General features: G+C 42.0%; 1 protein-coding gene across 3 annotated transcripts; it reads left to right on the top strand.

Moving 5' to 3' along the window:
• Window positions 1-12,612: 12,612 nt before the first annotated feature.
• On the top strand, window positions 12,613-56,420 carry SUSD1 (sushi domain containing 1). Of its 3 annotated transcripts, none has more exons than XM_067464357.1 (17): window positions 12,613-12,812; window positions 14,642-14,761; window positions 15,148-15,303; window positions 16,313-16,465; window positions 18,147-18,326; window positions 19,526-19,705; window positions 21,495-21,674; window positions 25,789-25,880; window positions 27,833-28,016; window positions 29,585-29,682; window positions 30,687-30,873; window positions 38,189-38,282; window positions 41,466-41,724; window positions 48,034-48,073; window positions 52,402-52,495; window positions 54,981-55,030; window positions 55,898-56,420. In XM_067464357.1, exons 1-17 carry the CDS (start codon window positions 12,725-12,727, stop codon window positions 55,909-55,911), a joined length of 2,169 nt encoding a protein of 722 aa, XP_067320458.1. In that variant the 5' UTR covers window positions 12,613-12,724; the 3' UTR covers window positions 55,912-56,420. The 3 variants fall into 3 exon arrangements, with proteins under 3 accessions (XP_067320458.1, XP_067320460.1, XP_067320459.1); XM_067464359.1 differs by having other exon boundaries at window positions 12,614-12,812; window positions 54,986-55,030; XM_067464358.1 differs by lacking the exon at window positions 55,898-56,420 and having other exon boundaries at window positions 12,614-12,812; window positions 54,986-55,097.
• Window positions 56,421-114,226: the final 57,806 nt, after the last annotated feature.

Below are 114,226 nucleotides of genomic sequence, written 5' to 3'. Positions count from 1 at the left end.
TCCCTACAGCCTATTTCCTGCTGCTGGCTGTCCCTGATAATTTTTCCACTTCACAGTCAGAGCTGGTATAGCTGGTAATGCAGAAAAGATCCTAGATAGAATCCAACCTCTCAATAGTAAAATGTAAACCCCATACTAGATGGTGCAATTTTGACTTTTTCTGCTTCAGTTATGAAGATGTCTAGACAGTAATACCTTATAACGGTATTAAACTGCAATTTAGTTTGGACAGATGTCTCTCTCTTTCATGGCCATTGATCTAGCTCTCTGCTATTGTGACCTTTTTTCTTTTTTTTATTAAAGCACTACTATTTTTATTTTTATATATCATACACATTAGTTATGCTATTACATTTGTTAATATAGATGTCTCCTGCAAGAAACGCAAACAGATTGGCTGGTGTTAGAACACAAGGCAGATTAACATACAAACTAATACTGCTGGAGAGTTTAAGACATCCTCCTAATTTGCATCCTTCTTCCAACCAATATCCTGATATCACCATGTTCCCCAGTCACTCAAATTGGTATGTAGTTTGAACCAGACTTTTCTGGTGTCACAGTACAACAGGAAGTGAGAGAAATCAAGTTCTTTGAAGGGAAGGAAATTCACTCCAGAAACTTATCAAGGGGAAAATGTGTCTCCACTGAAATTTTATCACCAATCTGTTTCCACAACAAACCGAATTTTTCAAAATCCAATTATCACATGGACAGAAAGTGAGGTGAAATCTTCTGAACGGGCACGGACAGCAAAACATATACCGTAGAGGTGTTAACCCTTCCCTATGCTATCCAAAGCTTGTGTGTGTGTGTGTACAGAGAGAGAGAGAGAGAGAGAGAGATAAGCACTTCAGCTTAAAAATAGAGACTGGGGAAGCTGTTCACCCCAGCTTCTGCCAATGGCGCTCCGTGCACATGACCTTGGAGATGTCTTTTTGAAAAAAAAGTATATATATATACTTTCTGGAAAAAAAAGTGTGTGTATATATATATAGAGAGAGAGAGAGAGAGAGAGAGACATACAATCTTCAAAGTTCAGCAGTTAAAATACAAGTATTTGTCCCCAATCCCACTGCCATCGCATCCCCCCCACAACTGGCCCAGGAATGGTTTACTACTCTTGCTATACTTATTACAATTGTTCAATCATGATGATAAGTCTTATTTAACTTCTTATATCTATCTTTCCCTTTATTCTGGAAACGAGACTCTTTCATTTCACCACCTTTACCTTCACACACACACACACATATATCTGTGTGTGTATATAGGTAAACCTTTACCTATATATGCATGTGTGTGTAAAGGTTTCCCCTTGACATTAAGTCTAGTCATGTCCGACTCTAGGGGGTGGTGCTCTTCTAAATTTCTAAGCCAAAGAGCCAGCATTAGCCATAGACATCTCCAAGGTCATGTGGTCAGCATGACTGCATGGAGCACAGTTGGCAGAAGCAGGGGTTAATAGTTTTCCTGGTCCCCATATTTGCACTGCCAACCTTTCAGTCAGCAAGTTCAGCAGCTCAGTGGTTTAACCTACTGCACCACTGGGGGATCCATAGAGCCTATCTTGTTCTTGTTCTTGCAAATATTCCAGTATGGCTCTGCCAATTAAAGATGTCTTTGAACAGAAGTTGATTTTGTGACATATTTGGAGAACAAGGGATTAATTAACTAGTAAAAAATGCTCTTCAAAAAATTCCAAATATATTTGTTACTCCATGCTCTTTAGCCAAAAGGACTTCCAGAAAGGTTTAACCATTAATAGTTAGGTCATCCCTGCCCTTAGGCTTTGAGTCTAAAAGACATAATAAAAACTGAAGGGAAGGACACAACCTTTGGTATCAGCTCCTAAAGTTTCAATGCTTGATCATGAGCATCTAGCATAGTTTGGGTAGCTTGAGGTAATGGCTTTCGGCTAGCTGGTAGCTTCAGAGACAAATCAGTTGATATCAACAGAGATTGAAGGATGCTTCTGTTTCTATCCTGTTCAGCACTTCGATGGAAGGATGTTGCCTATGAGCCTGTGTGGAGTGCTGTGCTTACTATACTCCAGAAATATGCAAGAAACCCTTAGCAGTTGCCTTTGAAGAGCTTTAATTCATGCACTTTTCTGCAGATGTCTCCCTTTAAGCATTAGCTCCCTGTGTATGTGGGAAGATATCAACAGGAAACAGTAATGAGCAAGCTAAAGCTTTCTATCTGATAACCAACGCTTGCTTCATTATCTCTGCTCTCTGCATTTGAAACAGTTCCTTCTACTTTTATCTCAAGACTCAGAAGCAGAGTGAGCAGATCAAAAGACAACCTGGCAAAATGGCACTACCTAAAAGAATCCCCCATCTTGTGTGACTGTGGAGCAGAACAGACAACGCCGCATCTGTATGCTCGTCCACTCTGCCCTACCTCATGTACAGAGGAAGAATTATTGGACGCTACAGACAATGCTGTTGTTGTTGGTCAAAAGATACTTAGTTTTTGGTCAAAAGATACTTAGCTGCTTGTGCTCCTTCTGTTTTTATCAGTTTTATACTAATGTATGCAATGCTTTTGATAGGAAAGAAATACATAAATCTCAAGACTTCCCCACCCAAACTACCATGATGAACATCTTAAAAGCTAGAGGTTGATGCCTAAGTTGCCTTGTATGTAGTTTTAGATCCCTATTCAATCATGACGCTTCCCGGATGATACTGGATCAATTGTAACCAGGTTTATTGCCATTATAAGTAGAAACTTTAGTCAAAAATGACCCTCAAATCTTAGTCAACTTGTCCACAAGTCAATGTAAATACTGCACCTTAACTCTTATCAAGAAAACAAACCATCCCCTTCTCTAAGTAGTCCAGAAGCTTTATTTATTTATTTATTTATTTATTTATTTATTTATTTTACAGTATTTATATTCTGCCCTTCTCACCTGCAGGGGACTTAGGGTGGATTACAATATACATATACATGGCAAACATTCGATGCCATAGACACACAACATATATAGACAGACACACAGAGGCCATTTAACATTCCAGCTTCATGAGGGTATTCTGCCCACCAGGGGAGCTGTCACTTCACCATTCCTTTGTGACACTGATGGAGTACTTCCTCATTCTTTGCTTGCTTGCTGGAGATTTTATGGTGTTGTAAATTCATTAAATTAGCCTCCCTGCATAAGCGGTACCTAAATTTCCTACTTGACAGATGCAACTGTCTTTCAGGCTGCAAAGGTTGACAGCGAGCCACCCAATGGTCGGAAGCTCACTCCAACCCGGGCTGGCTTCGAACTCATGACCTTTCGGTCAGTAGTGACTTAATGCAGCTGACTCCCAGGCAGCTGTGCCACAATCCCGGTGTTAGCTATGCCTAAGCTTTTGCAGTTTGGGCATAGTGTCCCTCAATAGACATGGAACGGACTTTAAAGAAGTGTTATTTTAAATCAGTTGACAAAACACATTTTAGTTCATATTAAAATTCATTTTGTCATTTGCATGCTACCATGCAACTTGCTTTCTCTTCCTGTAAGACTAAGATACCACCCATCCCTGAACCTCAGAGATACATAAATAAGGGGTGATATATCCAAAAGATCATAAATTCTCTTCCACAAACACTTTTTTGGCTCTGTTTACTCCTTTGGATTTCCATGATGAGGCAGCCTGGATGGAATGGCTGGGGACTTCTGCCATTTCCCACCATCTGATGACTGTTCTCTTTTGCCTAAGGGTCTTATTTAACTGCTTAACACTTAAAACAAGGCTGTTGTGGTTCAATAATTGCACAAAGAGTTCTGAGCAAAAGCTGCAGGGATTTTGCAACAGCATCCTCTTTCAACAAACTGTCATGAAATAGTGGCACTGTAGATATTGTTTCAGTTTCATCACTTGTGGGAAATCTGTGTAAAATCATGTGAAGGCCACAGCCAAAACAGTAAATAAGTGGGTGCAGCTCTTGCCAAGGGCATACAAGTGGATCACTCATTTTAAGAAATTTGGAAAAAATAAGTTGCACTATTGGATGCATCCACTCTTGAAGTAACAGCCCACCCTTTTAACATTGGTCACTCACTCACTGACACTTTCTGGTAAAAAGTATGGCAACATGACCAAAATTAATATTCCCTGACCCTTTCTGCAGTTGTAAGTAGACCATGGCATTCTGGACGTTCATTGGTGTTGTTTTCATTCAACTTGTTTCAGATCCTATTACTTGATTTTCTGAGGCTCCAAGGGAGCATGGCTTGTGTTGTTGAAGGCTTTCGTGGTTGGAATCACAGGGTTGCTGTGAGTATTTTGGGCTGTAGCATTCTCTCCTGATGCTTCGCCTGCATCTGTGGCAAGCATCCTCAGAGGTTTGTTCACAGGCAAGTGGAGTGTGTGCGTGTGCGTGTGTGCGTGTGTGTGTGTGTGTGGAATGTCCAGGGTGGGAGAAAGAACCCAAGAAAATTAAACAAATGCTACATTCAGCAAAGGATAAGCAGGATCCTCTAATAACTACTGCAGGTATCTATCATATACCATGAAGCTGTGGACAAGTCTACACAGGGACCACCAAATGCAGTGTCCAAACATGAATCAAGGAACATGAAAGGCACTGCAGAGTAACTCAACCATATTCTGAACCTATAGAGACAAGAGGTACACTTGGGTAAAGATTTCCCCTGACATTAAGTCTAGTCGAGTCCAACTCTGGGGGTTGGTGCTCATCTCCATTTCTAAGCTGAAGCACCGGCGTTGTCCGTAGATGCCTCCAAGGTCATGTGGCCAGCATGACTGTATGAAGCACCGTTACCTTCCCACAGAAGGGGTACCTATTCATTTCACATTTACATTTTTTAGAACTGCTAGGTTGGCAGAAGTTGGGGTTAACAGCAGAAGCTCACACCACTCCCTGGATTCAAACCTGCGACCTTTCAATCAGCAAGTTCAGCAGCTCAGCAGTTTAACCCACTGCGCCACTGGGGGCTCCATTATAAGATGTATGCTTAGAAATTAATTAAAGTTTGGTTGTATCAAATATAGCATACATTTAATTTTTCCATTACAGAGGAGAGTATCTTCAGCATTTCAGATCTATTCATAGCTCAGAGATAGAAACAGCTGCTATAAACTATCTGAACATAAGCATAAGCAGTATTGTCTGCTTTCACTTCATGTTAGTGTATGACCATTTTCTTTCTCTGAAAAGGTCACTGGTATATCTCTGTATGGACACAGTATAAACAACATTACACATAGTTGAATTTCAGGGAAGATGAAATGTAATCTCTTGTACAAGATTTCCAAAAATATACGTACTGATTTCTGAATAAGGCATATAATAATAATAATAATAATAATAATAATAATAATAATGCACTTTATTTATTTTCTGCTCTAGCTCCCGAGGGAACTCAAAGCAGATTACAGTATACACATATACAGGCAAACATTCAATGTCTTTTATACAGTGAACAATGATATATAATACATAAACAAAGGCAAAAGTTTTCCTTTCAATCTCTGGAGTCTGGAGGCGATGCTCAACTCTGGCCATGGGGAAGTGCTCTTGTTTAATTTTTCCATGCCTGGTGTCTGTAGACTCTCCTGGTTGTGTTTACTTCTGTATTTTTTTCAATTATAAGACACCATTGATTGTAAGATGCACCCTCATTTCAGTACCACAACCACCACCACCACCAAAATATATAAGATATACCTGCGATTCTAAGACGCGCCCCATTTTAGAGATGTTTATCTAGGAAAGAAGTGTGTTTTAGGATTGAAGAAATACAGTAAATTTCTGCAGCTTGAAAAGAATTCCTATCAGACAGGACATTGATATTCTCAGTGAGAGAGCATGATTAGAAAGCTAATGGGAAAGTGTCATTGCATTACTTTTATACAAAAAATAACAAAATATGTTGAGAACTCTATATTCATGTGAGCAAGTCCTTAAAGCAGTGGTTCTCTACCTGTGGGTCTCCAGATGTTTTGGCCTACAACTCCCAGAAATCCCAGCCAGTTTACCAGATTTCTGGGAGTTGAAGGCCAAAACATCTGGGGACCCACAGGTTCAGAACCACCATCTCAGAGCAGCGTTTCTCAACCTGGGAATCGGGACCCCGGTGGGGGGGGGGGTAGCGAGGGGGTGTCAGGGGGGTCACCAAAGACGATCAGAAAACACAAGATTTTCTGTTGGTCATGAGGGTTCTGTGTTGGAAGTTTCGTCCAATTCTACCATTGGTGTGATTCAGATTGTAGGTGAACTATGAATCCCAGCAACTACAACTCCCAAATGTCATGGTCTATTGTTCCCAAACTCCACCAGTGTTCGCATTTGGGCATACTGAGGATTCGTGCCAAGCTTGGTCCAGATCCATCATTGTTTGAGTCCACAGTGTTCTCTGGATATAGGTGAACTACAACTCCAAAATTCAAGATCAATGCCCTCCAAACCCTCCCAGTATTTTCTGTTGGTTCTATGTGCCAAGTTTGGTTCAATTCCATCATTGGTGGAATTCAGAATGCTCTTTGATTGTAGGTGAGCTATAAATCCCAGCAACTACATCTCCTAAATGACAAAAATAAATCCCTTCTCAACCCCAACAGGATTCAAATTTGGTCAAATTGGGTATTTGTGCCAAATTTGGTCCAGTTAATGAAAATATATCCTGCATACCAGATGTTTACATTACAATGCATAACAGTAGTAAAATTACAGTTATGAAGTAGCAGCAAAAACAATTTTATGGTTGGGGGGGTCACCACAACATGAGGAACTGTATTCGAGGGTCACACCATTAGGAAGGTTGAGAAAGACTGCCTAAGAGGGAGAGAAAAGTGCAGGCATGGCATGGAATAACAGTGCACACACCACATTGAACCCTAAACATCATATTGGATCCTGGAATAATTGCATATTAATGTTAGTGGTGTTTATTTTAAAGCAGTGACTGCTGAATAGTTTTAAATATTTTGGTCATTTAAAAATGATATGCTGTTTTATGTAAATGATTTATAATGTCAACAGCTTGTCCTTTCCATTCATTTGGAAATAGCTGGCTCTGCTGGGCTGGATCAGTTGCCATTTTCATGTATGGGCATCTTCTGTTATTGTGCACTGATTTATTTGTGCTTACATGTTACACAATACAGTCTAATCTGTGGAACAGATACGCTGCTAAGATGCCCTTTTATTTCTTTCCAGTGAATGTTAGTATTATAGGGAAGAAAAAAAACAACACAGAAAAAGAAAACTTAACCACTGAAGCATTCAATGAGAACTTGAGAACCCTGGACCAGCTATTTTTCAGTTATATCTGCTCCGGCACACTTTATTGCTCATGCTTGCCTGGTTGCCTAACAGGAGAAGGAAGAGGTGATTGTTAATTAATCTGATTGCAAATAGACCAGAAGGACAATATTTGTTCTCCGTGTGAGGCACACACAAAGGCACGTTCTCTTTCAAGTCCTAGCTATCCTCATCTCAGCTTTTCAGCAGGCAGCTAATTGACAGCAAAATGTATAAAAATATATTTAAGTTTCATTGTGAAAACTAATCTATATTCCCCAAGTTCACTTTCATTTAGCTAAAGTACTGAGAGTGTGTGCGTATTTATTTGTGTGTGTGTGTGACATATGTAACTGCTACCGAAACTATTCAAATCTTACATATTAATTGGATGCCTCTTTCTGCCTTGGTCAGACCACATCTGGAATACTGTATCCATTTCTGGGCACTGCAATTGAAGGGAGATGTTGACAAGCTGGAATGTGTCCAGAGGAGGGTGACTAAAATGATCAAGGGTCTGGAGAACAAGTCCTATGAGGAGCGGCTTAAAAAGCTGGGCATGTTTAGCCTGAAGAAGAGAAGGCTGAGAGGAGACATGATTGCCATATATAAATATGTGAGAGGAAGCCATAGAGTGGGGGGAGCATGCTTGTTTTCTGCTGCCCTGGAGACCAGGATGCAGAACCAAGGCTTCAAACTACAAGAAAGGAGATTCCATCTGAACATTAGGAAGAACTTTCTGACTGTGAGAGCTGTTCAGCAGTGGAACTCTCTGCCCCGGAGTGTGGTGAAGGCTTCTTCTTTGGAGGATTTTCAGCAGAGGCTGGATGGCCATCTGTTGGGGGTGCTTTGATTGCTATTTTCCTGCTTCTTGGCAAGGGGTTAGATTGGATTGCCCACAAGGTCTCTTCCAACTCTATGATTCTATGATTCTCTTTAATGTTCTTTTCCTCTTCTTTTTCAATGACAGTAGGCCTGCTTATAATGCAAATTTGTGTTATGTGGTTTCAGTTATACTTGAAAGTCCTTCCTTGGATGAAGATGAGGGCAGCGTGGAACCAGGTTGCCAATACAGGCTGATCAAAAGCAGCCCCCTTCCTGGGTCCCAAATCTAGTGGAGCCTGGCTGTATTTCTCTCGGCAGAGGAAGGAGTTTGCCTTCTTCCTCTGTGGAGAGAAGCAACAGAGAGCTGGCTGCAATTCTCTCAGCAGAGGAAGGAGAAAAAGTCCTTCTTTGGAGGAGAGAAGCAACAGAAGCTCAGCTGAAGAGGAAAAAGATTGTTTTTGGTGGAGAGAGACATATGGGCTGCTTTCAAGAGTTCAATGTGGACAGCCTGTACTCCAAATATGTTAGTCTTTCCTTTAACTATCTTCTTCAGGGGCAGCAGGTGAGCATGGTGGGGGCTATTTTGACTCTGCCTGTTGTAATATAAATACTGGAGAGTACAATAATTTTGGAGCAGGGATCTGAATCATGTGGCCCTCTGATGTTACAACACCCACTGCCTAGTTTCTCAAGCTGCTAGAACTTGCAGTCCAACCTTCAAGGTCCCTTCTACATTGCCATATAATCCAGATTATCAAATCAGATAATCCACATTATCTGCTTTGAACTGGATTGTGAGTCTACACTGCCATATAATCCAGTTCAAAGCAGATAATCTGGATTGTATATGGCAGTGTAGAAAGGACCTAAGAGTTGCATGAATCAGCTCCTCTCTTGTTGTTGTTCATTCATTCAGTCGTCTCCGACTCTTCGTGACCTCATGGACCAGCCCACGCCAGAGCTCCCTGTAGGCCGTCACCACCCCCAGCTCCTTCAAGGTCAGTCCAGTCACTTCAAGGATGCCATCCATCCATTTTGCCCTTGGTCGGCCCCTCTTCCTTTTTCCTTCCACTTTCCCCAGCATAATTGTCTTCTCTAGGCTTTGCTGTGTCCTCATGATGTGGCCAAAGTACTTCAACTTTGTCTCCTCTCTTAGATAATGCAATTTTGCAGCACCGAGCACTTCAAGTTCTTCCAAGGAAAGAACATCATTTCACAATGCACAGGATGTTCTTGGGGCAAGACTTGCATAATTGAGCATTTCTGCATGCAGAACTATTTTCAGATTTAGAAAAGACTGAACCAGATATTGTGAGAGGAACAATATGAAAGACGTGTCCAGTTTGGCAAGGCACTCCCAATTGTCCCACTGTTGTCCCACTTCTTCATCAGCTTTTAAAGTGTTCTCGCTGCCTGCTTTCCTCTTTCATTGGCTCCTTGCATATAGCTGTATAAAATCCACACTAAACTGGATTATATGGCAGTGTGGACTCAAATAACCCAGTTCAAAGCAAATATAGTGGATTATCTGCCTTGATATTCTGAGTTATATGCCTTTGTGGAAGGACCCATCTTCAGCTTAATTCAGTTGCTGCAAACTTCAGTTCAAAATACACAAGTAGCTTCCATGCAAATCAGCAGAGATGAGGGGAAAGAAGGGAAAAGAGAGGTAAGAGCAAATAGATGCAGCCTCATGAATAACTTTGGGGTCGCTTGGCCACACACATCTTAGTTTTCATCTGTGAAATGATGGAAGATATGTGCCATGTCCCGTCCATATGACTGCCACATTTTGTGAACCATTGAATGAAAACAGATAATTGAATGTTAAGTCAAGGCCAAGACTTGATACTTTTATCTATTTTACTATTTCTTGAGGCATCAGAAATCCTGAGATAATAAAAACTAAACTAGGCTGTTAGTTTCTTTTTTAAAAAAGCCTCATGCTCAGTCACATGAGAAAGACAACTCAACATAATGCACAACTCGTATTTACAGCCTGCAACTCACCACCAGCTTGCAAAGATAAGGGGGGGCCCTTATCAGGGCAGCCAGTTGTGCTTTGAATAGGAGGCTTTGGAGAGGAAGTGGGCTGGGAAAGGGAGAGACGACATGCTGGAGAAGGATGGTTCAGAAATGACACCCCCAAATGTGAATCTCGCCTCGCATCCAATTCAGTGTGAATCAAGCAGGGAGAAAAGCCAGGAATTGTGGGAGCTGAAGTCCAAAACACCTGGAGGGCCAAAATTTGCCCATCCCTGATCTACACTGATGCAATCTGGCACTTTCCCTGCCTAGGCTCAAAAATACTAAAGCACCCTGAAAATTATAGTTTTGCAAGGTCTTTTACCTTTCCTGGTGCTTTCCCAACAAAAGCCAAGGATTCTGTAGCACTGAGCTCTAGAGCAGTGGTTCTCAACCTGGGGTCCCCAGATGTGTTTGGCCTACAACTCCCAGAAATCCTAACAGCTGATAAACTGGCTGAGGTTTCTGGGAATTGTAGGCCAAAAACATCTGGGGACCCCAGGTTGAGAACCACTGCTCTAGAGGTTCAAGCGGTGCAAAACTGCATGAAGTCTACATCTATATAAACAAAAATGTAATGTTCCTTTGTAGGATTAACAGAACTCAAAAAACACTGGACAAATTGCCGCCAAATTTAGCCTGAAGAGACCTACTAACCCAAGGAGTGACCATCACTCAAAAAAATCATTTTGTTATTTGGGAGTTGTAGTTGCTGGGATTTATAGTTCACCTACAATCAAAGAGCATTCTGAAATCTACCAATGATGGAATTGAAACAAAAATGGCACACAGGACTCCGATGACCACAGAAAACACAAGAAGGGGTTGGTGGGCATTGACCTTGAGTTTGCGAGTTGTAGTTCACCTACATCCAGAGAGAACTGTGGACACAAACAATGAAGGATCTAGACCAAACTTGGCACAAATATTCCATATGTCCAAATATGAACACAGACAGAATTTGGGGAAAATGTGTTGTTCATTCGTTCAGTCGTTTCTGACTCTTCGTGACCTCATGGACCAGCCCACGCCAGAGCTCCCTGTCAACTGTCACCACCCCCAGCTCCTTCAAGGTCAAGCAAGTCACTTCAAAGATGCCATCCATCCATCTTGCCCTTGGTCGGTCCCTCTACCTTTTTCCTTCCATTTTCCCCAGCATCATTGTCTTCTCTGAGCTTTCCTGTCTTCTCATGATGTGGCCAAAGGACTTCATCTTTGTCTCTAGTATCCTTCCCTCCAATGAGCAGTCGGGCTTTATTTCCTGAAGTATGGACTGGTTGGATCTTCTCGTGGTCCAAGGCACTCTCAGAACTTTCCTCCAGCACCACAGTTCAAAAGCGTCTATCTTCTTTCACTCAGCCTTCCCTATGATCCAGCTCTCACATCCGTAGGTTACTACAGGGAACACAATTGCTTTAACTATGCGGATCTTTGTTGCCAGTGTGATGTCTCTACTCTTCATTATTTTATCGAGATTGGACATTGCTCTCCTCCCAAGAAGTAAGCGTCTCCTGATTTCCTGACTGCAGTCTGCATGTGCAGTAATCTTTGCACCTAGAAATACAAAGTCTGTCACTGCCTCCATGTTTTCTCCCTCTATTTCCCAGTTGCCAATCATTCTTGTTGCCATAGTCTTGGTTTCTTTGATGTTTAGCTGCAACCCAGCTTTTGCACTTTCTTCTTTCACCTTGATTAGAAGGCTCCTCAGCTCCACCTCACTTTCGGCCATCAAAATAGACCTTGTCATTTGGGAGTTGTAGTTACTGGGATGTATAGTTCACCTACAATCAAAGAGCATTCTGAACTCTACCAACAACAGACTTGGGCAAACTTCCCACACAGAACCCCCATGACCAACAGAAAATACTTAAGGTCTCCCAGTCCAACTCCCTTCATGAGGGCAAGAAAACATAATCAAAGCCCTCCTGACAAAGAGCCATCCCGCCATAGATATAGATAGATATATACTTACTTACTTACTTACTTAGGATAGTCTTCCAAGATCAGTGTCCTAAAGGTGGGTCTGTAGGTGTCTGTGGAGCCCTATTCTTGACCTGCATGTTCTTCCGCAGTGATAGCATTGGTTTCCAGGTGGAAGGCGGTTCCGGTTGGGGTTGGCTTGATGTGCCTTCCTCTTGGTATGTTTCTCTCTTTCGCCCTCCATTCATTCCTCTTCAAATTCTACAGCACTGGGCCAGGGCTTCCCAGTTCTCAGTGTCAGATAGATATGATTCACACACAGAGAGATATAGTATCATAGATTTGAAAGTGACCCCTAAAGAAGGACAGTTATATGTTGCATGTTGCAAAGCAGGCAAACAAGTCAATCTCAAAGAAACAGCAAGAAATACTGTTTACCCACAAGCATCAAGAAATTACATATATTAGAAACCAAAACTTTCTCATTACTTTATTTTCCAGACTGAGCCACAGCAACGCGTGGCAGGGGACGGCTAGTTGTGGGATAGATGCAAAGTGCGGCTTGAGAAACTTTCCAGGCGCAGTGTGCACTTCCGGGTACCGCCGGTAGGGGGAGCCGCCTCATGCGGAGAAAGAGGCACTGGCCGCAGTGCGCAGGCGCGAAAAGGAGCGGGACGCGAGGGAAAACATGAGCCGGAGAGGCGCCGCCAGTGATCTCTCTCTGCTGCTAACGCTGCTCCTGTTCTCCTGCTCCTCCGAGGAAGAGAAGGAGCCGGGTAAGGAATCCATTGGTGGTTTTGGGATGTCCTTAATTTGGGAAAAGAAAGGGATTCCCCTCCTGCCAGACTTTCGCCCAAGAGGATGAGGATCAATGAGAGTGGGAAAGGGGCCTCTGCTCATGTGCAGAGTGCCTGTGTGAGTCACGTAATTAATAACATCCAAGCTTCTCACAACCTCTGAGAATGCTTGCCATAGATGCAGGCGAAATGTCAGGAGAGAATGCTTCTAGAACATGGCCATACAGCCCGAAAAACCTAAGACAACCCAACCTCCAAGCTGCAAAACATGGAAAAAGTCCATTTTTTAAATTGTACAAAAAATGCCAAAGGTTGTGGGTGAACTACAACTCACATCATACACAGAAACTCCATCAGTACTTAAAATTTGTCATGTTGGGCAGTTTTGCTCTAGATGCATCATCGGTGGGGTTCAGTGTGCTCTCTGGCTGCAGAGTAAACTACAACTCCCACTATGGTGAGTCAGTCCCTTCAAACCCCTTCAGTAGGTTGAGTTAGTCATAGGGGTTCTGCGTGCCAAGTTTGGTCCAGGTCCATGATCAGTGGAGGTCACGGTATCTCTGGTTGTGGGTGAACTACAACTCCCAGGAAGGAAGGCCAGTTCCCCCCAAAACTCCTCCAGTAATCACATTTCAACATACCAGGTCTGTGTGCCAAATCCCACATTATCTGCTTTGAACTGTGTTATATGGCAGTGTGGACTCAAATAACCCAGTTCAAAGCAGATATTGTGGATTATCTGCCTTGATATTCTGGGTTATATGGCTGCGTGGAAAGGCCCAGGGACTCACCAGCCGTGATGTGCGGATCTTCTTCAATGTGATTCATTTGGAGAACGAACCTTTGTAGAATGCTAGCTGCCCAGTATACTCCTAAAGTCATCTCCTAATCCTCTAATGCAGTAGTTCTCAATCTTCCTAATGCCATGACCCCTTAGTACAGTTCCTCATGTTGTGCTGACCCCCAACCATAACATTATTTTCGTTGCTAGTTCGTAACTGTAATTTTGCTACTGTTGTGAATCCTGATGTAAATATCTGATATGCAAGATGTATTTTCATTCAATGGGCCAAATACCTGATATGCCCAAATTTGAATACTGGTAGGGTTGGGGGTGGATTGATTTTGTTATTTGGGAGTTGCAGTTGCTGGGATTTATAGTTCACCTACAATCAAAGAACATTCTGAACTCTACCAACGATGGAATTGAACCAAATTTGGCACACAGGACTCCCACGACCAACAGAAAATACTGGAAGGGTTTGGTGGGCATTGACCTTGAGTTTTGGAGTTGTAGTTCACCTATATCCAGAGAGCACTGTGGACTCAAACAATGAATCAAACAACGAGTCAATACCCAATATGCCCAAAAGTGAACATTGGTGGAGTTTGGGGAAAACAGATCTTGACATTTGGGAGTTGGAGTTACTGGGATTTATAGTTCACCTACAATCAAAGAGCATTCTGAACTCCACCAATGATGGAATGGCACCAAACTTGGCACACAGAACTCCCATGACTAACAGAAAATACTGGAAGGATTTGATGGGCACTGACCTTGAGTTTTGGAGTTGTAGTTCACCTACATCCAGAGAGCACTGTGGACTCAAACAATGATGGATCTGGACCAAACTTGGCACGAATCCTCAATATGTCCAAATGGGAACACTGGTGGATTTTAGGGAAAATAGAGCTTGACATTTGGGAGTTGTGGTTGCCCCCCCGACACCCTCTCGCGACCCCTCCACGGGTCCCGACCCCCAGGTTGAGAAACACTGCTCTAATGTGTATTTCTACCATTTCTGTAGAGTTACTCTCCGATGTGTGTGCTACTTGCCATGCAAATGCTACGTGCCAGCAAAAGGAGGGCAAAAATGTCTGTATTTGTAATTACGGATTTGTGGGCAATGGACGAACATACTGTCAAGGTAAGTGAACTTTGACTAACCTGTATGTCATTCCATCTAAACGTTAGGAAGAACTTCCTGATGGTAAGAAAGGTTCGGCAGTATATTAAGCTGCCTCTCTGGGTGGTGGGGTCTCCTTTCCCCAAGGTTTTTAAGCAGAGGATGGATGGCCATCTGTCTGGAGTGCTTTGATTGTGTTCCTGCATGGAAGAACAGGGTTGGACTTTCAACACTGGCAGAATATAATAGCTCACTAGCTTAATTACGTTGAAAGTCTGTAACCAACAAACAGTATTCTAGCCATAATCCTCTCTTAACAAGAAAATAATATTAATGGAGAATATTGTTCTTATTGGCCGTTCTTTGTCCTGTGTGTAACATGCTGTCACATTCAATGTTTTGGTCAGACAAAGATGAATGCCAAATTGGGACGGAGAAGATTTGTGGCAACCATACTTCGTGCCACAATACATATGGAAGCTTTTATTGTGTTTGCCTTGAGGGTTTCCAGGCTTCAAGTAAAAACAAGATATTTATTCCCAATGATGGCACAAACTGTGTAGGTAAGTACTGCGACTGCCAGGATCAGAAAAGCATATCTTACGGCCAGCTTTAGTTTTCATCTGTAAGCTGTTTCTCACATTAATACACATCCCGTGCCCTCCTTGAGCATGATAAATATATATCTAAATTGATACACATATAAAATGTAGATAGATAGAGAGATAGATACTAGACATGCATACTATTCTCAAAATTGCAGACAGACATTGCCCAGAGGACATGTTATAATGAGGCAAGTCTGGTACCAATCAGTTTAGAACTGGAGTTGGGAAAGGGATAGTTATCCATGGATTTAATGTAGTGAAAATACTACCAGATTATCTATCCTCACTATTTTTTTACCACTGAGGCATGGTAGGCCAGTAACAGTATCACCATGGAAAGCTCAAAGTGAATACAGTGTGTCATAAGATGACAGTGTTGTACCTTACAGATACCACTCTTTCCTTTCTCAGTGGTAAACCTCCGGTGGCGCAGTGGGTTAAACCACTGAACTGTTGAACTTGCTGACCAAAAGGTTGCTGGTTCAAGTCCGGAGAGCGGGGTGAGCTGCCGCTGTTAGCCCCAGCTTCTACCAACCTAGCAGTTTGAAAACATGCAAATGTAAGTAGATCAATAGGTACTGCTCCAGTGGGAAGATAACAGCGCTCCATGCAGTCATGCTGGCCACATGACCTTGGTGGTGTCTATGGACAATGCCGCCTCTTTGGCTTAGAAATGGAGATGAGCACCAACCTGAGTCGGACACGACTGGTCTTAATGTCAGGGGAAAACTTTTACCCTTACCTAAGCCTTAAAGATATAAGTCCCCAATCCTTTTGCCTATTACATTGGCCAACAGATTTTGGTACCTCAAATGTTAGCCCTTTGACCTGCAGATTCCAGTTTTCCTCTGTCAGCTTTAGTTTTTAAGATACAGAACATATCCAGAAATTACATTTATAACCCAGGAACAAAAATCATGTTACATAGTATAATGACTCAAACCAATTGTATTGCGTTTTCTAGATATTGATGAGTGCGAAGTCTCGGACATCTGTGGTCCCGGAGGGAACTGTGTGAATACTGTGGGAAGCTACGAGTGCTATTGCATGGAGGGATACCAAGTAGAAAATGGATCTGAGCCATTTCATTCAGCTGCATCAGAGGCTTCATGCAAAGGTGAGAGTTGCTCTTGAGAAGGGGAGAAAGAAAGAAAGAATACGACTTTAGCCTCTTTTACGTGTGGAGGTGTAAAGAAAACCACTCAGAAATATTTTGCATAGCTGTGTAGTATTTGGCAGAAGCAGTTTCCTTGTAGTTTTACAAGGTTCCCACACTCTTTTCTGGCAGACTGCCTTGTGAATCACAAAGGAAAACAATTGTGTATCTGTAATTCCTTAAGTTTTATCAGTATTTACAGATTTGGCAAAAGTTTCAAACATATTCATATAATAAAATAGAAAATATGCATGTGTGTATATGGCTGGGGTGTCCACTTACACAGACAAGCTCTCGCCTCCACAGATACTCGTAGCTCCCACTACTCAGGAGACACCAAAGGCCCTCCCTCCAGTGACATTGCAGGTTATAGTGAGCGCCATGAACACATACAAGAGCCCTGCCAATGTCCTCCACAAATATAGTGCTGCTCACCACCCAAGTGAAGGGTGGGCACACAGCAAACAGAGGGATTGATCAGCAACTGCACATACTAGAGAGGTTTGGGGAGAATTCACAATTTATAGAAGTTGTAGGTCCTAGGATGTATAGTTCACCTGGAATCCAAGGCACTCATAACTCCAACAACGATGGATTTGGAACTAATTTGGCACACAAAACCCCCATGACCAATAAAAATTTTTTGGAGGATTTATAGGAGTTGTAGTTCACCTATATCCAGAGAGTACTATATACCCAATCAATGATGGATCTGGACCAAACTTGGCATGCATACCCAATATGCCCAAATTTGAATACTCGTGGGTTTTGGCCTTGCCATTTGGGAGTTGTAGGTAGTGGGATTTATAGTTCACCTGCAATCAATGAGCACTCAGAACACCACCAAGGATGGAATTGGACCAACTTGGCACTCAGTGCCCCCGTGACCAGCAAAAAATACTGGAGGTCTTTTGGGGAAATTCACCCTGATTTGGGGGAGTTGTAGTTCACCTACATTCAGAGAACACTGAACCCAAACACTGAGGGATCTGGACCAAACTTGGTGCACATACCCAATATGCTGGAATTTGATTACTGGGGGGGGGGGGATTGGGGTTTGGGGGGAGAACTGACCTTCCTTTCTGGGAGTTGTAGTTCACGCACAACTACAGACACTGTGACCTCCACCAATGATGGACCTGGACCAAACTTGGCACACAGAACCCCCATGACTAACTCAACCTACTTGAAGGGTCTGATGGGACTGACCCAACATTGTGGGAGTTGTAGTTTACCCTGCAGCCAGAGAGCACATTGAGCCCCACTGATGATGCATCTAGAGCAAACTTGCCCAGCATAACAAACTTTAAGTACTGATGGAGTTTTTTGGGGTTAACCTGGCATGGTGTCAGTTGTAGTTCACCCACAACCTTAGGCATTTTGTACAATTAAAAAATATACATTTTCAAATAACCCGGGCTATGCCAGGTACCCAAACTAGTTATTCAATAAAATAGGACCTTCTGAGAACTGAACTTTGGTATTTCTCCTCTTCCTCATTTTTATAATTATCGTTGTTGAAAGTATCATCAGGCTGTTAGTCTTCTTCATAGTAGAATAGGTAGAATTTGGTCTTATCCATTGGGGCTCTATTTAGGTTCTTCGCATCTTGACTGTTCTTTCCTTTGTCTCTCGTCTTCAGAGGTGGATTGTGGAATCCCACCTTCTTTTCCAAAGGCATATGCAGAGCCTCTCAATAAAACGACTTTTGGAAACAGAGTCACTTATATCTGTCAGCCTGGTTATGGCATCGAAAGTGGAAACCAGACTTCAGTTTGCAATGCCAGAGGACAATGGGAAGGAGCTGATATTGTGTGCAAAGGTAAAAGAAATTAAAAAGTTTTGGTGAATCGGATTTCCTAGAGTTTGATCATGGAAGGGTAGGAGCCCCCGGTGGTGCAGTGGGTTAAACCCTTGTGCCAGCAGGACTGCTGACCAGAAGGTCAGCGGTTTGAATCCTGGTAGCAAGGTGAGCCTCCCATCTGTCAGCTCCAGCTTCCCATGCGGGGACATGAGAGAAGCCTCCCACAGGATGGTAAAACATCTGGGCATTCCCTGGGCAATGTCCTTGCAGACAGGCAATTATCTCACACCAGAAGCGACTTGCAGTTTCTCAAGTTGCTCCTGACACGAAAAAAACAAAACAAAAACAAAACTCAGACATTGAAGAGCTTTGGCCCCAGGACAAAACCCTGAGGTATTCCACCTGAAACCTTCTTCCAATTCACAACACAGCCAATGAGAACAATCCTTTGAGCACAGTTTTCCAACCAATTACACTATGTAACACAACTTTTGTTCCCGGGTTATAAATCTCATGTCCTAATTGGCTCTATCATAAAAACATGGAAAAAGTTTATTAAACTGTAAAAACGTTGTTGTTGTGGGACATCTTGCAGCACATTTTGCTGTAGTTTTTCAATGTATATCTGATAGAGTCTCAACCAATTCAGCATAGTTTGTGGCAGCCACAAATCAAAGTTATGGAGTATAACAACTACTTTCAAAGTAGGTACAGCAAAATTAAACAGGAAATAACACTTTCAAACCAGGAACAAAACATTTTTCAAATTTCGTTACATAGTGTTATAGGGAAGGAGGATGTGCTCTGTATGTATGAATTACAGTTTGATATGTATATCAGGTTTTTGTTTGTTTGTCGGTCTGCGTGTTTTCCTTCTTTTGCGGCATGTGTTTTCTCTGTTTTGTGTGTGTGTGTGTGTGTGTGCACAAAGTGTAGTATGCATGGATCTCTTGCCGGTTGCTTAATATTTAAGAATTATACAAATTACATGGGACTATGATTTACAATACAGATTCTCCTTATATATTTCTGATGTCCTCCAGGAAGTTGAAGGACCCTTCAGAGCAAACTTGGGTCACTGCAAGGACTGGAAGAGAAAGGAAAAACTCCCTTGTGTGAATTGATGTCAGCTTCGATTATATTTGCAATCTCTGCAATCTGTATGTGATGCATGTTTACATGCTGACTGTGTTGTCTTTCTTTTCCTTTCCTGTAAGAAATAAACTGTGGGAAGCCACCACAGCTTCAAAACGCAGACATCATCTGGGATTTTTCCACCACTTTAGGAAGCACAATATACTATCAATGCAGGAAAGGGTTTCAGTACCTTGGCGAACGCAATTTTTCACAATGCACCATATCTCGGAAGTGGGAAAACATCACTTTTGAATGCAGAGGTAAATATATGATCTATCGTGTTCTGCTAAAATGTTAATGAAAATGACAGAAATAATTCACTTTTCTGCCAAATGAAAAGCTGCCTCTTGATCATTCACAAGCGTTATATGTTGGAGATTCATACAAAATCATTTTAGTAAACCTCATTAGTAACTACAATTCTCATTAGTAACTAAAATTAGTAACTAAAATTCTGGGACTAAACTCATAGTGTGGAAAAGACACCCCTCTAAGACGCTTATCATCTCATTTGTCCTAATAGCTGTGTCTCAAAGGTCATCTGGAGTGGCAATTAGCCTGAAGATTTAGCAGACCACTAAGGGCTTCTCCACACTGGCCCTATAGCCCACTTTTGACCAGCGGTTGAACCTGGATGCCCAGTTAACCTGGTTTTATCTTGTGTTAAGAAAAAAAAATAAAGAATGCTCTAGAGCAGGGTTCCCAAATAAAGGTCATTTTCCCAGCCTGCACCCTAAACTTTAGGTTTAGGGTCACCTTCAGTCTGAAATGACTTGAAGGCACACAACAAAAACAACAATCATAAGTAACTTAACTATCTCATCAGCCAAAAGCAACCCCACTTTCCCATTAAAATATTGGTAAGATTAATAATAGTAGTAGTAGTAATAATAATAATAATAATATACTTTATTTATATTCCATCCTATCTCCCCGAGAGGACTCAGGGCGGATTGTAATGTATGGCAACTATTCAATACCGTTATACAGTTAACAGAGACAGAAAGTATATAAACAGAGGTAAATGCTTCCCATCTTTTTCCATCTCAGGCACCTGGAGTCTCTGCTTGACTCCAGTCATGGAGGGCGCTGTCACTCCATCTTCTATGCCGAGGAGCTTTGTTGTCTTTAGACACTCTCTCAATTGAATTCCCGGCATATCCGCATGGACTCCTTTTATTACCTCCCTGCCAAAGCGGTACCTATTTATCTACTCACATTATTGTTTTCGAACTACTAGGTGAGAAGGAGCTGGGCTGATGGTTGGGAGCTCACCCCAACCTGGGCTTGAACTGTTGACCTTTCGATTGACAAAATTTTCTGCAGCTGGCGGCTTAACCTGGTGTGCTAAAGCCCAGCCCCAGATACTATTTGGAATCATAAGAGGGGTTTCTAGTTGCAGTCGGCATAAAATGCATTTTCCCTCCATACTCATCCAGGGCAAGCCTGTGGATCACTTATGAAACACGTACCCGTCCATTTCACAATGAGGCCATGGTTTATTTAGGGCCGGGCTTTAGCACAGCCGGTAAGTCACCAGCATTGATAAGATCTACCAACCAAAAGGTTGCCGTTTGAAGCCCCGGGTCGGCATGAGCATCTAACTGTCAGCCCAGCTCACTGTTTACCTAAGCAGTTCAAAAACAGCTTGAGCTGTAAGTAGAGAAATTAGGTACTGCTAAAAGAAGCGGGGGAGGTATTTTGCGACACCATAAAGAAAAAGATCAGAAAATTCCCAGCAACCAAAAGGAAGGGGAAGTCCCGATGGCTTTTCGTCATAGAGGATGGAGTGACAGCACCCCCCTGTGACTGGATTTGAGCACAACCTCCAAGGCACCAAAAAGCTAGATGTCAACACAACATTCTGTTCTGTCTGTCTCTGTCCTATCTATCCAAAACAGCATTGAATGTTTGCCGTGTATGTGTACTGTGATCCGCCCTGAGCCCCCTTGGAGAGATAGGGCGGAATATAAACAAAGTGTTATTATTATATTATTCATTTATTTATACTATTGCTTCTAGGTTAATATTGTTTTTGATCCCATTTAGCAATAACCTGTGGACCACCGCCTGTCATACCTGACTCAGACCTGATATGGAATGGAATGTCTCGGCTACAAAGTGTTGCAGAATACAAATGTCGAAAGGGTTACTACCCCAAAGGCATAAAGAGCCATTCGTTCTGCACCGAAAATGGAACATGGGAAATTTTGGATCTAAGATGTGAAAGTAAGTGCATTGTAATTGCCTCAACATCTGTGCTTTGGGCAAGATAAAATATGACATTTTAAAAATAATGGCGTGGAGAGGAAATGGCAGCTGGGATGGAAGAAAAACTTTATTACCGACCAGTTCAACACAGATTCCAGTAGTCTGTGTTAAAGGACCACAGATATAACAATAGAAACGATTTCAGAGCGAAAAGCTTTGTTGTCTTCCCTTTTTCTTCTCTTCTGTTTGTGATACTGTTCATCTTTACAACATGACAACATGAATTGTTGCTCGGTGGGTATATTGAGCCCAGTATTCTCTAGGAAGCAATTTGCTCATTCAATACTAAAGAAAGTGATTTGTTTGAATTCAATGGGTGAGACAGTTATAGTGTATAGATGTACTTAATCCTCCCTCTCTCCATAGGGTAAATTGCATATATGTGTCTTTAGTAGCTCTTTAAAGGAGAGGAGGCCATTTTTAATTCTTTAGGGAGGGAGTTCTAGAGATGGGAAGCGGTCAGGTAGAAGGCCCTCTCTTTTGTTCCCACCAGCCACACTTGAGCCAGCTCATTCATTTGGTTCCATTTGGTTCTGCTAACTGTAAAAAAGTTGAGTTTGTTTGTCTTTTCTTCCAAAGACATATGAATTAAAACCAAATAGTGTAAAACATGCCTAGATTCAGAACTTAGAAAAAAAACTTTTTTGGATTACCCTTTCCCATGCTGGCTGGGAGTTTTGGAGTTTGAGTAAATGTTCCCAGCTCTTTCTAGATTAGAGTTTTGGATTTTTTTCCCCCCAGTCACAACTCCTTTTTGCCTGGAAATTTTTTATGTGACTCCCAAGTATATAGGTGTGTAAAATAGGTAAAATTATCAAACATTAATTATAACATTAATTATAGCTTGCTAAGCTTGATGTTCATTTTTTGCAGAGTATAACTGAAGCATTTTCCGCAGAGTCCACTGCAAATACTCCAAGTTGTTGCTTACAGACTTGTATAAATGAGTGGACTTCAGAAACCTTTTATTGTTGCCAAATTCTTTGTGATTCCAATATTGAGCCAAACAGGACCCACAGTTTTAGAAGCAGTGGTTTAGATAACGCAGCAACAGTAGTCTGGATAGCCATTTGTTAAGGATATTTTTGCGATGAATTCCTGCCTTGGCAGCGGATTGGACTGGATGACCCTTGTGGTCCTGTGTTGGCTTCAGTTCTGTTTGTGCAAACATTAGGCACTCAGCCTGCCGGAGGTAGATGAAGGCAAATACGCACTGCATTATAGGAATGCCAGATTGTTACCAGGACATCTGAAGTGGCAAGTGGAGGGAGGTGTAAAGAATGTATGCTGTCAATTAGCCAAGGCTGAGTGTCGGCATTTCTGAATCCTTCAATCAGAGAAATGCGGTATAAATAGTTTGGGTCATGAATGAGTAACTCAGGTCAGAGATCACAAGAATGTATGCAGGAAGTTCAGAGTGAGAAATAGTTTTGCTTGTAGCAACATGTACATGTTGGGGGATTTTTTAAGATACAGGTTTTGGATTCCATGCAATCTCTCAAGTCATGCTGCTTCCATGGAGTCCTTGTTTGCAACCAAGCTTTGTGCCTAAGAAAAGAGCTTGACTGTGTCTGCCCATCAAACTGGATGGTTATACCACCTTTCCACTTGGGCTCTAGGTTTTCACGCAAAAAGGATCCAGTTTGAGTTTTGACTAAGGGCAGAGTCTCTGCTGGATCTCCCCCCCCCCCCCCCAACCATTTCCCTTTTAATGCCAGTTACTCAGTTGATGCAGACTCTTCTGAGTGAACCTTCACCCTGGGATCTGAAACACTTCAAAATCCAAAAAGATATACATGGATGATTGAGATAGTAACTAGGTATGGTTGGGGTTCAGTCGGAATCTTCGTAATTCAGAATAAATTCAGAAAGATTCACTTTTTGAAGCGATTTCAAAGTTTTTAAGGCAACCAGAAGTCCCTTTGCACTTCCAAACCTCCTCCCCCCCCCCCCCCCCATTTCTGTTATGAAGCAGTGAGTCGGAAATGATTCAATTCGTTTCCCTGCTTCTCTTCCCTGGCCTCCCTGTGTGTGTGTGTGTGTGTGTTTTTTTAAAAAAAAAGATTTAAAAATCATTTAATTTAAGAAGTCATTTTATCTGGTCTGCTTGAAATTTCATGTTAAGCATGTCTTCTACATAGTGATTTCCCTTTCTAAATTAATTCCACTATCTCTTGTGTTCCTTCCTTATCCTGTCTTCCTTTCTGTTGTGTTCTTTTTCTTTTATATTTTTGTATTTTGTTCCTGTCACCATTGCTCCCCATTTTCAAGTGCTGTCCTCGGTTACTCCCTATTCCCCTTTTTTCTGCATCCCCTTATAATCCAGACTTCATTTCTTCATAGAGCTATTTAACTCTATCCCAATTTAACATCCCAGGTCTTCTGTTTTGTCTGAGCAAACCATCCTCTTCCTTAACTCAGGACCAGATAAAGGCTTTCATCCACCAAAGCTCATTCTATATGAAACCTGTTAGTGTTCTGTGTTGACATGTTTACAGTAATGTTAAGATCTTCATTGCAAAGAACAACAGTGGCATCCAGTGGACATCTTCTTAAACAGCATGTGCATGGCAAATCTATACATGATGACTGAAACCATATGTTGGGCAGATTCTTTTTGCACAGTCTGCCAGGGCTTTAATCCAACAAAGGATTCCCCCAGGCAGCAACCAGACAGGCTGTGAAGCTGCAAGGCCATTAAATGTTAATCAAGGTGGCCATTTGCAACATTCACACTTGCTTCAAGCAGACAAGAGTTCCTTTTTCCACCCTGGACATTCCACAGATAGATAAACCACACTTGCCAAGTTTCCAGCAGACCTCACACCCTCTGAGGATGCCTGCCATAGATGTGGGAGAAATGTTAGGAGAGAATGCTTCTGGAACATGGCCATACAGCTCAAAAAACTTACAGAAACCCAGTGATTCCAGCCATGAAAGCCTTCAACAACACATATAATAAATTTATTGGAGATTGTTGATGATATGGTCAACTCGGCAACACTTCTTAATGACAACTGCAGCCTTAGTACTAGTAATAATAGTAGAGTCAGCTCTTGACATTCACTGGAATTATGACCCCTCTGAAAGTGGATAAAACACAAATAAAAAACCCTTTTCTGACATGAGAGCACACCTTGGCACAGCAATAAGGTCAACTTCCATGGACTCTGACCATTGAATTGCACTGGAGGATCTACAAATGCCTAGAGAAGTGTTATTTCTAAGTCCTCCAGTACAAGTCTGTGGCTAACTTCTGGCAGAAGTTGTCCATTGAGTTATGCTGGAAAATGTAGAGATTTCTAGAAAGAATATATTAATCAAATTGCAAAAGTAATACCCGCAAATGGGGAGGGCCTGCTGTATCAATACACATATTTGGCTGTTTTGTTGTTGAGTGCAGAATTAAATATTTTCAGATATTCCCTACCTAGTGGGTAAGATTACAAGAGTTTTAACAGATTTCTCGGTAATTTTTCATACATTAAAAACTTCTTGGGGGGGGGGGGGGCTTATACTGTTCTAATTTTGAACAAAACAGAACGTTTTGCACAAAATATACTGTCTGTTATGCAAAAAGATTGATTTTACATCATTATTTATTTTTGGCCTGCAAACTAAGATGCAGGTTGCATATCTCTTATCTAAAATGCTCAGAACCAGGAGTGTTTGTCTTGTTTTGGTTTTTTTTACATTTTTTGAATGCCTGCATTTCCACAAATGCCCCCCAAATACCCTCAAGCACCATCTAGGGGCCATAGTTTTGATTCTCACTTCCAGCTGGTCTAACACAAGAGGGGTTTTTTTAAAAAAGGGAAGTGATTTCTAGTTATTTTCTATCTTTAAAATTATATTTCCCAAATCTAAAATGGGCAACCAGACGAGCCCAAGAACATGGCAAAACCTGCCCTATATGCCTAGCAGTTTGGGAGCATTGACAGCCCTGAGGTATACTGCAAGGTTATGTAGCCCCATAACCAGCTCGGCCCTATACTTCATTTCCTTTCCATTTCTGCAGTTGTATAATTCTGAATCCAGAAAACATTTGTGTCTCTCTCTGTTGTTTTTGCAGAAGTCCAGGCGTTTGCTGATGTTAACATCAATGGCTCTTGTTTGTCATGGAAGAGGCATTATGGAAATGGGGGAGTGAATGAAACCTATCAAGTGCGTAAGGCATTTCAGGTCTTCTATATTAGAACAACTAGTCGTCTCCTGGTGGTCATGGGGGTTCTGTGTGGGAGGTTTGGCCCAATTCTATTGTTGGTGGGGTTCAGAATGCTCTGTGATTCTAGGTGAACTATAAATCCCAGCAACTGCAACTCCCAAATGTCAAGATTCTATTTTTCCCAAACTCCACTAGTGTTCACATTTGGGCATATTGAGTATTTGTGTAGAGTTTGGTCCAGTTCCATCATTGTTTGTGTCCACATTGTTCTCTGGATGTAGGTGAACTACAACTCCCAAACTCAACATCAATGCCCACCAAACCCTTCTAGTGTTTTCTGTTGGTCATGGGAGTCCTGTGTGCCAAATTTGATTCAATTCCATCATTGGTTGAGTTCAGAATGGTCTTTGATTGTAGGTGAACTATAAATCCCAGCAACTACAACTCCCAAATGACAAAATCTTTTTTTTTGAGTGAAGGACATAGATTGGGTTGTTATGTGTCTTGTGTCCAATTTTGGTGTCAATTCGTCCAGTGGTTTTTGAGTTCTGTTAATCCCACAAACGAACATTACATTTTTATTTATATAGCTGAGAGCTCCTTGGCTTTCTGCTTAAGGCCAGCAGATGGCTCTATGCACGAGGGAATATGCAAATATCTGTTAAAATATGAAGCATAATTTCTAGGAAATGTCAAATCTTGAATGGCAAAGATTTCTCCTAGAGCAGTGGTTCTCAACCTGTGGGTCCCCAGGTGTTTTGGCCTACAACTCCCAGAAATCCCACTCAGTTTACCAGCTGTTAGGATTTCTGGGTGTTGAAGGCTAAAACATCTGGGGACCCACAGGTTGAGAACCACTGTCCTAGAGGATGCAATGTAGGAATTCATACAGCCAGCTTATGTCATTCGGGTGAGCTCTTGTGTCATGATTGATCAAAGATCCTTTATGGGCAGCTAGCTCCAAGCAACCTATCATTAATACAGATCTAATATCTTAGAAGTATTTTTTACCCTCTCAAGGAATTCTGAGGGTGTATCTATGCTAGGAGTGTTGAACATGGATATTAGCCAAGAGCTTCCACCTGCCCCATCCAACTTAACCAGTAGCAAGTGATTATGAGATTCATAGGAGCCACAGCGGCGCAATGGGTTAAACCCTTGTGCTGCTGAATTGTTGACCTGAAGATCAGCAGTTTGAATCCATGAGACGGGGTGAGCTCCTGTCTGTCAGCTCCAACTCCTGCCAGTTGGAAAACATGCAAAGGTGAGTAGATAAATAGGTACTGCTTCAGCGGGAAAAAGCAAAGAGATGCTCCACACAACCAGGAGGTGATATTGCAGGATCTTTGGCTTGAAAAAGGAGAAAGCGCCTTCCCAGAGTCAGAGATGAAAACTGCCTCTAGAAGCCGGAAATGAAAGGAGAAGCCTCTGCCTTTGTTCGTGTTTGTCTCATTGATTATGATTGTAAGGTCATTGAATGTTTGCCTATGTATGTAAATGCTCTAATCCGCTCTGAGTCCCCTAGGGGAGAAGGGCGGAATATAAAGTGTATTATTATTATTATTATTATTATTATTATTATTATCATCATCATTATTATTATTGTCCAAAACATCTGAGATAGGATGTATAACTTCCACCTGCTCTAACATGATCAGTAGCAATCAATTATGAGATTCAGAATCCAAAACATATGGAAACCAAAGTTTTTCCCATCTGACGTCTATTCTACATGGGTTCCAAACTTGTTTTGGGGAAATGTCACATTATCTATTCATCCACTACATTTGCTGCAAATCCACAGGGTGAGGTTGTTGGCTGTTCTCTATTAAGCACCCCATAGTTACAGCTTCCAGAACTATAATCTCCAAAATTATAAAACCAATTTAAATTGTAAATATCTCCTAAGTCTTACTTTTGAAAACTGCCTTCCTTTCTATTTCCTCTGCAGCTTACTATGAGGACTCTGGGAAATGGGTCAAACAAAACAACAGATATGTTGATTGTCCCTCCTGCAACTGATGAAACTGTAAAGGTGTGTTTGGAGCTGCATCCGGATGCAAATTACACTGTGAAAATCTATGCAAAATCCGCCAAATGGAATTTAACAGTCAGAATAATGCAACCAGTAGTTGGTAGGTTTGATGTGTCTAGAAAATGTTGATAATTTGATTTGTAAATTTGTACACCTGGAAAGCAAAATAAGTCTCCTACAGTTGTTGATTGATGTGCCAGAAACAGTCTTTGCTTACATATTAAAATAAAAATAAGATGCGTTAATTTGACTATGGCTTCTGAGACAGACTGCAGTAAAACACTCAAAGCGACCACATAGAAAGGCTGATTAAAACACCTACACACAAAACCTAGAGGCATGTAAACATGGTACACAATGCCTGGAAAACAAACATTTTATGAATCAGTACTGTTTATACTCGAGTATAAGCCGACCCGAATATAAGCCGAGGCAACTAGTTTTACCACAAAAAACTGGGGAAACTTATTGACTTTAGTATAAGCCGAGGGTAGGCAATGCAGCAGCTACTGGTAAATTTCAAAATAAAAATTGATACCAATAAAATTACATTAATTGAAGAATCAGTAGGTTCAATGTTTATTAATATTTACATAAAACTGTAATTTAAGATAAGATTGTCCAAAAATGTAATAATAATAAAAACAATAAAGTTAACCTATAAATGTAATAATAATAATTAATGTAATAATAATAATTAATAATTATTATTAATAATAATTATTAATAATAGAGTAAAATAATAAATAACCTATAAGCCAAGGGGAGCTTTTTCAGCCTAAAAAAGGCCTGAAAAACTCAGCTTATTCTCGAGTATATACAGTAAGTCATTTATATAATCTTGATCTGAAGCAAACACAGGAAAGGGACTCCTGGACTCAACTTAGACTGTGTCTTTTTTGCAGAGGTGGGGAACGTGTTGCTCCTTTTTCTGGCCCCAGTAATTCCTCCAATGTTTTAAATCTCCAAATGACTCCTCCTCTGAGCAACTTAGTGGATAATACTTTGCAGCATTTCAGGTGTCATTTGAATCATTCAACGTTCAAGAATAAGCAATTTTTGTAATAGCAAATGATCTGGAAGTTGAATTCCAGGCAACTTCCTTTTGAGAAAAAGGCCTTTCCAATTGGGTTCAGAGAAGGGGGGAAATGGCAAAATGGTCTTTCGTGCACTCAGTGGGTCCAGTAGTGGCAATATGGAATATAATCGTTGGTAGAGTTCAGAATGCTCTTTCATTGTAGGTGAACTATAAGCTCAGCAACTACAACTCCCAAATGACAAACTCAACCCCCTCCCATCCCCACCAGTATTCAAATTTGCGTGTATTGGGTATTTGTGCCAAATTTGGTCCAGTGAATGAAACTGCGTTCTGCATATCAGATATTTACATTACGATTCATAACAGTAGCAAAATTACAGTTATGGAGTAGCAATGAAAATAATTTTGTGATTGGGGGTCACCACAACATGAGGAATTGTATTAAGGAGTTACGGCATTAGGAAGGTTGAGAAACACTGCTTTACATGAACTGGAATTTGTCCTCTTTCGAAACTTTAACTTACACTTGAAAATGGAGGTGACCAAGGAGAAGGTCTAGTTAAATCTATTATCTCGTCCCTCTCCCGCCATCCTTGCTGAATTATTTTACTCTTTATTTTTTGTTTCAGAAAAGAAAGTTGTATTCAGCAACATCTCTGTATTTAATGACACATGTGTTAAATGGATCAAAGCATCAGGAAGAATGCAGTCTGAGGAAACCTATATAGTAAGTGAGGTTCAGTTTCTGAGAACTGGGGGAAGTATTGAAACCAAAACCCAAGGACAGACTTTTTTAACAGTAACCCAAAGGAAGCATTGTGTCTAGAGATGTTAATGTTATCTCATTATCTCAACTACTCCCTCTCTCTCTCTCTCTCTCTATATATATATATATATATATTACAGACTTTGGAAATGCATCCCAATTTTTTCTTGGTGTCTTGTTTATAAGGCTAGTTTCTGGGGTTATTTGAAGTGCTGATTTAGAAAATTGCAGCACCAACTCTAGTTTCTTAGGTAAAGGTAAAGGTTTTCCCTTGACGTTAAGTCCAGTCGTGTCTGACTTTGGGGAGTGGTGCTCATCTCCATTTCTAAGCCGAAGAGCCAGCATTGTCCATAGACACCTCCAAGGTCATGTGGCCGGCATGACTGCATGGAACACCGTTACCTTCCCACCAGAGCGGTACCTATTGATCTCACATTTGCATGTTTTCGAACTGCTAGGTTGGCAGAAGCTGGGGCTAACAGCAGGAGCTCACGCCGCTCCCCAGATTCGAACTTGCAACCTTTTGGTCAACAAGCTCAACAGCTCAGCAGTTTAACCAGGGGCTCCTAGTTTCTTAGATATGATACGAGGGTTGAATGAAAAGTAATGCTTCCACCTTCGTAACTCCTCAACAGATGGCATTACTGGTATGTGACAGGTACTGGCTTGTTCAGTAGACTCTCCTCTACAGTTCCATTTTGGCAGGAAGCCTTGGCATTGGTCAGTTGTGTTGTTCAAGTTCGAAGTATGGAATCCTGCACAGACGGTCGGTCAATGCGACTTAAGCAACATGCAGTCATTGAATTCTTAGGGGATACTTATGTAAATACAACAAGCAGGATGTATGATTTTTTTTCACTCCCTTCAGTTGGGAGTTTGCATTAACGTCCCCCCCCCCCCCACCCAGCACTATGTTATTAATTAAAGTTTTTAATGTATACCTTTTTTGCACACTTCCTTAACAGTTTCACATACAAGGGCTGCGCTGGTATCAGAAACAATTCTGTCATGAGATGACTCTTAATTTCACCACAAATTCTCCGACACCAGAAGTGTGCCTTCGTTTGCCTCCAGGGAGCAATTACACTGTCAACATCTCCACAGCAAATTTGGATCACAGAGTCCTAGTCTACATGACAACCCAGATCACTGGTAGGCCTTGCTTTGCGCTTCTAATAAGGTCAGACTTCAGAGCTGGAGCCAGAGATGATTGAGAATATCTAAATGCTTTCTCCATTCTTTCTGTAGATCATTGAGAAGTTCTTCCTTTTATGTGCCTTCAAGTTGTTTCTGACACTAAAACGAATCTAATACCCTAAAGCAGGGGTGTCAGACTCATTTTCATCAAGAGCCACACCAGCCTTATGGTTACCTTCAAAAGGCTGGTTGTAATTGTAAGATTATATAAATATAACTATGTTAACCTGAGGGCCTCCTGATGGTGCAGCGGGTTAAAGCACTGAGCTGCTGAACTTGCTGACCGAAAGGTTGGCGGTTTGAATCCGGGGAGCGGGGTGAGCTCCCACTGTTAGCCCCAGCTTCTGCCAACATAGCAGTTTGAAAACATGCAAATCTGAGTAGATCATGAGAGAAAGAACTCTTATCTGCTCGAGGCAAGTGTGAGTGTTGCAATTGGCCACCTTGATTAGCATTAAATGGCCTTGTAGATACAAATACGATAAATATTCAAAAACATTTAACCTACTGATGCCTCAATTAATGCAGATTTTTTTCGTGTCAGGAGCGACTTGAGAAACTGCAAATCACTTCTGGTGTGAGAGAATTGGCCGTCTGCAAGGATGTTGCCCAGGGGACGCCTGGATGTTTTGATGTTTTACCATCCTTGTGGGAGGCTTCTCTCATGTCCCTGCATGGTGAGCTGGAGCTAACAGAGGGAACTCAACATACTCTTCCTGGATGTGAACCTCCATCCTGTTGGTTTCCAGTCCTGCCAGCACAAGGGTTTAACCAAGGTGTCCTCAAACTTTTTAAACAGAGGGCCAGGTCACAGTCCCTTGAACTGTTGGAGGGCCGGATTATAATTTGAAAAAAGCATTAATGAATTCATATGCACAATGCACATATCTTATTTGTAGTGCAAAAAACACTTAAAAACAATACAACAATTAAAATGAAGAACAATTTGAGCAAATACAAACTTATTAGTATTTCAGTGGGAAGTGTGTGCCTGCTTTTGGCTACTGAGATAGGAGTGTTGTTGCTGTTGTTTTTGTTCTTTCAAGTCATTTCAGACTTAGGTTGACCCTGAGCGAGGGCCGGGTAAATGAGCTTAGAGGGCCCTATCTGGCCCTCGGGCCTTAGTTTGAGGACCCCTGGTTTAACCCATTGCACCACTGGGGGCAATGGGAGGTGTTAGCTGGCCATAATTGTTTCATGTCTGGAATTCCCCTGTTTTCTGAGTGTTGCTCTTTATTTCCTGTCCTAGAGTTTTTTAAAATATTGGTGGCCAGATTTTGTTAGTTTTCATAATAATGCTATTTTTGAAGTCTTACTATAATTTAGGAAGTATCTAATCCTGCAGCAAGGAGAGGAGGAGCTGAGAAAAAAGGAAGTTTAAAAATTGTGTTTCAGCTTCTTTAATGCCTGTAAAATGTTCCACACAGTTTGTGGTTGAGTAACTTGGGTTTATTTCTCTGGCACTGTGAACCAAAGAAAACTTGTTTGCTTTCACAGCACTTTCCAACATAGAAGGCAGTCTTTCCAAAACTCTTCTATTTTACCCCCACTAGATGAAGCTGTTTATCTTCAGCAGATAAATGTGGTTCAGCATCTTCCGAGTTGTTTCCTTTTTCCTTCTGAAGTAACGCCAGAGTGATTTTTATGGCCCCTTTAATAACTTTGGCTGCATTCCATTGGCTGGCCCCAACTGAAGTAGATTCCTTGCATCAGTGAGATGGACATAAGTGACTTCCCAACTTGGCAGCAATTACTGCAGGCATTCAGTTGGATTTAGGGATTTAGCTGCTGCAAGGCTCTCAGTTCCTATCTGTGGCTGAACTTAACCGTGGTTACACTTCTCAGCTTCCACGGCACCGTCCGTCCGTCAGATGGATCATGCTGTTTTCTCTTTGCCAGATATAGCAGATAACTCTTGCATTTTAAAATAGCTCACTGAAGAGGCTGCTATTGTTCTTGTCTGTCACCTTCTGACCCGCTACTATAGTATTCTGCTAAATTATTCATCTGTCCAAGCCTGAATGATCTGTGACTCATCAATGCCAAAGTGCTACTCGTCAGTTGCATATTGTATCCTGCCAGATGCTTGATGTTTCTCTCTGTTTTCCACACCCGACTATTTTCTGGGCCCAATGTTTACAGTCCCCGGAAGACAGCAAAAAATGAAAGTGTACTGAAGGACGAGAATACAGGCTGCCCAGGCTGTTCAGTTCCTTTGGCATCTCATGAACAGGCAGCCTCCTTAAGGCTGCCTGTCTCCACTTCGGTGTTTAAATACCTGGTGGTGTCTCCATCTTCTTAGTTCAGATGAGAGCATACGCTGTTATTTTTAGAATGTAACGTACTGCTTTGTGACTTGAAATAAGAGCAAAATTATACTTCAAAATCCAACATCAATCCTACCTAGATTATGCCCTACCATGAGATGACATGACTCACTGGAAAAGAAATAATGTTTGGTAAAGTGGAAGGCAACAGGAAAACCATAGCCCTGAGTTTCTAAGACCTGTCAATGTATTGAAATTTTGGAGGTCTACTGTTCGTAGGAGGGCCCCCTGGTTGCGCAGTGGGTTAAACCGCTGAGCTGCTGAACCTGCCAACCAAAAGGTTGATGGTTTGAATCTGGGGAGCAGGGTGAGCTCCCGCTGTTAGGCCCAGCTTCTGCCAAACTAGCAGTTCGAAAACATGCAAATTTGAGTAGATCAATAGGTACTGCTTCAGTGGGAAGGTAATGGCACTTCATGCAGTTTTGTCACATAACCTAGGAGCCGTCTATGGACAACGCCGGCTCATCAGCTTAGAAATGGAGATGAGCACCAACCCCAGAGTCGGACACGACTAGACTTAATGTCAAGGGGAAACCTTACCTTTTATTACAATGCTGCAAATGAATCATAGCCATCCTTTATCCTGAGTTTAAACACCATGTGTCTAAGGGAAATGGGTGTACTTTTGTTTTCCAGCCTTTTGCTCTCTTTAGCACCCTTCTCATAAGAACTGTGGGGGGAAGTGACAAAGTTACATCACGTAGAGGTACCTCTTCAGCGGGAAAGTAACAACAATCTATGCAGTCATGCTGGCCATATGTCCCTGGAGGTGTCTACAAACAACGACGGCTCTTCGACTTAGAAATGGAAATGAGCACCAACCCCCAGAGTCAGACTCAACTACACTTAATATCGAGGAGAAACCTTTACCTTTATCAGTGCTCAGACCACTACACCATGAGGGCCTTATTTAATTAACCTTGACTGTTCCAGGCAATTTTAATTTTCTCATGATGCTTTTGAGATAGGCTGCCAGAGGAAACAAAAACAAGCAGCAAAGGAAGGCAAAATATCCCAATCACTCTCTATCTAAGCCATTTTTCCTCTTTTGGACAAGAGAGTAACAAGAACAAGTTCAGAGGTTGCTGTCTCTTCTAAGGGATTTAAATTGAAATTGACTTGACAGTAAACAAACAAAAATGCCTATTGGTAGGTTAGTTACAAATTTAAGTTGTCACTCGATTTGATTTTTAGAGTTTCCTCTTGGTAAAATGAAGGTTACATTTTCTCCAAATTCCTCCAAGAAAGCCTTGGCATCCAGTTTCATCAATAAGATGGACACAGCATTGTGTAGAGGCGGTTTTGCATGGACTAGCCACAGGAACTGAGAAAGAGGGTTTCACCCTTCTTTACCACTTCAGCGTCTTTCCATCTACATTGGGTAGGCCTCCCGTTGCATGCTTACAACTTCAAACAGCCTGGGGTTGCTTAATTTGCGCTTTTGACAGTTGATGAGGTTAAGAAAGAGAAGATCTTTGTTTGCAGAGAGGAAATATAGATAGTTTTAGAATGGAACAAATCTCAGAGATCAGGGGCCCTTTCATACTGTGCAGTTGTAGTGGTCATTGATGTGTCAACATCATATGAAACCCTTGGTTTGTAGTCTGATGAGGCATTAGAGGAACACTCTGGCGGAGAAGTCCCCAAACCCCTCTCCAAACCATTAATCCTAGGGTTCTGTAGGATTCAGCCATGGTGGTTAAAGTGTTCCCGAAATGACTCTTTGTGGATAGACTGATAGGAAGTGTTAGTTGGATCCATGCTTTGAAAACACTGATTCCAAGCAAGAAAAGAATTAATACATTTCATCCGGGTATGTGTTACAAATTGCATATGGCAAGCCCTATGTTCAGAGAACCATTTCTCCATCTTAGTCTCAGTACAATAAAATCCGAGACATAGTGATGTTAGTCTATAAACCATATTTTCACGAGACCAGTCACTCTCATTGCAACAGTGTAGTAACGGTGAAGCTGCAGACCATATTTTAGTTCTTGCAGACCACTGATGGTCCATGGACCACAGGTTGGGAACCATGGTTTCTGTGGGTGAGCAGATGGCGACTAGTGGATGGCATATGTTCTGTATCAGAACCTAGAGCTGATGTGGTCTATCCAATGCAGTTTTCTGAATCTGCACCCCAAATAACCTGAATCTAAAGTTGACCAAAAACTGATTCATAACCCTTTTGGTACTAATGTTGGAAAGTGGTCCCTGGTCAAAGTGGTCCCTGGTCAAAAAAGGTTGGGAACCACTGGTCTATAATTTCAGTATGCAAAGGGACTTGGTAGCATCTTTGATGCTACCCTAAAAAAGGGAATTTGAAGATAAGCTGTCATAGACATAGTCTACTTCCTCATACGCATGGAGTGAACTGGTGCCTAGGAACTGAATTATAATCAGGCTGTATGAGTAGCCATAGAAATGTGAAAACCTGTTGATAGGTTTTAAAGGTGATTCTTGAGGGACAAAGACTGGAGGAAAGATGTTGCTGGGGTCAATAGATGACTACGTGAGTAGTGAAAGAAGTTCTGAAATGTAGTGAGAGACTGGCTGTTAACCAGTAAGGAGATGTGATAAACTGGCCAAGAATACCTCATGGGACTGGGGTATTAATGAGTGTTATAATCTGTCTAGTGTGCCAGGAAGCCATTGTCTCTGTTCAACCTACCACTAATAGTTTGGAGTTTTAGGATGTACTTTGGTTCAGCTGTTTCTCTTCTTAATCTTGTAGTTTTGAGATTGTTCTGGAAATGGTTTTGTGTATTTCTATTCCTAATGTCTGATTTATTTCCATTTATCCGGTTTTGTGTATTTCTATTCCTAATGTCTGATTTATTTCCATTTACACCGGGATTGTGGCGCAGCTGGCTGAGTGTCAGCTGCATTAAGATCACTCTCACCAAAAGGTCATGAGTTCGAAGCCACCCCGGGCTGGAGTGGGTGTCCAGCCATTGTGTAGCCCGTTGTCGACCTTTGCAACCCGAAAGACAGTTGCATATGTCAAGTAGGAAAATAAGGGACCACCTTGTGTGGGAGGCTAAATTTAACTAATTTATGAGGCCATAAAGAAAGAAGACTCCGGGGAATGTGGAATGTGGAAGAACTTCATCGGTGTCGTTGATGGACGATGAAAAGCAGCAGCTCCCCTGGCGGCCAGAAAAAAAAAAGTTAAATAGCCTTTGTCTGTTAAACGTTGTTTGTCAAACTGGCATTGAATGTTTGCCATATATGTGTTTACTGTAATCCGCCCTGAGTCCCCTGCGGGGTGAGAAGGGCGGAATATAAGAACTGTAAATAAATAAATAAATAATAAATAAATAAATAAATAATAAATTATCCTCTAGTGTAGAGACCTGTTTGCCTAGAGTAGGGTCCTGAAGAGCACTGTTGAAGGGCTGGGTGAAGACAGAAATGCCCGGATGATCTTTATGGGGAATGTCCCTCTGATCAATGCAGGTGACCCTGGCTGGGGCCTTTTTCTTGCACAAAGGAGATCAGATCAGAGGACAGAAAGGCAAGAAGTTCTGCTTCTGCTAGTCCCATTACGTATATTTTTTTTCCTTGATCAAGCCCATTGTTTCTACTGCCAAAGGATTTAATAATTGCATCAGCTGTTACACAAATTATTTTCTAGAACATTTTTATTTAGGTCACAATATTAAAATAAAAAACAAGGGATAAGTCAGGAGTCATAGGGGTATGGTGGGAGGATATCCTCCTTGTGATCTGCAGAAGTCATACCCTAGGTCCTTTGATGACTTGTCACATTTCTTTGAGGGCTTCCTGGCTCTTGTGGCCATTTGCCACATGTTGTGATCATCCTCAAAGATACATGTCCCCATGGCTTTTTAAATTACCATGGGAAAGTATCATTTATTCAGTGTGTTCTGTGACTTCTAGTTTTAACCTGGCATTTTCTAAAAAGATAAATTTGCAAACCATTCTACTTGGAAGGAAGCAAAAGTTGGCATGGGACCAGGGTAAGGCAACTTGAGGTGTGAAGAGTTGCATGGGGGGGGGGGGGGTTAGGAGAGGGGGAGGGGAGATGTTAGGGTGGGGAAAGATTAAATGGTTCCCCAGCTCGCCAGTGAACCCATTTTAAGGCTTGCAGGGTGGCCAAGTGGCAGTAAGGCATCATTTTCATCAGCATGCTAGTTTTTCAATTTCTTAGGAGGCCTTGTAGTGTCCGTGGACCCTAGAAATGGGCAAAAGAGAGGGCCTTCTCAGTGGTGGCCCCTTGGCTGTGGAACACCCTTCCCAGGGACATTAGATCGGCCCCCTCCCTCTTAACATTTTGCAAAAAAAGTTAAAACCTGGCTTTTTGAGCAAGCACCGTGACCACTCTTATACTAAACTGCAAGCTCAACTCACTTATCAGACAGAATATGAGACACGACCAGTAACTCCTCTAACATCCACCCAGTTAAATGGCTGTTTACCATCTCTCCCCCAATAAATTTAGCCTAATTTTAGAGATTTTAAATGATATTTGAAGGATGTATATTATTTTATGTCTTATTTATTTATGTCCATTTATAATTTTTTAAATTATTCTTGATTTTTGTATTGATTTGTTTACGTCTTACTGTCACCATTGAATGTTTGCCATTGTGTATTTTGTTGTGAGTCACCCTGTATCCCTTTAGTGAGATAGGGCGGTCTATAAATAAAGTTTCATTTCATTTCATTTCTTCCCACCCTCACTGTTTCCAATGAAAATATAAAAATGCGGAAACGTTTTGAAGACCCCGCTTATTTGGATATCTTTATAGTGTTGTAGTTTTTGGATTTTTCTTCTTTTACTTACAGTTCTTTTTGTAGATTTGATTTGTTCCCTTTGTAAATTACTTTACTTTCTGTTTGAGGGAGAATAAATATTCCTTTAAAAACGAATAAACAAACAGTATAGTAATGACAACAATGTGTGGCTTGCTTTTTAGACCCACAATCGCCAGAAATAGAATTCATATCAGTCCAAGGTTCTCCGCCGCTGTTACATCTGAGGAAAGCAGAAGAAAGAAATGGACCCATAAGGTAGATTTAATGTGCTACGCTGTGTTTTGTGCACTCAAGAATATTTAGGAATCACTCTTGATATATTTCGTGTTTATTTAGGCTGTTTCCAATGTCCTTGTCAATCAAGAGGTGTTATTGTTTACATATTTGAATTTACTTCCTATTGCATATTGCATTGTTTGTGCCTTATGGACGCCTATGGTTGAGTGATTTCTCAAAATACAAAGATACAAAGGGAAGTTCATGCCCTTGCATCCTTCCTGAGTTTACCCAAAGAGAAGTTACACTGCTCAGCTTCATAGCTGCCTTCCATAGCACTCTTCTTCATTTACCATAATAAGCAAACATTCTCATGACTTCATTAGGGTGGGTCAGCGATATCATGGGATATTTGGTCTGCTGTGTTGCATTGTATTGCTTTTGGATTAGGCAGAGAGTCATCTAATTCACAAATGGCCTTGGCCACATGGTCCCCCAAAATCCTTTCCCTTCAAAAGGTAAAGATCAGCCTGAAATAATAACACTATGTGACAAAATTTGAAATAAAACCTGTTCCTGGTTTGAAAGTGTTATTTCCTGTTTAGTTGTGTGGTATTTGCTTTGAAAGTAGTTGTTATACTCCAGAAACTTCATTTTTGTGGCTTCCACAAACTATGTTGAATTAGTTGAGATTCTATGAGATATTCATTGGAAAGCTATAGCAAAATGTGCTACATAGTGTCCTGCAAAAACAGTTTTTGCAGTTTAATAAACTCTTTTTATGATAGAACCAATTAGGAAATGACATTTATAATCCAGAAACAAAACCCACACTACCTGCTTTGAACTGGAATATATGGCAATGTGGACTCAGATAACCCAATTCAAAACAGATATTGTGGGATTTTCTGCCTTGATAATTCTGGGTTATATGGCTGTGTGGAAGGGCCCGTAGACTACTAGGTGAATTCTTTCATGCTACAGAATTATAACACTTTTGTTCCATTGCTATTCTGTAGATTCCTGGGATTGAGGAGGATTTAACATTTCCACCCAGATATCTCCTTATTGACTCATCAAACCACAAACCGAGGTTTCTGTAGGATGACTATTAAAATGCAAGATAGCGCTACAATGTTATAGTGTGGCAGTGTGGATTCAGATAACCCAGTTCAAAGCAGATATTGTTGGATTTTCTGCCTTGATATTCTGGGATATAGGGCTGTGGGGAAGGGCCCTAAGACCTTGTAAAACTCTCCCCCCCCCCCCCCCATGGTAACATAGAATTGAGCCATAGCAGTTAAAGTGGGCCAAACTACAATAATTCCACAGTGTAGATGCACCCATAGTTATGGAGTCTTATACCACTTTACGTGACATACCCTCATAATATGGAATATTAGGATTTTTAATTTGGTGAGGTATTTAGATTTCACTGCTAGATAATTGCAGTAATGTAGGTCCGTTAGCGGACTAGAACCCTCTCTGGGAGATACATCTTGAATACTCCCTCATTGTATGAAAAATCCCACAATTCTGATGGCAACCAAATTGCTATCAATCAGCTATCGTTATGGTTTCCACCACCTACGGTTGCATAATATAAAAGTCTAATGGGCTAGAAGCCTTTAAAAAGTTAGTGTTCTAGTTTAATATTTACTTTAATGGTTTCCTGGAGTTCTTCCTTCCTCAGAAGCACGATTCTGCCATTTGCATATAGAGCTGAAAGCACTATATTGCACTTAGGGTCGACTGCTAATAATAGTAATTGTCTTCCTGCTCTTTCCATATCTTCATGTCTATAACTAATAAAGAGGTATTACAATTCCTTGATGGTTTGAAAGGGGATTGGGCTTTTTGATCCTATTAGTCACAATAACTAAACGCAGTCTTTCCTCTACATTCTCTAGGGTTGGGGGAGCAGGACCCCTCACAGATGAAAAAATAATCCTATTTTAGGTCGTCTAGTATGACTCCATATAGTGTTGATTGTGGAGTTATACTGGAAGGCCAAGGCTGGATCAACACTGCCATACAATCCAATGTAGTAAATCAGCATTCTGAAACTGGATTATATTGCAGTGTAGATCCAGCCCTAGAGATTCTTGGAGAGTGTTGTTGAAGACTTTCATGGCTGGAATCACATGGCTATATGGGGCCATGCTCCAGAAGCATACTCTCTTGACGTTCTGCCTGCATCTATGGCAGGCATCCTCAGAGGTTGTGAGGTCAGTTGGAAACTAGGCAAGTAGGGTTTATATACCTGTGGAATATCCAGGGTGGGAGAAAGAACTCTTGTCTGTACAGAATCAGAGTGTTTTCCAAGCATGGATCCAATTAACATTGGCTATCATTCTGTCTACAAAGAGTAATTTCGGGAGTACTTTAACCGCCATGATTGAATCCTACAGAACGCTATGTCCAGGGTGGGAGAAAGGACTCTTGTCTGCTTGAGGCAAGTGTGCATGTTGCAATTGACCACATTGATTAGCATTTAATGGTCTTACAGTTTCAAAGCCTGACTGATTACTGCCCGGGGAGTCCTTTGTTGGGAGACGTTCATGAAAATAAACTAGTATTTTAAAAAACTCTAAAATCAGGACAGTAAATAAAGAGCAACTCTCAAAATATGGGAATTCCAGACAAGATTCAGTCGGGGTCAGCTAACACTTCCCAACACAAGCAGGAACCAGTTAGGTTTTGAAGCTACAAGGCCATTCAGTGCTAATCAAGGGGTCAATTGCAAACATTCACACTTGCATCCAACATACAAGAGTTCTTTCTCCCACCCTGGACATTCTACAGGTATATAAACCCCATTTTCCTAGTTTCCAACAGACCTCACAGTCTCTGAGGATGCCTGCCATAGATGTGGGTGAAATGTCAGGAGAGAATGCTTCTGGGACTTGGCCTTACTCCCCGGAAAACTCACAGCAACTCAGATTCTTGGAGAGACCATATTAATCTGGTCCACCATAGTTTTACTTATAGTTCGCAAAAAATTGTATTTCTTTGAACTGAAGGGTCTGGATAATTCGGCTGCAAATTTAAACTGTCGTTACTGAAGATTGCATAATAATTTTGGACTGCAGATTACAATGTAGCGAATGATTTAGTAATGACCAAGGGCTTTTAAACAAAGGGAATCTATAGAGACATCAGGAAGACAATTAAATATGAATCGTCTTTGACAATACTTAATGCTTCCCTCTCTCTTTCCAGTTCTTACCAAGCCATAGTGATTCCTTGGAACCCACGGTGCAGTTTTAATTGTTATTCCTTGACTAGTCTAACCTACTTTGGCAAAGGCACCGACTCAGAAGGCTACGTGGCAGCCGAATTCCCAGCCCAGGTCGTGGATGACGACGCGCTGAAGTTTGTCCTTGGAGACAGGCTCTACTACGGAGAATATTACAACGCTCCCTTGAAACAAGGGAAAAACTACTGCGTCATACTGAGGACTGTCAGTGAGTGGAATGGGGTAAGAGCGAATGTTACAATTCCTGTGTTATTCCATTTTTAACCCAGCCTTTCGAAAGGTTCCCAGAGTGGCTTCCAAAAAGTCAAACTGACAATGCAAATAAATTTAAAACAAGAATTTTAATGCACCACTACATAGAGGGATTTTAATCTGTGCTACAAAAGAAAAGAAAAAGAATACAGGGCACCTTGTCTCATGGAACCAACCCCAAACTTCATCCCCTTGTCTCTTCATGAGCAAACCCTCTCATTATTATTAGTTTTGTGTGTGTCAGGAGTGGCTTGAGAAACTCCAAGTAGGTTCTGGTGTCAGAGAATTCACCACCCCTCAAACAACTGTGGTCAGTCCTTCCCAAGCCTTGAAGCGATGTGCATGCAAAAGGTGGTATTGTTGGATAATATAATATTTCTAGTATTCATTGCTGACCTAGATGATGATGATGATGATGATGATGATGATGATAATAATAATAAACAACGACTTTATTTGTAGACCGCACTATCTCCCCATAGAATCCTAGAGTTGGAAGAGACCTTGCAGGCCATCCAGTCCAACCCCCTGCCAAGAAGCAGGAAAGTCGTATCCAAAGTCCCCAAAGGGACTTAGGGCAGTTTTCAAACAAATATGGCAAACATTCAAAAAAAACACAATAAAATAAAAACATCATAAAATACAAAAAACCTGATAAAACCCACTAAAAATAAATATACAGGATGAGGCAGCATAACTTCCTTTTTTAAAATGTGCGCCATTCAGTCGGTTGAAGACGTAGCGGAGCGCTAGTGGTCTTGTTTGAGAGGCGGGAGTATAAAGTTTTGTCCTGACACAGTTCAGTCGCCATCATGCGTTGGAACAGTGAGGAGCGTGCTTTTGCCGCTGAGGCTTACTTTTTGAGCGGATTTGGAGTGGCCGGCCCGCTCTCCAGATTTGGCCCCTTGTGATTTTTTTCTATGGGGTTCTTTGAAATCCCGTGTTTCTGTGAACCGTCCAAGGACCCTACAAGATTTGAAGACCAACATCCAGGAAGAAATTGCCAACATAACACCTATCAGGCCAACAAGTGACCATCACTCATAAAAACACTGAAAAACACAGCAGAGGAGACTTAAATAGCCAAAAAAATAAAAATACATTACAACACATGTCCAAAACCACATATATACGCATATACACAAATATATACACACACATACACACATGTATACACACACAAAACACATATACGCAAACTGGGCCACAGCAATGCATGGCAGGGGATGGCTAGTAATATATAATAATAATATATTATTATATATTATAATGTCCAGTATTATGGTCAAATTCCAGGGAATCATTGTTGAATGAATTACTCACTTCAGTAAAACAGGACTTTGTTGCTCCTGAAGTACCATAATTCACCGTCTGCCCTGGGTCAAGGTAGAACCCGCATTCCTTTAAATGTCTGGTTTCCAAATTCTTTTCATGCTGCCCACTTTCTGCAGATGGAGGAAGCTTAGTCTACATTCAGAAATCCTTATCACATGAAAGGGGGGGGGGGAGAGAGGGATGAGGGAACATATAGGTTATACGTTAAAATAGGATTGGAAAATGGAAAGTTTTAAGCTAAATGATCCTCTCAAGCACATCTACCAAACCCAATTCATATACAAGATTTACAGACAGAAACCTTTAGTGAACAATAGTTGCTTGTTGTCTGGTTCTTTCTTAAAGTTTTTCACTGGATTCCAAGACATTATTTTCTTGACAGTTATGCACTCACTTTTCACATACGAGTGTTTCAGTAGGGTAGGGAGTAGAAGAAAGTACTGTGGAAGAGACCACCGCTGTGTAGAAGAAGGCATTTAGTATGTGGCAGCTTGTGGCTTTGATCTCTGATATGGAGGGCTGACTATATGTGTATATATTTTCTTAAGTAAACATTAAAAGAATGTAGACAACTCAAGAAGCTTGGTGTAGTGTCCCCATTCTTACAAATCTTGGCATTTAGTGCTTCTTATGTAATCAGATATAGTAAAGGTAAAGGTGCCCTCTTGACATTAAGTCTAACCGAGTCCGACTCTGGGGGGTGGTGCTCATCTCCATTTCTAAGCTGAAGAGCCGGTGTTGTCCATAGACACCTCCAAGGTCGTGTGGCCAGCATGACTGCATGGAACATCATTATCTGATATGGTGAACCATTAATTTCTTCCCCAGTTTGCTAGAGAATAACACCATCTTTGTGCAAATATTTGCTGAGATTCTGCATTGCATTCATAGCTACATAAATGGTCCAAACAGCAGTGATTCTCAATTTGGGGTCCGGAAATCCGGGGGTAGTAATGTTGAAACAATTATTTGATGCAGTCTAGTGCCTTACATCTGTGGTGGGAGTGGCTTGGCCACATCATCCTGAAATACTCTGTTTATTCTGCAGTTTTTCATAGTTCAGAGTTTGGCAAACTACATTCTCTCAACATCAAAGGAAAAGCAATGGCAAATCTCTTCTTGCCAAGAAAACTTGGAATAGGTTTGCCATAGGTTGGAAATTACTTTAAGGCACACAGCAATGGGTTAAACCTTTGTGCCAGTAGGACTGCTGACCAAAAGGTTAACGGTTCAAATCCAGGGAGTGAGGTGTCAGCTCCAACTTCCCATGCGGGGACATGAGAGAAGCCTCCCACAGGATGGTAAAACATCTGGGCAACGTCCTTGCACACAGCCAATTCTTTCACACCAAAAGCAACTTGTAGTTTTTCCAAGTTGTTCCTGACATGAAAAAAACAACACAACAACAAATAACAATATCTTGATTTCCTTGTTTTAATTTGAAGAATTTCTGGGTTCATAGTTCGGTGCTGCTTGTTTCTTTTTAATCTCTGCCTCTCTCCCTCGCATGTCAGTGATACACACGAGGGCTTGTGTAGATTGATTTGAATCCCAGAGTGAAAAGGGGAATGTTGATGTGATTAAACAATTGCATTAAGATTTCTTTTTGCTCTGTTGCTTAATTAATCTATGCTTCCACTGGTGCGCTTCAGTAATCTGTAACAAAAGAGATGCCTAAATTGAAAACTGCAGAAGACTCCACCTGTATTAAACAACAACAACAACAACAACAACAATGACAGGTTGCTAAAGAAATGGATGATGCTCTGGAAAGAAGATCAATTAACTCCTAAATCTGAGGAGAATTTTATGAACATCCTTAATTTTGTTTATTTGCTTGTGTATGTCTCTTGGGCCAATATAGGCAGTACTGTATATATTTTTCCAAAAATCTATTGTATAAATTCAATATTATATAGCATCTCTCTTGTTCATTGCATTCCAGATTCTTCAGTAGATTTTTGTATTTAGCTGTCCGTGTTAATTCTTTCATGAGTTTAGAAGCAGAGAACTGTGAAATTACTTATTTTTGCCCGAGAAAACTTTGGAGTTTCACACAGCCAGCTGCACGGGCGTGAAAAATCATTAATGAAAAGGAGAGGGCTTTCAAAAACAGTTTTGGATGGGCGACTGCCCTTCGGTAAAAGGAATAGGATGGTTGCTATTATCCTTCTTTCCTCCCCTCGCTTTCTGTCTGTTCTTTGTCTTGTATATTTGTTTTATGTGTTGTCGAAAGCTTTCATGGCCGGAATCACTGTGTTGCTCTGAGTTTTTCGGGCTGTATGGCCATGTACCAACAGCATTCTCTTCTGAAGATTCCAGCCACAGATTCAGGTGAAACATCAGGAGAGAATGCTACTGGAACATGGCCATACAGCCCGAAAAACTCACAACAACCCTATATTTGTTTTGTTTCATATTCTATGCCTCTGGGCCTATCTAAATGGGCTGCATATGTTAGAGATGATCTGGAGTGGACTACTCTAGATTAGCACTGACTTGGTGGCTGGTGGGTGTCCACACTGCGAGTCACCCAGTGGATGGATGAGAGCTCACTGGATGGCCACATTTAACATCCCCTTGGTGTCCTTGGCTTAGCGGCAATTGCTGGGCTTGAAATAGCTAGTGGTTGTCGCTCATCAAATCTATTGATGCTTGCCAGGGTGCCAGAGGAATCGCTCCTGCCTTTCCCCCTTCCTTTATTTGATGGATCTGGCAGTCCAGCCAACATCAGTAGATGTGACAAGTGATTTCTTTCATGTCAGGATCAACTTTCATGTAGGGCACTTTCATTTCAGCCAGATACGAAGTGTGTTCTTCAGAGTGCCTCTAGATTGAAGAAGATGTTAAAGTTTTCTATAGCTGTAGCATCAATAGGTTCAGATCCTAGCTTATGCTTCCTAAAGGACCAAGGCCAGGGCATAAGCCATAAATAATATGAACCTATTACTTGCAAAGATAATCCCATTGAAGTCGACAATATGCAAGTCATTTCTGATGTGAGAGAATTGGCTGTCTGCAAGGACGTTGCCCAGGGGACACCCAGATGTTTTACCATCCTGTGGGAGGCTTCTCTCATGTCCCCACATGGGAAGCTGGAGCTGATAGACGAGAGCTCACCCTGCTCCCCAGATTCGAACCGCGATCTTTCAGGTCAGTAGTCCTGCCGGCACAAGGGTTTTAACCCATTGTGCCACCAGGGGCTCCTGGTGACAAGTGATGAACACCAGCAATTTCAGGCTCAGCAATTGCCACTAAGCCACGGACACGAGGGGGATGACAAAAGACCTCCACTATCCCCGGGCCACCTGAGCCCAGGGAAGTGAGATTGATTTTATGAACAGTGGTTGCTGGTTCTAAATGCGAACCGGCCTAACTGTTTACACTGCCACAAAGTGTGGGTGAGCTTCAGAGCTGCAGGGAAACTCTGGTTCAGGCATAGGCAAACTTTGTTGTCTTTAGCACCAGAAAATAATCCGTCCCTCTATAGCACCAAACTTAAAGTCCAACTCCAGTGCCATTGAAAATAAAATAACCCCAGGACCGCAGTAGGTTTGTGCAAAAGGAAAACTCCTTTACCCTTAATGTATTGTCGAAGGCTTTCATGGCTGGATTCACCTGGTTGTTGTAGGTTTTTGGGCTGTATGGCCATGTTCTAGAAGCATTCTCTCCTGACGTTTTGCCTGCATCTATGGCAGGCATCCTCAGAGGTTGTGAGGTCTGAGGAAGCCTGCCATAGATGCAGGCAAAACGTCAGGAGAGAATGCTTCTAGAACATGGCCATACAGCCTGAAAAACCTACAACAACCCAAAAAATAGCTAAATTCAGTGACTCACAAAAGAAATGGTCCTTTCCAGAGCTCAAAACCCTTAACAGAAGTTTGTAAAAGCTGTGAATGGTATACTCAATCCTCTGTAGTTACCCTGTTGATTACAGCAAGAAAAATCACTTGCATGTGTTAACCCATGCAACACATCTTAATGTGGACCCTTTCTTTGTTTACATCTACCTTAACCTTGATGCTGATCCTTGCAAAAACTCCCCCAGTTTTCTGTATACCTTGACAAACTTTGGCCCTCCATGTGTTTTGGAGTTAAGATGTTTGGATGGTTTAAGTTACAGACAATGCAGTCGCTGTTGCCTGTTTTTGGTCTAAAACTATTTAGCTGCTCGTGATCCGTTTATTTTATCAGTTTTAAACGTATTTATTTATGCAGTACTTTTGACACAGTGGTGCAGTGGGTTAAACTGCTGAGCTGCTAAACTTGTTGACCAAAAGGTCGCAGGTTCGAATTCGGGGAGTGGCACGAGCTTCTATTGTCAGCCCCAGCTTCTGCTGACCTAGCAGTTCTCTAGCAGGAAGGTAACGGCGTTCCATGCAGTCATGCTGGCTACATGATTTTGGAGGTGTCACGCTGGCTCTTTGGCTTAGAAATGGAGATGAGCATCAACCTCCAGAGTCGGACCCAACTGGACTTAATGTCAGGGGAAAACCTTTACCTTTACCTTTGACACAAAATTTTAAAAAATGTGAAATTATTTTGGCACCCATGTCTGAACTATAGTACTTTAAACTACACACAGGAGCTCATAATCCTGAATGCTCTCAAAGCAAGCCAGCAAGCGCTAATTCTACAAAACTAAGATATTATAGAAAGCTAAGCTCCTTGATCTTTTTTCTGTTTGGAGTAGCATTCAACAATATTAGCCACCACTGTCAAATCACGTATGGGCCTAGATCCAAAAAACTGCTTTCAGATGGAGTCTTATTCTTGAATCAATGAGATTGGGATAAGTGTTGACTTAACTGATCCAGTAACTGACCTAGTAGGCCTACTCTAATTAGGATTTAGGCTGTTGTAGCTGTATGTGAACCCAAGGAGAACTAGGACCCTTTGGAAAACAGTGGTGCAGACTTATGTTTTCTCTTCTTGTTTTTCCAGGTGAGAACACAATCCTGCGTGACCTGGGCCCAAATAAAAGGTAGGTTTTCTCTGATGAGGAAGGTTATGACTGCTAGCTACTTCAACTATAAAAGAAAAGAAGTGAAATGTGTGCAACCATTTTATTTCATAGCTTACATTACGAAACAAACATCATTAGAGATATGAAAACTTGAAAGGGTGACCTTCCCCTTCCGCAAGAAAGATAAGAGTGATAGAAGTACTTTTAAAGCAGTGTATAAAAGCATATCCTGCAATCAAGCAGCATTTTATGACAATGTTGGGAGAGAACTTCCAAAAGGAAAAAAAAAACATTTTGGTGTTTTCAGACTGAGCTGAGGCCATGTTTTTTTGCAGTATTAAGGAAAGGTATTTGTGTGGCAAGGTATTTGTGCGGCACATGTTTTTCTGTGGGCGAGCAGATGGCGACTACTGGATGGCATATGTTCTGATGTGGTCTATCCAATGCAATTTTCTGAATCAGCACCCCAAATAACCAAACTGAATCTAAAGTTGACCAAAAACTGATTCGTAACCCTTTTGGTACTAATGTTGGAGAGTGGTCCCTGATCAAAGTGGTTCCTGGTGAAAAAAAAAAGTTGGGAACCACTGATCTAACAAAATAAACCAGCTAGGCCTGACACTGTGCATTATGAGCCAAGGGCATTTTTATGTAACAGTGCAATCCTATACTTCCTTGTGGATATTAATGTTTTTACATTTGTAGGGTTTACAGTAAATTGTGTTGTGAGTCACATTGAGTCTCTTTTTTAAAAAGAAAAAAGCCAGGTACAAATGATGATGATGATGATGATGATGATGTGTTGTCGAAGGCTTTCATGGCCGAAACACTGAGTTGCTGTGAGTTTTCCAGGCTGTATGGTCATGCTCCAGAAGCATTCTCGTTTGACATTTCGCCCACAACTATGGTAAGCATTCCCAGAGGTTGTGAGGTCTATTGGAAACTAGACAAATGGAGTTTATATATCTGTTGAACGTCCAAGGTGGAAGAAAGAATTCTTGCCTGCTTGAAGCAAGTATGAATGTTGCAATTAGCCACCTTGATTAGCATTTAATAGTCTTGTAGCTTCAAAGTCTGGCTGATTGCTGACTGGGGAGATCCTTTGTTGGAAGGTATTAACTGGCCCTGATTTATTCTTGTCTGGAATTCCCCTGTTTTTTTAGTGTTGCTCTTTATTTACTGTCCTTTATTAACGCCAGGAGAGAATGCTTCTGGAAACTGTCCATACAGCCTGGAAAACTCACAGCAACCCAATAATAATATCTTCTCAGAAGAATGTTCCATTAGATGTAGTGGTGCTTAGATCCAGGTGTTAGTTGCAGTTAAATATATAACTGCTTAAGGCACAGATTGAAACACGTTTGATATTCTTAAAGTAGTGCAAAACACTTAATATTTTTCAATGGTAGTACTGTATACCTCCAAAAATTTGAATTCTTGGGTAGATTTTTGCATCTCTGCATTGGATGGTGCAATACCAAAGCCTTGAAGTTGTCAGTCACCTGGCTGGTGTGTTGAGCAAAAGATGTCCCCTGGTCTGACTCCATTCCTGATTGAGGACCCAGATGCAGCAGAAAGCGTGACAAGGGTATGCTACAGCTGCTCCTTTGTAGCTGTATTTATCACTACCTTTTGAGCTTGCAAACAATACTGGGTTTCCAGGCATTGTTTGTGTCTCTTTCTCTCTGACTTTCATCAGATGTCATGGTTGAAAAGCAAACATAATGCCTAGCTTGCAAACCCCATCATTAAGCCCAAGCACTCAGCAAAATGTTATATTCCTTTTTTCCTCCTGATGACATACGCATTAGATTATATATATTTTGAGCTTATAAATAGTGCTATCTTTTGCCTCAAGGGAACTGTACCTATATTTGTTCAAAAGTACATAGCACATTGTCATTTTCCCCCTCTTGTTCTTAGACCGTGATGACTTTATTGCTAGCTTGTCTCATCAACATGGTAAACTCTTGTCTGCTCCAAGTCATCGTTATGAAACAGGTTCGCAAGTGACAAGCCCTGAATTAATTCTCTGAGCACAGGTCATTGCCCACAATGGTGGTCAGCGAACAAGTGTAGGATTGTCTTCGTTTGCATGGCAAACCTTGTATAGCAGGCATGGGCAAGCTTCATCCATCCAGGTTTTTGGGACTTTACCTCCCACAATTCCAAAAAGCCTACTGACTATTAGGAATGGTAAGAGTTGAAGTCCGAAACACCTGGAGGGCTGAAGTTTGCTCATGCCTATTGTCTAGGATTTGGTGTGATTTTTGCAGATCCGGAACCTTAGTATAGGTTGACTATCCCTTCTCCAAAATGCTTGGGGGCAAAAATATTTGGTGTTTTTGGATTATTTTGGATTTGGAATACTTGCATATACATAAGGAGATATATTGCACGTATTACCCAAGTCTAAAAAAAAGTTAATTTATGTTTCGTATATACACATAGCCTGAAGCTCGTAATTTTATTAACAGTATTTTAATGCTTTTGTGCATGAAACAAAGTGTGTGTATGTTGAACGATCAGAAAACGAGAATGCCACTATATTTGTTACTTATGTTAACAGTTATGGATATTGGAGTACAATCAGCCGTCAATATTTACAGGTGTTACAGTCAAAGGGCCCCTGTGAAAGTGGAAATACTGCAGTTTTAAAGAAATGTTATTATTTTATCCGAGAGAATACTTCTTCTGCCAGAGGTTGGCCATAGAATTGCACTGGAGGACCTAGAGGTTCATAGAGTAGTGGATTTCAGATTTCTCATTGTCCTTTTCCATAAGGGACCTTCGTCTGGGTGGATGGTTTTTCCTGTTTGTTGCAGCAGAACTATGTAGACATAAACATTAGTGTCACAAGCAGCATGTATCTGCTGGTGAAGACATGTGTGTGGTGATTCTTGGCACCACAATTGAAGGGAGATGTTGACAAGCTGGATTGTGTCCAGAGGAGGACGACTAAAATGATCAAGGGTCTGGAGAACAAGCCTTATGAGGAGTGGCTTAAAGAGCTGGATATGTTTAGCCTGAAGAAGGGAAGGCTTAGAGGAGACATAATAGCCACTTATAAGTATGTGAGAGGAAGTCATAGGGAGGAGGGAGCAAGTTTGTTTTCTGCTTCCCTGGAGACTAGGACGCAGAACAATGGCTTCAAACTACAAGAAAAGAGATTTCATCTGAAAATTAGGAAGAACTTCCTGACTGTGAAAGCTGTTCAGCAGTGGAACTCTCTGCTGTGGAGTGCTGTGGAGGCTCCTTCTTTGAAGGCGTTTAAGCAGAGGCTGGATGGCCATCTGGCGGGGATGCTTTGAATGCAATTTTCCTGCTTCTTGGCATGGAGTTGGACTGGATGGCCCATGAGATCTCTTCTAACTCTACAATTCAATGATTCTATGATGGGTATTTATTTATTTATCATGTCAGAAGCGAATCGAGAATACAATTATAATGTATAAAAAAACACAATTATAATAAATGTTCTCTGACCAGAAGCTGGCCACTTGGAGTGCCTAGGTGTCACTGTGAGAAGGTCCTCCATTGTGCATGTGGCAAGCCCCAGACTGCATTGTAGTAAGTGGTCTGTGGTTTGCTCTTCTTCACACTCGCATGTCTCCACTTTGTAGCCCCATTTGTTAAGACTGGCTCTGCATCTCATGGTGCTGTAGTGCAGTCTGTTCAATGCCTTCCAAGTCAACCATATAGTGTCTCATCCATTATCAACCACTGATTGATTTTCTGGGTTTTAGCCTGCCACTTTTGGACTCTTGCGTGCTGAGGTATTCCTGCAAGTATTTCTGTAGATCTTAGAAAGATGTTTCTTGATTTAAGGCATTAGCGTGCTGGCTGATATCTGAACAGGGAATGGGGCAGAGATGTCACTGTCTTGGTCCTTTCATTACTGGCTGCTACTCCCTGGCAGATTTCAGGTGATGCGATATCAGCTAAACAGTATAATTTCTCCAGTGGTGTAGGGTGTAGGCATCCTATGATTATGCGGCATGTCTGTTTTAGTGTGGTGAGATGTATTCCACACTGGGCATGTGTATTATATGGGGTGAGGAAAGATTCTTATCCCTTCCTTGGTTGTTGATTCACTCTTATAAATGTCACCCCCTTGTGCTTTTTCTCCTGGCGTTTCATTTTCTGATTTAAAGACTGATAAAGGAAGATATTTGCAAGGGGAAACTGGCATCTTGTAAGAATTATGTACCTGCTCCTCCAACCTTTGATTCTCACCTGCAGATTTCCAGAAAGGCGGAGGATGACTCACACAAGGCTAAGCTGTACCACTTGATGAATGTCTCCTTGAGGTTTAGTTGTTATTTTTTTTCCCCTTTTCATTTCAGATTTATCATCCCCACCCCAGCATTTGACTGTTGTCATATTAGGGTCAATCGCTGCATTCTGCATCATCTTGCTACTTCTGTTTTGTACAGCGTGGTACGTAGAGCTAAATACTTTTTATTAGCATCTGCCCTGTTGAGTTCGGTCTGTACAAATGAATCAGCGCCATGGAAAACCTCTGAGAAACTACAGGGAGATCAGTTGCAGATTCTCAGGCCTATCAAAGTGCATCATTTGCCTGCAATGTGAATTCACTGTGAAACTTACAGACACATTTATTAATAAGCTAAATGCTGTGTGAAAAAGTAATTTTTGCAAAGACCGTGTGCCGGTCTGACCCTTTGTCAATTCAGTAGACTGTCTGCCAATTTTAAAATCCTTTATTACACACTATGTAACACCATGTTTGTTCCTGGGTTATAAATGTCATTTCCTCATTGGTTCTGTCATAAAAACATGGAAAAAATTAATTACCCATTAGAGTAGAAACATGTGTGGCTATTGTATAAATGTAGTTGAGTTCCAAACTCCAAGCCCTTCATATTCTTCAGTGGAGTTCATACATGATGCAGAAGTGGCTCACTTTATGCCCCCTCCCCAATCTCTCCTCTGTGAAACCCGTGTCCACTCCTCCTGTGTAATCTGAAAGCATAATATATGCTGCTTGTATTATCAAGAAACATGTATGGCCATGTTCATTTCTCAATCTGGGGGTCGGGACCCTTCGGGGAGGTCACAAGGGGGTGTCAGAGGGGTTGCTAAAGTCCATCAGAAAACATGGTATTTTCTGTTGCTCGTGGGGGTTCTGTGTGGGAAGTTTGGCCCAATTCTATCATTGGTGGTGTTCAGAATGCTCTTTGATGTAGTTGAACTATAAATCCCAGCAACTGCAACTCCCAAATGTCAAAGTCTATTTTCCCCAAACTCCACCAGTGTTCACATTTGGCATTTTGAGTATTCATGCCAAGGTTGGTGCAGATTTGTCATTGTTTGAGTCCACAGTGCTCTCTGGGTGTAGGTGAACTACAAATCCAAAACTCAAGGTCAATGCCCACCAAATAATAATAATAAAAATCATCATCATCTTTATTTATAACCCACCACCATCTCCCCAAAGGGGACTTGGGGTGGCTAACATGAGGTCAAGCCCAAAATAATACAACATGATTAAACACGAAATAACAAAAAATACATCATAACAAAATACATAAATAGCAAATAAAATAAACAATATAAAATAGCATTATAAAATTGAACACATAGGGCGGGCCAGGTGTATGAGGTAAAATGTTAAAAGGTTAAAACCCTGGGCAAGATAGGGATATACAGTGCATTTATGAGAGAGGAGCCTGGAAGGGAGGAGCAATGGAGTTTGGCCTTTATAGGGGACAGGAGAAGGTGCTTTAATCTGAGGGCAACTGTAGGTGGAAACAACCAGATGGGTTGCATGGTCACTCTCCGAAGGCACATCAGAAAAGCCAAGTGTTTAGATCTTTCTTGAAAACAGCTAAGGTAGGGGCTTGCCTGATCTCCCTATGTAGCGAGTTCCAAAAGCGGGGGGCCACAGCAGAGAAGGCCCTCTCCCTCATTTCCATAAGTCGAGCCTGTGATAGAGGAAGGGGCAAGAGAAGGGCCTCTCCAAAGGATCAAAGAGATCATGCAGGTTTGTGGTAGGAGTTCTGGTCACAAAGGTAGGTGGGTCCCAAAGAGTTCAGGGCTTTGTAGGTGATGACCTACACCTTGAATTGGGACTGGAAGATGAATGGCAGCCAATGGAGCTCCTTAAACAGGGGGGTTCCAGAATTTTTTATTGGTCATGGAAGTTCTGTGTGCCAAGTTTGGTTCAATTCCATCATTGGTGGAGTTCAGAATGCTCTTGGATTGTAGGTGAACTCTAAATTCCACAACTACAACTCCCAAATGACAAAATCAATCCCACCCCAACCCCACCAGTATTCAAATTTGGGTGTATTGGGTATTTGTGCCAAATTTGGTCCAGTGAATGAAAATACATCCTGCATATCAGATATTTACATGACAATTCATAACAGTATCAAAATTACAGTTATGAAGTAGCATTGAAAATAATGTTATGGTTGGGAGTCACCACAACATAAGGAACTGTATTAAGGAAGGTTGAGAAACACTGTTCTAGAAGCATTCTCTCCTGACATTTCACCTGCATCTATGGCAGGCATAGACCTTCCAACCTCTGAGGATGCCTGCCATAGATGCAGGTGAAACGTTAGGAGAGAATGCTTCTAGAACATGGCCATACAACCTGAAAACCTACAGCAACCCATGATTAGCTTTGTGTTTTGCTCTTTTTAATTATTCTTACAATGGTGTTTGATACATGTGTGAATTTCAGCTATGCCAACAGATAGCACCATTTCTGTGTGTGTTTGTGTGTGCAGAGAGGGGGTTGAGGTGGTTTCTTTTATTTATTAGAAAAATGAAAACAAATGGGACTCACATAGGCTTTGCAATTTGGTTCTATGTCTATCTGTGTTTAAAATATTTTAATGTGGACTTCTTTATTTTCTCTCCCTGTACCAATTCTTGACCTTTCTTTGCATAGTGCAGCAGTACCCACATCTCCAGATGAGCTGACTGAAAAACCATTTTCCCGTAAGAATGGACACTTCTCTGCCATCATCAGAGCATTATATCATCTTCTCCAGGAATTCAGACTCCCTTGTTGGAAATTGGGATAAATCACCTTCCTTATCTCAGCTGTTTCGACCTTCCAAGTTCTGTTGAAGGTTTTCATGGCCAGAATCACTGGGTTGTTGTAGGTTTTTTGGGCTGCATGGCCTTGTTTTTAAAATTTTAGCTTTGAATGTGGCCCTTCCCAGTGAAATTCTCTGTTTTTGATTGCTTATTTTATATTGTCTGCATCGTTTATTTTATTTCTTTGCATTTTATGTATTTTATTTCTGGTATTGTCATGTGTTTTTATTATAATGTATGTATGGTACTGATGGCGTGGCCTCGTGTAAGCCGCACCGAGTCCCCCTGGGGGAGATGGAGCGGGGTATAAATAAAGTTTTTTAATTATTTATTATTATTGTTGTTCTAGAAGCATTCTTTCCTAATGTTTTGCCTGCGTCTATGGCAGATTCTCAGAGGTTGTGAGGTCACCCGAAAAACCTACAACAACCCACTTCCAAGTTTCACTTGAAAGACACAAAGTGGTAAAAACATCAGACTCCTTATTTCAAGTTTCACCGAAAGCGGCTCTTTACACAAAAAATATACATTCCATTCTCCGGTCATGTCCGATCACATCTTTGCAAGCTGCATGGAGCACATTACACAGCTCAGGGCTCCTTTTCCAGTCAGCACTGGAAACTTCAAAAGTGATACTCTACCAATGTTGCACATCTCTGTTGTTTTAACCCATACATTTCTGAAATCAACCAGTTTAAACCATAAGCAATTTTCACACCAGAAAATATTGCATACTGACATCTCCCTTCTTTAATCCATGTATAGGAGAGAGAATATAACACGGAGAGGGAATCCGGGGTTTTCTCTTTTATCCTGAATGCCCAGAGCCAGCAAATCCACCCAAAGAATGACAGTAGCTGGCTTCACATTTCAGAATCAAGTGGTGGTGTTTTGAGTCATCTTCTCCTGCACTGACTTTTCATTCCTAATTGCAATGGATAAATGTTCTTCTGCATACACACACCCGTGAATGCCTTAGGAAATGTGAAATTGATGTTTCAGCTCTCATGCACAGGTTTGCTCATTCAACCTCCGCACTGGAGTGAAGAGAAACCAAGACATCTTGTGCTGTTTGAGTTGTGAATATTTTCTGATCCACTAATGAGAACTGCACTGTATCCTAGAGTATAAAGATGCTCCAAATTCAAATGGGTATAGAGTTTTGTACAGAATTCAGGATATTCTACTTGATTCACTCAGAATCAGAAAACATAAGGTACAACAAAAGCAAAACAAAATAAAATAAAGTGACATAAAGCACAAACCTCTTCTGTCAATTCCACTTTCCACCTGATGGGAGAAATTTTGATTTCCTTTGAGCGAGGCCAACCAACCAGCTAACTGTATCACTAATTTTTAATATAAATGGTTTTATCCCATCCCGTATCAACAGATCCCTGCAAACAAATTAAATGCTGACCGCCTCCTCCAATGCAATGGAGAAAAAAAAATCCATGCCGGCAGGATTTCACAGCGTTCTATACCCTGCAGAGGCTATATTTATTCATTTTCTTAAAAACATGCACATTAAGTGCAAGGTCACATGGTGCATCGTCAAGCCCAGCCCTCATTATCCAATATATGAAGCATTTAAAGCAGTGGTCCCCAACCTGTGGTCTGTGGATCACCAGTGGTCCCCAAGAACGAAAATATGGTCCGCGGCCTCACCATTAATACACCATTCCCTCAAAATCACGCAGCAACAAGAGTGACTGTTCTTTCAAAACTCTCTTATAGTGCCGAGGCAACGGGAATGTCGGGAGGGGAGAGGCTGATTATCCACAAAAGATTATTACTACCACATCAGCTCTAGATTATTAAATATGCTTTTCTGTGAGTGAGCAGAGGGTGACTACTGGATGGCATATATTCTGTATCAGAAACTAGAGCTGATATGGTCTATCCAATGCAGTTTTCTAAATCAGCACCCCAAATAACCAAACTGAATCTAAAGTTGACCAAAAACTGATTTGCAACCCTTCTGGTACTAATGTTGGAGAGTGGTCCCTGATCAAAGAGGTCCCTGATAAAAAAAAAAAAAGGTTGGGAACTACTGATGTAAAGTGTAATCAGTTTTCCTCAAGCGCATGCTTGTGAAAGGTTAAACTATAACTATTAGCATTCCCAGCTTGGTATGTCCAGTGGAATTGCAATCCTGGGGATGAAGGGAGTTGTAGTACAATATATTTGGAAGGCATCTAATTGAGCACACTGTAGACTGCTTTTGGAGTCTTAGGCCTGCCCATAATCTTCCAACAATACTGTATGAAGAGCAAACAGGAGGGAAATAAGTTTGGAAGGTCTTTAATTCTTCCATGTTGGTTGACCTTACTGGAAGCATTTAGACTTGCCTGCTACTCTTATCATTCATTTATCTTGCTCTAATTGACAGGAGCAGCCTATACATTTTAAGGGGATAGATTTCTATAGATGCTATATAGGATATATATATAAATCTATATCCATATATATAGGAGCCCCTGGTAGTGCAGTGGGTGAAACCGCTGAGCTGCTGAACTTGCTGATCAAAGGTTTGGTAGTTCGAATCTGGTGGGTTGGGTGAGCTCCTGCTGTTAGCCCCAGCTTATGCCACCCTAGCAGTTTGAAAATATGCAAATATGAGTAAATCAATAGGTACCACCCCAGCAGGAGGGTAACACCACTTCATGCAGTCATGCCAGCCACATGACCTAGGAGGCGCCTATGGGCAACGGCGGCTCTTTGGCTTAGAAATAGAAATGAGCACCAACCCCTAGAGTTGGACACGACTAGACTTAATGTTAAGGGGGAACCTTTACCTTTATATAGGAGATGCGCTGTACTGTCACCATCATCATGGGAGATCATTCATGGCCAGGTATGATTACCTTCAAAGGGTATAGAGTCTTGGCAGTGGATCCGTAAATGACTCTGGAGACTTATTCTGGGTCCATGTGGCCTTTCACATTGAGGACATAGATTTACAGATGGAAAGTGGTCACAACAAGGGTTACTTTGATGTGCCTTCCCCTTGGCTGTTTTTACACCTGAGGGGATGTAACTCTCTTGGGTCCTGTTCTGGGGAGAGGTTGGTAGACAAAAATGGAATGCAGTAAATGACAATTCTGGAATGCTATGCAATTTCCAATGTGCCTGAAGCTCAAAGACCTAGAAAAGTTTGAGTTGGAAATCCTGTCAGTGTGATGGAGGTGACAGATAGTGCTATTTATATATTGCAAGGAGAGTGGGGCGGAAGGCTGGGTGATCTAAGACTATGAAGCCTTTATATAACCCAGCTGCTTCTAATGGAGCTTCCCAAAGTACTTGCCTTGAGTGGGCGTATAGATTGGCATATAGCCAGCAGGCAACCTCTTTAAAAACATGCTGGAAGTACCCGCACATTGAGTTTGCAGAAAAGCACAATATGCTTGCTGATTGGTAGAGTATGAAATTTTAATGACAATGGGTTGCTCGCAAGCCTCTGGTGCCAAATAATTGCAAAGCTGCCGTAGCAGCAAACATGAAATTGTGTGATTTCTGTAGTTGCTGTCAGGATATGTGAGGATGCAAAAAAATGTATTTCTGATGCAAATGAAAAGCTGCTTGGGGAGGGCACAAAACCACTCGTGAGCTGAAACATTTTTGTAAAAAGGTTTCTTTTATTTATATTGGGGTATTATATCCAGTAGGATATAAAAACTACAGTTAAATCCCATTTTCACTGAAAACCAAGGCAGCACTGAATGTTAAAAAAAAAAAAGGACTGTGATAACTGTATCAGAACAGATATGCCTTGCTTGGTGCATCTGCAGACCGTTCGGTACATTTGGGGAGCTGGGTCAGAAGACAATATATTAATTACACATTCATAACTACATTCATAACTATTTCTTTTAGGTAAGATCTCTGTCTACATTTTTTAATGTCAGGAGTGACTTGAGAAACAGTTGGCCATCTGTAAGCTTTCTGGGCAGTGTTTAAATAGCATTAACAACATGTCACACAACAACAAAAATATTTAAACATGCTTTTATTCGTGTTAGGAGCGACTTGAGAAACTGCAAGCCGCTTCTGGTGTGAGAGAATTGGCCGTCTGCAAAGATGTTGCCCAGGGGACGCCCGGATGTTTTACCATCTTTGTGGGAGGCTACTCTTATGTCTTCACATGAGAAGCTGGAGCTGACAGATGGTAGCTCACCCTGCTCTCTGGATTCAAACTATTGACCTTTCGGTCAGCAGTTCTGCCAGCCAAAAGGGTTTAACCCATTGCTCCACTCGGGGCTACATTCTAATGCACTAAAATATAAGTAATGCATCTATTTACTGTGTAAATAAATATCTCCTAGAATATGGTTTTGTCAGGTGGCAGGGATTTTTTTTTGGGCCCTCATCATGGCATCATCAAGATGTTAACTTAATTAAAATGCTGACTTTGCTTTTCAAAGTGACCACCATGGAATGCTAAGGTAACATATTTTGCACCAGAGAAAAGGACGAAAAACAATTGATATAAGACTGTCCAAAGCTGTTCCTGATTACACCATGTAACACAATTTTTGTTCCTGGGTTATAAATGTCATTTCCTAATTGGTTCTATCATAAAAGCATTAAAAAGTTGCATTACACTGCAAAAACTTTTCTTTTTTGCGGGACATCCTACAGCACATTTTGCTATAGTTTTTCAGTGAGTATCTCATAGAGTCTCAACCCATTCAACGTAGTTTGTGGCAGCCACAAAAATGAAGTTTGTGGAGTATAACAACTACTTTCAAAGTGACACATAATTAAACAGGAGTAACACTTCCAAACCAGTTTTCCCCCCAATTTTATTACATAGTGTTATTTGCATAGTTAATATGCTCTTGCATCCTTGTATGTGTTATCTTTTCCATTTCAGCCTTGGACCTTTTATTCTTTGGCTAGAACTTGGAAGTTCCAATAAGGACATTTGCAGCAGTTGTCCATGCGACTAAGAGATATGAGTGATTATGCCAAGGACATTGGTCTGATATGAAATTCCATCTGACATGCTTAGATGGCTAATTTTTCTGATGTGTTTATTGACGTTTGTCTGGAAGTATAAAGGTTATAGCCCTTAACTTTTGAAGTCATATTTGTATTTCACACTAAATACAACAGAGAATTCTGGGTATTTGACATGCCACCAGAAGATGGTGTTTGGTGATGGGTGAATCACTTAGCTGGACTTTCCCTGATAGTGTCCACAGACTCCCAAAAGGTTCTCCTGAATAGGGTGCATAATAGTGTGGACCCGAATGGGAGGAATAGTTCCCAAAATTGAGTGAAAAAAACTTCTAAAGCAGCATTTCTCAACCTGGGGGTTGGGACCTCTGGGGGGGGGGGGTCGCGAAAGAACATCAGAAAACACAGTATTATCTGTTGTTCATGGGGGTTCTGTGTGGGAAGTTTGGCCCAATTCTATCTTTGGTGTGGTTCAGAATGCTCTTTTATTGTAGGTAAACTATAAACCCCAGCAACTACAACTCCCAAATGTCAAGGTCTATTTTCCCCAAACTCCATCAGTGTTCATATTTGGGCATATTGAGTATTCGTGCCAAATTTGGTCCAGATCCATCGTTTGAGTCCCTAGTGCTCTCTGGATGTAGGTGAACTACAACTCCAAAACTCAAGGTCAATGCCCACCAAACCCTTCCAGCATTTTCTGTTGATTGTGGGAGTTCTGTGTGCCAAGTTTGGTTCAATTCCATCCTTGGTGGAGTCCTGAATGCTCTTTGTTGTTGAACTATAAATCCCAGCAACTACAACTCAGAAATGACAAAATACATCCCCTCCCAACCCCACCAGTATTCAGATTTGGGCTAATTGGATATTTTTGCCAAATTTGGTCCAGTGAATGAAAATACATCCTACATATCAGATATTAACATTCATAACGGTAGCAAAATTACAGTTATGAAGTAGCAACAAAAATAATGTTATGGTTGGGGGTCACCACAACATGAGGAAATTTATTAAGGGGTCGCACCATTAGGAAGGTTAAGAAACACTGTCCTAATGAATTACTGACCGTGGGAGGGACCAAGGATCCTGAAGGAAGAAGAAACAGAGTGCAACCACTTTTCCTTGTGATGGTGAACGTTTGGGTCTGAGAGCTAACAAATAGATCAAGGAGAGGTGGTGGATCAAATCACATTAGAGCACTATGTGTCCAATTAAAGCCTGTCAGAAAAAGCCTGACACCGATATTCAGCTACATTAATGGAAGCAATAACTGATGTGATAAGCTTGCAACTTTCAAAAAATAACAAGTATCGCACCACATCAGCAGAGTGATGCCCTAGTAATGCGAAGCGACATTCTATTAATCTCCCTTGTATGGCATAACAAGGAAGGTGGGGAAAAGTACAGAAAAGAGTTATATGAAAAATGTCCAATTTTTCTGAAGCTGATTGCCTTGGCCCCAGCTGCTCATGGTTCAACAAGTGTTTCAAAAGCCATCAAAGCAGCCTCTTTCCTCTTCTAGCAGCCACTTGAAACATTGTCGAAAAGTTTGTAACCAAGCAGATAGGTTGGTGAATGAATCATGGTATGCGGGTGCCATGCTTTTTGGAGCTTGCTCCTAGCAAGAATATTAAGGTTAAGGTTGCGCTGCCAGAATAAGGTAGTTTGTCTTCTCTACCAAAAAGAGCTGGTGCCTCACCAAACTACATCTCCTGGGATTCCACGGCATTGAACCTTTTGGAGAAGGCATAACCTTTTGGGGGAAAGGATGGCCTTTGGGATCATAACCTTTTGGAAAACCAGAATCTCCAAAGCTTTTTGGAAGATTAATTGGCATTCACTACCATTTGGAGATGAAGACCCCGGTGGCACGGTGGGTTAAAGCACTGAGCTGCTGAACTAGCTGACCAAATGGTTGCAGGTTCGAATACGGAGAGCGGCAGAGCTCCCACTGTTAGCCCCAGCTTCTGCCAACCTAGAAATTAGAAAAACATGCAAATGTGAGTAGATCAATAGGTACCACTCTGGTAGGAAGGTAACAGTGTTCCATGCAGTCATGCTGGCCACATGACCTTGGAGGTGTCTATGGACAACGCTGGCTCTTCGGCTTAGAAATGGAGATGAGCACCAACCCACAGAGTCAGACACGACTGGACTTAATGTCAGGGGAAAACTGTTACCTTTACCATTTGGAATGAACATAACCCTTTTTTAAGACTGAAAACTCATTTGAATCAATCTTCTCTTTAATGGTAAATATCTACTAGTATATTTACAAGGCAAATTAGGTTTCTCAGTTATTAGATTGATATGGTTATCTCTTTGAACTGTTAGGAACAAAGATTATGCCAATGCATAAAATATAGAGCAGATCTTCAGAAGTGTTATTTCAGTTGCCCAAAAAATCTGCTCTCCTATATATTTGGTTTTAAATTGTGCTCTCAAGAAACCAAAAATAGTCTTCGTTAGAAGTAACATAGTTCGTTTACTTGCAGACTTAATGTATTCAGCATACAGGTACATTGCTTATCAGTTGAAAGTTTAAACAGTTAAGTTCTTTAAGGCATTCTGTTTCAGTCTCTTCTCTGTTTGTCTCACTCTAAAACATAACTTTCTTCTGTCTAATACATAACTGACTTCTGGTGCAAACTCAATATACTATCTAATGCAGTGTTTCTCAACCTTCCTAATGCCATGACCCTTAATACAGTCCCTCATGTTGTGGTGACCCCCAACCGTAAAATTATTTTCGTTGCTACTTCATAATTTTGCTACAAAATGCAATAATGCAAATATCTGATATACTGTATAGGATGTATTTTTCATTCATGCACAAATACCCGATATGCCCATATTTGAATACTGGTGGGGTTGGAGGGGGGATTGATTTTGTAATTTGGGAGTTGTAGTTGCTGGGATTTATAGTTTACCTACAATCAAAGAGCATTCTTAACTCCACCAACGATAGAATTGAACCAAACCTGGCACACAGGACTCCCATGACCAACAGAAAATACTGGAAGGGTTTGGTGGACCTTGAGTTTTTGAGTTGTAGTTCCCCTGTAGTTTGAGTACTGTGGACTCAAACAATGATGGATCTGGACCAAACTTGGCACGGATGTCCAGATGTGAACACTGGTGGAGTTTGGTGAAAATAGACCTTGACATTTGGGAGTTGTAGTTGCTGGGATTTATAGTTTACCTACAATCAAAGAGCCCCTTTGATAGAATCAATAGAATTGGGCCAAACTTCCAACGTAGAACCACCATGCCCTGAAGGGACTTGTCAGCCTCCCTCCAGCTTCACACACTCTTCCTTGCCTGCGCATGTGCATCATGCTTACATGCACCGAGCATGCCTGCTCTCCCCTCCTGCTTGGATTCTCAGAAACAGCCCTCCCTTTGGCTGATCACAGCAGAGAGGGGCTTTTGGTGGGAGGACTCGCCTTCTATTTCCAAAAAGGAAGAGAAGGACAGGCAGAGAGATCATCATCCTTCTCTGCCAAAGGGGTTCCTAAGACCATCAGAAATATGAGTTTTCTGATGGCCTTTGGCGACCCCTTTGAAACCCCCTTGCAACCCCCAGGTTGATAAACACAGCTATATAGGAAGATGCAAGCAATGTCAACGTGTCCCAAATTTTTCCAACATTTTCTCAGTGACTGGGAAAAGTTTTTCCCCTGAAAGTTTGAAAAAGACTTTAAATATACAAATAACATTCCAAGCTTATGGGACAAATAAGTGCAAGCCTTTTTGTAGCTGCCAAGTGGCATTTTCCTCGCTTCCTATTCTAATTACTCTCTGGTTTCGTCTCTCTTCCCAAAGATAACTTCACCTCCTCGCTTTGTCATTCGTGTCAAAGGCTTTTCCATTTAATTGGCTCTGAAGAAGAGGCAGCGAAGGGGACTACTGAATACTTTGATGACACCATAAAACACCAGCCTTCGAAGAAAGAGGAGTGATATTCAGATGAACCGACAGGCTGGCTGGCGAACACACAGATGATATGTATTTCCTCATAAGTCTCGCCTAATTCCAAATGACTTCAGATGCTGTGGAAATTGAATCAGAATGATATGGGGACAGCTGTCAGGGATACTTTAAAAATGAAAAAGAAAAAAAGGATGCTTTGACTTTCCTGCAAAACAGGCACGCTTCAGCTAACAAAGCCGCTGACAAAGGAGCTCCTTTGCACAAAATCATCTTTATGGGATCCTCTTCCTTTCTTGTCCTCTGTCTAGCTGGAATACTTTTTTGCAGCATTGCAATCAAATCCATGAATGATCAAATCCATAAAAGTCAAAACCGCAAATGTGGAGGGATGACACCATTCTGACATGCTTCGTTCCAACAGAAACCTACTTTGAACTTCAGCAAACTTTGAGCTACAACAGTAGAGCTGTCGACATTTCTTAAGAAACTGCATATCCCAGGATTCCATAGGATGTAGCATGGCAGTTAAAGTAGTATCCAGTTGTTATAGTAATAATAGAAATAATAATAAAACTTTATTTATATACCGCTCTATCTCCCCGGGGGGACTCAGAGCGGTTTCCAAGCAACAACATCAAAACATACAGAGTCACAACATGAACAAAATATAACAGTAACAGCAACATAAGCATGGAATTACCCAACAACACATAAATATTTTAAAAACTCTTTAAAAGGACTTTTTTCTGCTGGAGCTAGGTGTGAATGTTTCAACTGACCACCTTGATTAGCATTTAATGGCTTGGAAGTGCCTGGGGGAAAAGTCCTTTGTCCCACCCTGGTCATTCCACAGATATATAAACCCATTTTCCTACTTCCAACAGACCTCACTACCTCTGAGGATGCTTGCCATAAATGCAGGCGAAACATCAGGAGAAAATGCCTCTAGAACATGGCCATATAGCCCGGAAAAACCTACAACAACCCAGTTAGGGGACTCCTAAGCTTGTGAAATTGGTATGCTGGTGATCCCGTGTCCCTACATTAGTGCCCCTTCAATAGGGGATGCCGGGGCTGTGGTAGCACAGCGGTTTAAGTGTCTAGCTGCAGGAAATGCTGCTGACCAGAAGGCCAACAATTCAAGTCGCGAGTCAGGGTGAGCACTCGACTGTCAGTCCTGGCTCTCTGCCTACCTAGCAGTTTGAAAGCATGCAATGCAAGTAGATAAATGGGTACCGCCTTCTGGTGGAAAGGTAAAAGGGCACCAGCAAAGATCAGAAAAGGCTTCGGCATGGAAAAATGGAACAACAGAACCTCGTCATGGCCAGAAGTTGAACATTACCTCCAGATGCTGGAAATGGATTGTATATTGTTTGTGTTAAAAGGCATTGAATGTTTGCCTTATATGTACTGTAATCAGCTCAAAGTCCCTCCAGGAAGATAAAACAGAATATAAATAAAGTGTAATAGTAATATGCAGTGTGGAAAGACTCATTGATGTATTTATTAGTGACATCTCTACCACAATACAGGGTTAGTCAAAATGAATAGGCCAATAAGAAAATTAATTGTAGCCGAATTGGCCTATTCATTTTGACTAACCCTGTATTCCAACTAACAATTTGGACAACTGAACCATGAAACAGTTTTAAAAGTTGCAAACATCAGCACGATAAAATTGCTAAAATGTATAGACTCCTTATCTGATGATTAGCACACCCAGAAACAAAGGCACCTTTCCTAATAATTATCTTTAGCCAAGATATGAGCAAATTGCTCTTGCAACATAAACAGAGGCTCCCTAATATTCCCACTCAAAAAGATGACCGGTGGGCATAGCTCTGTCTGCCTCTTGCTGCTATTCATGATGGAAAGTAAGGGACTCCATGAGAGCCAGCATGGTGCAGTTTGAGTGTAGGACCAGGACTACGGAGAACAGGGTTTGAACCCACACTCAGCCATGGAAACCCACTGGGTTACCAGAGCAAGCCATACTCTCTCAATCTCAAAGGAAGGCCGAGAAATTATGGCTTTTAAACAAACGTTGCCAAGAAAAACCTGTGATGGGTCAGTCAGAAACAACCTGACATGATAACAAGATGTAAACAGATTCAAGGCCTATCCAGTTCAGCATACATCTCAAATCGTCCTGAGGAGCCTAGAAGCAAGACATAAGGAGAAAAAGTCCTCTCTTGCTGTTTTCCGAGCAAGAGAGGACTTTTTATTCCAAAACAGAAGGATCTCATGTTCCATGCAGAATAGCAACACATTTGTCAGAAGCTGCACTGGAGGAACTTTAAATCTGCAAAGAATAATTAGATCTGCAAATCTGTAGGGCCGGATGTACTCGTGTGGAGTCTGAAGCCACAGGGAGATTTAGGAAGGTCAGCAGGATGGCTCTCTCCCTTTGTTTTGCTCACCAGGGCATCTAACCCTTTTACATTGATCTAAAATGAGCATGAAATAAACCCAGGTACTGTTACTAAGTTTTCTCCAAAGCCATCTGAAGTTGCCAAGTGAGCACTTCATTGAAAAGGGTAATTAGAGTTCTTGCATGCCTCTGAGTCCAGGAGAAACTGTTTATGGGAAAGTGTACTGGAGCATTTTTCGTAGTGGTGGGTATGTCACTTGGCAGAAGTGATGATCTTAAAGCCTACTTTTCCTAAAGGTTATCTGCCAAGTTGGGCCAAGGTCAGGTCTGGATTTTGTGAGACAGACTGATGAAAGTGTCTAGTCTGCATCATCACGTTGCCACAACTGAAAAAAACTTGACCAGATGGAAAACTGGAATTTGCAACAGACTTTGCAACAGCTGGGCATCACGCTCTGAGCAAAGATGATTGACCTTTTTCGCAATGTGGCTAGCCAATCCTCAGCAGGTAGCTGAAGATTCTCCTCCTGAACAATCTGGGCTCCGTACCAATAGACGTCTTCCCATCCTGAATAGAACATTTGTACAATGTGATAGTAGAGGCCAAACTGTAGTTATTGTTGTGTCAGCCTCACTGCTGCACAATAGGCACAAGAAAGAGTTCTCAGGAGAACTGAATAGCAGTGGCTCTTGCCCAATGCCTTGCACTTCAGCCATGGTCCAGCCTGTTTCATTGTGTGGATGCATCTATTATTATTATTATTATTATTATTATTATTATTATTATTATTATTAAATTGTATTCTTTAATAATTGCTTTAATACTGCTATTGATTTTGAGTTTTAATTGCATATCTTTATTTTTCTTATATTTATGTATATGTATGGCATCAAATTGCTGCCTTTTGTGAGCCACTCTGAGTCCCTCTGTGGATGTGAGATGGGTGGGTTATAAATGCAGTAAAAATAATAATAACAATAATATCAATAATAATAAAGCAGCCGCAGTGGCACAGTGGGGTTAAACACTTGTGCCAGCTGAACTGCTGTTCTGAGGGTCAGTGGTTCGAATTAATGAGGCGGGATGAGCTCCCATCTGTCAGCTCCAGCTTGTCATGCAGAGACATGAGAGAAGCCTCCCACAGGATGGTATCACATCCAGGTGTCCCCTGGGCAACGTCTCTAAATGGCCAATTCTCTCACATGAGAAGCGACTTGCCGTTAAAGTGGTGTCAAGCTGCATTGATTCTACAGTGTAGATGGACTCTGCGTTGATTTTTTGCATACTATGGGGATTGATTCATCATTATGCAAGGAGCCTCAGAAACCAATGACCCTAATAAATGTGATTTAAAACAAAGCCAATGAGTCTTGCAATCTTGCCAATGTGAAATACTTCTAATATGCACCTTTAATGTGCTGGCTTAACCTTAATTTTAAAATCAATTAAAGGTGATTGCCCTAACCGTTTCATGCCCATTACTCATGTGTCCTTTTTTTGCTTTTGGTAATCATTAGCATGGCTCACTTCTTGAAATGTTCCCCTTCAGCCTCCTTCTCCTTCAATCACATTCTTCTTCAAGCACGCCCAACCCATCATATCTTTGTCCTACTCTTTCAGGCTTTTGATTTATTCATGTCTCTCTCCCCCCCCCCCCCCTCTCCAATTCTATTTTATTTTCCCTTGTCTCTTCCATGAGGAAATACATTTGTATTTGCTTCTCTCTTCTCCTCCAAATATAGGATATTGTATGTAGGAGTTCCCTCTTACTTTGTTCTGACACATGGCGTGAGCCAGGAGAGGACGTGTTATGGGCCCATAATCTCATCAGGAAAATATTGAATTAAAAGGGTGAGGTCACCACAGCCCTTATCTCTGTACTGGATGGAGACATCGCTGCAGTCATGATTTGTTCACCAAGAAGGCATTTCCAGGGCAGTTGGATATTTGACAGTCTTACAAAAGAGTCTGGTCAGCCATGCTTTTGCTGCATAAGATAGTCAGAATCTAGGGTGGCGGCATTACACTTTGTAACAAAATTTGGGGGGGGGGGGGAAATCTGTTCCTGGTTTGGTTTGGAAGTGTTATTTCTGTTTAATTGTGTGGTGCTTACTTTGAAAGTAGTTGTTATACTCCAGAAACTTTGTTTTTGTGACTGCCACAAACTATGTTGAATTGGTTGCGACTCAATGAGATATTCATTGAAAAACAATACCAAAATGGGCTATGGAAAGACTCACAAAAACCGTTTTTGCAGTTTAATAAGCTTTTCCCGTGTTTTTATGATAGAACCAATTTTGTTGTTTATTTGTTTAGTCACTTCCGACTCTTCCTGACCTCATGGACCAGCCCACGCCAGAGCTCCCTGTTGGCCGTCGCCACCCCCAGCTCCTTCAGAGTCAAGCAGTCACTTCAAGGATACCATCCATCCATCCATCTTGCCCTTGGTCAGCCCCTCTTCCTTTTTCTTTCCAGTTAGGAAATGACATTTATAACTAGGGGACGAAGCATGTTATATAGTGTTATTTGGGACTATAAAGAATGACACCCCTGTTATCCATGGGGAATACATTCCAAAACTCTCTGTGGATACCTAAAACCACCCGTCTATGTGATACCTGAAGGAGCCTTCTCTGTGCTACACCCATTAGGTCAATATCTTCTGTTGGGCTGCAGAGAGAGCCTTCTCAGTAGTAGCACCCAAACTATGGAAACCCCTTTTCCTGGAAACCTGATTGTTGCTAATCCTTATTTTATATTGGTACCAAGGGCACATCTACATTGGCCACTTAGGTTTGCCTTGAGGAAGTTGGCCTCAAATTGGGCCCAGATTCCACAGTATCCAACAGCATATGTTTTGTAGCTGCCACAGCTTGAAGCTAGTTTCAAACTCAATTATGTTGTCAGTGCTCCAAGTGGAAAGGTGACTGTCCATCAAAGCCTTTGGGCCTCAATTCATCCCAAGCACAGATTTATAACTTGTCAAATCTCTGGAAGCAACAGCATGTTTAGCTCATGAGAACCAGTGTGATAATAGAAATTTGAATGTCGGACTATCCCTGCTCTGCCATGAAACCTACTGGGTGATCTTGTGCATGTCACACACTCTCAGCCTCAGAGAAAGGCAAATGGTTCTGGCCCAGTTTACCTGTCTGAACGTATCTCCTGTTACAAACCATCACGAAGTCTAAGATCATCTGGAGAGGCCCTGCTCTCGATCCCACCTCTATCGCAAACACGATTCGTGGGGACGAGGGACAGGGCCTTCTCAGCAGTCCATGGAATTCCCTCCCCAGGGACATCAGACTGGCCACTTCCCTCCTGTCTTTTAGAAGGAAACTCAAGACTTGGCTATGGGACCAAGCGCTCAACCATTGAATAGCAGCAATGTGGGAAGAAGATTTAAGCAACTTGCAATAATGAATTGACCCGGACCTGGATTTGGATTTTAATTGGCGTATTTTAATCAATTGTTTAATTGACTGTTTTTAATTCATTGTTTTTTAATTAACTGTTTTAATTAATTGTTTAATGCTTTTAATTGTATTGTTGAATGTTTATAATTGTGACAGCACCGGATGGTGCTTGCTGTGAGGCCGCTCTGAGTCCCTCCTCGGGGGTGAGAAGGGCAGGTTACAAATGCAGAAATAAATAAATAAAAACCTCTTCTGAACAAGTCTTGCCAAGATCTATGGTGACTCTATCACAGGGTTTGGAAAACTCTATGATAGAGTCGCCATAGATTAGAAACCACTTGAAGGCATACAATAACATTTAATACGTTTTAGCCTATTTAAAAGTTTTTGTTGTTGTTTGGCTTGCGTTAATGCCATTTAAACACTACTCAGTAATCTTTTTTATATAGGATGGGGTGTAAATATTTCCGTTAATAAATGGAATAAGATTTTAAACCAATGACAACAGATTACAGCACCAGAAGCTGCGTAAGATTTTGTTGAAATGGTCTAAACCTTATCAACCCATTAAAAATATCCTATTTCACTGTTTTTATAGGAGACCTACAACAGTAGGTTGACAAGTGTAAATCAGCCAATTGTTTTCAAATCCACGTTCTGGCATTTCCTTGTCAATCCCTAGGGAAATTCCTCTGGTTCATGGCGGCTTTCATAAACGCTATGGCCTCCTTTCCCTCCTGGTTTTATCATGGGAATGTGATGTTGATCTTCAAAGATTTTCGAAGAAAAGGTCCTTTTTTGTCTTTGCTAGGCTTGGACCTATTTTCCATCAAGCCACTGGAAATGATTCCCAACCATAATTGGTTGCAGCCCGTGAATTTGCTGGGGCTAATTAGCATGTGACAGACATTCCTTGGTTTTAAAACATTACTCTGACAGATTTGAGAGTCACACTGGGATATTTGAGAGAGTCAGCCGGTGAACAGGCAGCTTGAATGGACTTAAAGACATTGCAGTCGGAAAGAAATGCGCAGATTAAAAAGAAAAGCTGGCTAAGCAAAAAGGATTAAACAGATTTGTAAGGAAAATACTTCGTTGTTACTAACATGATAGCATTTGTGAACAAATTCATGTGCAATTTATTTATTTTACCCATTTATATATTGCCCTTCTGCAGCAAGGCTCTCTAGGTGGCAAAGCCTTCAAAAACCAGTGCAATTAGATCCTGAAAACAAAACCATAAAACTATATAAGTATGTTGGCAAAAGGAAAAGACTCCCCCCCCCCCTCCTTGGTAATCTCATACAGACCCCTATTGGGAAAGCAGACTATAGAATTAACACAGTTTACACCACGTTAACTGCCGAGGTTCAATGCTATGTAATCCTGGGATTTGTAGTTTGGTAAGGCACTAGCAGATAATGCTAAAGGCTTTGTAAAACTTTAGGTCATTCTATGATATGCTTTGGGACCAAGTATAGTCAAGATGGGAGTCCTTGGGGGCACAGTGGGTTAAACCGCTGAGCTGTTGAACTTGCTGACTGAAAGGTTGTCGGTTCAGATTTGGGGAGTGGGGTGAGCTCTCACTGTTAGCTCCAGCTTCTGCCAACCTAACAGTTCTAAAACATTCAAATCTGTGTAGATCAATAGGTACCGCTCCAGTGGGAAAGTAAAGGCGCTCCATGCAGTCATGCTGATCACATGACCTTGGGGGTGTCTATGGACGACACCAGCTCTTTGACTTAGAAATGGACTCCCCTAAAGTTGGACATGGCTGGACTTAATGTCAAGGGAAAACCTTTACCATTTTTTACCTATAGTCAAAATATGGACTTCATTATATCCAGCATTTCTGGTATTCCTGGAGAGTATTGAAACATAGCCTTAGAAGATATGGGGAGCATACTATAACTATATTAATACTAATTAGTATTGATTTACTGGTTTATATTGGCTCATACTGTTTTGTACCGTTTTTTGCTGTTTTCTTTTTTTTTTTTTACTGTTTTTACTGTTTAATACTATTTTCATTGGTTTATATTGTTTAATATACATTAATAATGGTCAATACTGGTTCATACTGTTTTACTGGTTTATAATGGTTAACACTGTTATTTGCTAGTTTATACTATAATACCCAGGTTTTAACAATTGAGTTCTAACAACCGGTTAACGCTGGTTAACATTATTGTGGGTATTCTTTTTAGTAGTAGTGTCATTGTTATTGCTATTACTGTTGCCATTTTTACTGTCTATTAATGTTAATGCTGGGGAAAGTGGAAGGCAAAAGGAAGAAGGGCCGACCAAGGGCAAGATGGATGGATGGCATCCTTGAAGTGACTGGACTGACCTTGAAGAAGCTGGGGGTGGTGACAGCCGACAGGGAGCTCTGGCGTGGGCTGGTCTATGAGGTCACGAAGAGTCGGAAACGACTGAACAAATGAACAACAACGTTATTGCTGTTCTGCTGCCACTACTACTATTTTTTAATTATTATTGGTGTTGGTAGTATTATTTTAAATTCATATGGAATCATTACGATGAAGGTATTCTATTATGAGTATGTGCATTAACAGATTAATTTATATTTCCTTCTCTAGAAATTTGAAGGACCTTCATGAGAAAATTGAAATAAGTATTTGATGCAGTCTAGTGCTTTAAATCTTCAGTTAAGTCTTGGGGGGGCCACTATCACAAAAGGTACTTCAATGGGGGTCTGTAGGGAAGGAAAGGTTGCACACCACTGGCTGGATCTACATTGCCATATAATCCAGATTATCTGCAGAACTGGATTTTCTATAGCAGTGTAGATGGGACCTCAGTTGTCTCCCATCCAGGTACTGCTTGGCTTCCAAGGTAAGATTGTATCCTATGGTGTCTTTCAGGATATTTAGCCTCTTGTTAACTGTCACAAAATATAACATCCTTTGCAAAATTATTTATGCAAAAGCCAACATGGTCTCGGTCTCATTTCAGTTTATATTCCTTCAGTAAGACATTTTACCAAAGAGGAAAAATGGATGCTGCAATATGATGGCTAGAAATGTGTCCAAAAATTCTACCTTAAGTGTTAACAGTACTGATAGGAATTTTAGCTAGCATCAAAAACACATATTTGTAACTCCTTTTCCATGTGACTCCATCAGTTCATAGGAGGCCTTTGTTCATTGTTGTCCTGGTGTGAATGTCCTACAGAACTCAAGTCTTCACTGGAAATCAATGAGGCAACCAAGTCATAATGAGAAGAATTCAAAGCAGATGCCTTGAGCTGTCTCTCAAAGAAAAATGAAATGTTTGATGCTAAGATCATGCCTGCCCTTTAACATCCAAAGCTTTGTAGAAGTAGACTTCCTCTCACTGACTTTCCCTTTTGAACTTCTGTTGTGGCTTATTTTATTCAAGTTATCTTTAGGATAAGAGACAAGCTGTGTGTTGACCTACATTTTGGGCAAAGAATTAGAGTGTGTCTCCATGATAGGTTTGCATTGGCTTTTCTCTGCAAGGGACCTGAGGTTTCTGCAGGTAAACACATTTTTCTCTTAGAGATAGAGACACGGTTGCCTCGGCTCTAATTCTATGGACACAGATTGGCTAGATAGACCATTGATGGCACAATGCCATCTTATCTCCTCAGGGCAGCAGGCTACCTTGGTGAATCCAAAACAGGCGAGGTAGCACAAATCCTTCATAGAATCATAGCGTTGGAAGAGACCTCATGGGCTATCCAGTCTAATCCTCTGCCAAGAAGCAGGAAAATCACATGCAAAGCACCCCTGACAGATGGTCATTCAGCCTCTGCTATGGCTGATTTCTCTGATGAACCAACCTGGACACAGCATTTTATTTGAGAACACAGAAATGCTGGACCACTCTCACAACCACCATGTCAGACTACACAGAGAAGCCATTGAAATACACAAGCATGTGGACAATTTCAACAGAAAGGAGGAAACCATGAAAATGAACAAAATCTGTCTACCAGTATTAAAAAACTCTAAAATTACAACAGCACAACAACAGAGAGGAAACAAACAAGGACAGCTAATCACCTCTCAACAAAAGTTTGCTCCAGGCACTGTCGGGCCATTATATGCTAATCAAAGTGGTCAGTTGAAACATTCACACCTAGTTCCAGCCTTTGTCCCACCCTGGTCATTCCACAGATATATAAACCCTTTTTCCTAGTTCCAACAGACCTACCTCTGAGGATGCTTGCCATAGATGCAGGCGAAACGTCAGGAGAGAATGCCTCTAGACCATGGCCATATAGCCCAAAAAAACCCTACAACAACCCTGGGTTTTCTGGGAGTTGTAAGCCAAAACACCTGGGGACCCACAGGTTGCAAACTACTGCCCTGTGCTTCTCTCCTGGAGTTCACTGGAGAGTGCTGTTATGCTGGGCCTTTCATGGCCAGTTGTGAAATTGGGAGTGAATCTCCAGATAGATTAAAGGGAGATCTCACGGGACTGAGATCTCAAGACAACGTGCAACATTGTGCTGGTTTTTATGGTCAATTTCCAGGGTGCGATGGGTGAATGTGCCATTTCCATCATGCCTCAAGCCCACAACACCCAGATGCCCTTGGACCTTCCACTCCCCCCCCCCCCCCCTTTTTTGTGTGTTTCAGGAGCAACTTGAGAAACTGCAAGTTGCTTCTGGTGTGAGAGATTTGTGCCATCTGCAAGGACATTGCCCAGGGGGTGCCCAATGTTTTCGATGTTTTATCATCCTTGTGGGAGGCTTCTCTCATGTCCCCACATGGGGAGCTGGAGCTCAACCTGCTCTCCTGGGATTTGAACCGGTGATCTGTTGGTTTAACCCATTGTGCTACCAGGGACTCTGATGCCTTCTTTTCACAGGAGCTCTGTGTAAGTCAAGCCGCAGGACCTGGCCTTCTCCTCAGGGCTTCCCTTCGAATTTCTGACAATGATGGAAGAAGAGAGCCTTGAAAAACTCTCAGGAGGCAGTGGATGTGTAGCTATCTCCCTCCTTTCCTCAAAGGCAAGACTGGTAGAAGTAGCAAAACAGTTTTGGTTTTGGAACCTTTTGGATTTCAAGTGTATGGGAAAGGTAGATCCAAGCTTACTATATGTAAAAAAAAATCTCAACACACCCTCCAGTCAGTTGAAGAGTATGTGCCTCAATGAATAAGTAATGGCCAAAAGGCTGCAGAGAGATGGCCAACCAAGCTTCCCTCAGGCAGAAGTACAAAAGCCTTGGTGCACCCACTGAAAAGGCTCTTTTCTAATGTCTTCACATTTTTTTTTCTGTGTCAGGAGTGACTTGAGAAACTGCAAGTCGCTTTTGGTGTGAGAAAAATGGCTGTCTGCAAGGATGTTGCTCAGGGGACACCCTGATGTTTGATGTTTTACCATCCCTGTGGGAGGCTTCTCTCATGTCCCCACATGGGAAGCTGGAGCTGACAGAGGGAGCTCAACCTGCTTTCCTCAGATTTGAACCGCTGACCTTTTGGTCAGCAGTCCTGCTGGCATAAGGTTTTAACCCCATTGCCCCACTGGGGGCTCCTCCTTACCATGTGAGCCTGTTGGAATGAAGAACGCCTTCCCAGAAACATCCTAAGACTATGAGGAAATCATTCATTTCCTTGGGTTTTGTCCAAGGCTCATAAAGTGAAAAACCCGGCAGCCTGCCATTTAATGTTTGTGTTAGGGTTACAGAGAGGAGGGCTTGTTCATTATTATTATTATTATTTTCTGTGTTTTGATGTAAAAGCAATAAAAACTCATTAAGAGAAGAAGAAGGAGTTCTATAAAAGGTTGGACAAATGAGCATTATTTCATGATCAAACAGCTGTCCTACATCACCATGGGAAAATATACAAAACAGTTAGGCTATTCTTTAATGTTTCCGCTGAAAACTAGCCATGGGTTTATATTTTTGATGAATGAATAAACAGTCATCGTAACTGACTGAACTACTTGACTAAACTAAAAAGAAACCAAAGTTGGCTCCTAAAGATACTTTGGGCAAAAACATTTTTTTCAAAAGCAAGTCACATGCTGCCCTTAGCAAAGACTGCAATTTTTTTTTAATCCCTTTGGGAGAGGAAGGAAAAAAGTGCATTCCAGTGTATCTATATTCTTACGGCAAGTTTTTAAAAGGGTTTTTCTGCTGCTCTGGTTCCTCTCTCTGTGCCGCCATCTGGTAGAGCACTTCATGCGCCATCTAATTTCCTTGCTTAGCAAAAGATGATGTGTTGACAAAGGGAACAAATGAGCACATGGGGTAGAGGAGGGTGAAGTTATGATCATGCTTGTTTTATATATCTATAACCTTTTCTATCTTATATTGCACTAGAACTTAAGCAAGGGGCTTTTTGGACTACATTTCTCTGACTAACTTTTGAGGAAAAATGAAAACCTTTAGCCCAAAAATGTCCAATCTGGGATGTTCTTGACCTGACAACACCAAGAATAGAGATAGAAACACCCATCTTCCTGGCACTAGCCTGTCATTCATAACTAATATGTGTGAATGTATGTGTACCTTCAAGTCACCTGTCAACCCCATGAATTTCATAGGATTTTGTGAAGCAAGAAAGAGATTGTTTTGTCACTTTCTTCCTTTGCAATATAGCCTACAGGACCTGGGAGTCTTTGGATGGTTTTCAAATCCAGTATTGACCAGGGCTGCTTAGCTTCTGAAAACAGACAGGACCTGACACTTTTGCTTTTATAAGCCAGTTCTTCTCCTTGGGACTTGGAGAACAGTGCTGAGGTAGATGAGAGGTGCAGATTAAGGACTTCATCAGATGTGTTGCAGATCACCTTCCATTTTGAAAGACATTGTTTCATTTTACAAATCCCATCAGACACTTTTTGTTCTCCAGACTTTCTCCTGTTCTGTCCCATGTTTTGAATCATCACACGAGCGAGTGCAGTCCCCACCCACTCTGCATTTTTTTTAAATCAAGGGAAATGTCAAAAGAGCAGAAAAACAAATTTAAAAGCTAGCTATAGTGCCATCTTGAAAGCCAGGATTACTATAGACCTCATCCCATTTGAAGAGGGGAATGGGGGGGGGGGGGTTAACCCTTTTGCCATGATCTGTTGATCTGTCCTTCCCATGCCTTTCTGCCCTGGATTAGACCAGTGAAATTTTGCCATGATCTGTCCTCACTTAGTTTCTCACCACTTTTATCACTCCTTTCAGTGGAATCTTCCTCTTTTAACATGCCTTTCATGGTTAAAACCATAAGTTTGGGCACCAATGTGATATGAGTACTAGGCTTGTGCATTTTGGTTGAACCTCCATCTGTTTCTACCACCCAAATCTGGGATACTCACATCCATTTTCGTACGCCTCCACTTTTGGACTCTTGCTTGCTGAGGTGTTCCTGCGAGTATCTCTGTAGATCTTAGAAAGCTATTTCTTGATTTATGAGAGACTCCCTCCTGGCCAGCTTGGAAGGCACTGAACAGACTGCTTTGGCACCACAAGATGCAGAGCAAACCTTAAGAAATAGGGCTATAAAGTGGAGTCCACAACATGCAAGTGTGGAGAAGAGCAAACCACAGACCACCTATTGCAATGCAGCCTGAGCCCTGCCACATGCACCATGGAGAACCTTCTTATAGCAACACCAAGTAGCCAGCTGCTGGTCAAAGGACATTTAGTATAATGGCAAGTTTTTAAACTTTGTGTTTTCTCAAATACATTGGTTCGCTCTTGATATGATAAATAAATAAATAAATAAATAAATAAACTCTATGACTCTAACTCTCTTGTCCCTGACATGTTTGTATGCCCATGGTAGTCTGGCTCCAACATGGAAAAACCAACCGCTATATAGAAAATGTGTTTTAGGTCTATCCTGCTAACAACAAAAACTAGAGCTCAGTCAAAACCTTTATCCAGACTTCTCTCACACCTGCAGTGTCAGCTTTGATGTCTTCTGACCTCTACATTAGTTCCAGAGCTATACAACATGACATGAAATACCAGCGACTGGCTGGCGTTGGAGCCTGTTCTCTTTGCCATAATACGGCCAAAGTATATTATTGTGCTGCAGCCTTGCCCAGAGCTGACTTTGGACCAGCATATTGACAAAGCAATGGATTTTGTACTAAGAGAGATTGTTATGCCTTCGCTTATCACTGGCTCCAGCAGCAGGAGTGTTAGGAGCCAAGTGTACTCAGTCGGCTGATGGAATGCTGACTTGCATGTTTTGATAATGAAATGGCCTGACTAGTAGCACTTATGCGCTTGCTTTCTTTGAGCCCAGCTACAAAGCAATAAGCGAATGTTTGTGCTTCAGGGGGAAGGGGAAGACAAGCATGATTTAGTAGTTGGAGTATTGTAGACAGACTTGGAGACCCAGGTGCAGGCTGCTCACTGAGTCATGAAACTCACTAGGTGACTTTGGGTCATCCTTTCCCTTTTTCTCAGCTCCGGCTGAGGAAAAAAGAGATCCACGTTGCCTTAGTCCTTGCGGAGAAGAGGGAGGATGGATGATGCACGCTGATGTGCTAGGTTGGCAGCATAGCACTGGCAGTGCCCAGGCAATGGCAACTTGCTGGCTTCTTCTTCCCAGTGGCATTCTTCTTGTTATGGCCTCCAGAAAAGTGTGAATACTAGCCAATGCCTTGGTATTTATTGGTTCGAGGGCCCTACCAAAATGATCTGGATGCAGGTTTCATTCTGGTTGGGAGGGAGCCAACCAGAATGGAGCATGGTCCCATCAACCTATATTCCAGTTAGGAGCCCCCAGTGGTGCAGTGGGTTAAACCCTTGTGCCGGCAGAACTGAAGACCGACAGGTCGCAGTTTCGAATCCAGAGAGAGCACGGATGAGCTCCCTCGGTCAGCTCCAGCTCCCCCTGCGGGAACATGAGAAACGCCTCCCACAAGGATGGTAAAACATCAAAAACATCTGGGAGGCCCCTGGGCAAAATCCTTGCAGACAGCCAATTCTCTCACACCAGAAACGACTTGCAGTTTTTCAAATCACTCCTGACACACACACACACACACAAAATCTTCTAGTTCAGAGGGTTGAGATTCTGTTATATGTAACTTGGGTCTTGTCATCCATGTCTTTGCATTATAATCTTGGGCAGTTGGCATGTGTCCTTGATCCAGGACATTTACAATATGAAGATCCCTTCAAGGTGCTCACTGTATGTAGGCTGGAAATGGTCATGCCCGGCTTGGGGGTAGGCACCTTTCTTGTATCAAAAAGACAAGTAGCCACTATTACAATGATACAAAGGTGTAAATGACAATAAACATATAATTGTTTCACCTTTATTTATTGAAACAATTATATGGTTTTTGTCATTTACTCCTTTGTATCTTTGTAATAGTAGATACTTGTCTTTTTGGTCTTAGGGAATCAATTTTATTTCATATCACCCTTCTTGTCTCCCCTTATGAAAGGGGACCACACCAGGGCATCTGTTCATACAGTTCCCACTCTTGCCAACCTGCTGGATTTTCACGCTCATTGATCAATAGGTGGCTTGGTTGGTGCCTGGAACCAGACGAATGCATGTGCCAATCCTGTCAGCAGCTGTAACCAATAAAAGTTGTGGTTTTCCTCTTCCATTTGTTCTTGTGTGTTGGTTGTTATGTCAAGTGGTGCAGGACTCACCCTTGAACACACAACTTTAGGGGAGTCCATTTCTAAGTCAAAGAGCTGGTGTTGTCCATGGACACCTCCAAGGTCATGTGGCCAGCATGGCTGCATGGAGCGCCGTTACCTTCCCATAGAGGTGGTACCTATTGTTCTACTCACATTTGCATGTTTTCCAACTGCTAAGTTGGCAGAAGCTGGAGCTAACAGTGGGAGCTCACCCCACTCCCCAGATTCAAATTGCTAACCCTTTGGTGAGCATATTCAGCAACTCAGCAGTTTAACCCACTGCACCACAAAGGGGTGGTATTATTAGGATGTCTTATATTGTTGTCTTCACTGGTTAATCCTGTTCTTGTATTCATCCTATATAAGATGTTTAGACATTAAGGACTGCAGCTTTAAAAACTGCAGATTTTGGTAACTTCCTTCCCCCTGTCAGATCCCCCCCCCCTCCACACACACACACACACATACACACACTTCCCTGGAGATCAGTCACTTACTCACTCAGATGGGAAGATCTGCATACATACATTCAAGGGTATTTTAAAAATGTAAACACAAGGTAAAGCCCCTTGGGACCTTTGCCATCATGAACTTGGCTGGTTTCCTATTTCCTGTCTGAGATTCTCTGGTCACTGGATATGTATGTGATACATTGATTTTACTGCAAAAGAGGATTTGTTGAGGGAGATATCCAAGGAAAGTGTAAGTTGGATGATAATAATAAAGGCTATAAAGCAAGAAAGGCTATGGGTTAAAAAAGTCCTTTTGTAGCTAGTTGAATTTGGGCATAGGGAATATGTGGTGTGAAGTCTTGGCTCTGCCTTCTCCTCTGCTTTAGTTCCCCCTGTTTCTAGGCCTTCCCAATAGTGTAGAGAATTTCCTTTGTATTAATTTTTGGGTGGAGCTTAAAATCCCCCCAGAGGCCAATCTTAGTTGGTCTATTCCTTTTTCTCTGTTCAGAGCTTCTGCTGGGCTCCTCCTTTTTCTATAGTCATTAGACTGCAGTGGTTCTCAAACTGGGGTCCCCAGATGTTTTGGCCTTCAACTCCCAGAAATCCTAACAGCTGGTAAACTGGCTGGGATTTCTGGGAGTTGTAGGTCAAAACATCTGGGGACCCACAGGTTGAGAACCACTGCACTAGAGGCTTGGGATATTGTCTGGAAATCCTAGGCCGAAGCAATCTAAACAGGCATTCTTAGCACCTGCTGCATTTAGCAGTATTATTATACCAACAGTCCAAAGGACAACAGAAACTTTTGGCCAGCCTAAGCTTCACAGGAGACAAAATTAAGACAGTTTGTATGCAACAACTTATAATCCATCGCTTTGCATCAGAGGCAAAAGACTTTCAAAGATTCCAGAAGGATGACCGCAACCAGCAAAATCTCCTTTTGTAATGTATTGTTTTAAGTTATCTTATGATAGTCCCAAATGAGTTTACTTAAACAAGATGAATAAAGGGTTATCTTTTCACCTTGCCTAAAGTGCCTCTGTGTTAAAGGGTCTTAATCTTAACAGAAGGTATAGAGATAGCCTCCAAGTAAAGCTAGGCAATATAGTTTCCCCAAAGGCTTGATGTGCCATCACATGTGGCTATCTCTACAATTTTGAGTCTGATTTATGTGGTCTAGGTGTGTCACTAACCATGTGAATCCAAGGTGATTCCAGAGAAGACTGTGGTCCATTGTAGCTGCAATAATTTTGCTGGTGTAGACAACCCTCATGTAACTGTAACACCATCACACACACACACCCTCCCTTTTCCCAGCCTGTGTTTTGAAATTTCTTTGCCTGGTGAAGAAATCTGTGGCTTCAAAATATTACATATGGAAACTGTCACTTGTGGTTAGCCATTGCAGTGTGGACTTTGAAATTCAACAAGTATACAATTAGTTGAAATCTTATCACATGCTCACGAGGTTTCTGCTTTTGACAATACGTCCCAGTTAATAACCAGCTGAAAGCAAGGGGAAAATGAATGAACAAACAGAAGAAGGGGAAGTCCAAGAAATGACTACATTTGGCACATGATCAGCTATGAATCACGATAGGGGCTCAGCTGTCCTTAGCTTGTGATACGGCTCTAACAGCCTGATCACAGGGCCCTGGGAAGAAACCTTCTCACTACTTCTTCTTGCAACTGAAGCCATTCACATCCCATATATATTTTAATTGCTTCTATCTATCCAATGCCCCATGCAATGGATATGAGCTTACTTTTTCTTGGACACATCTTATCCACGCAGACAGTCATCAGATAGACATAATCCTATGAAACCAGCACAAGCAATGAAACCTTGTGAACTTCAGTCACCATTTCCATGTGCAAAGAACCTTGAGGCTGCAGGTCTTAATGCTGCAATCCTTTATGTTTAAGCAGCTTAAAGTTGGAGTCTTAAGGAGAAGGTCTACTTGAACTCAGTGGGATTTACAGCTGAATGAACACACAAAGGCTTTTAATTGCATAGAAGCATTGACACAATGGACATCATCGTATCCTCGCCAAACTTGATGTGTTCTTGAAGCTGCTCCTTCTATAGATGGGACAGGCTAAAATACAGCTTCTGCCATCTTCACTTTTCAACAACACAAGTTCAGCATTTGGACTGGAAGCATCTACTTGTGAAGGCATAACAGCCCAAGAAGTTTCTGTGCCATTTTTCTTCTTCTTCTTCTTCTTCTTTTTTTTTTGGAAAGAGTGAAACATGCGTCTTACTAATTCAGAAGCAAAAAATCTAACGAAAGTTGTGAGTTTTCCAGGCTGTATGGCCATGTTCCAGAAGCATTCTCTCCCGGCGTTTTGTCTGTATCTATGGCAGGCATCCTCGGAGGTTTAAAAAAACTAAAATCATAACAGTAAATAAACAACAACACTCAAAAACAGGGGAATTCCAGACAAGAAATAATCAGGGCCAGCTAATCATCTCTCAACAAAGGATTCCCCCATACAGTAAGAAGCCAGACCTTGAAACTGGCAGGCCATTAAATGCTAATCAAGGTGGCCAATTGCAACATTCACACTCAAACAGACAAAGAGTTCTTTCTCCCACCCTGGACATTCTACAGATATATAAACACCATTTTCCTAGTCCCTCGCAACCTTTGAGGATGCCTTCCATAGGTGCAGGTGAAACATCAGGAGAAAATGCTTCTGGAACATGGTCATACAGGTTGGAAAAATCACAACAACCTCACGAGTCCAGCCATGAAAGCCTTCGATAATACATCTCAGGAAAGCTTGCCACACAACTGGGTTGCGTTTGCTCCTTGTAGTGTCAAAGACCTTCTTGTTGCTTTGCCTGAATTTTCAGTGAGCAATGTTTTTTTTGCTGACAGTTGGGAAGTATTTCAAGATCACATGGGAGGATGTAAAGAAGCAGTGATCTCTGATCTGGAAAAGAACAATGCATCTTTTTCTCTGAGTTTGTACTCTGTCAGGGGACGTTTAGCAAGGGCAAGTGGGCGGGGGATTCACAGGATGTTAGTTTGCAAATGACGCATTTGAAAACACACCACACTTGTCAGCTGAATAAGCAGAGCTGCCAAGTTTTGAGGGGTTTTTTTTGGGGGGGGAGGAATAAAACAAATCCTTGCACTAACGTTCAAGTGTGTCTAGGATGGCATATGATCCTTGGTCAAGGGGAAGGCAGTAAGAAATGAGGAAGATCAGGTTACAAATGGAGGGATTTGGTAAGGGAATCCACAGCTTCGAATTTGCCAAACATGAGCAGGATTAGTTTAGTGTTTACACCTTGTTGTGTTTTTTGGTTATTTAAAATTTAATGTTTCTTTTATTGATGTTATACTTGGGTTGTTGTAAGTTTTTCGGGCTGTATGGCCATGTTTCAGATGCATTCTCTCCTGATGTTTTGTCTGCATCTATGGCAGGCATCCTCAGAGGTTGTGCGTTTTCGGGCTGAGGACCTCACAACCTCTGAGGATGTCTGCCATAGATGCAGGTGAAACGTCACGAGAGAATGCTTCTGGAACATGGTCATACATCCCGAAAAACTGATGGTAGAATAACATTTCCATCCAACCTTGGTTCCTCAGAGACATTTTAGACTACAACCCTCATCACATTGAATAGTTCGTAATGTGGGTGTTGCAGACACCTACTGTCTTATGATGACACCCTGAATTTTTCTTAGGCAAGGAATACCCAGGAGTGACTTTCCCAGTTCCTTTCTTTGAAATATAGCCTACAGCATCTGGTAATAGTTGGCAGTCTCCCATCCAAGTACTGACCAAGACTGACCCTCCTTAGCTTTACAGATCAGATAGGATCTGATGTTTTCAAGGTATTTAAACCTATTTTGTAGATGGCATAATTAGGCCAGTGTGGTGTAGAGGTGTGAGTGTGGAACTAGCACACCAGGACTCAAGGGTTCAAATCCCCGCTCAGCCATGGAAGCTCATTGGGTGATTTTGAGCAAGTCACACCCCTTTAGGGCTTCTTCTATTTTATCAGTTTTATACTAATTTATGCAATGCTTTTGATACGAAATAAATAAATAAAGCCTCAGAATAAAACAATGGCAATTCCTCTCTGAACAAATTCTGCCAAGAAAACCTTGTAATAGGTTCCTATTTGAATTGCCAAAGTTAGACATGAATGGAAGGCACATAATAACAACTATCATTACCACAACCAGTGTGATGACCACGACAAAGAAAACCTCCATGTTTTGTAGCCCAGGGAAGCTGTTGTCCCTAAATCGAGTTTATGGCTTTTCTAGGGTTTCAGCTAGGCTTAGCAGATGTGAGCTTTGCACTTCACTAGCTGGGCAGTATTGTAACTGCTTCTGAATAAGCACAGAAGGCCACGCTCTTAAGATGAATTTGCTGATCGAGCAGTTGGAGAGAGATGTTGACTGCTTTTCCCAGCTGTTCACTAAACACCCAAATCAGCAGCTAAGTGAATTATATCCAGTTTCCTTCAAGCTCCCTTCCGGATTTGCTTGAGGGCTCCTGAAGGGTGATAATTTAAGCCATTAAACATTTCGTGACAAATAAAAAATCAGCACAGTGGCTTTTGAAAAATTCAGCTGTTCACCCCAGAAGATAGTTTTTCAATATTCCCTTGTAGTTGCAACATATTACAAGCTAATGCACATCTACATACATAGTGCAGGTTAATCCAAGGCATTTTTGCCCCAAAGCTTTTCTAGATCCAATATATACCTGCCAAATCCAGGGCCATGTATCCAAGTGTTATGGACTGTCCCATTGTTGTCTCATCCCCTTATCTGTATGCCATAGAATCACAGATTTGGAAGAGACCACAAGGGCCATCCAGTCCAATCCGCTGCCATGCAGGAAGGCAGCTTATCTCTTCCATTGCTTCTCCTCACTGGCTATGGAGCTCCCTGTGAGCACCTAGGCATACCTTGCCACACATCTGCTGAGAATATAATGTCACAATTTCTCAAAAAAATTCAAAACTTTCTGTAACTTCCGAAACTTCCGAATCGCTTCATTAATGGCAGACATGCATGCGCAGTAGAAAAAAAAAAACACTGGGAAAACTTCAAGGGATTCTCCCTCCAATCCTGATTAAACTTGCTACAGTGGTAGAACACATGGACCACTGTTAACTTGCCAAATTTCATAACCTTTGACTTCTTCATGGATTTTTTTTTGCGAATTTTCAAAGTTTTTACAAAAAACATTTTTTAATAATAAAGACATTCTGTTCCTGGTTTGAAATTTCCTGTTTCATTGGGTGGTCCTTATTTTTAAAGTAGTTGTTCTACTCCAGAAACTTTGTTTGTGTGGCACAAACTGTTTTAAATTGGTGGAGAACAGAAATCATAGTACAGACCCCATCAAGAGACATCTAGACTGACCCCCTTCTTCTGGGCAGAAAGGCACCATCCAAACTCTCCTGACATCCATTTGCATCCTTTACTGAGTGGGAGGGGACCCTCAAGACACATCCATCCGTTTATTCCTTTTTGCAGATGCAATCAATCATTTTATTTTGTCATTACTGTGGCTGGCTACCCCAGTGCCTTGTTCATAGCAATCAGGTCAAAGTGAAATGATTGGTTTTTAAGCTGTTTATGTTTTCTTGGCTTTGCAAAAGTTGCTTATTGCTTTACTACCTTCTTGAGATACCTTTTAAGATTCTATCAGTTTATTTTATATTTAGATAAAGACTGCTACAGACAGCTATAGTAGTTTTGGTTTCTTCAGCCATTTCGGCTAATGATCAGCCGGGCAGTGTGGGAAACGTAGTTTAACAGCAGGGCCTTTTGCAATCTCTACCATTGGGGACCTGGCCTTCACAAACGACAACAATGGCTGTACTTAGCCACGCCCACCTCATCTCTCTTTGCATTACTGGGGTAGGGAAACCATGAGATTTTAAAACTTTTTAGACTTTACCAAAGTTGCTTAATGGTTATGAAAATTAAAATAACCTTGGGAGACATCCAAACATTATTGAATATCCCCCCCCAGGCATGTAGCGGGGGGGGGAGCGGGGGGCTTGAGGGGCTTCAGTCCCTCCCCCCCGAAATTCTCATGGTGGTTCGCGAAAAGGCCTTACTGGTGCATTATTTAAACTGTTATGTTTATTCATATCATGATCTGATCATCATACTCAATATATCCCATATGCATGGGGGTATTGGGGTAATGATACAAAAGGTTTGCTAGGCTAGACCCTCTGTCACTCAGACTCAGCCCCCCCCCCCCGAAACTCAGCCCCCCCCAACCCCCCCCTGAAAAAAAATTAACCCCCCCTGAAACGAAATCCTGGCTACGGGCCTGCCCCCCCCCCCAGGTAAGTGATTCAAATTCGGACCCCCCCCCCCCACCTTTCCTGCATGGTTCAAAACTCTTTTGGAAGCCCAAAGTCGTATGTTTTCTTCCGACTTCCAGGCTCTTTCAAATGAACCTGTCCAACTCTATTATCTGTGACTTTCCTACAATCACTCACTCAATGACTTTTCTACAATCACTCAATGGGTTTCCATGGCTGATCCAAAACCCTGGTCTCTCAGAGTCCTAGTCCGACTCTTGACCTGCTACTCATACTCGCTTCCCAGATATACACTAAAAGAAATAACAACAGCTAACTTAGAAAATGGCTAGCTCCTATATTGGCTGTAATTCTGAAACCATGGAATGAATGTGTAATATTTCTGCCATTTTTTTAGATATGGTAAGTCCTTGATATTTGGTTCCAGGATTCTCATGGATACCAAAATACATGGATGCTCAAGTCCCATTATATACAATAGTATAGTAAAATGGTGTCCCCCATATAAAATAAATTTCAAGCTGTGGATGGTTGAATTTGTGGATGCAGAATCCATGGATATGGAGAGCCACTGTACTAGTATTCCAATACTTTCGGTCTAAATGCAGAATTTTATATCCATCTTTAGTTTGAAATATAATTGATCACATCTGGAACACTTCTTATATTCTAAAGGACATCAGTATGACCCCATTAATTCCAGTTAATGAATACTTTATGTTTGTTTCATTTGGCAGAAAAAAATTAACCATGCTGAAGGGCTGCTCCTTGTTGGACTAATGGCATCATTCATCACTTGCTAAGTTATCATGGAGGTTGGCCTGGGAGAGTTTTTGAGATCCTCTCCTATGATCAATGATGATCCACTGTATGATGGCAGATGGCACATTCTCTCTCTGTTTTACTTATCAAGTAATAGCTGCAGTAATTATACAAACAATGAAAATATGTCAATGTGGTGGTATTATTTTTCATTTACATGGTCCACATTGGAAGTCATGGCTAAATCTGGGTTGATGCAGTAATAGTTTATTTCAAAGGAAGCAAACATGGAAGACATGAAATAAAAGATAAAAGCTCTTGTCACCACTTAGTTTTGTAGTCTTAAATCATCAAAGAACCACCAATTCTAAATAATGTTAAAATTAGTTTATGGTGTTTTTCTTTGGCACCTCTGCCTGGCCTCTATGTATAAAATGATAGCAATGCCAGTATGATGCTCGAGTCCATCATCCATATGGAGAAGTGGGGAAGCTTATTATATTTGCAGAGGGAAATAACAATTTAATTTTGATTCAAAGAAATGCTGGCATTGGTTCTCAACCTGTGGGCCCCCAGATGTTTTTGTCTTCAACCCCCAGAAATCCTAAGAGCTGATAAACTAACTGGGATTTCTGTGAGTTGTAGGCCAAAACACCTGAGGACCCACAGGTTGAGAACCAATGCTTTAGAGCAGTGGTTCTCAACCTGGGGTCCCCAGATGTTTTTGGCCTTCAACTCCCGGAAATCCTAACAGCTGGCAAACTGACTGGGATTTCTGGGAATTGTAGGCCAAAACACCTGGGGACCCACAGGTTGAGAACCATTGCTTTAGAGGGTAGTAGAAGCAGATGTCTGCAATTTTTGACTCCTCTGATTTAGCATGGACACTCCCAATTAACCCTTTGTTGTCCCACTTTCGCAGCTGCTTTTAAAATGTCCTAGTTTCTCACCTGCTTTCCTCCTCTCTATTCAGCTCACTTTAACTGCTCCAAACAGAGTTCAACATACACATGTAATTTGTACTCAACTCAACAGGAGGAGAGCAAAATCTTTCCCTTCCTTATAAGCTGGGGCAAAAGCAAACTGCTGACTCCTCTCCTAGCTTGTGTGTTTTCCTTCATGAATAACTTTTGCTATCGTGGATACATTCTAATGTCACTTTTGACACATGTGTAACAATTTTTATCTGTGAAATATTAGTGGGCATGCAATCCAATATGATCCCTCCCATATTTTCAAAATTTTGTTTGTGATTATTTTGAAATGTGCACATAGCTAGCTTCAACACTAAACTTCCAACTACAGACCTTTTAAATTGATAGAACAGGTTGTCATGAGATACATCTGCACTGTAGCTTGACGTCACTTTATCTGCCAATGCTTTGGAATCGTAGGATTTGTAGCTTAGTGGGGCACCAGTACTCTTTGGCAGAGATAGCTAAAGATCTTGGAAAACTATAACTCACACAATTCCATAACATTGATTCATGGCAGTTAAAGTGGTGTCCAACTACATTCATTCTACAGTGTAGATGTACCCATGTTTGACAATGTTCTATTCCATGGTTACATTGTCACTGCAGGGAACTACGGTGGTGAAATGGGTTAAACCCTTGTACCAGATGAACTGTTGGCTGAAGGTTGGTGGTTCGAATCCAGGGAGTAGGATGAGCTCCCATCTGTCAGCCCTAGTTCCCATGTGGGGACATGAGAGAAGCCTCCCACAGGATGGTAACACATCCAGGCGTCCCCTGGGCAACATCTCCACAGACGTCTGATTCTCTCACACTAGAAGCGATTTGCAGTTTCTAAGAGCCGCCGCAAACTAGGCTCCTGTGGGAGCAAACCTTGCCAGCACGTCCCTGACGTCATGAGACTCTGCCTCTCGCCCCGCCCTTTTCTCCGCCCCTTTTCTCCGTGCCAGAGTGGTTTTTCCTTTGCTAGGGCAACATTGCCAGCATACTCTCTCAGTTGGCAGAATTCAACTGAGAGAATACGCTGGCAATGCTGCCCTAGCAAAGGAAAAACCACTCTGGCATGGAGAAAAGGGGCGGAGAAAGGGGTGGGGAGAGAGGCGCAGTCTCATGACGTCAGGGACATGCTGGCAAGGTTTGCTCCCGCAGGAGCCTAGTTTGCGGCGGCTCTTAAGTCGCTTCTGACATGATAAAAAAGTCATTGCATTACTTGAAAAATAGTCTCTTTGTTACAGCTAAGTGCAAGTGTTACTATTAAACATATCAATAAATCCATTTGCGCTTGTGTTCAACAACAGAAAGGAGGGAAAAAAGGAAGAAAGGAATTACACAGCATAAGGGGAATATGAAGAAGCTCACGTCCAAATAGAAAGTTCACCTATAAAGGTTAGCAATCAGAAATAAAAATACTATTATCGCATAATAGTCACACACCTCTTTTGGGGGGGAGGTGGGAAATAATTAAGTGGTGGTGACTATTATGTGGTGAAAAAGTCCCTTTTGAGAGATAATTTTTTGTCATATATAATTCCTTTGAGGGTGCAGTTTTCTTTGGCACTACAGGGCGGTCGCACCCATAATTCAGTTGTCTGGGTGAGTGAACTAAGGGTGCGACTATTACATGGGGAAAGGCAAAATACCATTTTTTTCCTTCCCCAAATGGCGTGTGTGACTATTACACAATAGTTACTATTATGTGATAAAATATGGGTTTGTTTTTCACAGGATTCGTTTATGCAGAAAATGCCTTAGTCCACAGAATGGTCAACTACAATGTAGTGCTAGATGTTTCTTTGTAGGCCTGTTGGGTTTTTTGGTAGTTCCCCTTTTTTTGCTCAGAGATGAGAGGTGTCACACAGAGCCTTTGCTTCATATTCTTAGGCTCAGAACCAGCTGTGAGTTTTAAGTCCTGTCAGGGTACACTGCTTACTATCCAATAGGAAAAATATATAGGACGCATTACTGCCTTAATTCCTGAGTCCCTTCCACTTCCTCTTCCTGCTGCTTCCACAGCTCTTTAAATGGGAGGCACTGCAGTAGGATTGCAAAACATCAGAGTCTGTCAACCTTCACCACTGACCGTGGCATGCTGGAATTTGTTTTAATTGGTCTTTTTCCAGTATAATCCTTAATTTGTTGCACTTTGTCAAAGTACCTTGAGCAGCAGTTTGTCTGCTTAAGGCAGTTTGTCAAATGTTGCTCAAACTGCCTTGAGCAGCATAGGTCCTCGTGTTCCTTTGGTGGTGAACACCGGTCACTAACAAACCAAAAGCTTTCTAAAAAAACGGCATGCCTGTGTGAAATGTGCCCAGGAATGTGAAACAAGGGAGGAGCAGCCACATGCTTGACACAGTCAGCGGTGCATGATCTGGTCTTGGAGATTCCTGCAAGTCTTGCTTGGAAACACTGGCCATTCTGGAGTGAGCACATGCCTACTTACACAATGGGCCAACTGTGTGTGGCTCATTAATTGCACCAGGATTCCTTTCACTGAGCCAAAAGTTCTTCAACCAAGATGGTTGCTTGGTCAGTAGTCAATTACCCATGATTTTTATGAGAAGGGAATTATGGGAAGCTCTCACTACAAAATATTTACTATCTCTGACTGCTCGGATGCAGTGTTTTGGGAAGGCTGAAGAGGTGAAAGAGGCATACCTGCTGCCTCCGGGCACCCTGGGAAACAATGAAGTCTTCCTATCAGACAATCTCTGGAATAAAAATTGCTATTTTGCAGTGAAGCTTTAATTGCATGAAGCGTGGAAAGAATTTAGCACATGAGATTGAAAGAATAAATAGAAGCATCCATATTGTGTGTGTAGAACAGTGGATCTCAACCTTTCTAAAAATTATTTTCGTTGCTACTTCATAATTATTTTCGTTGCTATTTTTGTTGCTACTTCATAACAGTAATTTTGCTATTGTTATGAATTGTAATGTAAATATCTGATAGGCAAGATGTATTTTCATTTACCTGACCAAATTTGGCACAAATACCCGATATGCCCAAATTTGAATACTGGTGGGGTTGGGAGGGTGATCAATTTTGTCATTTTGGAGTTGTAGTTGCTGGGATTTAGAGTTGACCTACAATCAGAGAGCATTCTGAACTCTACCAATGATGGAATTGAACCAAACTTGGCACACAAAACTCTCATGACCAATAGAAAATACTGGAAGGGTTTGGCGGGTATTGACCTTGAGTTTTGGAGTTGTAGTTCACCTACATCCAGAGAGCACTGTGAACTCAAACAATGATGGATCTGGACCAAACTTGTCACACATACTCAATATGCCCAAATGTGAAGACTGGTAGAGTTTGGGGGAAATAGACCTTGACATTTGGCAACTGTAGTTGCTGGGATTTCTAGTTCACCTACAATCAAAGGGTCCCTTGAACCCCACCAACGGTAGAATTGGGTCATACTTCCCACACAAAACCCCATGACCTACAGAAAATACTGTGTTTTCTGATGGTCTTTGGCAACCCCTCTGACACCCCCCTCACGACTCCCCCCCCAAGGGTCCTGACCCCCAGGTTGAGAAACGCTGGTTTAACCCACTGCACCACTGGGGGCTCCATGGTTTGAGATAAAGTCACTATGCCTATTGGTCTACCCACCACTCATTCAAAGGACTTAGAAAATAAGAGGGTTTGAAGAAACATTACTGGAAGTCTGGAGAACAAGATGGTTAGGTATGATGTCCAGGAGTGCAGATAGCTAAAGGAAACATATTAGACAGAAAGGTGAAGACCTTGGCATTTGGGAGTTGTAGTTGCTGGGATTTATAGTTCACCTGCAATCAAAGAGCATTCTGAACTCGACCAATGATGGAATTGAACCAAACTTCCTTCACAGAACCCCCATGATTATCAGAAAATACTGTGTTTTCTGATGGTCTTTGTCGACCCCTCTGATAACCCCTCGTGACTCCCCATGGGTCCCAACCCCCAGGTTGAGAAACTCTGGTGTAGAAGAACGTCCTAGAGGTAATAAAAGGCTCTGTGTATGTGCGTGTGTGCGTGCGTGCTTTTCTCTAAATGCCCAATTTTCCTCATTAAGAGAACCAACAGCACAAATGACCAAATTAGATAATTAGGATAAACAACTCATATCTTAAGGGATGCTTCAGATGTGAAAAATTTGAACTGGGTTGAACAAAACCAGTTCTATTGACATTTCAGCTTCTTAATACATTCTATGCTGCTTACAAAGACCTCAAATAAGCAATACCACATATGCATTAGATATTGCTCATGCATACTTTGTTGTTGTCCGCATAAATCTGAAGTTCTCTAAAATACTGATACTTCGAATAAATTTATCTGTCTCAACTATGTTGGACTCAAAGCAATGCTGGGGCCTGGCAGATCCTTTGGTCAAAGTTGTTATTTGTTGTTTTTGCCTTCCTGTTCAGTTTCAGGACTCAATGCACCTCACTTCCAAAATATATAAAACAACACTGATATCCAACATCATCACCCAATTAGCTCTACAGCTTTTCTTCTCACTGTCAATTGAAGGACTACCTGACGTCCTACTGGAGCAGGATTTCTCAACCTGGGGGTTGGGACTCCTGGGGAGGTCATGAGGGGGGTGTCAGAGTGGTAGCTAAAGACCATCAGAAAACAAAGTATTTCCTGTTGGTCATGGGGATTCTGTTGCAAAGTTTGGCCCAATTCTATCATTGGAGAGGTTTAGAAGGCCCATTGATTGTAGGTGAAAGATAATGACAACTCCCAAATGTCAAGGTGAATTTCCCCAAACTCCACCAGTGTTCAAATTTGGGTATATTGAGCATTTGCACCATTGTTGTTTGAGTCTACAGTGCTCTCTGGATGTAGGTGAACTACAACTCCCAAACTCAAAGTCAATGCCCACCAAAACCTTCCAGTATTTTTGTTGGTCATGGGATTTCTGTGTACCAAGTTTGGTTCAATTCCATTGTTGGTGGAGTTCAGAACACTCTTTGATTGTAGGTGAACTCTAAATCCCATCAACTACATCTCCCAAATGACAAAATCAATCCCCCCCCCCCCCAACCCTGTTGTTGTTCATTCGTTCAGTCGTCTCCGACTCTTCGTGACCTCATGGACCCGCCCACGCCAGAGCTCCCTGTCGGCCGTCACCACCCCCAGCTCCCTCAAGGTCAGTCCAGTCACTTCAAGGATGCCATCCATCCATCTTGCCCTTGGTCAGCCCCTCTTCCTTTTGCCTTCCACTTTCCTCAGCATAATTGTCTTCTCTAGGCTTTGCTGTCTCCTCATGATGTGCCCGAAGTACTTGAACTTTGTCTCTAGTATCCTTCCCTCCAATGAGCAGTCGGGCTTTATTTCCTGGAGGATGGACTGGTTGGATCTTCTCGCAGTCCAAGGCACTCTCAGAACTTTCCTCCAACACCACAGCTCAAAAGCATCGATCTTCCTTCGCTCAGCCTTCCCTAAGGTCCAGCTCTCACATCCGTAGGTTACTACAGGGAATACCATGGCTTTGACTATGCGGATCTTTGTTGCCAGTCTGATGTCTCTACTCTTTATTATTTTATCGAGATTGGACATTGCTCTCCTCCCAAGAAGTAAGCATCTTCTGATTTCCTGGCCACAGTCTGCATCTGCAGTAATCTTTGCGCCTAGAAATACAAAGTCTGTCACGGCCTCCACATTTTCTTCCTCTATTTCCCGCTTGTCAATCATTCTTGTTGCCATAATCTTGGGTTTTTTTATGTTTAGCTGCAACCCAGCTTTTGTGCTTTCTTCTTTCACCTTGATTAGAAGGCTCCTCAGCTCCTCCTCGCTTTCGGCCATCAGAGTGGTGTCATCTGCATATCTGAGGTTGTTAATGTTTCTTCCAGCAATTTTTACCCCAGCTTTGCATTCATCGATCCCCGCACATCGCATGATGTGTTCTGCATACAAGTTAAAAAGGTTGGGTGAGAGTATGCAGCCTTGCCGTACGCCTTTCCCAATCTTGAACCAGTCTGAACCAACCCTACCAATATTCAAATTTGGCCGTATTGGGTAGTTGTGCCAAATTACATCCCGTGAATGAAAATACATTTAATATGCATATTAAATATTTGCATTACAATTCATAACAGTAGCAAAATTACAATTATGAAGTAGCAACAGAAATATTTTTTATGGTTTGGAGATACCACAACATGAGGAACTGTATTAAGGGATCATGGCATTAGGAAGGTTGAGAAATACTGTACTGGAGGGTCAAGTCTCCCTGTCAGGGAACTTCTAGTCTCGTGCAACAGCACATTGTACAAGTGGCATTTGAAATTATGAATGTGCATGTTGCCAAGAAGAATAACAAAATGTCTGGTGGCACCTGAATTTAATGTGGCACAGCAGTGTTTGTTTTTTGCTGTTTCCAAACTGAGAGGCCCAACCCTCTGAACCCTCTGGAATTTGAGAAGACGGTGCACTTGAAGCAAAAGTCAATGAAGAAATTCAGGGTGTGTGTGCTCACTGATCTTACCCACCTACGCTTGACAATTGCCACCACACTGGGACATTTCTCCACATAGCATAGCTTTTATCACAGCCTTTTCCCTGAGGGACTTTTAAACCATGAGGTCATCTGCTTAATTGAAAAATTTCTTTAAAAATATAACCCCAGTAAAAATGGTATTCTAAAAACAGCACTGCTATTTTCCCAGAGCTCCCAGACTCTTTATAGGGTCCTTGTTAGCAAATTCTCCACGGGCCCACAAACAGTTCTGCACTTCATTATTTTCCTGTTTTTGGACATGCGCTGGCTTCAGGCTTCCTTAACAAAGATTAGTATTGTGAACCGTGAGTAATTGCTTTCAAGGTCCAACTTTCTATCTCCTCCACCCCATGCTAGAAAAAAATTGCAGCTGCCCAGCTTAACCGGAGCTTATGCAAAGCACAATGGGAAACTGGTCAGAGCACAAGCTGACTCCCATGCCGATGTGCTCCAGCGAATGAGGAGAGACCATATCTGAAGAGTAGAGAAGTTATTTGGAAGGACCCCTCACTCATTTTGGTTTAATACAAATTTCCCCATCACAGATTAAGTGCTGAATAACTTGTTTTGCAAGTTTCCTCTCTGGTTGAGCCCAGTCCAGGGAAAAGACAGCTGAGGCAAGCACCCGTGAACCAGCGCCTGTGACATCAATGGCTCTGTCCTTGCATTTCGCCAGGCTGTTTTGCAACTGCTTTTATATTTTAAATAAATGCAAAGTGAAGGGGAAAAGTTTCTACATGTAGAACATGCAGGACATCCAGACAAAACAATGACAAAGGTGGCATCTCCTGGATACATCCAGTGTGAAATGAATGAATGGATGAAACTTGATTTATACCCTGCCACCATCTTCCCAAAGGGACTCAGGGCAGCTTACAAAGCACTCAGTAGTGCAACCATATAATACAAGACGTACATAACAAAAAGGCTCCATAACTGTTCTGATTCAATATATTGTCGAAGGCTTTCATGGCTGGAATCACTGGGTTGTGAACAAAATCAAGCTACCGGTATTAAAATAAACTCTAAAATCATAACAGTAAATAAAGAACAGGGGAATTCCAGACAAGAAACAATCAGGGCCAGCTAATTACTTCCCAACAAAGGATTCCCCCAGGCCAGGCATGTAGCCGGGGGGGGGGTGTAGAGGGGCTTCAGCCCCCCCCCCCCCCCCCAAATTCTCATGCTGGTCCGTGAGAAGGCCTTACTGGTACATTATTTAAGCTGTTGTTTATTCATATCATGATCTGATCACCATGCTCAATATATCCCATATGCATGGGGCTATTGGGATAACAATACAAAAGGTTTGCTAGGGTAGATCCTCAGCTCCCCCCCCCCCCAAATCAAACTCAATCCCCTCCGAATCAAACTCAGCACCCCCCCCCCCCCGAATCAAAATCCTGGCTACAGGCCTGCCCCAGGCAGTAAGAAATCAGACCTTGAAACTGCAAGACCATTAATGTTAATGCTACTCAAGGTGGCCAGTTGAAACATTCACACCTACCTCAAACAGACAAGAGTTTTTTCTCCCACCCTGGACATTCCACGGATATATAAACCTAATTTTCCTAGTTTCCAATAGATCTAACAACCTCTGAGGATGCCTGCTATGCATGCAGGCGAAACGTCAGGAGAGAATGCTGCTGGAACATGGCCATACAGCCCAGAAAACTCACTACAACCCTGTTCTGATTCAGGTTGGGAGCACCCACAGAGCTCTTTGACTATCCACACGGCCAGCTATTCCAAGGAAACATAAGGGGTACCACTGCTTTACCACCAGCAAGCAGCTGTCTCTCAAAGGTTTCTTGGCAAGGTTGCATTTCTGATCACACAGCTTGGCATTGGAAATATTACCAGAAATGCAGCCTCACCAGCAAGCCTCTGGGAAGGGGTTGCTTGCTGGCAGCAGTGCATCAGTGGCTCCGTTGGCAGTATGAACAGTAGATCAGGCCAGATTGAGCCCCATCCAGCTATCAAAAATTTTAAAACTGTGAAATCACTCTAAAGCTTCCAGGAAGCTCTGAAGTAAGTGCCATGGTCCATACATGCAGATTAATCGCAGTATGCAGCCACTGTGCTGCATACTGCTGCATATTTCCCAAATGGGAAAAGCATTTCTTGCCTAAGAAACCATATGATGTTTATGGGGTCACTCTAAGTCAACAGGCAACTTGAAGACACATACACACACACTGCAGGAATACCGGTTTGCCAACATTCCCACTACTCATCCTTGATGTAGCTGGGCAAGGGTTAAGAAGTTATTTTATGAGTGAATTCATGAGGGTGGTTGTATTTCTTAAATGGCAGAAGGGATTGGATTCTCTAGATAAAGAATAAAGATACCAGGCAGGCTAGTATTACCTTGTGAAAGATGTGCAAACTGTTCAGCTTTCTGGAACCATCACAATGTAATTTCTCAAAGCAAGAAGACATTTACAAAAGGCACAAAAACCTGAGGCATAGATCCCTGAACTTAATGCCATTTGCATTCATATTTCAATCAAAAAGTTAATTATAAACTATATATCAGGGTGGGGTTTTTTTTCTTTACAGATAAAACTAGAGAAAAGTTATACTGGAGGAGTCAAATTCAAATTCTTTTTAGTACAGGAAAGTGAGGTTACGAGGGTTTGCAGAAGTATTATTATTATTATTATTATTATTATTATTATTATTATTATTTACTACATTTATATCCCACCCTTTTCACCCCAGCAGGGAAACTCAGGGTGGCTCACAAAAGGCAGCAATTCAATGCCATACATTTGCATAAATATATAAATAAACATATGCATTAAAACTAAAAAAACAACCAACAGAAGCATTAAAACAATTATTAAAATCACATTATCCAGAGTAAGATTGTGGGGCCACGGATTGACAAATCGCCGCAATTGAACGACTGAAGAGAGGGGTGATATCAAAGGTGTACTATTCAGTATGTATCTATTAGCTACACTAGCGTGTCTTTTTGAAAGTTTGGAGGGATGGAATCTAATTTTAACCTGCTTTATGTTAAACTTGGAGCAATATGCCAATCAGAATGAACACTACATTAAGAAAAAGCACTTTCTAAGTTATAGTTTTCCATCCCACACTCAAATTGAGGTAATAATTGTTTATCTCTTTGGGCTCTCAATGCTTCTGACAGTTGCACACAGATTGTTCCCATAAGCAGCCTAATGGGTAGGTACATGCCTGGATGGTCTGTTTGCTGACAGAGGGAGCTCATTCGCACTCTCCCCAAATTCGAACCTGCGCCCTGTCAGTCTTCAGTCCTGCCGGCACAAGGGTTTAACCCATTGCACCACAGGGGGCTCCTATTTAGGTGGTGAGAACCTTGCATAGCAACAACCTACATTAGAATGTGATGGCACAAGTGACACTTGTAAAAGTCTAAACTTCTTTCGTATATCATTTCAATATGCAGTGAACGCATATGGAGAACGGTACTCTGAAAATGGGCTCTGATAGGGACAGTCCCAATTAATACACTGTCATTGCACCTTTTTGTGTCGATGTGTTGTGTTCTTTCACGTGGCTTCTAAGTTATGGCAACCCCAAGGCTCTGTCATGGGGCTTTCTTGGGGAGGGGGGATGCTTTTGTTAAGCTCTGAGGTTAAGATTCCAAGGCCACCCAGTGGTAGTTCATAAATATCCCAGTTTCTCAGTTCTCCTCCCACTTGCCTCTCAGTGTAAATGTTTAGTGTTATGGAATCTGGAAGCCTCAGTTGTAGAAGGTCTTTTGCCTTCCCTGCCAAACATTGCCAAACTACATCTCTCAGGATTCCATATCATTGAGCCATGACAGCTCAAATATTTATTTATTATTTATTTACTACATTTATATCCCGCACGTCTCACCCCAAAAGGGGGACTCAGAGCGGCCATACAAAAAGGCAGTAATTTGATGCCATATGTACATACAATAAAAATAAACATATATATTTAAACCAAAAATCAGCAGCAATATAAAAACATTTGACATAGTTGTTAAACTGCATCAATTTTATAGTGGAGAAGGAGCTCTAGTCCTTCCTTTATGTTCTCCAACATTTCACAGATGGAATGCGTGTGGCCAAGCAATATCAGAGCTCAGTCAGGACAGCAAAAGTTATCAGTGGGGGAGAATTCACAAGTTAGAAACATCTGCAGCAGTTTGCTTTTGCCCAAGTCTTTTGGGAAGGACATAATTCTAAAGGCACCCAAAGGATACCAAGGTGCTTGTTTATAAAGCCATTGTCCTCCCAACCCTGCTATATGCCTGTGAAATGTGGACTGTCTACAGACATCACATGCAACTCCTGGAACAATTCCATCAGCGTTGCCTCTGAAAAATCCTGCAAATCTCTTGGGAAGACAGGCGGACAAATGTTAGTGTGCTGGCAGAAGCAAAGATCACCAGCACTGAAGCGATGGTCCTCCGCCATCAACTCCACTGGACCAGCCACGTTGTCCGAATTCCCAATCACCATCTCCCAAAGCAGTTACTGTATTCTGAATTCAAGAACATGGAACAGAATGTTGGTGGACAGGAAAAGAGATTTAAAGATGGGCTTAAAGCTAATCTTAAAAACTGTGGCATAGACCCCGAGAACTGGGAAGCCCTGGCCCTTGAGCACTCTAACTGGAGGTCAGCTGTGACCAGCAGTGCTGCAGAATTTGAAGAGGCATGAATGGAGGGCGAAAAGGAGAAACGTGCCAAGAGGAAAGCACGTCAAGCCAACCCTGACCAGGACTGCTTCCCACCTGGAAACTGATGCCCTCATGGTGGGAGAATATGTGGATCAAGAATAGTGCTCCACAGCCACCTATGGACCCACCACCAAGACACCACATCTGGAAGACAATTGTCCTCAAGCTATGAGGGATTATCTAAGTAAGTAAGTAAGTAAGTACATAATTCTGCCCCTCTTACTTCTCCCCACCCACCCAATGAGTTTAGTGCATGCAAACTACCGTACTTTTGCCCTTTGAACTCAGGTTGCAGCAATGGAAGTAAGCCAGGGCAAATATGAAGCATTTTGAAGGTGACTGAAAAAATGGGGCAAAAGAGAGTAATTGGGATTGCCTCGTCCATATCAGGACAGCGGGAGGGTATGGTTACCTTGGAAGAATTCTGACTTATCCTTGGTGTCAAGGCAAGTGCGTAGTTACTGTTTTGAGGGCTTAAATTAAAAAGACAGCATTAGAGATAAATCCCAAAAGCTTGTTGTCTGCCACTGCATCCCCAATTAATTTCTGCTGGGCCACTGGATAGAACAATCCCTTTAGTGCTCTGCCAATTCTTCCGACTATTGTGTTAAATCACAGCCTTGTCCTACATGCACTAACCTCTGAGGCCTTTGCCAAGCATCGGATATGGTTCCTGGGGCTGTTCCTTTGAAACACGTCTATTGGACACACGGACACACACACACACCGTACAAGAACTCTTTAGTGGGATCAGTTCTGTACCCAAACATACCAGCTTTTTTCGGTCAAAATCTCTAGCTTTGAAAGAAACCGACATGTGTTGGCAGCTGATTTAGTGTTATTTCTTGGCTCTGTTGCATTTATTTGGAGAATGCCAAATGTTCAGACGTGATCGTGGTTTCTCATTGTAATCACGAGGCAAATCCAAGTTCTACAAGCTGTGTGCATTGACCCTGATGGGGGTGATCAAAACCATCCTTCTGCTAAGTGTGAAGATGTTTTGGATGCTATCCAGCAATGACTGTTTAAGAGCCATTGCTCCACAACAGGGCATTTGGAGAAGAGAATCAGAATATCACAATATGCTTTGATCAAAAGCAAACAGAGGCCAATACTTTGAAAACTAAGTTCCATTGCTAGTTCCTACTTACTCAAGCAACCCATCAAACCAGAGTCCTGCCGAACAAACGTCTTATATAACGAGGAATTATAAATCACTCTTCCAAATAGTGTTACTGCATAACATGCCACCAAACACAGTGGCTTTGTACTTTCCGATATCTACTTCCCCTTCAGGAAAATCAGTCAAAGACCTGTACAACCTCATAAAACCCTTTGAAGACTGATGACAAGGATCATGGTTTGCATCTTTCTGGATTCTATGGTAATCTGAAGCTTTTATATTATTCTGTATTACCTCTGAAGAAATGTATTGCTGTCCATGCAAGCTCGTGGTGTAAAGAAAGAATCTGTCTTAAAGGTGTTGTTGAAGGGTTTCATGGCTGGAATCACTGGGTTGCTGTGAGTTTTCCTAGCTGCGTGGCCATGTTCCAGAAGCATTCTCTCCTGACGTTTCACCCACATCTGTGGCAGGCATCCTCAGAGGTTGTGAGGTCTGTTGGAAACTAGACAAGTGAGGTTTATATATCTGTGGAATGTCCAGGGTGGGAGAAAGAACTCTTGTCTGTTGGAGGCAAGTGTGATTAGCATTGAATGGCCTTGCAGCCTCAAAGCCTGGCTGCTTCCTGCCCAGGGGAATCTAACACCTCCCAACAAAGGATTCCCCAAGGCAGCAACCAGAGAATCCCTTAAGACAGGCCCAAATGAGAGAACATATCACATTGAACTTTGTCACCTATAGTTCCCAGCTGAGGCCACTTGAACAAAATGGACTGTAATGCATCCTGGGCCACAGCATTTCCTTTTCACAAGTTTTGGGAAGTTTTGGGAAGTTATAGCCTCGCAGCCTTATACTGTCACTCAAAAGAGGCCATAAAACATATATGGAAGGACAGGGATAAGAACCTGCTACAGACTTGGAAGACAACCCTGTCCCCTTTACTTATGTGGCAACACCATGACAAGTTTATCCCAAGAGTATCAGGAATTCATTCACTTGCTCATCTTCTAATTTGACCGATTGCCATCCACTGCCAGCAGAGGCCTTCTCTCCACTCTCCATACAGCAAACAGGAGTATCTCTCTCCAGAAAATAAAGAGATACAAATCTAATTTCAGAAACAGCCAGTTTTGCTCATTTCTTTAGGAAAGGAAATAAATTTCAAAGGAAGGGTTGAAAGGGAGACAACTGAATAAATTAATAAATTCTAGTCTATAAACAGAGACCTGAACAGGGACGATATTTACTTCAAATGCTTTATTAATATCCCATCTTGACAGTGCCACTTTGGGAGAAAGGTGGAATATAAATTCAGTAATTAATTAAACATAAATATTAATATGCCAGATTTACACCAGGGCCCCCTGGTGCCGCAGTGGGTTAAACAGCTGAGCTGCTGAACTTCCTGACCGAAAGTTAGCAGTTCGAATATGGCGGGGTGAGCTACTGCTGTTAGCCCCAGCTTCCTCCAATATAGCATTTTCAAAACATGCAGATGTGAGTAGATCAATAGGTACTGCTCCCGTGGGAAGATAACGGTGCTCATGCAGTCATGCTGGCCACATGACCTTGGAGGTGTCTACGGACAACGCTGGCTCTTCAGCTTAGAAATGGGGATGAGCACCACTCCCCAGAGTCAGACACAACTAGACTTAATGTCAGGAGAAAATCTTTACCTTTTACTGTGTGTGTAGTCAAATGTATAAGCATAATATTTTCCATCTTCCTCCTCCTCTTCTTGGAAGAAGAGAGGATTAAGACGAAGGAGGAGAGAGAGACAAAGACAGAGAAAAATATTCTGCCTTCAACAAGTTTTGCTGAAAGCAGAATAGATTGTCTTAACACTTCAGAGGCAATTAACAGCAGTCCAGCTGTCTCATGTATTATTTAACAGATCCCAGGAATGCAATGATAAACCGGTCTTTTGAATGTTAATGAACAGTGTTAATAACACCACTCTCATTTTCTGAATTCCATCACCCTGATTCCACCACCACAACTATGTAACTGTGTGTACATACCTGAGGCTTGAATATTGTTACTTCATCATGCACTTCTCTTGAGGACATGAATCTATATAAACGGGGTGCAAGTAGACAGGTTGGCTCTGAAAGGTTTTGTTGTTAATGTTATGTACCTCCAGGTTGTTTCCAACTTATGGTGACCCTAAGCTGATCTTATCACAGGGTTTTCTTAGGCCAAGAGTGTGTGACTTGCTCAAGGTTGCCCAATGAACTTTCATAGACAAACAGGGATTTAAACCCTGCTTTCCAGACCCGTTGTCTAACAATCAAAAAGGTAGCCAGACCCAAATACCTGGCTATAAGGCAGAATTTCCTCTAAGCCAAGGTCTGGCCAACTCTCCTGAGATAAAGTATTCCCAAATGAAATATGGAGTGGTGTTAGAATGGGATGGGGCATTAGTGATGGTAAAGTGGTGGTGTGTGATCTCCACCACAGCTATTGCATTGCCAGATGTACAAGCTGGGTTTAGAAAAGGCAGAGGAACGAGAGACCAGATTGCCAATATCTGCTGGATAATGGAGAAAGGCAGGGAGTTTCAGAAAAACATCTATTTCTGCTTCATTGACTATTCTAAAGCCTTTGACTGTGTGGAGCATAATAAATTGTGGCAAGTTGTTGGTGGTATGGGCATAGCAAATCAACTTGTCTCTTTCCTGAGGAATCTGTATACGGGCCAAGTAGCAACAGTAAGAACTGATCATGGAACAACAGGCCGGTTCAAGATTGGGAAAGGCGTATGGCAGGGTTGTATACTCTCACCCAACCTATTCAACTTGTATGCAGAACACTTCATGCAATGTGCTGGGGTAAAAAATACTGGAAGAAACATTAACAACCTTAGATATGCAGATGATACCACTTTGATGGCCGAAAGCGAGGAGGAACTAAGGAGCCTAGTAATCAAGGTGAAAGAAGAAAGTGCAAAAGCTGGGTTATAGTTAAACATAAAAAAACCAAGATTATGGCAACCGGATTGATTGATAACTGGTAAATAGAGGGAGAAAACATGGAGGCAGTGACAGACTTTGTATTTCTAGGTGCAAAGATTACTGCAGACGCAGACTGCAGCCAGGAAATCAGAAGATGCTTACTTCTTAGGAGGAGAGCAATGTCAAATTACGATAAAATAGTAAAGAGTAGAGGCATCACACTGACAACAATGGTCCGCGTAGTCCAATTTATTTATTTATTTATTTATTTGCTGCATTTGTTGACCGCCGTTCTCAGCCCTAGGGCGACTCACGGCGGTGTACAACATATAAAAGACAATTTACAATAAAGCAATAACGAAATATCAACATATCAATAATACAACAAAAATATAGTTACACTAATAATCCACTCCGTCTCATCGTAGAATCATAACCAATCTCGTAATCCATATTCCGTTCCAGTCGTCATTGCCAATTATTGTAGCACTTAGTTAAATGCCTTCTCAAATAGCCATGTCTTTAGGCTCTTACGGAAAGACATAAGGGAGGGCGCCTGTCTGATGTCTACAGGGAGGGTGTTCCACAGCCGGGGGGCCACCACCGAGAAGGCCCTCTCTCTCGTCCCCGCCAGACGTGCCTGAGAAGCAGGCGGGATCGAGAGAAGGGCCTCCCCAGACGATCTCAAGGCCCTCGTGGGCTCATAGGCCGAGATGCGGTCCGAAAGGTATTTTGGGCCGGAACCGTTTAGGGCTTTGTAGGCCAACACCAGCACCTTAAATTGGGCCCGGTAGCAGATCGGCAGCCAGTGGAGCTGGAACAACAAGGGCGTTGTGTGCTCCCTGCGTCCCGCTCCTGTTAGTAACATGGCTGCCGCGCGCTGGACTAGCTGAAGCTTCCGGGCCGTCTTCAAGGGCAGCCCCATGTAGAGAGCATTGCAGTAGTCAAGGCGGGATGTGACCAGAGCGTGTACCACCGTGGCCAAGTCAGACTTCCCGAGGTACAGGAGCAGCTGGCGCACGAGTCTAAGCTGTGCAAATGCTCCCCTGGTCACCACTGAAACCTGGGGATCCAGGCTCAACGATGAATCCAGGATCACACCCAAGCTGCGAACCTGCGCCTTCAGAGGGAGTGCGACCCCATCCAGCACAGGCTGTAACCCTATACCCTGTTCGGCCTTGCGACTGACCAGGAGTACCTCTGTCTTGTCTGGATTTAATTTCAGTTTGTTTGCCCTCATCCAGACCATTACAGCGGCCAGGCACCGGTTCAGGACCTCGACAGCCTCCTTAGTAGCAGGTGGGAAGGAGTGACAGAGTTGGACATCATCTGCGTACAGATGACACAGCACCCCGAAACTCCGGATGATCTCACCCAGCGGCTTCATGTAGATGTTAAACAGCATGGGGGACAGTATAGAGCCCTGTGGAACCCCACAGGTCAAAGGCTGTGGTGTTGAACAGGAGTCCCCCAATAACACCTTCTGGGTGCGGCCCTCCAGAAATGACTGGAGCCACTGCAGAGCAGTGCCCCCAAGGCCCATTTCCGCAAGGCGCCCCAGAAGGATACCGTGGTCGACGGTATCGAAGGCCGCTGAGAGGTCCAGGAGCACCAACAGGGACACACTCCCCCTGTCTAGCTCCCGGCGCAGATCATCCACCAAGGCGACCAAGACCGTCTCGGTACCATGTCCTGGTCTGAAACCAGACTGTGCCGAATCCAGATAATCCGTGTCTCTCAAGAATACCTGGAGTTGTGAGGCCACCACGCTTTCCATGACTTTGCCCAAAAAGGGGAGATTGGAAACAGGCCGAAAGTTGTCAAATTTAGTGGGGTCCAATGATGGTTTCTTCAACAGCGGTTTTATAATAGCTTGTTTTAAGCTCGCTGGAATCTTGCCTTCCAAGCAATAGTATTCCCCATAGTCACCTACAGATGTGAGAGCTGGACCTTAGGGAAGGCTGAGCAAAGGAAGATAGGTGCTTTTGAACTGTGGTGTTGGAGGAAAGTTCTCAGAGTGCCTAGGACCACCAGTCCATACTTCAGGAAATAAAGCCCAACTGCTAATTGGAGGGAAGGATAGTAGAGGCAAAGATGAAGTACTTTGGCCACATCATGAGAAGACAGGAAAGCTTAGAGAAGACAATGATGCTGGGGAAAATGGAAGGTAAAAGGAAGAGGGGGCAACCAAGGGCAAGATGGATAGATGGGATCTTTGAAATGATCGGCTTGACTCTCATGGAGCTGGGAGAGGTGATGACTGACAGGACGCTCTGGCGTGGGCTGGTCCATGAGGTCACAAAGAGTCAGAAGCGACTGAATGAATGAATAACAACAAAGTACGACATGCAATAAAAGATATGGGTTTGCTGCCATGCTGAATTTCATCATCTCAGTCCATAATATTTAATATTTATTTATTTATTTTCTTCGTATCCCCCCTTTCTTCTAAAAACCCAAAACAATGAAAAAAATCACAATTGATAGATAGAAGCTTAGCCTTTCTTGTGTGTTTCCAACAGCAGCAAACCATTCTGTGCAGCACAGAGAAGGAAACCCAAAATGGCCTACATTCAAGAATTCATCCCAATTAGACGACACTCATTGAAGAGTGCAGTTGGAACAAATAGTTGAACTGAGACGCAAGTAATATTGGCAGGGTGCAGAGAACAGTAGGCCCATCACCTCTATTTTCAAACATTCCTAGGAGACCATGCAAGCATCTTCATAACTACACAGCATCTTTCAACATTTGGAGCAGGAGTAGGAATTATGAACACCTTAAGTTCTCAAGCTGCCTAATGCCACAACCCTTTAATACAGTTCCTCATGTTGTGGTGAACCCCAACCATGAAATTATTTTTGTTGCTACTTCATAGCTGTAATTTTTGCTATTGTTATGAATCGTAATGTAAATATCTGATATGCAGGATGTATTTTTATTGTTTCTTCTCTTTCTCCCTGGGATTCGGCCATGGGGAGACCACTCTATCCATCTCTAAACCCTGACCACACTCCCAGCCCCCTCACTAGGCTCACCCGCTCACCTTCTCCCTTCTCACCTCCTCCTCCTCCTCCTCCTTTTCCTCCTCCCTCTTCCCTATAGGCTCCAAAGCAAACCTCACCTCAATCTCTCCCATCTCTTCCTTCTAAAATAGCGGAGGGGGCGGAAAGGGCTGGGCTGAGTGATGTTACCACCTCCTTCTGGCCTCTGGGAACTGAAGGCAGTGGGAAAAGTTAGTGGTGTCTCAGTTCCTAAGACCATCAGAAATATGTGTTTTCTGATGGTCTTAGGCGACCCCTGTGATAGAGTCATTGGACCCCCAAAGAGGTCGCAACACAAAGGTTGAAAACCGCTGCCTTAAGTGTTGATGAATGCAAGTGCAAGCACTTCACATCATTGGCTGAGCCAATGCTGCTGGGTCTAGCAGTTGAAGAAGATCTGCAGGTGACATGATTTCTTCCCCTGGTTTAGAGAACGGCATTGCCTGAGAGGAAGTGCAATTGTTTGCGGAAGGCAGAGCAGGTATCGACAGGTAAACCTTGACACTGTGATGACCCTAGTCCCTGTTTAAAACTGCAGCTGTTCTCTCTCTCATGTTCACTCTATATCATAAAGGCTTGGGGGATCTTGTTTCCTCCTTCCATGCAGAGCAGGCATTGCACCAGCCGACTGAACCAGTCTGTCAGGCTCCATCATTCTGAAGCGCCCTGTGGTTTGCAAAACAGGTTGAGAGAAGGACGTTGAGTTGGCGAGAGGGAGTTCCCTAGGCAACAGCCAGACCTTGAGAGAAATCACAAGCTGGATATCCATCTGTTGGCTCGCTGCATTTATTTTCCATTCACGGCCTGGCTGTCATTATCAGACGAGCAGACCTCCCTGGGATCCTAAGCAAAACAAGTAGGAAAGAGCTATAAATTACCCCGCCATTCAATTAGAATTTCTGCAGCCCTGTTCTCCCATTCCCTTTCTTCTTGTTGTCATGCTCTTTCTCTTTTATCTCTGTTTGAACAGCGAACAACAAGGGTCCTGTTCCAGCAGCTCCCATGATAACAAGAGCCTACTCAAGCTCACTTAATGGGGATTAGTTACCCCTCTACGTGATGTAACTTTGTCACTTCCCCCCACAGTTCTTATGAGAAGGGTGCTAAAGAGAGCAAAAGGCTGGAAAACAAAAATACATCCATTTCCCTTAGACACATGGTGTTTAAACTCAGGATAATGGATTGTTATGATTCATTTGCAGTATTGTAATAAAAGGTAAGGTTTCCCCTTGACATTAAGTCTAGTCATGTCCGACCCTGGGGTTGGTGCTCATCTCAATTTCTAAGCTGAAGAGCCGGCATTGTCCGTAGATGCCTCCTAGGTTATGTGACATGACTGTATGGAGCGCCATGACCTTCCCACCGAAGCAGTACCTATGGATCTACTCAAATTTGCATGTTTTTGTACTACTAGGTAGGCAGAAGTTGGGGCTAACAGCAGGGGCTCATGCCGCTCCCCAGATTCAAACTGCCAACCTTTTGGTCAGCAATTTCAGCAGCTCAGCTGTTTAACCTCCTGCACCACCAGGAGCACCTAAATATTGTAATACAGTATATTAATTTGATGATGATGATGATTATTATTATTTATAGTATTTGTATACCGCTTTTCTCACCCTGAGGTGAACTTAAAGCGGTTTACACATAAGTAATGGCAAAAATTCAATGCCAGTACAAACAATAACAACTATACACTACAATTAGACATAAATCAAGTTAAAAACAGTACATCCACTAGCAATAAAACAATAATTAAAACAATAAAACAGTCTTGTCCATCGAATCGCCGTTCCAGTCATGGTCTTTCTGAAACGCTGCATACATTTACTGCTACTGCCCGAAGGCCTGGTCCCAAAACCATGATTTTTCCCCCCCTAAAAGCCAGGAGGGAGGGAGCGGATCTTACCTCATTTGCGAGTGTGTTCCATATACTCTTATCACTAGCTTCAAACTTTGGATATTAAATACAAAACTTTGGGGGAAATCACTAAAGCTCCTAGAGTCCTCTAGCTGGCATTCTAGGAGGAATAGGTGGAAAAAGTAACATTTCCAAGTTCTAGTGACTGAGTTAACACCTGGCACTTATCTAAACATACTACAAAATCCAGGGGATTGCCCCTCTCCTCCCTGCTCTTTAGGTGGATACATTTGTGAAGGTCAGGAGATCTCTAACCATTTGCTGAGATGATCGGGTTGACGAGGCCCTGACCTATCCTTCTTTTTTTCTGCACTACCAAGCACAGGGAAAAGGGGGTGGTGGTGCCAGCCAAAATGGACAGCAAGCAAGTTAGCATTGGAGCCAGCCTGTTGCCTACACCCTGCCTGAAATGTAGAGCTGGTCTGGAAATTTGGCTAAAATCTGGAGCATTCCCCACTTTGCTTATCGTGAGATTAAATTGAGTCATTCTTGCTAAGGTGAAATACTTTGGCCACATAATGAGAAGAGAGGATAGTTTGGAGAAGATAATGATGCTGGGGAAAATGGAAGGAAAAAGGAAGAGGGGCTGACCAAGGGCCAGATGGATGGATGGTATCCTTGAAGTGATTGGCTTGACCTTGAAGGAGCTGGGGGTGGTGATGGCTAACAGGGAGCTCTGGCGTGGGCTGATCCATGAGGTCACAAAGAGTTGAAAACGACTGAATGAATAAACAACAACGAGCAACTTCCAGTCCACTGGAGTCATAAAGTTAATGATGATGATGATGATGATGATGATGATGATGATGATACTTTATTTATATTGGTCCTATCTCCCCAAAGAGACTCAGGGCAGATTCCAATCACAAAAAGGCAAACATTCAATGCCTAAACATAACAACTCATTGACACATAATAACAAAATTAAATTCCACAGAATATAAAAACAAATTATAAGTGAGCAAATTAGAATAAAATGTAAACAACCTATTATATCAGACATAAAAACAAACATAAACAAACATAAAACATAAAAACAATTTCCCAGAGTTCCTTAGGGACATATAAATTGATCACTGCTCAAGATGTCAACTGAGCTAGCGGGGCAGAAAAACACAAGTACAGATTGCAGATGTTACTCAGATGTATAATAGTGATGCCATTATCTATTCCTCCTCTTCCTTAGGCCAGTGAGCAGAAGTATGTCTTCAGCTGTTTCTTAAAGGTGAGGAGGGAAGGGGCCATCTTTAGTTCCTTAGGGAGGGAGTTCCAGAGGTGGAGGGTGATCACGGAGAAGACCCTTTTTCTTATTCCCACCAGCCGTGATTGAGACGGGGGCGGGACTGAGAGCAGGGCCTCCGCCAATGACTGCAAGGTCCGAGTTGGTCTGTAGTGGGTGATGTGGTTCATCAAATAGCCTGGACCTGAGACGTTAACACATACAAGCCTATGGAAAGACAATTAGGATCAGTTATTAGAAATCTATTTTAGTTCTTGAAGTATGATATTGTTCTCAATGCCAATTTATCAGTGGTACGCACTGTACAAACTTTTGACATGTAGATTACTATATTGTAAAGATTATAGTTATCAAGAAAGTACAAGTGGCACTTGTCAGGGCTGGCCGAAACTGTTTTGCTGCCTGAAGCAAAGATCAAGGTGGTGCCTCCAACATTTGCTGTACAGAGGTGAACAGGCCTATCATTTGATTTTTACTTCAACACTACAGGCTCTTTTATGAGTTTAGGAGAGGCTGTTTGGCACACATTTTCCAACAGAAGGGAATAGTAATGTGGGGCGCAGAGGATATGCACAGCAGGATCTCATTGCTGCTTTCTGCCAGCTCTCCCGAGTTGGTTGCTTCCATTTGCCAAATACATGGCAAATGATACTGTCAGTTGCATACAAAGACAAAGGAAAAGATCTTACCTTGCCTCAGTGTAACTTATCTTGTACTGAACAACTATACTGAATAGTCACATGTGCATGACTGACACACAATACACAAATGCATAAAGGTAATGTGTATTTGCATGCAATTCTGTGTACTTAAACATACTGCCACTTGCACAATTCTGCTTACACCATCATCATCTAGAAATACCTTTTAACCATTGTATTCTAAAAGTGTAGTATAACTTACATCTGGAAATGTCACTTAGAAGATGTCAGCCATAGTAGGATATAAATGAAGAATCTTATAGCTATTTATATAAAGTGAGCAACAAGGAGTTACAAAATGTATGCAACTGTACGTTTAGGTAAAGGTAAAGTTTTCCCCTGACATTAAGTCTAGTCATGTCCAACGCTGGAGGGTGGTGCTCATCTCCATTTCTAAGCCAAAGAACTGGCGTTGTCCATATACACCTCCCAGGTCATGTGGCCAGCATGACTGCATGGAGTGCCGTTACCTTCCCACAGAAGCTGTACCTATTTATCTACTCATATTTGCATGTTTTCGAAGTGCTAGATTGGCAGAAGCTGGGGCTAACACCAGGGACTTACCCCACTCCCCGGATTCGAACCGCTAACCTTTTGGTCAGCAAGTTCAGCAGCTCAGCAGTTGAACCCACTGTGCCACCAAGGGGCCCTCAAGACTTGTTTACATGGACTTAAAATGTACACACTTTGTAGCCATTGTGATCTGGCTACGCGACGTCCTTGACAATTTGCTTAGAATGTGATTTTTCGGCTTTAATTTGGTTCCAAAATCTTGCCTTTTATCCTGCGCTTTCCCAGAAAATATGGCTTATGTAGTCAAGGCAGAATCACATCACTGTGGAGTTGGGCTGAAGAGTTAATGGAACCGGTTGGTGGGAGGTGACCTGATCATTTCTGGAAGGAAGTGGTTCTTTTCTAGTTTGCATGTTCAATTTTACATTTGCGGGTGTAGTCAACTCTTTTCTTTTGCTTAAGAAGTGTGTTTGTGTGTGCAAATACTTGTATATCTGTATTAGTGCATATCAGAATATCAATATTAGTGGACTCTTGCTTAATATTCAATAGGTATATTTGCATGCATAATAGGGAGGGGAATGAAGCAAACATGGCCATGTGGCTGAAAATGATGGAAAGGACTGGAGATTGTTGACCATCATCTTATACTGAGGTATGTTCACAAGGGAGAAAGGGGTGGTCAGTTTTGGCAACATTGCCACAACTTGTCTGATGTGTGTGGCATTAATGGGGTCACTGCAGAGTCAAAATGGATTGGAAAAATGCAGTGCAAAATAGATTTTTCTCCCCCACTGTGTAGACAACCCCTGTTGATATTACAGTTGGACACTTGAAAACCCTTCAGAATGACATTATAGCTAAATAAATGGCAACTTCTTGAAAGTTATTTAAACAATTCCCAGCATCAGCAAATAGCACAAAAACAAATTGTCTCTACTGAGCCTTCACCTTTAGAAATGATCCCATGCAAATGGTTGTTTGAATTGCCCATCAGTGAAAATGACTGCAATAATGGACTGCTACCATTGGAAGTCAGTGCAAACACATGGCCATTAAGCAGTTGAAATACTGTGGCTTCAATTACCTCTAGTGTGCATTACTTCATCCCAATCCCCTCTTTTTTCTATTTACCTCCCTGTAAAATGTGTCTTTAATGTTTGTCTGCCAGTGTAAAGTTCCACGGGTCCACTGAGAGCCAGGAAAACATATTGCTGTTTACAGTAAATCGCTTTTTGTTTAGCTGAATCAAAAAGTAAAGCAAAACTTTTCCTGGACTTTGTATGTGTTCTCATGTCCTATCCTCTGTATGTGTTTCCATGTGTTTGCATTTGTGCTGTTGAAACAAATTCACATGCAAAAAACAGAACAGCATGTGAGGGAGAAAGCATCCCTATCTTTCATAACGTGAAAGCTATTGCAAAGCCAAATATTGAAACCCAACCTGTGTGGATGATAACAACAAATGAAAGAAAATGCAAAACATAGATGTAGATTAGGGACCATAATATCTATCTCCTTTCACATTCTCTGCACAGTTCTGCAACAGTTTTTGGGAAGATGACTCCTCTATATTTGAGGAGTTTGTTTTCAAAAGGTACTGAATCCATCTGAACAACTTTTATAGGCATCAGAATAAGCATGCTGAGGATATGCATTTTTTGGTATAACAGGCAATTTTCTGAGCCCTATATCAAAGTGATTGGATATATTTTGATAGTTTTGATCTATATCTAATATTTTACTCCTTGCCAACAAAGTAAAGGTAAAGGTTTTCCCTTGACATTAAGTCTATTCGAGTCCGACTCTGGGGGTGGTGCTCATCTCCATTTTCTTAGCGTTGTCCGTAATCACCTCCTAGGTTATGTGGCCGGCATGACTGCATGGAGTCGTTACCTTCCTGCTGAAGCAGTACGTATTGATCTCTCACATTTACAATTTTTTGAACTGTTAGGTTGTCAGAAACTGGGGCAAATAGTGGGAGCTCACCCCGTCCCTTGAATTTGAACCACCAACCTTCCAGTCAGCAAGTTCTGCAGCTTAGCGGTTCAAGCTAATGCACCAACATGGCCCCAGCCAACAATGTACTGCCACCTATAACTAATTTTTCACACACACACATATATATAGAGAGAGAGCTATCTGAGGTCAAAAAGCTAATTGTGCGCAGCAAGTTAAACCACTGAGTTGCTGAACTTGCTGACCGAAAGGTTGGCGGTTTGAATTTGGGGAGTGGCATGAGCCCCTGCTGTTAGGCCCAGCTTCTGCCAACCTAGCAGTTCGAAAACATGCAAATGTGAGTAAATCAATAGGTGCTACTCCGGTGGGAAAGTAGCAGCATTCTATGCAGTTATGTCAGCCACATGACCTTGGAGACGTCTACGGACAATGCTGGCTCTTTGGCTTAGAAATGGAGATAAGCATCACTCTCCAGAGTCGGACATGACTAGACTTAATGTCAGGGGAAAACCTTTTCCCTATTCCCTGCTACTCATAGTGTGCAATACTCAAGCAGATCTCTCCACATTGCTAGCAAGAAAAATCCAATAACAACTTGCTTGTTATTTGTTTGTGAACAATTTACATCCCTTGAACTACTGCCTGAGGCAACAGCCTCATTCAATCTAATGATGGAATAGGAAAACAGTTGAACTCCTGTTGTGGCACCTAAAATCTACTGTGCTGGGACTTTCCACTTTTGGATCTCTGCAAGATTATTTTGTCAGTCTGAATCCAAGCCTTTTGAAGGGGATGATCTGTGAGGACTGCAACAAGCGACAGCTCAGGCCTTCACAATCTGCAATGTATCGCCATTTCCCCAATTCCCCACTTTATTTTATTCATGTGTCTTTGGCGTGATGGAGCTTAGACAATAAGAAGGGGAGATGGAGGCTTTCAATAGCTGTCAAACTGAGCTCCTGCTGAAATGGTACCCAGATGGTCAACAACCTTGGCAGAACCACAGGGCTGCAGCTGGTGGCAGCAGGAAATAAAAAGGCTAGGGGCACCGCAGGCATGAAAGAAGAACTGGGGAAATAAGCTGCCGGGAGGAGGCCGGGTTTGTCTGCCTTCCTTCAATATTGCTGCCCAATCCTGGAAAAAGTACATCTGCTAGCATATTGCAGCAATGGGATCCTATCCTGGATACCACAGCTGTAGCCAAGTTCATGACAGTATTTGCATGCATTGCATTACATTACATATTTCATGGAAGCCCAGGACCCCAGATTCTTAGAAGGATCCCTGGCTAGCAAATGAGTAGTGATCCTGAAAACCTTTGCAATTGACATGTTTCAGAAGATATTCACAAGCCTGACCATTTTTTTGTTATGAGACAATTATGTTGAGTTTCTTGGGGAGGAAATTGTAGGAGACCTTTTTTTGGAAGAGGGATAAAGTATCTTGGTAACTTGTGGACATTTTCTGTGCAGAAGGCGAACTGTAATCTGTCTCCTCAACTCCAAGGTAAAAGCCTTTCTTGATGTCCTTCCAGCAGAGAAGAGCCAAGGCAGACTCTGTATGTGTCTGTGCCTTCAAGTCATTTGTCGACTTTGGGTGCCTCCAGGAATTTCAGGGACTTTTCCTAGGATCTCAGAGGTGGTTTTTCCT

This window comes from Anolis sagrei, chromosome 2, assembly GCF_037176765.1.
Source record: "Anolis sagrei isolate rAnoSag1 chromosome 2, rAnoSag1.mat, whole genome shotgun sequence".
NCBI lineage: Eukaryota > Metazoa > Chordata > Lepidosauria > Squamata > Dactyloidae > Anolis > Anolis sagrei.
The sequence above is the reverse complement of the archived record's forward strand: the minus strand, read 5'-3'. Positions and strand labels throughout refer to the sequence as shown.

What these genes read in the sequence shown, in the direction of transcription:
- SUSD1 (XM_067464357.1), top strand. Translation starts at nt 12,725, where the DNA reads ATGAGCCGGAGAGGCGCCGCCAGTGATCTCTCTCTGCTGCTAACGCTG. An exon ending in AATAATGCAACCAGTAGTTG is followed by an intron (nt 28,017 to 29,584) that starts GTAGGTTTGATG and finishes TTTTTGTTTCAG; the next exon opens with AAAAGAAAGTTGTATTCAGC. An exon ending in GACCTGGGCCCAAATAAAAG is followed by an intron (nt 48,074 to 52,401) that starts GTAGGTTTTCTC and finishes TTTTCATTTCAG; the next exon opens with ATTTATCATCCCCACCCCAG.